This window comes from Salvelinus alpinus, chromosome 12, assembly GCF_045679555.1.
Source record: "Salvelinus alpinus chromosome 12, SLU_Salpinus.1, whole genome shotgun sequence".
Lineage (NCBI taxonomy): Eukaryota > Metazoa > Chordata > Actinopteri > Salmoniformes > Salmonidae > Salvelinus > Salvelinus alpinus.
In genome coordinates, this window is record NC_092097.1 from 34,584,591 (window position 1) to 34,728,769 (window position 144,179).

General features: G+C 42.7%; 4 protein-coding genes, 3 long non-coding RNA genes and 2 pseudogenes across 13 annotated transcripts; 5 read left to right on the forward strand and 4 right to left on the reverse strand.

Moving 5' to 3' along the window:
* Positions 1–2,978: 2,978 nt before the first annotated feature.
* On the reverse strand, positions 2,979–4,884 carry LOC139535240 (uncharacterized). The gene is made up of 2 exons (XR_011667090.1): positions 4,673–4,884; positions 2,979–3,226 (listed from the first exon to the last, which is right to left on the reverse strand). It is a non-coding gene; the product is annotated as an uncharacterized lncRNA (long non-coding RNA).
* A 19,838-nt stretch (positions 4,885–24,722) lies between these two features.
* On the forward strand, positions 24,723–26,570 carry LOC139535974 (purine nucleoside phosphorylase-like). The gene is made up of 3 exons (XM_071336006.1): positions 24,723–24,775; positions 25,021–25,211; positions 25,513–26,570. The coding sequence occupies exons 2-3, from the start codon at positions 25,043–25,045 to the stop codon at positions 25,713–25,715; spliced, it is 372 nt and encodes a 123-aa protein (XP_071192107.1). The 5' UTR covers positions 24,723–24,775; positions 25,021–25,042; the 3' UTR covers positions 25,716–26,570.
* A 169-nt stretch (positions 26,571–26,739) lies between these two features.
* Positions 26,740–32,644, forward strand: c12h20orf96 (chromosome 12 C20orf96 homolog). 2 transcript variants are annotated; one of them, XM_071336001.1, is made up of 10 exons: positions 26,740–26,990; positions 27,191–27,368; positions 27,545–27,681; positions 28,105–28,263; positions 29,276–29,375; positions 29,728–29,885; positions 29,977–30,078; positions 30,429–30,515; positions 30,729–30,857; positions 32,355–32,644. In XM_071336001.1, the coding sequence occupies exons 1-10, from the start codon at positions 26,934–26,936 to the stop codon at positions 32,394–32,396; spliced, it is 1,149 nt and encodes a 382-aa protein (XP_071192102.1). In that variant the 5' UTR covers positions 26,740–26,933; the 3' UTR covers positions 32,397–32,644. The 2 variants fall into 2 exon arrangements, with proteins under 2 accessions (XP_071192102.1, XP_071192101.1); XM_071336000.1 differs by having other exon boundaries at positions 30,729–30,847.
* Positions 32,645–34,876: 2,232 nt separating this feature from the next.
* Positions 34,877–48,086, forward strand: LOC139535973 (GTP-binding protein REM 1-like). 4 transcript variants are annotated; one of them, XM_071336002.1, is made up of 6 exons: positions 34,913–35,088; positions 35,890–36,248; positions 42,637–42,719; positions 42,897–42,995; positions 45,778–45,985; positions 46,763–47,184. In XM_071336002.1, the coding sequence occupies exons 2-6, from the start codon at positions 35,915–35,917 to the stop codon at positions 47,038–47,040; spliced, it is 1,002 nt and encodes a 333-aa protein (XP_071192103.1). In that variant the 5' UTR covers positions 34,913–35,088; positions 35,890–35,914; the 3' UTR covers positions 47,041–47,184. The 4 variants fall into 4 exon arrangements, with proteins under 4 accessions (XP_071192105.1, XP_071192103.1, XP_071192104.1 ...); XM_071336003.1 differs by lacking the exon at positions 34,913–35,088 and adding an exon at positions 35,147–35,756 and having other exon boundaries at positions 46,763–48,000; XM_071336004.1 differs by lacking the exon at positions 42,897–42,995 and having other exon boundaries at positions 34,877–35,088; positions 46,763–48,000.
* A 6,342-nt stretch (positions 48,087–54,428) lies between these two features.
* On the reverse strand, positions 54,429–59,878 carry LOC139535285 (BOS complex subunit ncln-like; annotated as a pseudogene).
* Positions 59,879–60,192: 314 nt separating this feature from the next.
* Positions 60,193–83,635, reverse strand: LOC139535975 (protein FAM219A-like). Of its 2 annotated transcripts, none has more exons than XM_071336009.1 (6): positions 83,324–83,635; positions 69,434–69,536; positions 67,456–67,546; positions 66,508–66,591; positions 65,007–65,061; positions 60,193–64,468 (listed from the first exon to the last, which is right to left on the reverse strand). In XM_071336009.1, the coding sequence occupies exons 1-6, from the start codon at positions 83,381–83,383 to the stop codon at positions 64,310–64,312; spliced, it is 552 nt and encodes a 183-aa protein (XP_071192110.1). In that variant the 5' UTR covers positions 83,384–83,635; the 3' UTR covers positions 60,193–64,309. The 2 variants fall into 2 exon arrangements, with proteins under 2 accessions (XP_071192110.1, XP_071192108.1); XM_071336007.1 differs by having other exon boundaries at positions 64,986–65,061.
* Positions 83,636–92,013: 8,378 nt separating this feature from the next.
* LOC139535286 (dynein intermediate chain 2, ciliary-like) lies at positions 92,014–113,700 on the forward strand (annotated as a pseudogene).
* Positions 113,701–115,472: 1,772 nt separating this feature from the next.
* LOC139535976 (uncharacterized) lies at positions 115,473–125,273 on the reverse strand. Of its 2 annotated transcripts, XR_011667234.1 has the most exons (3): positions 125,113–125,273; positions 123,999–124,101; positions 115,473–116,073 (listed from the first exon to the last, which is right to left on the reverse strand). It is a non-coding gene; the product is annotated as an uncharacterized lncRNA (long non-coding RNA). The 2 variants fall into 2 exon arrangements; XR_011667233.1 differs by lacking the exon at positions 115,473–116,073 and having other exon boundaries at positions 123,225–124,101.
* LOC139535977 (uncharacterized) lies at positions 124,097–133,906 on the forward strand. Its single transcript, XR_011667235.1, has 2 exons — positions 124,097–124,267; positions 133,626–133,906. It is a non-coding gene; the product is annotated as an uncharacterized lncRNA (long non-coding RNA).
* The last annotated feature ends 10,273 nt before the right edge of the window (positions 133,907–144,179 follow it).

Here is a 144,179-nt window from a genome sequence, read left to right on the forward strand (position 1 = left end):
CTTATAAGAAATCCCGCTATGCCCTCTGACGAACCATCAAACAGACAAAGCCCCAATACAGGACTAAGATCGAATCGTACTACACCGGCTCTGACGCTCGTTGGATGCGGCAGGGCTTGCAAACCATTACAGACTACAAAGGGAAACACAGCCGAGAGCTGCCCAGTGACACGAGCCTACCAGACAAGCTAAACTACTTCTATGTTCGCTTCGAGGCAAATAAAACTGAAACATGCATGAGAGCACCAGCTGTTATGGAAGACTGTGTGATCACGCTCTCCGTGAGTAAGTGAGTGAGACCTTTAAACAGGTCAACATTCACAACGCCGCAGGGCCAGACGGATTACCAGGACGTGTACTGCGAGTATGCGCTGACCAACTGGCAAGTGTCTTCATTGACATTTTCAATTCTCATCGATGGGGCTGCAGTGGAACAGGCTGATATCTTCAAGTTCCTTGGTGTACACATCACCAACAAACTAACATGGTCCAAGCACACCAAGACAGTTGTAAAAAGGGCACACCAAAACTAATTCCCCCTCAGGAGACTGAAAAGATTTGTCATGGGTTCTCAGCTCCTCCAAAGGTTCTACAGCTGCACCATCAAGAGTATCCTGACTCGCTGTATCACTGCCTGGTATGGCAACTGCTTGTCCTACGACCGCAAGGCGCTACAGAGGGTAGTGCGAACGGCCCAGTACATCACAGTGGCCAAGCTTCCTGCCATCCAGGACCTCTATACTAGGCAGTGTCAGGTCAGAGGAAGGCCTTAAAAATTGTCAAAGACTCCAGCCACCCTTGTCCTAGACTGTAGACTGTTCTCCTGCTACCGCACGGCAAGCGGTACCAGAGCGCCAAGTCTAGGTCCAAGAAGCTTCTAAACAGCTGCTACCCCCAAGCCATAAGAGTCCTGAACATCTAATCAAATGACTACCCAGACTATTTGCATTGCCCCCTCTTTTACACCGCTGCTACTCTCTGTTGTTATCATCTATGCATAGTCACTTTAATAACTCTACCTACATGTACATATTACCTCAACTAACCGGTGCCCCCGCACATTGACTCTGTACCGGTACCCCCTGTATATAGTCTCGCTATTGTTATTTTACTTCTGCTCTTTAATTATTTGTTACTTTTATTTCTTATTCTTTTATTCTTATTTTTTTAGACTTCATTGTTTGTTAGGGGCTTGTAAGTAAGCATTTCACTGTAAGTTCTACACCTGTTGATTTTGATTTGAGATTCTCAAGACAATTTAGATCAAAACTGTAAAATTCTATGTCATCTTGGTAAGCAACTCCAGTGTATATTTGGCCTTGTGTTTTAGGTTATTGTCCTGCTGAAAGCTGAATGTGCCTTCCAGTGTCTTTTGGAAAGTAGACTGAACCAGGTTTTCCTCTAGGATTTTGCCTGTGCTTAGCTCTATTCCATTTATTTTTATCTTTAAAAAACTCCCTCGTCCTTGCTGATGACAGGCCTACCCATAACATGATGCAGCCACCACCATGCATAAAAATATGAAAAGTGGTCCTCAGTGATGTGTTGTGTTGGATTTGCCTAAAACATAACACTTTGTATTCAGGACATAAAGTTCATTTCTTTGCCACATTTTTTGCAGTTTTACTTTAGTGCCTTTTGTTCCTGTTTTGGAATATTGTTATTCTGAGCAGGCTTCTTTCTTTTCACTCCGTCATTTAGGTTAGTATTGCAGAGTAACTACAATGTTGTTGATCCATCCTCAGTTTTCTCCAATCACAGCCAGTAAACTCTGTAACTGTTTTAAAGTCACCATTGGCCTCATTATAAAATCCCTGAGTGATTTCCTTCCTCGCCAACAACTGAGTTAGGAAGGACGCCTGTATCTTTGTAGTGGCTGGGTGAATTGATACATCATCCAAAGTGTAATTAATCAAAGCGATATTCAATGTCTGCTTTTTTTACCCATCTACCAATAGGCGCCCTTCTTTGGAAGGCATTGGAAAACATCCCTGGTCTTTGTGGTTGAATCTGTGTTTGAAATGTACTGCTTGATTGAGGGACCTTACAGTATGTGTGGTGTACAGAGATGAGGTAGTCATAAAAAAACATGTTAAACACCAGAATTGCACACAGTGAATCAATTCAATGTATTATGTGACTTTTTAAGCAAATGTTCTGAAATAACGAAAGGGTTGAATACTTATTGACTCAAGACATTTCAGATTTTCTTTGTTAATGAATTTGTTCAAAAAAAATCTAAAAACATAATTCCACTTGACATTATGGGGTATTTTGTGTAGGCCAGTGATACAAAATCTCAATTTAGTCAATTTTAAATTCAGGCTGTAACACAACAAAATGAGGAAAAAGTCAAGGGGTGTGAGTACTTTCTGAAGGCATTGTATTACATACTGTACTATATGTAATTACATATTGATGTGTTGTGTATTGACATTCTCTTGTATTGACATTCTATTTTGATATTCACAGTCAACCGTCAGACCCTCTTGCTTACGCACTGGCTTTACACCCCCTTCTATATTGTGGATAAATAGTTACCTGTCTAACAGAACACAGAGGGTGTTCTTTAATGGAAGCCTCTCCAACATGATCCAGCTAGAATCAGGATTTTCCCAGGGCAGCTGTCTAGGCCCCTTATATTTTCACACTTTACTAATGACATGTCACTGGCTTTGAGTAAAGCCAGTGTGTCTATGTATGTGGACGACTCAACACTACATGTCTGCCGCTAGAGCGACTGAAATGGCTGCAGCACTTAACAAAGAGCTGCAGTTAGTTTCAGAATGGGTGGCAAGGATGAAGTTATTCCTACATATTTTTTTAAAACTAAAAGCATTGTAATTTGGGACAAATCATTCACTAAACCCTAAACCTCAACTAAATATTGTAATGAATAATGTGGAAATTGAGGAGACTAAACTGTTATGCGGAGTGGAGCAGGTGAACCCAAGAGCAGACAGACAAGGAGACTGGGATAAGGTAACCATGGTATTTATTGAAATACAGGGGGAAGATGGGGTGCAGGCCAGTGAAAGCTTGGGCGGGTGAGCCAGGTGCAGGGAGCCAGGTGCTGAGGCTGAGGCTGGAGCGAGGGGAGTTGGGGCTGGGTAGGCAGGTCCGGAGAGGAATCCAAGGAAGTATTAGAGTGGGGGGTCCAGGACAGGGTGGCAGGACTGACGAGACGTGGTACTGGAGACAGGGACCAGAGTCAGAGCCGACAGAACTGTCGCGGAGAGGAAAACAGTGTCAGGCAAGGGAAAACAGGCACAACACAAAAACAGGAACTATGCAGGAACAAACGGCTAAACACGCAAACTGACTGAGCAGAGGTTACAATCTGGCAGCGTGGAAGTGGCAGGGCTGAGTATTTGTAGAGGTCTTGATTATGGAACAGGTTACAGCTGGTGGGGATCTGCTCTGCCTCCAGCACACTTGTCTCCGCCCACACAATCTCACACACACAGAGAGAAAGAGGGAGAGAGCACTGGGGGAGTGGCTGCAGGTTAGGGAGACACAGGAGGAGCAGTAGAAGGCGGGGCAGGCGCAGATGTAGCACTAAACTGCTTGGAGTAACCCTGGATTGTAAACTGTCATGGTTAGGGCTGTTACGCGACCCTATTACCGCCACATTGGCAGTCAGGAGTCATGACCGCAGTCAAATGCCATGTGACCACTGAGTCATGGTAACTAGGCTTCTCCAAAACTGTCTCTGATGCCTCTGATGATCATTAGTAGCCTACCAAACTAGCTAACGGCAAGTCGCTAATTGCCGGTACTCAGCACTCGATTTTCCCTCTAATCACTCTGACATCAATGCAAATTCAATCGAAAATCCCTGGCATTCAGAGTTTGAGAGGAATAGGATCACCTTTTGCGCAGCAACGGCCAGCTCCTTATGGCTGGTTGATACATGGAATAAAATAAGTGTTCCTGTTGTGCAACATTTCTATAGGCTATGCTATGCAATTGCATGAGAAAACATAGTTTTGATGGCCTCTTTTAAAAGAGGAGGATCCCATCAGCTTTCTATAGGCTTACTATATCTATTTCTCAACTTTCCATATATTAAGCACATTGTTTCGCTTTACAACCGGAGTTGTCTACCTGGCTGGCATCCACCTGTTCCGACAGGTGCATGATAATATCCCATTCTAAATCAAAACACATATTATTTAGTGTATGTAAAGACTAGTCCTTCATTTGTAAATTGGGAGGTGCCTGAACAAAAAGTGAGATCGAGAGGGGGGTGACCTGGGGAGATCTGAGGTATTGGAACGCATAAAAAAATAATTGCATGCATATCATTGCATTTGCTTAGTGGCATAGAGCTGTTGAATTGAGGCCCTTACAGTAGTTGCATGCATGGGGAACATTTTTAGTAGCCTAGGATCCCAGAAAGATTTGTCCTTTTATAAACACATTTCATACAATTCTAAGTAATTTTACATGACTAGAGTCTGGCAGAATATTTTTTAATACCGCACAAATGATTGAAATGACAGGCTACTTTGACACTGACAAACTGAGAATCTGAGATCAATAAAAATGACCTTGTCTTGAATCCATCAATTGCCTAGGCCTAGGTTTATGTGGAAATGCACATATTGTAAGCTACAATACGAGGAGGAAATTATAGCCCTAAAAATGCTTTCCAGTTTCACTGACTCACCCAATGATGCACAGCTCACTCGCCGGTGATGGCCGATGCGTTCATGCCAAAAACCTATAGCTCTCTTGTTTTACTTTGTAAAACAATATTTGGAAGTTGATCAAGTATTTTGGTTTCCTACAGCATATGGATTAGACTCTTCTCTTTTCAGCAGGAGCCATTTGCTTTCCAACCTGTTTTCCCATGATTGTATTTGAAATATTGCGAAAGGCCTGTTTTGTCTGCATGCTGTTCAAGGACAGATTTGTTGCACATTCCCGACTGTTTGCTATGCCTTGTTATTGGGCTACACATAATCCACAGCTAGGCTATTTTTTAAAAGAAGATATTGATCCTCTAAATTATAGGCCTTCTCATGGTGTAGTAGGCTATTCTGAATTATTTCATTTCTTTCTGAACAGACAGCAGAACTTCTATAACTTTGGCATATTGATTTCAATTTATAAACAGAGTTTTGACTGGTCCCTATATAATAAAAGCGGATCCCAGCTTTTTCGTGTTGCTATATTTATTGCTCAATTCTTAAAAATTAAGCACATTAATCCACTTTACAAACGGTGTAGCCTACCTGGCATATTACAAAAGTAACTGTACGCAGTCTATGGGTTACTTTTTTTTGTGGGCCATTCTACATAAAACAATAATTCCACACATATATTAGTAGGCTATATGTAAAGACCAGGTTACATACTGTGTGAGTATATTATCAAGTGCTTGCCTAATTGTGAGAGACGGATGAAGTGTGTGCAGCCTGCGCAAGATACAGAGCATAGCTCTTCCCTTTCTTGCAACTTCATTGCATCATTCAGCCTTAGAATGTATTAGAAATCAAAACATATAGCCTAATGTTTGTATCGGAACTAAAGTTATAAATAACTCTAAATTAAGCATATAGGAGGACCTGTTTATTTGTTAACCGCATAACACAGAATAGCCTCCCTCAAATCTTTTTGGGGAAAAATATCCTTTCAGTTTTATTCAGCTACATTCAATTGTATTGTTCTTACTATAAAATAATGCCACAGGAATTATAAGCAAATCTTTCCTGCTAAATGAACTGTAGCCCACAGCCATATAGCATACAAGATAAGGGCCTAACATAAGGATGACTCAGAATATGCTATTCTGTTCTTCTGAAATACTCTACATTTTCTTGATATCATGTTTCTTTAGATGTGTTTCTTTAGACCTGCCTAAAATAAATCATGGATTTATTTTGATGATGTAATTGATTTATTAGACTTTTTAAAATGTAGATGTTCCTAAAGTCTGTATCAGTGGCTTGTAGGCTATGCATGGAAGCTGGAGATGCTAAAGGTGTTTATGTTAATTAACAGTCAATTACTGTGAGACTGGCAGTTATTTGAATGACAGTCACCGGCTGAAAAATTCATGACCGTCACAGCCCTACTTCATGGTCAAAACATATGTCCAGAATAAAGCGCTGCTCTGCCTTCTTATGTGGTCAGGTGCCACAAAGAGAGACTTAGGAAAATTGGCTCAGAACAGGGCAGCACGGCATTAATAATATGAATGTTGATCTCTCCTGGCTCAAAGTAAAGGAGACACTGAACTAATCACTACTTGTATTTGTGAGAAGTATTGACATGTTGAAAGCCCCGAGATGTCTGTTTAAACTACTAGCGTACAGCTCATACACCGATGCATACTGCACAAAACATGCCAGAACAGTCCAGAACAGACTAGGCGGTGGTACTTTATAGAGCCATGACTTCATGGAACTCTTTTTCACATCAAGTAACTCCTGCAGGCAGTAAAATCAGATTGAAAAAAACTGATAAAAATACACATTATGCAACAGTGGGGACTGTGAAGAGACACACACAGGCACAGACACACGCATACACACATGATAACATACGCACTATACACACACGTACACATGGATTTTGAGTTGTAGATATGTGGTAGTAGAGTAGTGGCCTGAGGGTTGTGAAATGTAATGTAATGTTTTTTTATTGTATATAACTGCCTTCATTTTGCTGGACCCCTTGGCAGCAGCTAATGAGGATCCATAATAAATACAAATACAAATATATCTGTGGAAGGGTATCAAGCTATTTCTAGAATGTTGAAAGTTTCCAAAAGCACAGTGGTCTCCATCACTGGGAAAGGTAAAAAAATATTGAACTACCTAGACTCTGGCCGTCCGACCCAACTGAGCAACCAGTCAAGAAGTACTTGACCAGGGAGGTGACCAAGAACTCAATGACCACTCTGACAGAACTACAGAGTTCCTTGGCTGAGATCAGAGAACCTGCCAGAAAGAAAACAGTCTCTACAGCACTTCACCAGACAAGTGAACAGACAGAAGCCACTCCTGAGAAAAAGGCACACGACAGCATGACTGGAGATAGCAAAAAGGCATGTGAAAGACATGTGAAAGGCAAAAGATTCTGTGGTCTGATGAGACAAAAATGTTACTATTTGCCCTGAATGCAAAGCTCTCTCTGGAGTAAACCAAGCACAGGTCATCACCCGTCTAACACCCTCCCTACCATGAAGCATGGTGGTGGATGCTGCATCATGCTATGGGGATGCTTTTCAACTGCAGGGACTGGGAGACTGGTAAGGACAGAGGGAACAATGAATGGAGCCAAATTCAGGTAAATTCTTCATCAGAATCTGCTTCAGAGTGCAAACGACCTTAGACTGGGGCGAAGCCAAATCCCAGACTTGAATCCCATTGAAGATCTGTGGAAAGACTTGAAGATTGGTGTTCACTACTGCTCCCCATCAAACTTAACAGAGCTTGAAAAAATGCTGCCAAACATACCCTCGTAAAACTGACTATCCTACCGATCCTTGACTTCGGCGATGTCATATACAAAATAGCCTCCAACACTCTCCTCAGCAAACTGGATGTAGTCTATCACAGTGCCATCCGTTTTGTCACCAAAGCCCAATATACCACCCACCACTGCGACCTGTATGCTCTCATTGGCTGGCCCTCACTACATATCAGTCTCAAACCCACTGGCTCCAGGTCATCTATAAGTCTTTGCTAGGTAAAGCCCTGTCATATCTCAGCTCACTGGTCACCATAGCAACACCCACCCATAGCACACGCTCCAGTAGGTATTTTTTTCACTGGTCATCCCCAAAGCCAACACTTCCTTTGGCCGCCTTTCCTTCCAGTTCTCTATAGCCAATGACTGGAACGAATTGCAAAAATCACTGAAGCTGGAGTCTTATATCTCCCTCTCTAACTTTAAGCATCAGCTGTCAGAACAGCTTACCGATCACTGTACCTGTACACAGCCAATCTGTAAATAGCACACCCAACTACCTCATCCCCATACTGATATTTTTCCTCTTGCTCTTTTGCATCCTTGTATCTCTACTTGCACATCATCATCTGCACATCTTTCACTCCAGTGTTAATGCTAAATTGTAATTATTTCGCCTCTATGGCCTATTTATTGCCTTACCTCCCTACTCTTCTACATTTGCACACACTGTACATAGATTTTTCTATTGTGTTATTGACTGTACGTTTGTTTATGTGTAACTCTGTGTTGTTGTTTTTGTTGCACTGCTTTGCTTTATCTTGGTCAGGTCACAGTTGTAAATGAGAACTTGTTCTCAACTGGCCTACCTGGTTAAATAAAGGTGAAATAAAACATTTTTAAAATAATTTCAACAGAATGGGAGAAAATCCTAAAATCCAGATGTGCAAAGCTAATACAGACATACCCAAGATGACTCAAAGCCGCCAAATGTGCTTCTACAATTATTGACTCATTGGTGTCAATACTTATGTAAATGAAATATTTCTGTATTTCATTTTGAATCCATTTGCAAAAATGTCCACAAAGATGTTTTCACTTTGTCATTATGGGGTATTGTGTGTAGATGGGTGAGAGAACAAAATCTGTTTAGTCAATTTTGAAATCAGGCTGTAACACAAAATATGTAATAAGTCAAGGGGTATAAATACTTTCCGAAGGCACTGTATCATACAGTGAGCTATACAACAGCTTCTTAACATGGGTCTTCTGTACGCAGTTTTATGATGGTGGCGTAACTAACTGTGGACCTTCACGGTGGACCTTCAAAAATACTTCTATGGGTCTTTCTAACTTTGGCTGGTCCACTATAAGATATGTGTCACGCCCTGACCTTAGTTATCTCTGTTTTCTTTATTATTTTGGTTAGGTCAGGGTGTGACGAGGGTGGGTATGCTAGTTTTGTATGTCTAGGGGTTTTTGGTAAGTCTAGGTATATGTATGTCTATGGTGGCCTGAATTGGTTCCCAATCAGAGGCAGCTGTTTATCGTTGTCTCTGATTGGGGATCATATTTAGGTTGCCATTTTCCCTTTTGGTTTTGTGGGTTCTTGATCTATGTTTCGTTGCCTGTCTGTACTATCCATATTAGCTTCACGGTTCGTTTTGTTATTTTGTTCGTTTTGTTCAGTGTTCGTTCTTTAAATAAAGAAGAATGTACGCTTACCATGCTGCGCCTTGGTCTCCTCCCTACGACGGCCGTGACAGAAGAACCCACCACAAAAGGACCAAGCAGCGTGTGAATGAGGAGTGGACATCCTGGGCCCGGGAGAAAGATGAGTGGAGGACATCCTGGACCTGGGAGGAGGTAATGGCAGGGGACAAGACCTTGCCATGGAAGCCGGTGGAGATAGCACAGGAGGAACGGCGACAATACGAGGGGACACGGTTAGCAAGGAAGCCCGAGAGGCAGCCCCAATATTTTTTGGGGGGGGGAACACGAGGAGATTGGCTGAGTCAGATTGGAGACCTGAGCCAACTTCTTGTGCTTACCATGGGGGGAGCGTGTAACTGGTCAGGCACCGTGTTATGCAGAGATGCGCACGGTGTCTCCAGTTCGCATTCTTAGCCCGGTGCGCTCTATTCCAGCTCCTCGCATTTGCCGGGCTAGAATGGGCATCCAGCCAGGACGGATGGTGCCGGCTCAGCGCTCCTGTTCTCCAGTACACCTCCTTGGACCAGGATATCCTGCGCCGGCTCTGCGTACTGTGTCTACGGTGCGTCTGCACAGCCCAGTGCGTCCTGTGCTAGCGCCCCGCACTTTCCGGGCTCAAGTAAGCATCCAGCCAGGACACATTGTGCCAGCTCTACGCTGCAGATCTCCAGTGCGCCTCCAGAGTCCAGTACGTCCTGTGTCTCCTCTCCGCACTCGCCCTGAGGTGCGTGTCCTCAGTCCGGTACCACCAGTCCCGGCACCACTCATCAGGCCTCCAGTGCGCTTCCATAGTCCAGTACGGCCTGTGCCTCTTCCCCGCACTCGCCCTGAAGTGCGTGTCCTCAGCCCGGTACCACCAGTTCCGGCACCACGCATCAGGCCTCCAGTGCGCTTCCACAGTCCAGTACGGCCTGTGCCTCTTCCCCGCACTCGCCCTGAGGTGCGTGTCCTCAGCCCGGTACCACCAGTGCCGGCACCACGCACCAGGCCTCCAGTGCGTCTCCAGAGTCCAGTACGGCCTGTGCCTATTCCCCACACTCGCCCTGAGGTGCGTGTCCTCAGCCCGGTACCACCAATTCCGGCACCACGCATCAGGCTTCCAGTCCGCTTCCATAGTCCAGAGCTTCCGGCGACATTACCCAGTCCAGAGCTTCCAGCGACATTACCCAGTCCAGAGCTTCCAGCGACAGTACCCAGTCCAGAGCTTCCGGCGACAGTACCCAGTCCAGAGCTTCCGGCGACGTTTCACAGTCCGGAACCTCCAATGACGGGCCACAGTCCGGAACCTCCAACGACGGGCCACAGTCCGGAACCTCCAACGACGGGCCACAGTCCGGAACCTCCAACGACGGGCCACAGTCCGGAACCGCCTATGACGGGCCACAGTTCGAAACCTCCTACGACGGGCCACAGTCCGGAGCCCCCAGCGACGATCCCCAATCCGGAGCTTCCAGCGACGATCCCCAGTCCGGAGCAACCAGCGACGATCCCCAGCCCGGGGTCTCCAGCGACGGTCCCCAGCCCGGGGTCTCCAGCGAGGGTCCCCGGTCCGGGGCCTCCGGCGATGATCCGCAGTCCAGAGCCTCCGGCGATGATCCACGGTCCGGATTTACAAAGGCGGAGGGATCAGTGTATAGAGGGGGGGGCGGTGTCCAGAACCAGAGCCGCCACCAAGGGTAGATGCCCACCCGGACCCTCCCCTATAAGTTCAGGTTTGCGGTCGGGAGTCCGCACCTTTGGGGGGGGGGGGGGTACTGTCACGCCCTGACCTTAGTTATCTCTGTTTTCTTTATTATTTTGGTTAGGTCAGGGTGTGACGAGGGTGGGTATGCTAGTTTTGTATTGTCTAGGGTTTTTTGTATGTCTAGGGGTTTTTGGTAAGTCTAGGTATATGTATGTCTATGGTGGCCTGAATTGGTTCCCAATCAGAGGCAGCTGTTTATCGTTGTCTCTGATTGGGGATCATATTTAGGTTGCCATTTTCCCTTTTGGTTTTGTGGGTTCTTGATCTACGTTTAGTTGCCTGTCTGCACTATCCATATTAGCGTTCATGGTTCGTTTTGTTATTTTGTTCGTTTTGTTCAGTGTCCGTTCTTTAAATAAAGAAGAATGTACGCTTACCACGCTGCGCATTGGTCTCCTCCCTACGACGGCCGTGACAATATGATTAGGAGGGGAACAGAAAATGTGCTCAGCATCACCATCATTACCCAACTTAACTCAGAATTACATTACATTGGGCTTGACCAAAAACTGAGCCAAAGGGATTATACAGGAGGCATAGCCAAAGGAAGTAACTCAGTGTGGAGCTCCAATACAATTTGTTGCATGCACACAAACCCCTGACACACCTCTCTACTAGAGTCTTATTTATTAATGCTATTGGATGTGGAAGTGTTGTAACCAATCAGGGACCATATGACTACTCTGGAACCAGAACGGAGTCTATTTAACTGGAGCCAGAGATAATGTGACTTCATTCACACACCACTGTGTCCATAGGGTACTGTCTAGATCTACAGTACTACTGCATCATAACAAATACAACAACATCAACCTAAGGCTTTATTTTTGCTATTTCAAGACCTACTGTATATCAACCACATAACCTTCAAAATGCACAGAAAAGATCAGATCTGGTAAGTCATTTAATTTTCCTTTACTGGTTTTTGGGTGAGTTGTCCCATGTGTATATTTTCTATAGGATTCAATCTGGACACCAGTGAAGTGCCAGCTGTTTTTGTGTGAAATCAAGTTGTCCTCATTACTTGAATGTTAGAACATTATCTGTCTTTAATGGATTTGTTTTGTTTTGTTAGTAATTTGCTTTACTTTTTTGTACAGAGTAATAATATTCATGTTGTTTCACGCTGCCTTTAGTCTTCTAGTTTTATGCATTTCGTGCTTTTGCCACATTTTATTGACAACTTTCACAGTTATTAGACATACCAGTACTGAGGATGTAAAGAGAGAGACAGTCTTTTGTATGGATTTTATTTCTCGTTCTGCTTAGGTTAGACAGAATACCTTTTTATGGCAAGAATAAGTAGGATTGCGTGATTCAAGATTGCTGTAAGGCAACCCTCATGGTCTGGCAGACAGACCATGACAACAGGACATCTCACTTATACTGAAGGTGTATCTGAGTGTATACTATACCATGGTTGGGTTCAATTTGAAATTAAGTCAGTCAATTCAGGAAGTAAATTTATATTCCAATTCAAAAACTGAAATTAAATTCGCAATAAATTGAAAAAGAGAAGCTATTTGTTTGAAATGCTTTTCCATTTTTCAATTTCAATTGACCCTAACCCTGTGCTATACACCCATAATGTATGTTAAGTAAAATCACATGTAGTCTGGGATGCAAGCTATTCCAGTTCATGCACATTCACAATAGAACATACAAGACCTGTCTTAAAATACGTCAGATTCTGTGTGGGAACTAAATTGTCACTGAGGGGACCATGTTAATAATAATTATTATTATAATTTATGCCATTTAGCAGACCCTTTATCCAAGCGACTTACAGTATTGCCCATGACAGGATAGTTATTGTTCCCAGCTCCCGCTCTGTACAGTCTATGTCAGTGTTATCCTCTTCTTGTTCCTTTAGTCATGATGACTACCAGAAGACAGCCAGCTGGCTCCTGTCCCAGACGCAGCACAGGCCCAAAGTGGCCATCATCTGTGGCTCCGGACTGGGTATGCTGGCTGATGCTCTCAAGTGCCAGGACTCCTTTCCTTACTCCGACATCCCTGGGTTCCCACAGAGCACAGGTGAGAAAAAAAAATGTATATGAAGAAAGAAAGAAAGAAAGAAAGAGAGAGAGAGAGATATGGGGACTGGGAATGTTCACATGGACCAAGGGCAGAAGTTTGTGTAACATACACTGGTTGTTACAATCAGATAGACAACAATGATCAACATAATATACCTAACACAACACAATGGCCATGATGACATTAACTTGAATCTTTGTTATGAAAATAGAACAGTCAGCTTTAAACATAGTGAACAAGTTTAACGGCGACGTTAAATATGTTTTTTTGGATTGTTGTTTATGTGATGTGTGTGTGTGTGTGTGTGTGTGTGTGTGTGTGTGTGTGTGTGTGTGGCTTCACAGTGCAAGGACACGCTGGCAGACTGGTGTTTGGGGAGCTAAAAGGAAAGACGTGTGTTTGCATGCAGGGCCGTTTCCACATGTATGAGGGACACTCACTCTGTAAGGTCAGTACCATATCACAGCGATCAGTATCGAGAAACAATGAAAAAAGTGTTAACGCACAATCGCACATCCCAATTGGCACAAATAGATGAAAAATAACAGCTGTTACTGTCCACTCAGGGAGCAAATATTACTACTAAGACACACACCATATTAGGAACTTCCTCGTTCCTCATCAACCCTCACCCTTCCCCTGGTCATCTCTCAATCATGCACTAATCAAGCGTCACCCCTCCTCCTCAGTGTGTGTATATATATATATATACAGTGGGGAGAACAAGTATTTGATACACTGCCGATTTTGCAGGTTTTCCTACTTACAAAGCATGTAGAGGTCTGTAATTTTTATCATAGGTACACTTCAACTGTGAGAGACGGAATCTAAAACAAAAATCCAGAAAATCACATTGTATGATTTTTAAATAATTAATTTGCATTTTATTACATGACATAAGTATTTGATCACCTACCAACCAGTAAGAATTCCGGCTCTCACAGACCTGTTAGTTTTTCTTTAAGAAGCCCTCCTGTTCTCCACTCATTACCTGTATTAACTGCACCTGTTTGAACTCGTTACCTGTATGAAAGACACCTGTCCACACACTCAATCAAACAGATTCCAACCTCTCCACAATGGCCAAGACCAGAGAGCTGTGTAAGGACATCAGGGATAGAATTGTAGACCTGCACAAGGCTGGGATGGGCTACAGGACAATAGGCAAGCAGCTTGGTGAGAAGGAAACAACTGTTGGCGCAATTATTAGAAAATGGAAGAAGTTCAAGATGACGGTCAATCACCCTCGGTCTGGGGCTCCATGCAAGATTTCACCTCGTGGGGCATCAATGATCATGAGGAAGGTGAGGGATCAGCCAAGAACTACACGGCAGGACCTGGTCAATGACCTGAAGAGAGCTGGGACCACAGTCTCAAAGAAAACCATTAGTAACACACTACGCCGTCATGGATTAAAATCCTGCAGCGCACGCAAGGTCCCCCTGCTTAAGCCAGTGCATGTCCAGGCCTGTCTGAAGTTTGCCAATGACCATCTGGATGATCCAGAGGAGGAATGGGAGAAGGTCATGTGGTCTGATGAGACAAAAATAGAGCTTTTTGGTCTAACTCCACTCGCCGTGTTTGGAGGAAGAAGAAGGATGAGTACAACCCCAAGAACACCATCCCAACCGTGAAGCATGGAGGTGGAAACATCATTCTTTGGGGATGCTTTTCTGCAAAGGGGACAGGACGACTGCACCGTATTGAGGGGAGGATGGATGGGGCCATGTATCGCGAGATCTTGGCCAACAACCTCCTTCCCTCAGTAAGAGCATTGAAGATGGGTCGTGGCTGGGTCTTCCAGCATGACAACGACACGAAGCACACAGCCATGGCAACTAAGGAGTGGCTCCGTAAGAAGCATCTCAAGGTCCTGGAGTGGCCTAGCCAGTCTCCAGACCTGAACCCAATAGAAAATTTTTGGAGGGAGCTGAAAGTCCGTATTGCCCAGCGACAGCCCCGAAACCTGAAGGATCTGGAGAAGATCTGTAGGGAGGAGTGGGCCAAAATCCCTGCTGCAGTGTGTGCAAACCTAGTCAAGAACTACAGGAAACGTATGATCTCTGTAATTGCAAACAAAGGTTTCTGTACCAAATATTAAGTACTGCTTTTCTGATGTATCAAATACTTATGTCATGCAATAAAATGCAAATTAATTACTTAAAAATCATACAATGTGATTTTCTGGATTTTTGTTTTAGATTCCGTCTCTCATAGTTGAAGTGTACCTATGATAAAAATTACAGACCTCTACATGCTTTGTAAGTAGGAAAACCTGCAAAATCGGCAGTGTATCAAATACTTGTTCTCCCCACTGTATATATATATATACACTGCTCAAAAAAATAAAGGGAACACTTAAACAACACAATGTAACTCCAAGTCAATCACACTTCTGTGAAATCAAACTGTCCACTTAGGAAGCAACACTGATTGACAATAAATTTCACATGCTGTTGTGCAAATGGAATAGACAAAAGGTGGAAATTATAGGCAATTAGCAAGACACCCCCAAAAAAGGAGTGATTCTGCAGTGGTGACCACAGACAACTTCTCAGTTCCTATGCTTCCTGGCTGATGTTTTGGTCACTTTTGAATGCTGGCGGTGCTCTCACTCTAGTGGTAGCATGAGACGGAGTCTACAACCCACACAAGTGGCTCAGGTAGTGCAGTTCATCCAGGATGGCACATCAATGCGAGCTGTGGCAAAAAGGTTTGCTGTGTCTGTCAGCGTAGTGTCCAGAGCATGGAGGCGCTACCAGGAGACAGGCCAGTACATCAGGAGACGTGGAGGAGGCCGTAGGAGGGCAACAACCCAGCAGCAAGACCGCTACCTCCGCCTTTGTGCAAGGAGGTGCACTGCCAGAGCCCTGCAAAATGACCTCCAGCAGGCCACAAATGTGCATGTGTCTGCTCAAATGGTCAGAAACAGACTCCATGAGGGTGGTATGAGGGCCCGACGTCCACAGGTGGGGGTTGTGCTTACAGCCCAACACCGTGCAGGACATTTGGCATTTGCCAGAGAACACCAAGATTGGCAAATTCGCCACTGGCGCCCTGTGCTCTTCACAGATGAAAGCAGGTTCACACTGAGCACATGAGCACATGTGACAGACGTGACAGAGTCTGGAGACGCCGTGGAGAATGTTCTGCTGCCTGCAACATCCTCCAGCATGACCGGTTTGGCGGTGGGTCAGTCATGGTGTGGGGTGGCATTTCTTTGTGGGGCCGCACAGCCCTCCATGTGCTCGCCAGAGGTAGGCTGACTGCCATTAGGTACCGAGATGAGATCCTCAGACCCCTTGTGAGACCATATGCTGACATATGCACATTTGTGGCCTGCTGGAGGTCATTTTGCAGGGCTCTGGCAGTGCACCTCCTTGCACAAAGGCGGAGGTAGCGGTCCTGCTGCTGGGTTGTTGCCCTCCTACGGCCTCCTCCACGTCTCCTGATGTACTGGCCTGTCACCTGGTAGCGCCTCCATGCTCTGGACACTACGCTGACAGACACAGCGAAACCTTCTTGCCACAGCATGCATTGATGTGCCATCCTGGATGAGCTGCACTACCTGAGCCACTTGTGTGGGTTGTAGACTCCGTCTCATGCTACCACTAGAGTGAAAGCACCGCCAGCATTCAAAAGTGACCAAAACATCAGCCAGGAAGCATAGGAACTGAGAAGTGGTCTGTGGTCACCACCTGCAGAACCACTCCTTTATTGGGGGTGTCTTGCTAATTGCCTATAATTTCCACCTGTTGTCTATTCCATTTGCACAACAGCATGTGAAACTTATTGTCAATCAGTGTTGCTTCCTAAGTGGACAGTTTGATTTCACAGAAGTGTGATTGACTTGGAGTTACATTGTGTTGTTTAAGTGTTCCCTTTATTTTTTTGAGCAGTGTATATATATATACACAGGAGACGTGGAGGAGGCCGTAGGAGGGCAACAACCCAGCAGCAGGACCGCTACCTCCGCCTTTGAGCAGGAGGAGCACTGCCAGAGCCCTGCAAAATGACCTCCAGCAGGCCACAAATGTGCATGTGTCTGCTCAAACGTAGAAACAGACTCCATGAGGGTGGTATGCTACGGCCTCCTCCACGTCTCCTGATGTACTGGCCTGTCACCTGGTAGCGCCTCCATGCTCTGGACACTACGCTGACAGACACAGCGAAACCTTCTTGCCACAGCATGCATTGATGTGCCATCCTGGATGAGCTGCACTACCTGAGCCACTTGTGTGGGTTGTAGACTCCGTCTCATGCTACCACTAGAGTGAAAGCACCGCCAGCATTCAAAAGTGACCAAAACATCAGCCAGGAAGCATAGGAACTGAGAAGTGGTCTGTGGTCACCACCTGCAGAACCACTCCTTTATTGGGGGTGTCTTGCTAATTGCCTATAATTTCCACCTGTTGTCTATTCCATTTGCACAACAGCATGTGAAACTTATTGTCAATCAGTGTTGCTTCCTAAGTGGACAGTTTGATTTCACAGAAGTGTGATTGACTTGGAGTTACATTGTGTTGTTTAAGTGTTCCCTTTATTTTTTTGAGCAGTGTATATATATATACACAGGAGACGTGGAGGAGGCCGTAGGAGGGCAACAACCCAGCAGCAGGACCGCTACCTCCGCCTTTGAGCAGGAGGAGCACTGCCAGAGCCCTGCAAAATGACCTCCAGCAGGCCACAAATGTGCATGTGTCTGCTCAAACGGTCAGAAACAGACTCCATGAGGGTGGTATGAGGGCCCGACGTCCACAGGTGGGGGTTGTGCTTACAGCCCAACACCGTGCAGGACATTTGGCATTTGCCAGAGAACACCAAGATTGGCAAATTCGCCACTGGCGCCCTGTGCTCTTCACAGATGAAAGCAGGTTCACACTGAGCACATGAGCACATGTGACAGATGTGACAGAGTCTGGAGACGCCGTGGAGAATGTTCTGCTGCCTGCAACATCCTCCAGCATGACCGGTTTGGCGGTGGGTCAGTCATGGTGTGGGGTGGCATTTCTTTGTGGGGCCGCACAGCCCTCCATGTGCTCGCCAGAGGTAGCCTGACTGCCATTAGGTACCGAGATGAGATCCTCAGACCCCTTGTGAGACCATATGCTGGTGCGGTTGGCCCTGCGTTCCTCCTAATGCAAGACAATGCTAGACCTCATGTGGCTGGAGTGTGTCAGCAGTTCCTGCAAGAGGAAGGCATTGATGATAAGGACTGGCCCGCACGTTCCCCAGACCTGAATCCAATTGAGCACATCTGGGACATCATGTCTCGCTCCATCCACCAACGCCACGTTGCACCACAGACTGTCCAGGAGTTGGCGGATGCTTTAGTCCAGGTCTGGGAGGAGATGCCTCAGGAGACCATCCGCCACCTCATCAGGAGCATGCCCAGGCGTTGTAGGGAGGTCATACAGGCACGTGGAGGCCACACACACTACTGAGCCTCATCTTGACTTGTTTTAAGGACATTACATCAAAGTTGGATCAGCCTGTAGTGTGGTTTTCCACTTTAATTTTGAGTGTGACTCCAAATCCAGACCTCCATGGGTTGATAAATTTGATTTCCATTGATAATTTTTGTGTGATTTTGTTGTCAGCACATTCAACTATGTAAAGAAAAAAGTATTTAATAAGAATATTTCATTCATTCAGATCTAGGATGTGTTATTTTAGTGTTCCCTTTATTTTTTTGAGCAGTGTATATATATATATACCAGTCAAACCCTTGGACACACCTACTCATTCAAGGTTTTTTCTTTATTTTTGATTATTTTCTACATTGTAGAATAATAGTGAAGACTTCAAAACTATGAAATAACATGTATGGAATCATATAGTAACCAAAAAAGTGTTAAACAAATCAAAATATATTTTATATTTGAGATTCTTCAAAGTAGCCATCCTTGCCTTGATGACAACTTTGGACACTCTTGGCATTCTCTCAACCAGCTTCATGAGGTTAACACCTGGAATGCATTTCAATTAACAGGTGTACTTTGTTAAAAGTAAATTTGCGTAATTTCTTTCCTACTTAATGCATTTGAGCCAATCAGTTATGTTGCGACAAGGTAGGGGTGGTATACAGAAGATAGCCCTATTTGGTAAAAGACCAAGTCCATATTATGGCAAGAACAGCTCAAAAAAGCAAAGAGAAACAACAGTCCATCATTACTTTAAGACATGAAGGTCAGACAATGTGGAACATTTCAAGAACTTTGAAAGTATCTTCAAGTGCAGTTGCAAAAACCACCAAGCGCTATGATGAAACTGGCTCTCATGAGGACCGCCACAGGAAAGGAAGACCCAGAGTTACCTCTGCTGCAGAGGATAAGTTCATTAGAGTAACCAGCCTCAGAAATTTCAGCCCAAATAAATGCTTCACAGAGTTCAAGTAACAGACACATCTCAACATCAGCTATTCAGAGGAGACTGTGTGAATCAGGCCTTCGTGGTTGAATTGCTGCAAAAAAACACTACTAAAGGACACCAATAAGAAGATGAAACTTGCTTGGGCCAAGAAACACAAGCAAGGGACATTAAACCGGTGGAAATCTTTCCTTTAGTCTGATGAGTCCAAATTTGAGAGTTTTGGTTCGAAACGCCTTGTCTTTGTAAGACGCAGTGTAGGTGAACGGATGATCTCCGCATGTGTGGTTCCCACCGTGAAGCACGGAGGAGGAGGTGTGATGGTGTGGGGGTGCTTTGCTGGTGACACTGCCAGTGTGTCATGCCCTGACCTTAGAGATCCTTTTTATGTCTCTATTTTGGTTTGGTCAGGGTGTGAGTTAGGGTGGGTATTCTATGTTCTATTATTTGCATTTTTATGTTTTGGCCGGGTAGGGTTCTCAATTAGGGACAGCTGTCTATCGTTGTCTCTGATTGAGAACCATACTTAGGTAGCCTTTTCCCACCTGTCTTTGTTTATGGCACTTAGCCTTTAGCTTCATGGTTTGTTTTGTAGTGTTTATTGTTTTGTTCGGCGTCTTTTCTAATAAAAAGAGAATGTACCCTCACCACGCTACGCCTTGGTCCTCTTCTTACAACGGCCGTGACACAGTGATTAATTTAGAATTCAAGGCACACTTAACCAGCATGGCTACCACAGCGTTCTGCAGCGATACTCCACCCCATTTGTTTTGCACTTAGTGGGACTATCATTTGTTTTTCAACAGGACAATGACCCAACACACATACAGGCTGTGTAAGGGCTATTTGACCAAGAAGGAGAGTGATGGAGTGCTGCATCAGATGACCTGACCTTCACAATCACCTGACCTCAACCAAATTGAGATGCTTTGGGCTGAGTCGGACCGCAGAGTGAAGGAAGAGCAGCCAACAAGTGCTCAGCATGTGGGAACTCCTTCAAGACTGTTGGAAAAGCATTCCAGGTGAAGCTAGTTGAGAGAATGCCAAGAGTGTGCAAAGCTGTCATCAAGGCAAAGGGTGGCTACTTTGAAGAATCTCAAATATAACATATATTTTAATTAGTTTAACACTTTTTTGGTTTCTACAGGATTCCATATGTGTTATTTAATAGTGTTGATGTGTTCACTATTATTATACAATGTAGAAAATAGTAAAAATAAAGAAAACCCTTGAATGGATAGGTGTGTTCAAACTTGAACAAAAATATAAATGCAACATACAACAATTTCAAAGATTTGACTGAGTTACAGTTCATATAAGGAAATCAGTCGATTGAAATAAATTCATTAGGCCCTAATCTATGGATTTCACATGACTGGGAATACAGATATGCATCTGTTGGTCACAGATACCTTAAAAAAAGTAGGGGCGTGGATCAGAAAACCAGTCAGTATCTGATGTGACCACCATTTGCCTGATGCAGCGTGACAAATCTCCTTCACATAGAGTTGATCAGGCTATTGATTGTGGCCCGTGGAATCTTGTCCCACTCCTCTTCAATGGGTGTGAGCAGTTGCTGGATATTGTCGGGAACTGGAACACGCTGTCGTACACGTCCATCCAGAACATCCCAAACCTGCTCAATGGGTGACATGTCTGGTGAGGATGCAGGCCATCGAAGAACTGGGACATTTTCAGCTTCCAATAATTGTGTACAGATCCTTGCAACATGGGGCTGTGCATTATCATGCTGAAACAGGAAGTGACGGCGGTGGATGAATGGCACGACAATGAGCCTCAGGATCTCTGAGCATTCAAATTGCCATCGATAAAATGCAATTGTGTTCGTTGTCCGTAGCTTATGCCTGCCCATAACATAACCCTACCACCACCATGGGGCACTCTGTTCACAACGGTAACATCAGCAAACTGCTCACTAACACGACGCCATTGAAACGGGATTCATCCATAAAGAGCACACTTCAGCCATCGAAGGTGAGCATTTGCCGACAGAAGTCGGTTACGATTCCAAACTGCAGTCAAATCAAGACCCTGGCGAGGACTACAAGCATGCAGATGAGCTTCCCTGAGATGGCCTTTGACAGTTTGTGCCAAAGAATGTTGGTTGTGCAAACCCAGTTTCATCAGCTGTCCAGGTGGCTGTTCCCAGACGATCCCGCAGGTGAAGAAGCCAAATAGGGTGGTCCTGGGCTGGAGTGGTTACATGTGGTCTGCGGTTGTGAGGCAAAATTCTCTAAAACGACGTTGGTAGAGAAAATGAACATTAAACGATCTGGCAGCAGCTCTGGTGGTCATTCCTGCACCAATTGCACGCTCCCTCAAAACTTGAGACATCTGTGGCATTGTATTGTGTGACAAAACAGAACATTTTAGAGTGGCCTTTTATTCTCCCCAGCACAAGGTCCACCTGTGTCATGATCATGCTGTTCAATCAGCTTCTTGATATGCCACACCTGTCAGGTGGATGGATTATCTTGTCAAAGGAGAAATGCTCACTAACAGGGATGTAAACAAATTTGTGCGTCTGGAAAATTTCAGAGATATTTTATTTCAGCTCATGAAATAACACTTTACATGTTGCATTTATATTTTTGTTCAGTAGATGTTATATAGATAATGGAGTGTATAGACAGTATGGACAATATATGAACAGAAAAGGTGTGTACAACAGTAGTTATATAGGGTAAGACATGACTAGAATACAGTACATACATATAAAGTAGGTAAAACAGTATGTAAACATTATTCAAGTGACCAGTGTTCAAGGACTCTGTGTATATAGGGCAGCAATCTCTAAGGTGCGGGGTAGAGTATCGGGTGGTAACCGGCTAGTAACAGTGACTAAGGTTTGGGGCAGGGTACTGGGTGGAGGCCGGCTAGTGATGACTGTTTAACAGTCAGATGGCCTGGAGAATCTGTTATCAGTCTCTCGGTCTCAGCTGTCTCCGCCTTCTAGATGGTAGCAGGCTGAACAGGCCGTGGCTCAGGTCCTTGATGATCTTCTTGGCCTTCCTGTGACACTGGGTACTGTAGATGTCCTGGAGGGCAGGCACTGTGCCCCTGGTGATGCGTTGGGCTGACCTCACCACCCCCTGGAGAGCCCTGCGGTTGCGGGCGGTGCAATTGCCGTACTAGGCGGTGATACAGCCCAACAGAATGCTCTCGATGGTGCATGAGGGTCTTAGGTGCCAAGCCAAATTTCTTCAGCCTCCTGAGGTTAAAGAGGCGCTGTTGCGCCCTCTTTACCACGCTGTCTATGTGGAAGGACCATTCCAGGTCCACAGTGATGTGCACGCAGAGGAACTTGAATCTTTTTTCCCTCTCCACTGCATCCATGTTGATGTGGATGAGGGTATGTTCTCTCTGCTGTCTCCTGTAGTCCACAATCACCTCCTCGTTGACAATCAAGGGAGAGGTTATTTTACTTGCACCATTCCGCCAAGGCTCTCACCTCAGCCCTGCAGGCTGTCTCGTCGTTGCTGTGTCGTCAGCAAACTTGAAGATTGAATTGGAGACGTGCGTGGCTATGCAGTCATGGATGAACAGAGAGTACAAGAGGGAACTGATCCACCGTGTTGAGGATCAGTGTGGCAGAGCAGTGGTTGTTGCCTACCTTCATCAACCTGGGGTTGGCCCGTCAGGAAGTCTAGGATCCAGTTGCACAGGGCGGGTTTCAGATCTAGGGCCCTGAGCTTGGAGGGCACTATGTGCAACTGGGTTTTTGACTGGACTTTACATGCTTATTCGATGCTAGCTACATGCTTTGTTATTGTGGACATTGTGCATTTAGCTAGCTTGCTAATGTCGAGTAACAGTAAATCCGATGCCCCTGCCAATGTGAAAAATCATTGTAATGTAGCCTACAGCTGAATGAGCCAAAAAGTTATGCAAGTGCAGTTTTGACCATACTATACAGGCTTGTTAACATGCCTGTTAGTATTTTATGGGTTTCCATCTCAAATTGGTAGTTTTAGTTTATTCACTTCTTGATCAGAGTCTTGATCGAAAAGCCATGAGCAAAGTAGTCTCACGGAAGCTCTACCATTCCCATAACGTTGTTTCAATATGGCTGTGACCACATCTCTCTCAACTTGTGTGAGGCGCTTGAAAAATGTATAATATTATGTTCTAAAAGCATTTTCATAACATCACATTCAACAAGGTAACCTAACATTGACATGTAAAACAATATTGTTGGTTGATTTGAGTGTTTCAGTTCCACTTAAAATGACACCACTTTTTTTTTTTCTTGAGGAGGAATGTTAGTGGAGGATTGACATAGTTCCTAATATGTATGCTCTATGGCTGGCCTTTAAATGGTATGAACCTAGAGCATTATTAGAGAGAAAAAATGAATACAGGGGGAAACTCTCACTCACAATTTAATATTATTATTTTAAGATTATAAGCATGACGCTTCATCCCACCAGGCCTTTATCAGGACCTTGAAAGGCTATGAGAAACAGAAGAAATTCACACTTTTCCACAGCCACAGCTCTGCATTTGTTCATTAGATGAAAAAACCTGCATGATGTTGACATGCTCTGCTACACAGTGTTGACATGCTCTGCTCTCATGCATGTCAACATAATGTATAACTACTGTAGAGCATTGCTAGGCTATTCCTGACTCTCTTCAGATTGATGAGATTGATGAGATTGTAGATAAGCGATTCCTCCTTTAGGATAGCTAACTGAGTCCATTGCTATGTCCCAAATTGCATCCTATTCCCTACATAGTGTACTACTTTTGACTAGCGCCCATAGATTGGTGCACTATAACTAGTGCACTGTTTGGGAATAGGGTACCATTTGAGACGTATCTGTGGTGGCAGAATTTGGGGTGAGCTGTGTTGTGTTGCAACTTGTTTTGGGTTAACACTATAATTTTCTCTCTCTCCTTGTCTCTCTCTCTCCTTATCTCTCTCTCTCTCTCTTTCGCTCTCTCTTTCTCTCTCTGACTACCTTTCCTGTGCGGGTATTTAAGCTCTTGGGGGTTTGAGACCCTGATTGTGACCAATGCAGCAGGCTCACTGGCAGACAGCTACCAGGTTGGGGACATCATGATCATCAAAGATCACATCAACTTCCCTGGCCTGACTGGGCTCAATCCCCTCGATGGACCCAATGATGACAAGTGAGTGAGATCTTCTAGTCTAGGTCAGTGGTTCCCACTTTATAATAGGTCCTACTAACTAATTACCACAAACAACCTCAAAATATGTCACGCCCTGACCATAGAGAGCTTTTTATTCTCTATGTTGGTTAGGTCGGGGTGTGACCAGGGTGGGTCATCTAGGTGTTTATATGTATATGTTGGCCTGTTATGGTTCCCAATCAGATGCAGCTGTTTATCGTTGTCTCTGATTGGGGATCATATTTAGGCAGCCATTTCCCCTTTGTGTTTTGTGGGATCTTGTCTATGTATAATTGCCTGTGAGCATTATTCTAGCGTCACGTTTCGTTGGTTCGTATTGTTGTTTTGTTCTTTGATGTTTTCTATTCCAAAATAAAGGATGGAAACATACCACGCTGCATCTTGGTCTACTCCTTATGACGAACGTGACAAAATACCAGAAACGACTTCTAAGAGCGCTTGGTGCTATGTAACCCTTTAGTGCTGTGGTTCAGTAGCCTACATGCTTCATTAGCCACAATTCTCTTGTTTGAACATATTTGAACAACACATTCATATTGTTTTGTGTTGACCAGGTTTGGTCCCCGGTTCCCTCCCATGTCTGGTGTGTATGGCAAGGACCTGCAGAAAATAGCCTTTGACCTCTGTAAGAGCATGGACGTCTCTCAATTTGTCCAGGAGGGGGTTTACTGTATGGTGGGAGGGCCCAACTTCGAGACCATCGCAGAGGCCAGACTTCTTCACAGACTAGGGGTGGACGCTGTGGGTAAGAGAACTAGTACTTGTTCACTTCCAGATAGATTATAGATTCTAGCATGGTCCCAGATCTGTTTTTGTTCTCTTGCTAACAGTGCCTGCTAGATAGATTTGTCTATTTAAGTGGTTGGTGATTGTTGCCATGATAAGATATAATTTTAGGGCAACATTTTATAAGACATCTGAGATATGCTTTGTGCATTAGACTTTTATTACTTCATAAACATGAAGGTCCCCACTTTAATGCATTCTAGTATGTAGGAGTAGCAGTAGGTGTTTTTATCTTCTCTCCTCTCCTCTTCTCCTCATAGGAATGAGCACAGCACCAGAGGTGGTGGTAGCCACACAATGTGGCATGAGGGTGTTTGGCCTCTCTCTCATCACCAACAAGGTGGTCAAGAGCTATGACGACACTGAGTCAGTCAACCACGAAGCTGTTCTGGAGGTCAGCAAACTGCGCTCGCAAATGCTGCAGACGCTGGTCAGCCAGATGGACATCAACAACGCGGTCTGAACTGAAGAGAGCAAGATGAGATGAGACACTGAAACCCTTCGACTTGTCAAGATGAAAACATTCAACATTCCACAGCGACCCTGACCAATGGCACAGTTTTCCCAATTCAGTGCACTACTTTTGACCAGAGCTCATGGCACCCTATTTCCTATAAGTAGTACACTATAGGGTGCCATTTCAGATGCACAACAAGAATCTCAAGAGGATTTGTCAAAATTACTCAAAATCTTGCAGCTACTGGCCTATTATGCAAACATGGTGCCCAGGTCATTGTCTTGAATATTGTTTGGGTTAAATCAACAATAATCTCATCTGTTCAGTCTGTAAATATTGTACAAAATTGTGTAACTTTATACTGTCATTTGTATTTTGTGATATCACAACTGATGTTTATCTGTTGTATATTTTTTATTTGTTCTGTTAACAGGTTCTCTCAAATGGACAACTTTTTACAACCTGTTATTTTTCAGCTGTATTAACTCATCTTTCTATCCACAATTGTATGCTAATACTTGTTCACAGACAATAAGATAAAACATTGTAAAGTGAAAGATTATATGCAGCTCTATGTATGATGAAACTTGATGTATTACAAATCAATGTCACATATTCAGATAGTTTTATAGATTAATTTTAATTCATGTAAAATACAATCTGTATTTTAATTGTATTGTTCCTCAACTTTTGTCGGATATTGAGTACGGATTGCACCGACAATCTGCGATGCTTTATCACATTGAAAAACCTATTATGGAAGAATTGTGTTCTCATTTCAGAGAAGTGCAAATCTCGGTGTCACACCAACTTGCTAAATTTGTATTTACTATTTTTTTCCCAAATAAATGGTTGAACTTGTATGTAGACTAAATGCACGCTAAAAAATGAATACAGGCAAAATATTGCCTACTACGTATGTTAATCTCCCGGATCCGCCCTCAGTGTAACCTTTTCGGTTACCCAAATTCGAATCCAGAATGTTTCGTCCATAGCTTCGTCCATGTTCCAGTAGGTGGCGGTCTTTTTCGTCGTCGATGTGGTTGCTATGACGAAGAGAAGCGTTACAGAACATTCCGGAGTAACTTTTATGTTATGCAGCTAGGCTAAAGATACATTTGCAAGGTTGCAAGTCGTATTTATATTGCAAAAGTTAGAATGACTTATTATGCTGCAAGTTCAGCTTTGGAATCAATTTTTTCAAGGTATTGATGTAAAAACATAATGAATGTACTGCCAAACCATCTTGTCAAGTCACTGAAGGAAGATTTCAAGATATTGGTAAGTTCATTGTCATGATGATGAGCACACACACACACACACATTATATATACATACATACATACATACATACATACATACATACATACATATATAGAAGATAGAGACAGAACCATAGACAGACAGGGAGGCAGACAGACAGACATAAGTCACACACACACACACACACACACACACAATACATAGTAATATCTGTTTAGGACTACAGCAAGTGGGAGAGATGCAACAGGAGCAAGACAGAGCCCCCTCCCTGGGTGATTTTGCCCCCACTGCCCAACAAGACTACTGGCTCACCAAGCGAGCGTTATCCAGCCACAGGGAGAGAGGAGAGTGGGACCTCTGCCACCCATAACTTTTTCCCAACAACCGACAAGCCAGGTAAGCTATGAACTCATCTTTGAAGGTAAAATATGTTAAATTGAGGAGATTAGGTTGACACATGCTGGAAGGAAAAGATTCACTGAATGAAAATCCAGCTTCATATGATGCAGAAGGCATAAATTGTCAATGGGAAATTAACTAAAATGGTTGACTTCCTGTTTTGCCTTTGACAGGGAAGTCTCGCCCCAACACTGGCCATGAAGAGTCCACTGTGTCATCTATGGGACGACTCTCTCGACGGAGGAGGAACGAAAGAGTGAAGCTGGACCCCATCACTTTGAAGAAACAAGAAAATATCAAAACACTGAACGTATTTAAATAAATTAAATATTAAATAAGTGATCAGTAAAAGTGATCAGTAAAATCCTCAGCTATTGAATAGTAGACGTTCCTGTCATCATGTTGAGTCAATAGCCACAGTCAACCACTAGAGGGAGTAATACGCCATAAGAAATAATCCATGGCAGTAATAGATTTAGACCAGCTGTGTCAAAATTATTACTAGTTTTTATTATTTCCTTTTAATTTGTGTCCAATTAAGACAACCAGGTGAGGGGAGTTCCTAACAAATCAGTGACCTTAATTGATCAATCAAGTACAAGGGAGGTGTGATTTAGAGACACGTTATAAAGTGTGCACCAGACCACAATATCTACACTTAAAACACAATACTGCATAAATAGGAAAGGTATTTAATTTTACATGTAAATAAACAAATAACAACCACTTTCAGTTGCTGATTATGTCGAGGAAGAAGGCCCTAGTGGAGCTGGAGAAGCACTGTGCATTGCTGCAGGAGAGCAACGTCCGTATGGCCGGGGAGATAGACAGTACAGACAGACAGTCAGTGTCCAGTGCCAGGGAATTCCTCATCCGGCATGACAAATTAGGGGTGAGTACATAGAATCTATGTCATTCTATTGCTCTATATCTGCTCCATTGACGACAGGACACACTTGTGTCCTAGAGTACTCACTCAAATAGATTGGGCAAGCACCTCACTGTCTATTTTACTGCACTCACATGTAACTGTATTCTCTAGATATGCTAGAACTACATAAGTACCAAGTATACTGTAGATATGATAGAAGAACAGAGTATCAACACATAGATCACCATCAGCTGTAACAGTCAGTTAAGCCAGCGTTTCCCAAACTCCAAGGGGTGCACATTTTGTTTTTTGTCCTAGTACTACACAGCTGATTCAAATAACCAACTCATCATCAAGCTTTGATTATTTGAAACAGCTGTGTAGTACTAGGGCAAAAAAACAAAATGTGCACACTTTGGGGTCCCCAGGGCTGAGTTTTGGAAACGCTTAGTTAGGCTATAGATCACCATCAGCTGTAACAGTCAGTTAGGCTATAGATCACCATCAGCTGTAACGGTCAGTTAGGCTATAGATCACCATCAGCTGTAACAGTGAGTTAGGCTATAGATCACCATCAGCTGTAACGGTCAGTTAGGCTATAGATCACCATCAGCTGTAACGGTCAGTTAGGCTATAGATCACCATCAGCTGTAACGGTCAGTTAGACTATAGATTACCATCAGCTGTAACGGTCAGTTAGACTATAGATCACCATCAGCTGTAACGGTCAGTTAGGCTATAGATCACCATCAGCTGTAACAGTCATTTAGGCTATAGATCACCATCAGCTGTAACGGTCAGTTAGGCTATAGATCACCATCAGCTGTAACGGTCAGTTAGGCTATAGGGCAACATCAGCTGTAACAGTGTGAGCACCTTTCTTTATGTTATCTCAGAACCTGATATTCTCCTTGAAGTTCAGACGTACTAAGACTCTTGTAATATGGTAAACCAATACCACCATTTGTACCATTATATAAAAGCATATTATTGGTACCCTGAATAAATAAAGTCTACCCTGTTTCTCTGTAAGAGTTCTATAGCTGCATTCAACAGCTGGAGCCACAGTCAGATGGAGCAGGCCAAGACAGAGCTCCAGGAGGCTGAGACTGCTGCAAAGAACAGACTTTGGGGTAAGTGGTGATATTATAAATAATGTATAATGCAGAGGCAACAAAAAGTTCAGTTTTTATTAATTGAGATGCCTTTGGCAGAGTGAGAATTATAAATCATAAGCAAATATAGTAGTACAGTAAGTCAAGTGTGCTTGTAAATTATGAATACTCTTTTGTTTTACAGTAAATGTGCGTGTGAATGTCGATATTAAATATTATTGTTGTGTGTGTGCATGTGTGACAGTGCAAGGAAAATCTGGTCGATTGGTGTTTGGGAACTCAAAAGGGAAGACGTGTTTGCATGCAGGGCCGTTCCCTCATTTATGATTGAAGTGTCTGTGGGTAAGCCCTTGATGTGTTACCTTGCCAGGTCTCCATGAGCAGCTGAGGGGGGTGAAGGCAGAGCTGGTGAACGCCCAGGCGGAGCTCCACACCCTGAAGACCTACAAGGATAAAGAGTACCCCGTCAAGGCCCTGCGCATTGCCGAGATAAAGAGAGAGATTGAGAAACTCAAAGAGACACAGCAGGTCAACAGGTCTCTCAATGGCAACTTCCTCCAATAGAACGCAATAGGCTGTAGTCTCATATGTTGTGTGCTGTTTATTCCTGTGGTTCCAGGATGAGAATGAGGACGTGAACTTGCTGTGCCAGACAGAGATGGTGTACCTGGAGAGACGATCCCAACACGAAGAGCAGGAAGTCCTCTCTGTCATAGCTAAGGTAGGATAGGATTTACTTCATTGTTCCTCAGGGGAAATTGTCTTGGACACACAGCACTGCTATATACAAAAAATAAAATAAACATCTATTATCACACACTCGACACAAACATAATACATAGGATACAAAGGTCTATAGTTCTTTGTGGATGAATGATTCTCAATTGCCGCTAAAATGTTTTATACAAACATTCAGTAAGTATCAGCATAGGTCTATTTCTGAAGTGTATCTGGATTATAGGTGAAAATAACAGTGGAGGTTTTTTGTAATGAGCTAAAGTCAGACTTTATTGGCAGGGGTAGATGTTGACACCATTTGTCATGGCTTTACTCCTTTCTCTCTGTTTTCAGCAAAATGTTTCATATATTCCCTGTGTCGTCAAACTGATGGCCGCACATAATCAGACGATAAAAAAAGAAATTGGAATCCACAAAAAGGTTTGGTTAATAATTATGAAAATTTCTACCAATTTGATACTTCAACTAGTGATAATGGACTCAGACTCACTCTAACTCCATACAGGTCATCATCAACATGTGAAAATAACCCTGTTTTTATTTTTACCATGGCATTATCGGAAAATGACTGTAATTGAAAAAGTATTTTTTTCTTCCTTTCTGTGTCACTCACTCATGCTTTCAACATTTCAGGAAATTGCGGAGCTGGAAGATAAGAACAGAGAGCTGATCAAGAGTGTCCAGGAACTACAAATATCACGGACCAACATCAGGAAAGACATCTTCCAAGACGTTTTCCCCAAATCAGATAAGTATGTCAAGGTGATGGAAGGCACTTTACTGTACACTGCTGCTCTTAATAGGTTGTGTGATATCACCAATCCATGCCATGAGGGTGGGCACTTTAGACAATCTGGCTTTGGAAAAGGTTCTTGAGGGGGGCTTTAAAACACCCATCAATAAGAAGACACATTGTCTAAAGTGCATCTCTAAAACTAAAACAATTACTAATGATAATTTACTTGCCTTCTTTTCTTTAAGAAACTATTACCAAAGAGTAGTACATTGAGAACTCCAAGCAAAGAGTATGACAATGTTATAATACCAACCATATACTGTCGATACCCACTGAACTGTTGGCTTGTTTATCTATCTAACATCTTATCAGTGTCACAAAACCATCTAGACAGAACTAATAGACATGTGACAGGAATTTAACCACTTCCTTGTTCCATCAAAATCGATGTCTCGGAAAGAGTAATGGGGTATCACCATCTAATATAACCCAGGGTTGAAAACAGACTTGTAGCGCCATCTTAAATTTAAATGAAGAAGTACAGCAGAGCGGAGTGAATCCCAGTCTGACATTAAAGGTTAATAAGGTGCTCAAATTTCCCCCCAGCCTGTTCCAAAGCAAGATGACACTCCACGCTGTAGACCATGAAAATCCCTCATACCTACAACTCATCAAATATTCAATCATAAAATGTTCCCCTCTGGGGAATACATTAATTTCACGTGACATTTTATATAAGGGAGATTTAATGTTGAATTAGGATATTGCGAAATTACAATGCTTTTGGTAAACATCCTGAATCTCACTTAGCAATGACAACTTTTTTGCACTGACGTGTTTTAATCCTAAAATAGGCACCTATAAATATGAAGTTGAACTGTAAGTGCAGATGTTCTAATTGGAATTAGCTGTATTGACTCTGGCTGATTCAAACTCGTCATTTTCCAGGCTGGTAAATAGCGAGTCCACACAGATACAACTAATTTCTCTCACTCTAGTCACTTTTGGGGAGAAAGTATGTTTAAATAAACGTACCTGTTTTTTTCCCTTCTTCCGTGATATGATACAGTCTTCCATAGGGAAACGGCTGCCAGCTTGTTTATTCTGTATTTCAGAATTACTTATGGCAATGGGAGATGTTACTTTCCATTCATTTATTCTCACTCAGATAGGCCATTTTTAGGATGGAAAATGTAGGTCTTAAACATCAGAATTGAAGTGGCCTACAGTACATCTATCATAGGATGTCAATTGGGGAACACACTTGATGTGCATGTACTGTATAATTTTGTGTGCAATGTTTATTTGTTCATTAGGATTGTAGGTATCCATCAAGAATAGCCCATACTTAATCATCATTTAATTTCTGAAGGGCATTTTGTAATGGCACCAAACTACTTTCCTCCTTATGGCATTAAGCCTTCACAAGCAATTAACATTTCCAAATGCATACTACGTATGTACATAAGGAAAAGGTGTTCAGTGTGCATTAAGGTTCTAAATGTGTGTCGTGTTCATTCCAGATGCACCCCGGATATGGAGGTGACCTTAAACATCCCTCGTGAGGAGTGGCTCCCCATTTAGATGTGTGACAGACTAGGAGAGACACGACTTGTGTGTCGCTCGGCTGCATTTAAACCTGCTGGGCTCTTCTTGGCACAACCCCAGAATTTCTGTTATACTGAGTGCCCATCTTCTCCTACTACAGTGCCCAATCTTCTTAAAACAAGTTCTGCATTGTAATACCAGTCAACTGGGGCCAATAAACATTTGTGAACATTTCTAATAAATAACTCCATGGTTCAATTTCAAATCCTTTGCATATTCATTCTTCTCTCTTTTTTTGTGCAGTGGAATCAAAATCTCTCCAATGAGCATATAATATGTTTATTGGTGTGGTTTCATTCAGCTATAATTGATAGTCTATAATTGCCAGTTGAATCTAATTTTCTGCCCATTATCACATTCTTCAATGTGCCGGTCCACAGAAAATCCTGTTTAATATTTAGAATATGTTCTGTTTGCTTTTTTTCTCCACAGTAAGTGTCCCAGTGAGAGTAACCACTTCAAACCCTCCCTTTCTTTACAAATCTCCTCAGACCCTGTAACTGTAGTTTTGGGAAGTCTCTGACTATAATTTACTTAAGTGTGGGAAAGAAGCTGGCTTTCAGTGCAAGGCCTTCATCTAGCCATCGTACGGCCGACTGGTTTGATTACTTATTTTTTTCAGTTGGAAAACATTCAGCCAAGCCTCAGAAAATACAACTTCCTGGGAAGGAGCTCTGGTCTGTGGCTAGGGGTGTGAACTCTGCCCACACAGTGTTAGGACAGAACTGATTTACAGATGTGTGTGTACTGCTTTTCTCAAACAAACTATGCAGCATACTGCTACAAGTGCTTTTAGTGGAGACTGGGCTCACTTTGAAGATATTTCTGTACTTTATAAAGAGTTCAACACTGGGGCTTGATTTGACAAATCTAAACAGAATACTGTACTAATAGACATGGAGGTAAGGATAAAACACATCCTGTCCCCATATTTAGGTGTGCTTGCTGAAGGCAAAGCACAACTCTAGATTTCTTTCATACTCAATTTATTTGATTTCTTTAGCCCGCTCTAGAGCTTAAAATAGTTAAGTTATTAACACGAAACCAACTTCCAAATGTCCAGACTGCCCAAACTCAGATTGCTTGAGAAAATATTATTGACAGTATTTCTACTTTTTGAACTGTAACAATATTAAATGAGCTCCCAATGCATTTCAATGGCAAAAAAAGGCCCATAGACTTGAATGGTAAACCTCCCCAACATTCTAGACCTATATCCTCCTACACTGTTTAAGTTATCAACACCAAACCAAAGTTGATATGTTCAGACTGGCCCAACTTAGATTGTTTGTCAAAGGATATTTGATACTATGTATACTTTTGGAACTATAACCATTTTTTTGGAATGTGCATAAATTAACATGGGTTTGAATGAGAACCTATAGGAATACAGTGGTTGCTTTCAAAATGGTCCTGCTCCTTGGTCAATTAAACTAGAAGACCAACTATAAAACATCCAGGCTATCCAAACTTCAATTACTCTAAAACCTTTATGAACTATAAAAAAAATGTTTTGCATAAAATAGAATGAAATAACGCACCAACAGTAACTCTTGGACTGTTCAAGCTAGAGACACCAAACCAACTTCTGGCTATCCTATCCTATCGATCAATTCTTCACAAGCTAGCAAGCCCACCACATTTTCTTCAGGAAATGTACTTTTATAGTATTATTTGATTTCTTTAACCCACTCTAGCGCTTAAAACTATTTAAGTTATTAACATGAAACCAACTACCAAATGTCCAGACTGGCCCAACTCGGATTACTTGATAAAATATCTTTAACAGCATTTATACTTTTGGAACTATATCAATATTTAAATGAGCTCCCAATGCATTTCAATGGAGAAAAAAAAGGCCCATAGACTTCAATGGTAAAAAAAAAATGTTCAGGCTATCCTAACTTGATTTTTTGGTTTACGTTTATCAATTATAACTTTATACATTTGCATTAAATAACTCACCACCAGTAACTCTTGTACCGTTCAACCTAGAGACACCAAACCAACATTTACATATTCAGACTATCCCAACTTCAAAACTATAACTTTATACATTTTCATATATTAGCACAATTTAACCTACCAACAGTAACTTTTGAATTGTATAAGCTAGAGACACTAAACCATATTTTACATGTTCAGGCTATCCTGTCCAATAAATCAATACATTTTTACATCTACCTACTTTAAAAAAATAACCAGTCATTACCATTACTACTGTGGTCACTACCGCTACTATAACTTATTTCACAACCATAAATACTTTCAAACAAGCTAGCAAGCACACCACATTTTCCTCAGGAAATTTAATTTTCTAGATTTGTATATAAAGCAGTTGTGTGGGCAATGTGCAAACATTAAAGCAACCTTTTAAGTATGTCTGCACTGTGGAGGTCAACATTGTGGTAAGAGAGAACACTAACAGTTTAGAACAGGAAGTGACTTACTTCACGTCATGTAGTCGGGGTGTGTTCTTCAATGAGATTAAAGTGAACTCGCACACGGTAAAAGTTGCAGCAGCAATGAGGAAATCAAATGAGGGTTGATTCGAAGCACGCGCATCATCAAAGGACCCGCTCGGCTGAAAACACTCAGCGTGTTCAAGCGCGCATTGCCTATATGCGTTTAGCGGGATTTACAGCACGGGTGAGTATCTATCCATTGGTGGAAAAATAAATTAGCCTAATTAACATACGCCATATCCATGTAGCCAACAACTTGTTGGACAGGAAGTGCAATAGCTTTTCACGAAAACTTTGGTTCATGACAGCAAAAATATTATATTGAAATGATTAAACCGCCGGCCGTCCCTATTACATTATTTAGTTGTTGACTGACAAAGTTAGTGGTGCTTCGAGTTTCCCAAATATTTGAAGTAGGCTACGCTATGGCTACGTCTTAGTGTTATCACTGGAGGTGATCTGAAACATTGGCTCTGAATGCCTTTGAACGTGTGTGTGTTCGTGTGTGAGACGGAGAGGGAGACAGAGAGAGGAAAGAAAGGCAGAGAGATGCGAGTAGAAGAACAGAGAGAGCAACCCCTGATTCCACTCTTAAATTTTTAACAGGGTTGTGGAACTTTGCAGGCTGTTGCCATGACTCCAGTGTATACTGTTACAATGTCCCATCAGCTGTTCTATACAAGTGTAACAAAACTGATTGAAACATTGGAAGCTTGTCTTATTACAAGAACAGAATGACAGCTCGCACACGGCTCCCCGACGCGCGAAAACTTTACTAGCCTTTGGTGTAGTCTGTGCTTTGCTCTGAAATGGAGAATACTGGACACAATTAGAAGATTCATGGCTACAGTTGTGAGTAAATGAAAGACAATGTTATGTTTGAGTGCTATTTTCACTCCAGTAGGCTATGTGATATTTTTTTGTCCTATAGTAAATTATGACTTTATCATCTGATTATGCTGCATACTCTATTCTTCTTTTTAAGGGATGTTCTTTGCCTTTTCGCCAAGATGACACATACCCAGAGAGAGGGCAAAGAGACTTTGCGGAGAAGGGCAAGTACTCCTATCCCTGCCTCTCATCAGCCGGGGCCGAGAGGCAGAGACCCGCCAGCCGACCTCCATCACCCTCCGCTCTGCCAGTCTGCCTCATACCATCCCGGAGACAAGTCTCTCCACTGCCGCGCCAATTGGTCTTCTGATGACTCAGACAATGACTCGGATGGCTCGGGAGCAGAATGTTTATACCGCGTTGTTTTGCTAGGAGACCACGGTGTTGGAAAGTCGAGTCTTGCCAATATCTTTGCTGGCATACAGGAGAAGGATGCTCACGACCATACAGGAGGTGGGTTATTTACTAAGCACAATTCCAATGATTATTACAAGACTATGTATGGTGTGTATAGCCTACTATCAAAACTATTGGTTTGTTTTTGGTCAATCTCTTATCAGTAACCTAAAATCAATTAATTTTCTCCTAATTAAAATCCATGGACACTAATGACTAATTGGTTATTAAATTAGTTAATTCATTTATGCATCTCTTTAACAATGACTTTCAGTAATTGTCTCTGACATTGCCCTAGCCCTGATAACCTTGGCTAACCTGTCACAACTACATTTATGGAACTCCTGTAACTGGCACATGTAGAAGTGAGTGACCTCAAAGCATTGATTGGCAGCTTGTATTGACCCATGCATTTGGGCATCCAGCTGTGATGTGGTTTGTGGAGGTTGTCCTTTTAAGATACCAATTTCTCTATAGTTCTCAATTTCATAATAGTGCTAAGAATATTTACAAAACAAATTCATAATGAAAACTCTTTGGTCATGCATGATAGAGTAGCCTAGACAGACAGTGGCTTCATTCGTTTGTGAGAGGTTCATGTTGTTGTGACCTGTGTGTGTCGAGTCATTGCTGATGGCCGAGGACGGGAGTGACTGGCTGAAGATGCATCCCAAATGGCACCCTATTTTCCTTTAATAGTGCACTACTTTTTTGACCGTAGGGCTCTGGTCAAAAGTAGTACACTATAAAGGGAATAGGGTTCCATTTGGGATGCAGACTGGATGTTGTTGTGGAGAGACCCATCAGCTGTCAGAAGGGCTGTGTGTCAGGGAGACCCGCTGGGACAGGACACCGTTTGACTGACACCAACACCCAGGACCCTGTTCTGTTTGGTCATTTCTCAAACGATGTATCCCAAATTGCATCCTATTCCCTACATAGTGCATAGTGTACTAGATCCCTGGGCCCTGTTCAAAAGTAGTGAACTAAATAGGGCAGGGTTCCCCAACTGCCAGCCCGCGGGTGATTTTATTTGCCCCCCCCCCCCAAGTTGTTCAACATAAAAGACTGTAAAAACACCTGCACATCAGGACCAAGTGATTTTAATTTTGGAAATCTGTTCCAAGTATTCCCACACATAGTAGAGAGATATGTGATCGTATACAAATGTAAACAAGGCTTGAAATTATAATGTTTTGCTCAAATGTTATATCTGTTTGGGCTTCTTGAGGTCGATTTGCAGTCTACAAATTATTTGTAATTATGTTCCGGCCCCCTGACCATCGGCTGAAGAAAAAATCTGCCTGTGGCTGAATCTAGTTGATGATCCCTGAAATAGGGAATAGCCTCAGGGGTTGTTTTCTATGAGCTACATTTTGAGACGCTCTGATAAACTGGGAATGGAGTTCCCCCATCAAATGTGATATTACATAATCATTATAATGTGTGCAATTGGAATATGCACTGACTAGGCCCAGTGCATCTCTGTGGTTACTGATATGGTCATATTGGCTACATTTACACAGGCAGCCCAACTAAAATATTTTTTCCACTAATTGGTCTTTTGACCAATCACCTCAGATCTTTTCACATCAGATATTTTTCAGAGTTGATCTGATTGGTCAAAAGACCAATTATTGAAAAAAATATTTGAATTGGGCTGCCTGTGTAAACGCAGCCTAAGAAATTCTGATGTAAAGCTTATTTGACTGGAGAGAATTCCTGAGGTGACGTGGGGACATGTATTTTCATAACCTCATAATTTAGATAGATATAGCCTGTGTTTTTCCAAAAGATTAGAGGAAAACTTTTTCAAAATATTTGTACTGTACATGTATTTTGCCAAATGCCAAAGCATGTGCAGACACAGCCAGACAGAAGATGGGAACTCCTACAGGAGAGAGGTATTGTAAGGAGATGGAATTCCTAAAGAGGCTATCCCAAACAGGATAGAGATGAATGATAAGAAGCAGAGAGGGGTTGCCCCTGTCTGTTCTAGTGAGCGAGAGAGGGGGTGGATGTGTGGGCTCAGCTCTCTTGCTTATCTTTGCTGAATGGTGAGGTTAGGTTCAGGCTCTGCTGACATGGCAGTTGTGTGTGTGTCCCAGCTCTTCAGAAAGATAAAGGCTCCCTTATGACACCACCCCAGCCCACCCGCTCTGACATCTGTTTTCAGCCTGTCACTGACTGGTGGTGTTATTGTTATTTTTAGTGTCTTGTCACTTAGCTTGTCACACTGGCAGAAACTGAGCTGTTCTTCAAGTGAACTCCTTGGTTAGTTTAGAGCTGGTGTGATGAATGGCAAGTGTTTTATGAGGACAGAACAGCATTACGAGGAGATTACAACTCGTGCCAATGTAGGCATATTACTAGACATATTACTTGATTGCTTGTTTACAGGTTTTGACCTATATTGTAACTTCAACTCAATGACCTCAACTTCTAAAAGCTTTGCCGGACCATTTGTCATTGTCTCGTGCGGGCTGCTTTTACAATAAGGTTATAGCTGAATGTGGAAAATGTAACAAGCTCTTTCACTCTTGGCCAAAGTGTGTTTTAGTCTCCCTGTCACGACGGCTAGGAGGATCTCATCAGACTAAACAAGACATGGCTCAATGCTTTTTTCCACATCGAAAATTCCATGGTCATGAGATGGTAGTGGAAGTGTAATAACTCCATGGTCGTAGTGGAAGTGTAATAACTCCATGGTCATGAGATAGTAGTGGAAGTGTAATAACTCCATGGTCATGAGATGGTAGTGGAAGTGCAATAACTCCATGGTCATGAGATGGTAGTGGAAGTGCAATAACTCCATGGTCATGAGATGGTAGTGGAAGTGTAATAACTCCATGGTCATGAGATGGTAGTGGAAGTGCAATAACTCCATGGTCATGAGATAGTAGTGGAAGTGTAATAACTCCATGGTCATGAGATGGTAGTGGAAGTGTAATAACTCCATGGTCATGAGATGGTAGTGGAAGTGTAATAACTCCATGGTCGTAGTGGAAGTGTAATAACTCCATGGTCATGAGAAGGTAGTGGAAGTGTAATAACTCCATGGTCATGAGATGGTAGTGGAAGTGCAATAACTCCATGGTCATGAGATGGTAGTGGAAGTGCAATAACTCCATGGTCATGAGATGGTAGTGGAAGTGCAATAACTCCATGGTCATGAGATGGTAGTGGAAGTGTAATAACTCCATGGTCATGATATGGTTGTGGAAGTGCAATAACTCCATGGTCATGAGATGGTAGTGGAAGTGTAATAACTCCATGGTCGTAGTGGAAGTGTAATAACTCCATGGTCATGAGATGGTAGTGGAAGTGTAATAACTCCATGGTCATGAGATGGTAGTGGAAGTGTAATAACTCCATGGTCGTAGTGGAAGTGTAATAACTCCATGGTCATGAGATGGTAGTGGAAGTGTAATAACTCCATGGTCATGAGATGGTAGTGGAAGTGTAATAACTCCATGGTCGTAGTGGAAGTGTAATAACTCCATGGTCATGAGATGGTAGTGGAAGTGTAATAACTCCATGGTCATGAGATGGTAGTGGAAGTGTAATAACTCCATGGTCGTAGTGGAAGTGTAATAACTCCATGGTCATGAGATGGTAGTGGAAGTGTAATAACTCCATGGTCATGAGATGGTAGTGGAAGTGTAATAACTCCATGGTCGTAGTGGAAGTGTTATAACTCCATGGTCATGAGATGGTAATGGAAGTGTAATAACTCCATGGTCGTAGTGGAAGTGTAATAACTCCATGGTCATGAGATGGTAGTGGAAGTGTAATAACTCCATGGTCGTAGTGGAAGTGTAATAACTCCATGGTCATGAGATGGTAGTGGAAGTGTAATAACTCCATGGTCATGAGATGGTAGTGGAAGTGTTATAACTCCATGGTCGTAGTGGAAGTGTAATAACTCCATGGTCATGAGATGGTAGTGGAAGTGTAATAACTCCATGGTCATGAGATGGTAGTGGAAGTGTAATAACTCCATGGTCGTAGTGGAAGTGTTATAACTCCATGAGATGGTAGTGGAAGTGTAATAACTCCATAGCACCTTTTATAGGTAGTAAGGATAAACACATCAGTAGAGTTCTTGGATGTCAAATATATTTTACCAACTTTGCAAAACACCTTCATATTTTAGTTACTAAAGACAGATAAGCTTAAAATGGCCTAAATTATTCATCACAATAAAAAATCTGATTCAGCTCACTGATATACATATGTATGCTCCCATGTGGTTTATTGACAACAGTCTACAAGGTTTCAAGCCTTAGGTCTCCATCAGGTTTCCATTCATAAAGAACAAGCCCATATAATATATATATATATATATATGTGTGTGTGTCTCATATATAGAGAGATATATTTCCAAATGACTTCACCCCTGCTGACTGCAACCAATTGTAGACATATAGTAGAAGGAGGTGACACAAATTAGACAAAATCCTTTCTGTATCTACAACGAGATGTAGGGGTGGTTTCCCGGACACAGACTAAGCCTAGGCCTGGACTAAAAAGCATGTTCAACTGAGAATTTCCATTGAAAGTGATGTTTAGTCTAGTTAGTTTTAGTTTAGTTAGTTTTAGGCTTAATCCATGTCTGGGTAACCATCCGTAAGAGTTGTATTTGAATGTTTAGCAAAAGTGGCAGGCCAACTAGGTTACAATTTTTACACTACAGTGGCGAGAAAAAGTATGTGAACCCTTTGGAATTATCTGTATTTCTGCATAAATTGGTTCTAAAATTAGATCTGATCTTCATCTAATTCACAACGACAGACAAACACAGTGTGCTTAAACTAATAACACACAAATGTTTGTATATTTCTCATCTATATTGAATACATAATTTAAACATTCACAGTGTAAGTTGGAATAAGTATGTGAACCCCTAGGCTAATGACTTCTCCAAAAGCTAATTGGAGTCAGGAGTCAGCTAACCGGGAGTACAATCATTGAGACGAGATTGGAGATGTTGGTTAGAGCCGCCCTGCCCTATAAAAAACACTCACAAAATGTTTGTTTGCTATTCAAAAGAAGCATTGCCTGATGTGAACCATGCCTCGAACAAAAGAGATCTCAGAAGACCCAAGATTAAGAGTTGTTGACTTGCATAAAGCTGGAAAGGGTTACAAAAGTATGTCTAAAAGCCTTGATGTTCATCAGTCCACGATAAGACAAATTGTCTATAAATGGAGAAAGTTCAGCACTGTTGCTACTCTCCCTAGGAGTGGCCGTCCTGCAAAGATGACTGCAAGATCACAGTGCAGAATGCCTAATGAGGTTAAGAAGAATCTTAGTGTCAGCTAAAGAGTTAATGAAATCTCTGGAACATGATAATATCTCTGTTTACGAGTCTACGATACGTAAAACACTAAACAAGAATGGTGTTCATGGGAGGACACCACGGAAGAAGCCACTGCTGTCCAAAAAAAAACATTGCTGCACGTCTGAAGTTCGCAAAAGAGCATCTGGATGTTCCACAGCGTTACTGGCAAAATATTCTGTGGACAGATGAAACTACAGTTGAGTTGTTTGGAAGGAACACACAACACTGTGGAGAACAAAAGGCACAGCACACCAACATCAAAACCTCATCCCCACTGTAAAGTATGGTGAAGGGAGCATGATGGTTTGGAGCTGCTTTGCTGCCTCAGGGCCTGGACAGCTTGCTATCATCGACGGAAAAATGAATTCCCAAGTTTATCCAGACATTTTGCAGGAGAATGTAAGGCTATATGTCCGCCAGTTGAAGCTCAGAAGTTGGGCAATGCAACAGGACAACGACCCAAAACACAGAAGTAAATCAACAACAGAATGGCTTCAACAGAAGAAAATATGCCTTCTGGAGTGGCCCAGTCAGTGTCCTGAACTTAACCCGATTTGAGATGCTGTGGCATGACCTCAAGAGAGCGGTTCACACCAGACATCCCAAGAGTATTTGTGAACTGAAACAGTTTTGTAAAGAGGAATGGTCCAAAATTCCTCCTGACCATTGTGCAGGTCTGATCTGCAACTACAGAAAACGTTTGGTTGAGGTTATGGCTGCCAAAGTAGGGTCAACCAGTTTTTAAAACCAAGGGTTCACATACTTTTTCCACCTTGCACTGTGAATGTTTACACAGTGTGTTCAATAAAGACGTGAAAACATATAATTGTTTGTGTGTTATTAGTTTAAGCAGACTGTGTTTGTCTATTGTTGTGACTTAGATGAAGATCAGATAAAATGTTATGACCAATTGATGCAGAAGTCTAGGTTATTCCAAAGGGTTCACATACTTTTTCTTGCCTATCCACCATCTGATGTAACTATTTCAACTCCTTTTTCTGTCTTCCTTTTAGAATTTTTTCCAACGTTATTGAGGAACGTACAGTATGAAATAATAACATATTTTCTCATCTCTTTCCTGATTATTGTTTGTTGGTTTAGAGGACACCTATGAGAAAACCATGACTGTGGATGGGGAGGAGACCATCCTCATCGTCATGGACACCTGGGAGAACGAGAAACAGGTACGACAATAACCATGAACCTGGTTTTGTCACCAACAAAATTGATTGCACAGTAGTGGCGAATATGATATCTTCTTGCAACAAGACTCTTTTCAAAGTAAAAAAGGTGGAAAGAAATACAAATTTTAATAACAAGAAAAACAGGAAAAACCATGTTCTATAACTTCATCTATTTAGTTTGTTTACCTTCAAGATACATGGTGTATGGGGTCTCCCGAGAGGCGCAGCTGTCGAAGGCACTCCATCACAGTGCTAGAGGCATCACTACAGACCCAGGTTCGTTCCTAGGCTGTGTCACAACCGGCTGTGATCGGGAGTCCCATAGGGCAGCGCAAAATTGGCCCAGCGTCGTCTGGGCTAGGGGAGGGTTTGGCCGATGGGGCTTTACTTGGCTCATCGCGCTCTAGCGACTCCTTGTGGCGGGCCGGGCGCCTGCAGGCTGACCTCGGTCGTCAGTTGAACAGTGTTTCCTCCGACACATTGGTGCAGTTGGCTTCTGGGTTAAGCGGGTGCGTGTTAAGAAGAGCTGTTTGGTCGGTTTCGGAGGACGCATGACTCGACCTTCGCCTCCCAAGCCCATTGGGGAGTTGCAGCGATAAGACAAGATCGAAATTGGAGAGAAAACGGGGGTAAAATTTCCCAAAAAATAAAAGATACATGGTGTACTTGATGGCACTCGAGAGAACACAAACACTGAGGTAGAGAAAATAAAAAATCCTCTTGTGCCTGAAACAACCCACTGAACCATAAGCCTCCATTCTATTCTCTTCAAAACAACTATGATACCTAAAGGGCAACCCGTCATTGTGGAAAAATATATACAGTGGGGAGAACAAGTATTTGATACACTGACAATTTTGCAGGTTTTCCTACTTACAAAGCATGTAGAGGTCTGTAATTTTTATCATAGGTACACTTCAACTGTGAGAGACGGAATCTAAAACAAAAATCCAGAAAATCACATTGTATGATTTTTAAGTAATTAATTTGCATTTTATTGCATGACATAAGTATTTGATACATCAGAAAAGCAGAACTGAATATTTGGTACAGAAACCTTAGTTTGCAATTACAGAGATCATACGTTTCCTGTAGTTCTTGACCAGGTTTGCACACACTGCAGCAGGGATTTTGGCCCACTCCTCCATACAGACCTTCTCCAGATCCTTCAGGTTTCGGGGCTGTCGCTGGGCAATACGGACTTTCGGCTCCCTCCAAAGATTTTCTATTGGGTTCAGGTCTGGAGACTGGCTAGGCCACTCCAGGACCTTGAGATGCTTCTTACGGAGCACTCCTTAGTTGCCCTGGCTGTGTGTTTTGGGTCGTTGTCATGCTGGAAGACCCAGCCACGACCCATCTTCAATGCTCTTACTGAGGGAAGGAGGTTGTTGGTCAAGATCTCGCGATACATGGCCCCATCCATCCTCCCCTCAATACGGTGCAGTCGTCCTGTCCCCTTTGCAGAAAAGCATCCCCAAAGAATGATGTTTCCACCTCCATGCTTCACGGTTGGGATGGTGTTCTTGGGGTTGTACTCATCCTTCTATTCCTCCAAACACGGCGAGTGGAGTTTAGAGCAAAAAGCTCTATTTTTGTCTCATCAGACCACATGACCTTCTCCCATTCCTCCTCTGGATCATCCAGATGGTCATTGGCAAACTTCAGACGGGCCTGGACATGCGCTGGCTTGAGCAGGGGGACCTTGCGTGCGCTGCAGGATTTTAATCCATGACGGCGTAGTGTGTTACTAATGGTTTTCTTTGAGACTGTGGTCCCAGCTCTCTTCAGGTCATTGACCAGGTCCTGCCGTGTAGTTCTGGGCTGATCCCTCACATTCCTCATGATCATTGATGCCCCACGAGGTGAGATCTTGCATGGAGCCCCAGACCGAGGGTGATTGACCGTCATCTTGAACTTCTTCCATTTTCTAATAATTGTGCCAACAGTTGTTGCCTTCTCACCAAGCTGCTTGGCTATTGTCCTGTAGCCCATCCCAGCCTTGTACAGGTCTACAATTTATCCCTGATGTCCTTACACAGCTCTCTGGTCTTGGCCATTGTGGAGAGGTTGGAGTCTGTTTGATTGAGTGTTTGGACAGGTGTCTTTTATACAGGTAACGAGTTCAAACAGGTGCAGTTAATACAGGTAATGAGTGGAGAACAGGAGGGCTTCTTAAAGAAAAACTAACAGGTCTGTGAGAGCCGGAATTCTTACTGGTTGGTAGGTGATCAAATACTTATGTCATGCAATAAAATGCAAATTAATTACTTAAAAATCATACAATGTGATTTTCTGGATTTTTGTTTTAGATTCCGTCTCTCACAGTTGAAGTGTACCTATGATAAAAATGACAGACCTCTACATGCTTTGTAAGTAGGAAAACCTGCAAAATCGGCAGTGTATCAAATACTTGTTCTCCCCACTGTATGTGCTCACTCTGTGTGCCTGTAGCAATACCCCATTGACTCACCCCTCAAAGTGGGGTGAATCCTGGTTGTGCTGGAGTCAGTGAGTGGTGCATGGCTCCAGTGGTATGGGGCAAGCGTCTGTATGGAACACTGATGGCTGTGGGGCCTAATTACTCCAGTATTGATTACAGCTGGGGAGTGAAGCGTGCAGGCCAGGCTGCGTGTTGACTTGTCTGTACCGGGTAAGAGGAGATATAAGGACATAATGTCTATAAGGACAGTGGTTTGACTGTGTTTAAGGGCACCAAGTGTTTTTTAGAGGCAGAAAGTCAGATGTACTATATGTTTGACCAATGACCATCCCTGGAAACCAGAGTTCTGTATTCACAAATACATAGAAATCCGCTTGGGTCCATCTGTCACAATTTGCATATACCCTTTTCGAATAAGGAAGTTAAAACTTCATGTTGACCACCACTAATCTTTTAAATGGACACGGTTATATTTGACATCAAGGTTGGCTTCAAGGATAACATCAAAGAACACATGCTATATCAAAGTCCAGATCCTGGCGAGCCCCCAAATATGGCTATTGTTGGTGAATGTTGAACTTTATTTCTGTTGGATAACAGTTTATTTGTTTCTCTCAGGAGGAGGATGAGAAGTGGGTCCAGGACTACTGTATGCAGGTGGGCAACGCCTACATCATAGTTTACTCCATCACGGATCGCACCAGCTTCGAGAGTGCCTCCGAGTTACGCATCCAGCTGCGGCGCATACGGCAGGCCGAGAACATTCCTATCATCCTCGTGGGCAACAAAAGTGACCTGGTCCGCTCCAGAGAAGTGGCTGTAGAAGGTAACGTTGATTCCAATGATAATGATGTTATCATTAACGCATCTCTCCACATCTTCTTCTGAACAGTGATTTGATGACAGCCATTTAAGCAATATGAGCAGCGCTCTGCTTATAAGAGAGAGTAAAATAGTTTGGCTTACAACAGTTCGTGTTGCATTTTCTGTGGACTTCATAGTCAAAACTACAGAACATAGAAATCACATATCAAATGTTGCAGTCCACACGACATATTGTGGACAGTTCATTTAAAATTCCAAGAGTTGGATTTACAGCACACATCTCATACACTAACACTGTATTTAACAATGTCACTGTAATTCTTGATGATTTGGTCAATGTTTTAATATTTAACCTGTTCTGCAGGTGAGAGTAAGCTTGTTCTAATTCTGGAGCAATGGATCAAATTAATTTATGTTAGAAGTTTCACCTGATCCAGTGATTTGTTTGTTGTTGTATATTTCTAAATATGTGGACATTGTGTATGATTGAATGTATGGCACAGAGTGCCCATGTCAATTGTTTTTCCCTGCAGCCACTTGCCTACCAATAGAGGACCAATGGAATGGAAACAAGTCTTTGGAAACAAGTCTTAATTTTTTTGGTATATAATCCTCTGCAATTTTGGTACATGTATTGGTTGCCTTGTGTGGCTTCTTTATTTATTTAAAAAAATGTCAGACCAAGTTGTCAGACCCAGACATGAATCTAATGTCGACCTCTCACACTTAAACACCTCTCGTTTGACCCTTTCTTCCTCTGTGCTCTGCTCTCTCCTAGAGGGCCGTGCGTGCGCTGTTGTGTTCGACTGCAAATTCATAGAGACATCCGCTTCGCTCCACCACAACGTTCACGAGCTCTTCGAGGGCATCGTCCGGCAGATTCGCCTGCGGCGAGACAGCAAGGAGACTAACGAGCGCCGGCGCTCCGTCTACAAGCGTAAGGAGAGCCTCACCAAGAAGGCCCGCCGCTTTCTAGACCGCCTGGTGGCCAAGAACAACAAGAAGATGGCGCTGAAGGTTCGCGCCAAGTCTTGCCACGACCTGGCCGTGCTGTAATGGCTGCTGTGTGGCGTGTAACAAGTGGTTCACGCCGTCAGTGGTTGCAGACTCCAACGCTCCTTTTTCCCCTAACAATCCCCTTGTGGTAAAGGGGAAGAACATTGTTTATTATTTTCTATTTATTTCACCCATTAGAAGCAATTGGGGTGAGGAAATTGAGACTTTTTGTTGCTATATCCCAGATTTGCTGAGAATGAGTTTACTAAACATACACTTTATCAACTGTTTGCCTTACATCTAATTAAATAGATTCCTAGACCAGTGTATCCAGACACAGATCTGACATTTAAACTCCTTTTTCTGTCTCATTTTGAGAAGGTTTTCTAAGATTATTGAGGTATGAAATAATAATTTGAATGCACTGTATGATGTATTTTTGCCATGAGGAAAGCAATGGCCACAGAGGTACTTTACACAGATGTCACTGACTACTTGATTTCAAGGTTTTGCACTATGGGAGACAGTGATGTATTAGGAGGAATCAGTGGAGCTTCTTCTACAGCAATGATGTTTCTCTCTACCAAGAGAGCTCAAGTCTGGTTTGAGACTGTTCTGTCTGTGAGCCAATCAGTTCACAGCTAAATTACATGTGAATGCCGATGTTGTTTGGGAATCAACACCATCGTAAACTTTCCAAAAGGATTATCCCGTCCTCATCTTCCTTTACAAGCACCTCCTACACTGGAAGGACCAGTAGGGTGTTACAGTGAAACTGTCATGGTCGCTTTTGAAAGGCTTGGTCTGATTGACCACTGTCAAGAAACACCTTTGTATGATGACATGGTCCTGAAGAGACCAAAGAAGTGTTGAGTTCTTCAATGTCAGTGTTTGTGTCCACGTTGGGCTTGAGAGAGGTATAATAATCCCTTTTGTACAAAATTGTGTTTTGAGTTTGTAAATACAGTATGTGAAGGATCTTTATGCGGAAATAAAGGAGTAGGAAAAGTATTACCACTTCACCATTGTCTGCACTGGAATGTAAGGTCTGTTACATTTCTGTAAGCAATGCCTTCAGAGTATTATTAAAGGATCAAAATGAGCTATTTTTAAAAGCTTTTATAAAATATTTGAAAGAAATGAAAGACATCGTTGCTAACCTGTGTGCTCCGTTTCTGCTTTCTCCTCATATTAGCTGAAGCAAAACCAGAATCTGAGCGATGTGAGCATAGACTCTTCAAAGGCTTTAAAAGTACATGAGTGATTCTGGTGTAGCTTTCCATAAACCTGCTAAAGGAAAGCGGCGACTATAGAACATATTGTTACAATGGCTTCTTCCCAAATGGCACCCTATTCCCTATAAAGAGCACTACTTTTGACCAGGGCGAACAATAGTGCACTATAAAGTAGTGCACTATTTAGGGAATATGGTGCCATATGGGACGCATCAACATCTGCTGTGTGTGTTCCATATGGAGTTGTACGTCTGCCTCGTAACGTTGACAAAGTACAGATAATAAGGAGCAGCATTGATTAATGACAATGCCCATGTCGTGGTTTAAACTCCTGGATGGGTAGAAACTCCTGTAAGCATCAAATTCATGTCCAGACACAGACATGTTTGGAAAAATAAAGTTAGAGGGTCAAAGATCATACGTACCCCCAAGACATGCTAAACCTCTCACCATTACCAATAACACGGGAGGTTAGCATGTCTTGGGGGTATGATCATTGACCCTCTGTAACTTTCATCCACATGAAGGTAGAAGTGTTTAGAAACATTCTATTCTTATTTACAATTAAAGTGACTCCAAAATGACACAATACATAATTTACCTTTATTTTGTGCCCAATAATTAATCTGAAACACAACCAAAACGAACAGTAAATGCATCCAACAAGTTTGTAGAGACACACGCTTGATGTAGTCATTGCATGCTAGGAATATGTGACCAAACACTAAACATTTTGACTACTTTATTTATAAGAATCTTTAGGGGTGTTCATAAGTTTGACCTCTACTTTTATGAAACAAAAATAAATACTTGTTAGTATAAAATAATATAATTTCACACTTTTTTGGAGCATACAATATAGCTCAGTATTTTAATTATTTATTTTATACAGTAATTATTGCTTGTCTTTATGAAGGGTGTCAATACTTTTGTATCCCACTGTATACACTACATTACCAAAAGTATGTGGACACCTGCTCGTTAAACATCTCAATCCAAAATCATGGGCATTAATATCAATGGCGGTTTTAGCATGTAAATCTTGGTGGGGCAAACAAAATATATATGTTTTGATGCATGCCAGCAAAGCCACTACACAACACTAAACAATACATTAATTGCGCTATAGTGGTGACAAAAGGTGCCCACAAACTGTTAGGGCCTACATAAAGCTGTCCCAACAGCAGAGCTTTCTTTTCAGCACCATGGAGTGAATCCTTACCACCGCTACACCTGGCTGTCAGCGGAGCCTTGTCTCGCAGCAGGGGGGAAAAAACCCATAGCTGATATCGCCGATTTTCTTAAACAAATGTGGTTTCTACTGACAATTGAAATGTACAAACTATGGTATAAGGGAACAATGAGCAGATAAGAGGCAATCCGTAATTTCGATTAAGACATTAATGAGCGAGCTAAGACGGACGTAGTCATATCTATTGTTCAGCACTTTTGAAATGTACAGCGACAGAATTCAGAACATGTGCCATTCTTACAGTATTCTCCCTGTACACCAAGTCAGAACCGTAGGTTAAATGAAGGGGGCATTTAAGCAGACAATGAAAGCTCTTACAATATTTGATGACATTTCTCTAAAACATGGGCTACTAGCAGCTTACTACACAACATAAACTTAGTATTACTTTCTTAGCTACAGTATACATATCTCCCTGGCATCATTTATGCAGCAGCGTACAATATATTTTTTGGACTCATCTTGTTGTGCTGTGCTCACTTGAACAGGAAGGTGGCATGGCGGTCCTTCTTGTGGCAAAATGTTGTCATCAAATTGTGTCATTAACGTCTGGCATTCTCTGTATTTATGGTGCATTCAAGACAACTGGGAACTCAGAAAAAAAACAATGTTGAATCATGACGTCAGTGATTTCTGCCAGTAGATTGTCGTCATGATTAATGTTGATGACTGCTTGTCTAGATTGCTAGTATGATGCTGACATGATCAGTCCAATCAAAGCTACGGGAGATATAACGTGATTTGATGTTATTTTATCTGCGGCCAATGACCTTGAGCCTTCTTGGATGGGCACTTCTAATGTAAATCTATGGCAGCACCCAAGGGTCTTGAATTTTCTAGCTCTCCCTGTAGATTTTGCTGTGATGTAGTGTCCCCATAAGTGACAGAACACTGAGACAATCACGGCGCAACTAAAGAATACCAACCCCTATGCTCTGTTTTTTCGACTGGCTGCCCCACCACTACAGAAAGCACTGAGCTAGGCTGTAACACCTGCATTTTCGAGTTGCCTTACTCAATAAAGCAAAAAATAGTAGTTTTTTTTACATTGTTTGCAAACTGATATGTGACACTTATTAATGTCAAAATAGCATGCAAAACAGGTATTTAATATATATATATATTTATATATACAGTTCCAGTCAAAAGTTTGGACAGAGATATAAGTCTCTTCATTCAAGGGTTTTTCTTTATTTTTACTATTTTTCTACATTGTAGAATAATAGTGAAGACATAACAACTATGAAATAACACATATGGAATCATGTAGTAACCAAAAAAAGTGTTAAACAAATCAAAATATATTTTAGATTTTAGATTCTTCAAAGTAGCCACCCTTTGCCTTGATGACAGCTTTGCACACTCTTGGCATTCTCTCAGCCAGCTTCATGAGGAATGCTTTTCCAACAGGCTTGAAGGAGTTCCCACATATGCTGAGACACTTGTTGGCTGCTTTTCCTTCACTCTGCGGTGAACTCATCCCAAACTATCTCAATTGGGTTGAGGTCGGGTGATTGTGGAGGCCAGGTCATCTGATGCAGCACTCCATCACTCTCCTTCTTGGTCAAATAGCCCTTACACATGTAACAGTATAGCTTCCGTCCCTCTCCTCGCCCCGAACCAGGGACCCTCTGCACACATCAACATCAGCCACCCTCGAAGCATCGTTACCCATCGCGCCAGGGCAAGGGGAACAACTACTTCAAGGTCTCAGAGCGAGTGACGTCACCGATTGAAATGTTATTAGCGCGCACCACCGCTAACTAGCCAGCCATTTCCCATTGGTTACACACAGCCTGGAGGTGTGTTGGGTCATTGTCCTGTTAAAAAACAAATGATAGTCCCACTAAGCGCAAACCAGATGGGATGGCGTATCGCTGCAGAACCAAAAATCTAAAATTTGGACTCCACAGACCAAAGGACAGATTTCCACCAGTCTAATGTCCATTGCTTGTGTTTCTTGGCCCAAGCAAGTCGATTCTTCTTATTGGTGTCCTTTATTAGTGGTTTCTTGCAGCAATTTGACCATGAAGGTCTGATTCACACAGTCTCCTCTGAACAGTTGATGTTGAGATGTATCTGTTAATTTGAACTCTGTGAAGCATTTATTTGGGCTGCAATCTGATGGTGCAGTTAACTCTAATGAACTTATCCTCTGCAGCAGAGGTAACTCTTGGTCTTCCTTTCCTGTGGCGGTCCTCAGAGAGCCAGTTTCATGATAACACTTGATGGTTTTTGCGACTGTACTTGAAGGAATTTTAAAAGTTCTTGAAATTTTCTAGATTGACTGACCTTCATGTCTTAAAGTAATGACAGACTGTCATTTCTCTTTGCTTATTTGAGCTGTTCTTGCCATAATATGGACTTGGTCTTTTACCAAATAGGACTATCTTCTGTACACCACCCCTACCTTGTCACAACACAACTGATTGGCTCAAATGCATTAAGAAGAAAATAAATTCCACAAATTAACTTTTAACAAGGCACACCTGTTAATTGAAGTGCATTCCAGCTGACTACCTCATGAAGCTGGTTGAGAGAATGCCAAGAGTGTGCAAAGCTATCATCAAAGCAAAGGATGGCCATTTTGAAGAATCTCAAATATAAAATATATTTTGATTTGTTTAACACTTTTTTGGTTACTATATGATTCCATACGTGTTATTTCATAGTTTTGATGTCTTCACTATTATTCTATAATGTAGAAAATAGTTTTTTTTAAATCTGAAAAACCCTTGAATGAGTAGGTGTGTCCAAACTTTTGACTGGTACTGTATAGAATTGTTTTAGCTAAACAGGTGGCTCTACCCCACCTGCCCTGAATGACGGGTCGCCACTGATTAATGGTCCCCCCTTTGCTCCTATAACAGCCTCCACTCTTCTGGGAAGGCTTTCCACTAGCTGTTGGAACTTTGCAGCGGAGACTTGCTTCTATTCCGCCACAAGAGCATTAGTGAGGTCGGGCACTGATGTTAGGACATTAGGCCTGGCTCGCAGTCGGCGTTCCAATTCATCCCAAAAGTGTTCGATGGGGTTGAGGTCAGGGCTCTGTGCAGGCAAGTCAAATTCTTCCACACCAATATCAACAAACCATTTCTGTATGGACCTCACTTTGTGCACAGGGCATTGTCATAATGAAACAGAAAAGGGCCTTCCCCAAATTGTTGCCACAAAGTTGCAAGCACAGAATCGTCTTGAATGTCATTGTATGCTGTAGAGTTAAGATGTTCCCCTTAGTTCCTCACTGGAACTAAGGGGCTTAACCCGAACCATGAAAAACAGCTCCAGACAATTATTCCTCCTCCACCAAACTTTACAGTTGGCATTATGCATTTTGGCAGGTAGTGTTCTCCTGGCATCTGCTAAACCCAGATTCGTCCATCGGATTGCCAGATGGTGAAGCGTGATTCATCACTCCAGAGAACGTGTTCTCCACTGCTCCAGAGTCTAATGGCAGCGAGCTTTACACCACTCCAGCAACAACATGCTAAAAGAGGGTTCTGATTCTAGTAATAGCAATGGCCTCATGTTATGGCAGCATTGATTGTTAGTGTTGTGCCATTCCACAAAGATTGGATCAACATATAAACTGATTTATAGAGGGTTTGTTGAGATGAATTTCTTTCTAGATTGGGTGGCTCACAATACCTATAGATATAAAGTAAAATCAGCATTACTGTATAGTTAAAAATGAGGAGATATGGTGACCACCCACTGTAGCAGCACTGAAAGAAACATTTTGAAAGTGCAAATTTTAGATGTCAAATCCCCCAAAGCATTGATACAAGTTATTTCATCACTCAAATGCAAATGGGTATAGGCCTACATTTCACGTCCTGTTACCCAAGGGTCATTGAACTATTTTGACTAGCTTCTTCTAACTCAGTTTTCTATTCAGAAGAATGCCTCACTTGTTTTACCTCAGTGATTGTCACGTCTCCGGCCTCTAGGTCACCAGGCTGCTCGTTATGGCGCACACCTGTCACCAGCGTTACGCGCATGACACTCACCTGGACTCCATCACCTCCTTGATTACCTGCCCTTTATATGTCACTCCCTTTGGTTTCTTCCCCAGGTGTCATTGTTGCTTCTTTCTATTCCACTGTCATGTCTGTGCGTTGTTTGTGTTTCTTGTTTTGTATTTAGTTGCGTTTATTTATTAAAACACTCACTCCCTGAACTTGCTTCCCGACTCTCGGCGCACATCATTACAGTGATATACAAATGTACACTTTCTAAATTGCTCTTTACACTGTTGACAAACCTCAGCAATTTTAAATACATTTTCACATAAGGTGCCAAAATCAACACATTTCACAGCAATGATAAACAGTAGAACTTTAAATAGTCTGTGTGTGCATGCATGTCTGTGTGAGTGTGCCCACGTTATTGGAGACTGGGTCGCATGTGTTGAAACAGCCACTGTGTGTGTGTGGCACTCCATGAGCAGCAGGCCAGGCAGGGGGCCAGGGCTGCATCAGGGACTGCCCTGACAGGGTTGGGTCAGCTCTTTCCACTCTTCCCCTCCTGTCACAGAACAGCGCAGCCAGAGAGGGAGAAGGAGGAGGGGATGGAGCAATGTGCTTATTGGCTTTGAGCTCAGTACATTGATTTGGTCTGGGTAATGGAAGGAATGCATTGCTCTGCAGTGCACAACCCCTGACGAACACACACATGCACAAGCATACACACACAGAATCATGTAATTTCATTCATTTAGGTGGAGTTATTAAACCAAGATGCTAAATTGAATGAAACATTGGTGTCATTACACATCATCTGTGACTGATGTAATGGTTGTGTACAACTCACACTGTAATTAACAAAACAATCTGACATGTTTTTACTGTACTGTCTGTACTGTACTGTTCTGCAATCATCATGTAGAGTTTATTAGATCCAACCTCTTAATATACTTTTTAATGGATGAGTGACAGTGAGAAACGTCAGTCATCTGATAATCAACTGGAGAGTTTGGGCGACTCAGTCAGAGTCAGTCGACTAACATGCTGCCTGCGGAGCACAGACAAAACAACAGAAAGCAGAGGGCAGAATGGAAAAAGTGAACAAGAGGGAGAGGGAGAGGAGAGGGGAGGTCCCGGGGGATACAGGAAGATGAACACTCTTGCGCCAGTCGCGAGGCTGCTTCTTGTAACGTGTCAAGAATCTGCCGTCCTCCAGATGTGTCATATGTATACTGTCCAAATCCCCCAGAGAGTTTTACATTTGCCGGCCCTGCTTTCTGGTGAACAGCTAGCAGAGAGGGAGAGTGAGAATGGGAGAGGGACGAGGGAGTGTGGGAGAAAGAGAGAGCAAGAGAGAAAGAGGGAGAAATAAGCAAGAAAGACAGCAAGAGTGTGAGAGAGCAGGACAGAGAGGAGAGAGAGGGAGTTAATTACGGAAAGTTGGCAGCCAGCAGAGGAGTGAGCAGCCAGCTGTGGCAGGATACAATGGAAAGAATGAGATTAAACCCAGAAAATGCAGGGTAATAACAGTTTTTTTTTTCAAGACAAAAAAAGATGAGTAATGATCATGCTCCTCAGCCTCTGAAAACGTAACTTCCTCCCCTATCGTTTTGGCAAGATTGTCCAGAAGAGCAGACTGGTTGTAACATGGATACATCTTATCCGGTGTCCTGTGTGAATTTAAGTATGCTCTCTCTACCCTGCTGGTCATCTATGAACATTTGAACATCTTGGCCATGTTCTGTTATAATCTCCACCCGGCACAGCCAGAAGAGGACTGGCCACCCCTCATAGCCTGGTTCCTCTCTAGGTTTCTTCCTAGGTTCCTGCCTTTCTAGGGAGTTTTTCCTAGCCACTGTGCTTCTACACTTGCATTGCTTGCTGTTTGGAGTTTTAGGCTAGGTTTCTGTACAGCACTTTGTGACATCAGCTGATGTGAGAAGGGCTTTATAAATACATTTGATTGATACAGAGCATACTGGTTGTAACATGGATACAGAGGATACTAGTTGTTTCATGGATACAGAGCATACTGGTTGTAACAGGGAAAAAGGAGGGATAATCTCCTGGTCATAAGTTGTACTTTGGGGCTCTTGTTTCAGGGCTATTTATTTAGTTCTGTTTATTTATTTTTTATGTGAGACATGTTTTTGAGCAAATATTATAATCAATACATATATTTAGTCATTTATCAGTGACATTGATAGTCTACGGGGAGAGTTTTACGGCCAACTATTTGTTATATTTCCTCTCTCTCGGTCTCTCTCCCACACTTCCTGTGTGGACTGGCGCCATGGATATCACGATAATTCACAATCATTGAACCACAAATCCCAAAAACATGGATATCCTGCCAACATAAAGCCATATAAAACATTTCTTGTCACTTAAAGAAAAGCAAAGAACATCAACCTCTTGTTGTTCCCTGTCTGAAACGCAAATAATGTATTTTGTGGAATATTACTCTGAAACTACACTGTGTGATAGCAATATTGCCTGCCCTTGACATAACCTCAATGGAATTAAATGAGGAATATGTGCAGTTTCAATAGTGAAAAAATATGACTATGTTAGAAAAGAGAACATGCACCTCGGTTTAAATGGTCTTCTACGTGTCAATCAATACAAATTTCATGACTTCTCATATTGTACTCCAAAACTTGTTTCCCCCTAGAAGACTAGTGTTAATTTCTTGGTCTCGTGCACAAGCCATTGTCATGTGAGTTCAGACTTAACCAATGCAAAATATTTCCACTTATCATCCCAAACATCACTTGAAAAAAATCTATTTAGGAAAATCATGTACTAGTATTTGGACACTGTCTGCTAGTTTATTTACTTAACATTAGGTTGGTAACTGATCTGAGCTTAAGAAACCAGGTATATAAACATATCTTGCTGACTTCAGATATGTACCGCTACATGGATTTTCCAAGAGAAGGCCTAGGTCGAAAGGGTAAGGGGACAAGGTAGTGTAAAAATAACTGATTTATATTTAGTCTTTGGCTCCCTCTGTTGGATGTACTAAATACCAGCATACAGTCTACTACTGTTCTTACAAGTCAATGGTTCGTTTGTATACTGTTTACAGCATCACCTGATCCCGACTTTGGTTCCACGTCATAGCAGTGATTTATGAAGGTTCTACTCCTACTACTTCAGTATTCCAGTCTCATCCACCAGATGTTTTTGTTGTAGAGCCTCAAACGCTGACATGCAAAACCTATTGTGTGAAAGGTTGAAAAATAAAGTAGATGTAATTGCTAATTAAATAAGAGGGTTGTTTATTGGAAACGATTTTATCTCATCATAAACACAACTTCCATGAGTCCTTAAATGATAGAACTAATAGGTTACTGAAGTCAAAGACAATTTCAAAAACAATAAACAAAATATGTAAAATAATAATTGACAAAAATGAATTGCCCAAAATCCTCAGCGTGATTAAACGTACTGATTTGTCAGAATTCTTAAAACCTCAGGGTGCCAAACTAAAATCAGATTTTGGTGCAGAAAGTCCAGAACAAAACTATAAATGCAACAATTTCAAAGATTTTACTGAGCTACAGTTCATATAAGGAAATCAGTCAATGGAAATAAATTAGGCCCTAATATATGGATTTCACATGACTGGGAATACAGATATGCATATGTTGGTCACAGATACCTTTAAAAAAAAGTTGCGTCATGGGGCCGTGCATTATCATGAAACATGAGGTGATGGCGGCGGATGAATGGAATGACAACAGGCCTCAGGATCTTGTCACGGTATCTCTGTGCAATTCAAATTGCCATTGATAAAATGCAATTGTGTTCAAAACTGTTGGAAAAGCATTCCAGGTGAAGCTGGTTGAGAGAATGCCAAGAGTGTGCAAAGCTGTCATCAAGGCAAAGGGTGGCAATGAAGAATCTCAAATATAAAATATATTTTGATTTGTTTAACACTTGTTTGGTTACTACATGATTCCATATGTGTTATTGCATAGTTTTGATGTCTTCATTATTATTCTACAATGTAGAAAATAGTACAAATAAAGAAAAACCCTGGAATGAGTAGGTGTGTCCAAACCTTTGACTGGTACTGTACCTTTTGATGTATGTTGACATTTAACAGCTCCCACTGTCTAGACTAGTCTGCATGACGATATAAGAATGTGGTTAAGTAGGTATGACACAAGACAAGTGTTAGGGGGGCTACCTCCCTACTGTAGAAGCTAGGTGGACATGTAGTGACTAAAGTTTTTAGGGTAAGGATACTTTATGTTTCTGACTTGGGATGGTTGGTCTTGGTCTAGGTCTCGATAGTTCTGGTCTTGACACCATATCTGTAAGAAGATCAGGTGAACCAGCAACTCATTGGTATGGTCCATATTCTTCTCTATTAACCTCTTGGTACACAGGAAGTTATACTTCCCACTGCCAGTCAGGGAAAAAAGAAGATGGTATCTAGAAATAAAAGAAAACGAGTGTCATTTCAAATGCCCAAACATACCCTGAAAACCTGACTAGCATTTTTGATTATATAAGGTCCTAAGGCCTATTTCTGAAATTTGATGATATTTGAAACGTAATACAAATGTAATATATGATATGTGATTAATACTTTTCGTATGATCTATAAATAGTGATAATATATAATATAAATAATAATAATATATGCCATTTAGCAGATACTTTTGTCCAAATCAACTTAAAGTTATGCGTGCATGCATTTTACATATGGGTGGTTCGGTGAATTGAACCCACTATCCTGGCATTGCAAGCGTCATGTTCTACAAACTGAGCTACAATTACTCATTAATGATCTGTAAAAAAAAAACTAAAAGATACTGTGTGTGTGTAACTCAGGGAGGCTGGCTGTGGTGGTTGTTGTAAAGTTTCTGGAAGAGACGGACCAGCTCAAGCAGGACGGTCACTCCGCTACCGTTGGAGTCTGCTCCATGACAGCCACTGTTTCACACACACACACACACACACACACACACACACAATGTGAATAAATGTATATTTCACTAGTGCATACACAGTGTGATGTTGACTTACTGGTGTAAGGCCGTATGAGTCACAGTGGGACGAGATTACTATGGTGGGCACATCCTCTCCAGCACCAGGAAGTACACCCTGAAGGCACAGTGACCAATCACAATCTGTACACAAGTCTGACATGGCTATGTTGGGACCAGTAGGCCTAATACAGTATTTCACATCCAATTATCCTTTTGAAACCAAATTGCATGATTCATGCATGCATAATATGCCATAACAATTAGCTGATGTCCTTGGTCATAGACAGGGTTGGAGAGACATACTCACCTCCAGAGTGATGATTGTGTTGTCAGTGATCGGCTTGATGGGCTTGGTGTTGCTCACTAGAATCTGAAATAGGGTGGCTGTGACCATACTACGGTACACTGTCAAGACAGAATGAGAAATTCAGTAAAAGAGAGAGGGAGAGAGAACAATTCAAGCTGTGATGTATGAAAGATGCTGAACCAATTAAATGTATGACTATTCAAATCTCATTTTACATTGCGCTATATGCACTCCTCCTCCTCCCTCTTCTCCTTCCTCAGTTTCTACCCCTTTCTTTCCTCGCCCCCCTCTCCAAACCTACTCTCCAGACCCTCCTCCTTTCACCTCGGACCAGTATAGAGGAGGTGCGGGTGGCTGCGGCCTGCTTGACCTCTTCGGACATATAGAGGAGCTGCTCGTCCTCCATTCTCGCATATACAGGAATGATGGTAGACTGCAGCAGCGCTTCGCTCTCACTCACCATGAAGCTCTGTATAGACGCAAAGGGTTAACGTTATATTGGCGTAATGTGCCACACATCCAGAAGAACTTGTCAGGTGCCGGGTAGAGAAACAGACGATGGCATAAACCCGAAGATTGTTGTATACTCCCAAGTGATGGATATTAAAACAGAACGGACCCCAAACCCTGATATAAAGTCTAACCTACCTGTATGATATCCTGGGGGATGGTGGACATGTTTTTTGGGGAGCAGGAGGAGTACAGATGCAGCACTCTGCCTCAGCACCCCCAGCTTTTGCTTCATGGTGAAGTCCGGCAGCTTCATGACGACACAGCGTCGTGCTAACACCGGTTCGTCTGCTGAGCGGGCCTCCGCCTGCACTGTGGCACCGCGACAACCTCCACAGCCCAACACAGAGGTCACAGGTCAAAACACAGGCCTAAACTTAACTGCGGAGCTGCACTAGAATTGTTTGAAATAATAAAATAACGGGTGTAAACTTTACACTGGTGCAGATACTAAATAACTCTGGCCAAGTGACCCTACCATGTTTTTCCTGCTGTACGTTGTACTGCTGCATCCTATAGGCAGTGAACTCATAGGAGGATACAGCAGGCAACGTGTAGGCATGCAGTAACTGAACACACAGCAGGAGTAGTGCAGCCACTCAGGACAACATTCTCATTAACATGGCTTCACGTCCTGATGATATCCCGAACTGTCCTGTCACAGGAGCCGCTGTCCATCATCTGTCTCTGGGGATAAAGTCAGGCTAATCACCCCCTCTTCCCTCTTCCCACCCTTCTGACCTGGCCCATAGTCACTGTCACACCCCCTTTCACTGGTGTAGGTAATTACTGTACACGCCCCTGGTCATTGGGCAATAGCTTACAATTTGCTCTCAACATTTTTTTTTATCAGAAACTCTCACCAAGTGCAAAGTTTACAAAGTTTTTTCAAAGATGGAATTATTTTTGGACAGAGCAAAAGACAACATGCATTACAGAGTTTCTGACATTGTTTTATTTTATTTAGTTTAGTTTTTTTCCAGACAGCACCTGACCATTGGATGTGCATATTCTTCCTGGAACTTGCATCACATCTTTTAATTCAGACCTCTGATATTTATTAGTAGACATGATACACTACACAGAACAATAACATTGTTACATACTGAAATTGTTCACATCTTCTTTACAATCATAATAAGTGTCTGAATAAAAATAGACTATGGACAACCTTATACATCCACAAAACGGCACTAAACTCAAAATATTGTGAGTACTGTAATATTCCGGTGCAGTTTCACAGATGTAAAAGTGTTGCCCTCTGTGTCCATGTTAAAATGCATACCCATTTTTTCAAATAAATTAAAACATACCACTGGCAATAAATATCTTCCACTAAAATGCATTACTTAAGGCATACTCTACTTTAGTTAACTCAGGGGTGAGATGGAGTATGAACTCAGTTCAATGACAGGGGAAACTAACGCTTAGGTCTCAGCCAAAGCAGGTATACATTCCCATTGCATTTGCCATTAGGATGATGTTATCTTGAATGATGTAGACAAAGCGTTTTTCCATTTCGTGCCTACTGAACACAGTGTTCCCTGTTTTGCACATCACAAAACAGCAGGTATTTTCATTGTTTTGGATTGACCTGTTTGCACTTGAATTGTCCATCATTTGAGTGGATTCACACTGGAGTCAACCCTTCCTCATATCATTCATCGCACTACAGTGGAATGCATTGGATAACCAAGCACCCAAAGCAGTATAGTAAAGAACATCCTTACATCTTCCATCCCTTTCTTTACATACAGTATGCTATACACAGTCTTGGATTGTTAGACATTCCCTTTCAACAAGTTGCAATTCTTAATGTGAAACATTTTATAGTGCACGCTGTGTTTGTGTACCGTGTGTACTGTGCATGTGTGGTTGCACAGACTCCTATGAATGGCTCGTGACTGTGTCGGTGGCAGTGAGAGAAGCACAAGGTGGCACTACAGCCTACTTCTGGAAGCACTATAGCCTGGAGAACATGGGCTGCTGTGTGTAAAGGTGGACATGCTGCCCAACCACTATCATTAGTACAAGTTTGCTGGTATCATCCCTGCTCCAGAAGTCAGAATAAAGGACACATTCTCCATTTCAACTGGTATATTGATATAATAATTTAACACCATCTCTTGTTAACAGCCATAATGGATGGCTTCATTAAGAATTATGTATTTTACACCATCATACCAGGAAAGGAATGTGCCTTTGGCACAGTTAAACTACAGTACCCACACCCACTGGGTGTCAGGACTAGTAAATGGTATTACAGTATGGCAGGTACAGTACTCGTTAGCACATGATTGTGTTAGCACGTTAATCCTATTGAGCACATTGGAAAATTAGCTTTTCTTACCTATGTGTAATAATAATAATAATAATCAATTTTCATTCAACTGTTCAAAGCAATTTACACACACGCAAAAAGGAAAATATCCCAAGATCAGAAGTACAATAGTAGACAAGTGATGACAGCATAAACTGAAATTAACAATGAGTACAAGTATGAGCAGGAAGACCTAATACACAATGATTTTTGAGGGGTAACGGAAACCTTTTAAGAGTTATAGAAATATCCACTAAATAAGATAAAATAATTTTAATGTGGACATTAGTAGAATGGCACTAAATACACACTGGCTTCACTAGCGTGGTCCCAGATAAGTTTGTGCCGTCTTGCCAACTCCTATGGTCATTGTCATGCCAAACAATGTGCAAGACAGCACAAACAGATCTGAAACCAGGCTATATGTGACCTATGCACTTTCAACTCTCACGCTTTTCTCCAAGTTAAGTACTGCATAAGTAAATGACCCTAGCGAATGGGCACTAGAGAGTAAGGATGCAGTAGCCTGGTCTAATATCAGTTTGTGCTGTCTTTCGCTGACCATACTGGAGTTTGTCAAGACAGCACAAACAGATCTGGGACCAGGCGACGGTTGCATTGGGTCAAGTTAAGAGAGCCTAACCCCACAGTTACTGTATTGGTGAGGATGCTCATCTAACTGGCACAGTAAGGAAAATGCTAAGCTGTTTTCGAGTTATATACCAAAGTCGTAGATAAGAATAGTTATTGTGATGTCTCTGTATGTGACACACCTCACCTTCATGTAAAACAGAGATTTTGATGGGGATGTTTTTATTATGTTAATTAGATTTCCGCAGGGGTGCGGACATCAACTCTAGGGAATTAAACACGTATCACGACAACAGGGAAAGAATGAAAGAGGATAGAAGTAAGACAACTGCAAATCCCCTCAAATCAAAACTCGCTTTGCATTTCAACTAGTGAGGTCCTTGGAATTGGAAACCTAAAATATATACACTACAAAAGTATGTGGACACCCACTCGTCGAACATCTCATCCCAAAATCATGGCCATTAATATGGAGTTGGTCACCCCTTTGCTGCTATAACAGCCTCCACTCTCCTGTGAAGGCTTTCCACTAGATGTTGGAACATTGCTGCAGGGACTTGCTTCCATTCCACCACAAGAGCGTTAGTGAGGTCGGGCACTGATGTTGGGCGATTAGGCCTGGCTTGCAGTCGGCGTTCAAATTCTTCCCAAAGGTGTTCGATGGGGTTGAGGTCAGGGCTCTGTGCAGGCAAGTTCCACACCAATCTCGACAAACCATTTCTGTATGGACCTTGCTTTGTGCACTAAGCCCTGGAAAGGGCCTTCCCCAAACTGTTACCACAAAGTTGGAAGCACAGAATCGTCTAGAATGTCATTATATGCTGTAGTGTTAAGATTTTCCTTCACTGGAACTAAGGAGCCTTGCACAAACCATGGAAAAACAGCCACAGACCATTATTCCTCACCCACCAAACTTTACAGTTGGCACTATGCAGTCGGGCAGGTAGCTTTCTCCTGGCATCCACCAAAACCATATTCGTCCGTCGGACTGCCAGATGGTGAAGCGTGATTCATCACTCCAGAGAATGCATTTCCACTGCTCCAGAGTCCAATGGCGGCGAGCTTAACACCACTCCAGCCGACACTTGGCATTGCGCATGGTGATTTTAGGCATGTGTGAGGCCATGGAAAACCATTTCATGAAGCTCCCAACGAACAGTTCTTGTGCTGTTGCTTCTAAAGGCAGTTTGGAACACGGTAGTGAGTGTTGCAACCAAGAACAGATGATTTTTACAAGCTACGTCCTTCAGCACTTGGCGGTCCCGTTCTGTGAGCTGGTGGCCTACCACTTCACAGCTGAGTCGTTGTTGCTCCTAGATGTTTCTACTTCACAATAACGGCTGACCGGGGCATCTCTAGCAGGGCAGAAATTTGACGAACTGACTTGTTGGAAAGGTGGCATCCTATGATGGTGCCACGTTGAAAGTCACTGAGCTCTTCAGTAAGGCCATTCTACTGCCAATGTTTGTCTATGGAGATTGCATGGCTGTGTGCTCAATTTTATACATCTGTCAGCAACGGGTTTGGCTGAAAAAGCCAAATCAACTAATTTGAAGGCGTGTCCATATACTTTTGGCCATGTAGTGCATTTACCAGACATTTGTGATTCCATGGTGTTTATGTATGTAGCTGTATTTCCTTAAATCTTTTAAATGTTGTAATACTGAACATGTTTTATTTTGGACATGATACACACAGACAACTATTCATTCTGTTCAATCAAATGTTTGTTATTTTTCCATGCTCACAGTACATTGGCTGTTAATCCCTCCATACGTACCGTAACAGAAACAAAGACTTTCAGGAGGACATGCAAAGGCGAAGATCTATTCCGCAATCTTGGAAACACTGCATTCTTGAGTCCTTCTTTTATCCTTGTGTTTTATTCCAAGAATACTACTCAGACAAAAAAAAAAACTAGTACCTCACTGGAACGTAACAAACAAATGTACGCACATGTCCTACCATAGGAGTACATATTTTGTGCATTTTCACCCTTTTCATATCCACACTAATTCCAATAGACCTATTCTTCTGTTTTTTCTCCCCCTCCGATCAGGGCATTCTGTCTCCCTGTCGCCGCCCCAGTGGTGAGGTGAGCTCACTGCAGGGGGCGGAGTCATGGCGTATATTGTGGGAGGGGCTATTGGATCTGGCAGGCTGAGGAGGTGGTGGCTTGGCAGCATATGCAGGTGTGGTTGACTGATTTGGGCGGGATCAGATCCAGATCCTCGTCGTCAGGGATTTCGTCCAGCCGGTAACCGTCCTTCAGAAGCTGGATGTTGAGATCCTGGTTGATCTGCTGCAGGGGACAGAGGAAAAAAACATGATCATTTCACAATCATAGTAATAAGAACCACACATCTCATTATTGAGTTGAAATCGTACATGTTTTAGGTACAACATACGGAACTTTAAAAATGCTATTGGTTGTGCTAGTCGTTGTATAGTCGTACACCTAACACCAAGTAATGGTGTCAAAAGATTAATCTGTAGTGAGACAATAGGGAGAAAATTACAACTAAAACACATCAATAGACAAACACATATAGACGAATACATGAATAGAAATGAATGGTGATGAAGCATTATTGATGTCAGCAAGTGCTGATTGTAATGTATGGATAAATCATGACTGATAGAAACTCCTTAGTTATAAATTGACTAAAGTGAATGGTGGTCAGAGATGAGATTCAGGTTACAGGATAAAGGCCATGGGAATTAACATAAGCAGGACAATGTCATGACAGGTTATGTAGTGCATATGACAGCGTATAAGAGGGTTGAGGTGACATTAGCTGTATGTAGTGCATAGATACCTGGTCCCTCAGACATCTCACCTCGGCTGAGGAGTATCCAGACGAAGAGTATCTGGACATGTCAAAGTCATCATCACTGAAACAAGAAAAGATGAATAAACAGGTTCCTGGACCTCCTTAACACCAGGGGGCAACAGAAACAAGATTGATAGCGACAGTAAAAGAAGTCAAACATCCGTAAATAATACAATATTGTGCTATGGAGCTTAATTTCTAGACAAATAGAGAAGTCTCAACTCATTTTGGGATACTTTAATTTAACCTTTATTTAACTAGGCAAGTCAGTTAAGAACAAATTATTATTTACAATGACGGATACTTTGGAAATTGTTGAGTGTTCAGTGTTTCTCTCCCAGAAAGATTTATGAAAATCAAAATGCAGTGCTATGTTATTTTATATCTCCAGGCATCTCCCCAGTAGATAATAAGGTACCATAAAGACTGACATTTCAGAAGGATTCATTTATTCTAGCATAGACAACCAGCAAAGACAATCTGAAACCTTCTGCTGATCCTGACTCCAGTAATGAGTCAGGATCAGCATTCTTAATGACGCTGAACTCTATCAGACACGCCCAAACTCAAGACAACAACCTCAACACAAACATGTACTGTATGCACTTTCATGTATTAATGCATGTGTTTACGTGTTTCTTAGTGTGCGTTCGAGTAAGGGCACATGACATAATACAAAAGTGTGTGAGAGAGGAGACCGAGAACAACAATGAGAGTGAAATTGAGTGTGAGTGTGTGTAAGAGAGACAAAGAGAGAACAACAGAAAGAGAATAATTGAGGGAGTGAGTGTGCATGCATAGCTGGAATAAGGGAGACAAACAGGTGTCTGTGAGAGAGCGAGAGAGAGAGAGCATGACATTATCATTTGGATGGGTGCCATAGCGCTGATATCAGTAAAGGAGATCCCATCGGCTGAGAACATGATGGAAAACAAAAACAACACAGGGTGGGGGACCCATGAATGCATCCCAAATGGCACCCTATTCCCTTTATAGTGCACTACTTTTGACAAGGGCCCTAATCAAAAGTAATGCACTATTAAGGGAATAGGGTGCCATTTGGGACACAGACCATCTGTCTCACACACTACTACACTGTGCAGGGAGCACTGGGAGCACAGAAGGAGGGAGGACCCTGAGCCTCTTTTCCCGGCGGTCCAAATCAGAAGCCCTCTAATCCGGCACACTGGGAGAAGATTTTTCCCTCATTTGGGAATGCCTCTGCCTGCTAAGAGAGAGGCTCAAACTTTTCTCGAGTCGTGTCACTCTTTTTTTCTGGCAGGGGCTACTCTTTCAGGCTGTATTGAATTCAGGAAAGTAGTTCCCCATGCATTGTGACCGCGCTTTAAAAGGCTGAAGGCTCACAGTGGATCTCTGGAACAGGGCTGTTGGACGCCAGTTTTAGAGAAAGTAGCCCAAGACATTAGCAAGATGTGAGATGGGTTTCAATAAGGATTGTTTTTCTCACCTTGTTTAAATCCCAGAGTTACATTACATTCACTGTTACCTGTCTGTGTCCAGCGTTACCAGGGGCTTCTCATCCGGGCTGGTCTGGTCTAAAGAGGAGTAGCCTTTGTTTGGCACCACCAAACTAAAGAAGAGACTTGGAGATTAGAAGCATAAAACATAGGAGGTGTGTGAAGAGGAGGTGAGAGCCACCAACTCTGTAATCAAATTTAGCAGAAGATAAATGGGGGTACTCCTCAAAGTCAAATCTTAGCTAAATTCCAGTTACTGTGGCGCCAAAATTATGATATTCTGGTTTCCTCTTCAGATCTCTTGAATACAATAGACACGTGGCTAAATCTGGGACAAAACTGTGATATCATAAATACCATGAACCAGCCTCAACCTCAGCAGCAGCAACTGTCCTAGTCAGCCACAGCAGGGGTTAGCACTCTCCTAGCCTGGTTAGTGCGCTTTGGGGTAATCTCTGGCCTCCAGGCTAATGTGGCTGCTGCCTATAAACTGGGGCTCTGGGTTTAGGGGGAGCTGCTCTACCATATCTGATAATCCACCCAGGGACTAGAATTACAGACAAAGGGAAAGGGCCCCTGTTAATGGGTTTGACTGAACCAGGCCCAAGGTTTTTCAACTAAAGTGAGTCTGAATTTAGCATTCACAATCCACAAGGATACCATTTCTAAAGTCCCTGTTTTAATATTAATGGTTTATGTTTTGTGTTATAAATGTTAACTGTCATCATAAACACTGGTTGGCTGTCCCCTTGCAGGGTTGGTGTAGAAATTATTTGAATGACTGTTCTTTCTCTGCGTAATAGTTTACAGACAAACCTTTCTCTAACTTGTTATAGAATTTCAAATTGAAGGGACTGTACAAAATGTTACAAAAGAAGTCAACCAAGCACCAAGCTGCCTTGAAGTGACTTCGGTACAAATAATAAAAAGAGCATGTTAAAAGCATAGGAAACCAATAGTGTGATCTTTATTGTTACCGTGTTCTGGCCATGCCGTTGTTCTTCTTAGGTTGGTGGTTGACGGGGCTATTCTTTACTGATCCCTTCCTGGCCAGCTCTCTCTGTTTCTCTGCCAATCACAGGAGATTCCATCATATATATGAATTAAACTGTCACCCCATTGTCATCTGGGGAGTCATTCCTGCTCAACACACAGTACTCAACTCAGATCCTCCAGTTTCAGTGCAGACCGAATCATTTTACTATCTGACTTAAAACGATGACTGTAAACCCCATCCCACTTCTTCGATCTGTATCAGGTGAAATACTACTACCCTTTTCCACAATGTATTCCATTTATTTGCTTGTTCATCTGCTTTTATTCATGTAGTGCAGGGATGGGCAACTTTGATGGGGGTGGGGGCCACAAAAAATCTGAACTTATCATGAGGGACCGCAGTTGCTCACGGGTCTGCAATTCATGCAATTCTATTCATTTTCCCATGGGGAGAGCAAAATTAACTGTTTTACAGCAAATTTCCTGCAATTATACACATTTTGAGACTGGCTCAAAATCAATGGGGGCCCCTCGGCTGGTAATTCGGCTATGATTACTAAATTTAGACGGCAGTCTGCTAGACAAACTTACCAAACTAAAATGGTTAAGCTGACATGGGATAATTGAGTGGCTATCAGTGACTGACATAACATGAGAAAAACTGCTGACGCACAACCAAATTCTAACTTGCAACAGTTAGTCACCGACTGAGTAAAACAATTAAATAAGTTGCCCATTCCTGCTTTAGTTGGTCTATAATTTATTTGTTAGCATTCAGATCTATCACTACCTTCCACCTGAAAATGACTAAAATCAATATAAGTAGGCAACTGCACTGCAACACTGGTTGTGCTGACACTGTGGTCATTGATACCTCATATAAGCCTAGCCCTACTGGAGTAGCATGTCAGTAGTTATTGTAAACTTTGGGCTTGACTTCTATATGACTTCCACACTGTGGCATGTGTGCTTGGAATTCCCCTGCAGTGCAGTAAAGAATAACCAAGCTGCCAAGAGATGATTGTGATGCAAAGCCCAATTACCATAAACCTGACACTTTATTTATTTAATCTCTGAAGCACAGTGCTGCTGAGAAACTGAGTGCAGGAGAGACAGAGGGAGGGAGATATGGTTATGGGATTGGAAGTTGTCACCTCGCTCTTTCAAAGTAAATTCAGCCTGTCACTGCTAGACTCTGTCAATCAAAGAGGACCTTTATGTGGCTCCAGCAGAATCTGGGTATTGGCTTTGGCCAATAAACCCCAAACAACCATAGCAATGCTCAGGAAGATTAATACACTAAAACTTTATTAGGCCTATTCATGGAGGAAACAGCCCATATATTCAACTATGACATTATCAGTCAGTAACTCAGAACCTATTTCGACAGCTCTATGCCGAAACATTCCACACAACGTGGTAAGGAATAATGTTACAGAGATACAGTTCATGGCAAAGAAGAATTTCATCACTTCAGTGCATCTGGCAGAACCTGCCTTTCTACATGGTTCATGCATGAAGTGCTGCATGTAGCCTAATAGGAAGAAAAGCAATATCAAAACTGTGAAGGTTCAATCCCAGTTTTGTATACGCCCATCAGAAATATTTATTGTGTTCACTCAAAGAACACAGCGTTGTTGCAAAATAATAGATGAACTACTGACTGAGAGAATTACTTAATTAACTAATTAAAAGGGATACTGCGAGATTCTGGCAATGAATTCACTCAAATGCTACAGCTGGTGGTTGTATGTTGTTAAACTGTATATTGACTGACAGAATGATTTAAAAACGGATAGACAGATGGTCTTAGTGAAGGTCACCATGTGTTAGTAAACACAGGCACAGTGATGCTGTACATATGTAGGAAACGAGGAGTGGAGAGGTGTGTGTGTGTGTGTGTGTGTGTGTGTGTGTGTGTGTGTGTGTGTCTGGTGGAGATGCTATAATAAGGCTCACCTATTTTCATTTGCAGTGGTGAGGGCTTGTAGTTCATGGCCACCGTTTCACCTTCTCTAGTGTCAGAATCGGCCTCAGAGGTGTCGGATGCTGCTGGGTCCTGCTGCAGAACAAAAACAGATGATAATTTGTCCATGTTTGATAAGGACATTTTCTATTAGATGTGTTCAAATTTCAAGATTTGCTGTGGTTGTTATACATTTGACCCCTACGGCACAAATCAGCTTCCATATACAACAGCCCTATTTGCAATTCCAAAACAGGCAAACCATTGCAACATAACAGGTGGAAATAGGGGGGGGTTATATTTTACTGTTTAGGTTAGCCTCTGCTCACGTGAGGTGAAAGCCGGTGACAGAGGCCACTGTTCAGTGTGTGTACGTGTATATGTGCCTGCCTGTGACTCTGCTAGGTCAGTTGCCACTGCCAGAGCACACTACTGGCGGGGCTGGGAGTAGGCCAGTGTGGCTTTCTGTGAGTGACGTCACCCGGGGTATTCCTTTTGGAGCTCCAGTGGTAAGAGAGAGGGAAGAGCATCCCAAATGGCACCCTATTCTCTAAAAAGTGAATTACATTTGAGTAGTGCACAATAAAGGGAATAGGGTGCCACTTGGGACACAGCCAAGAGCTGCTGGGTGGTTGAGGGTCTGGTTGGCTGGCTGGTCAGCCTACTCCACTGACAGAGCCCTGCATTATGTTCACCAAAAGCCTGGCCCTGTTACAGCCAGCTAAAGTAGGCCGGAGTGGAGAACCCACATGGGCGAGGCCTGCAAGGCAGTCTGAAAATACCGCTGCATTCTCTCCAGGGAACTAACTGGCTGACGTGTTGAAACAACAGACCACTAACAAGCGGCACAGCCTGAAACAACTCCCTCCCTTGCAGTTTTCCCATTCTGCTGCCTTCAGTTTAACAAGCACAGTTTATTACATTTAAACAGGTACTGTGTAAAGTCTACACTGTAGACAGACATGTCATTAAGCAATAGCCTACATTTTGGTATATTATTAGGATCCCCATTAGCTGTTGCAAAAGCAGAAGCTACTCTTCCTTGGATCCACAAAAAACATGACATACAGTGCATTCGGAAAGTATTCAGACCCCAAATTTTGTTACTTTACAGCCTTATTCTAAAATTGTATTTTTTTTTTTTTTTTAAATAGGTTTTTATTTTTCTGTACAAATGTATATTAAAATATAAACTGAAATATCACATTTATGTAAAATTAATAAACAAGAACAGCTCAAGAACAGAACTACACCAAACAATGTTTTAAAGGCACACGTAGCCTACACATCAATACATACACACAAACTATCTAGGTCAAATAGGGGAGAGGCGTTGTGCAGTGAGGTGTTGTTTTATCATTTTTTTAAAAACCAGGTTTGCTGTTCAATGCAATATTTTCCCATGCAATATTGGCTCTATATAATACGGTACGCATTTTTGAATTTGTTTTGGGATCTGGGGACTGTGAAAAGACCCCTGGTGGCATGTCTGGTGGGGTAAGTGTGTGTGTAAACAATTTAGGATTTTCAACACATGAATGTTTCTTATGTTTCTTATAAAAAGAAGCAGTCTCTCCTCAACTCTTAGCAAAGAGACTGGCATGCGTAGCATTTATATCAGCCCTCTGATTACAATGAAGAGCAAGAGGTGCCGCTCTGTTCTGGGCCAGCTGCAGCTTAACTAGTTCTTTCCTTGCCCCACTCGACCACACAACTGGACAATAATCAAAATAAGACTAAACTAGAGCCTGCAGGACTTGCTTTTTGGAGAGTTGTGTCAAAAAAGCAGAGCATCTCTTTATTACGGACAGACCTCTCCCCATCTTTACAACCATTGGATCTATATGTTTTGACAAGACAGTTTACAATGCAAGGTAACAGCAAGTAATTTAATCTCATCAACTTGTTCAACAGGCACACCATTCATTTCCAGATTCAGCTGAGGTCTAGAACTTAGGGAATGATTTGTACCAAATACAATGCTCTTAGTTTTAGACATGTTCAGGACCTGTTTATTATTGGCCACCCACTTCAAAACAGACTGCAACTTTCTGTTAAGGGTTACAGTGATTTCATTAGCTGTGGTTGCTGATGGGTATATGTGACCGACCGGCTCAAATCGGTCTTACGTAGCAAAATGTAAAATTGTGTTTTTTTACATTGGATAAAAGTTCTTATTAATCCAGTCGCACCATATAAATATTAAGCCAGTGTATGGAACCACATCACATGTTTTCCAATTAAGTTCCACCTACTTTTTTTTTTCTTCAGAGATACAAAATGGTACAGTGGGGCAAAATAGTATTTAGTCAGCCACCAATTGTGCAAGTTCTCCCACTTAAAAAGATGAGAGAGGCCTGTAATTTTCATCATAGGTATACTTCAACCATGACAGACAAAATGAGAAAAGAAAATCCAGAAAATCACATTGTAGGATTTTTAATGAATTTATTTGCAAATTATGGTGGAAAATAAGTATTTGGTCACCTACAAACAAGCAAGATTTCTGGCTCTCACAGACCTGTAACTTCTTCTTTAAGAGGCTCCTCTGTCCTCCACTCGTTACCTGTATTAATGGCACCTGTTTGAACTTGTTATCAGTATAAAAGACACCTGTCCACAACCTCAAACAGTCACACTCCAAACTCCACTATGGCCAAGACCAAAGAGCTGTCAAAGGACACCAGAAACAAAATTGTAGACCTGGACCAGGCTGGGAAGACTGAATCTGCAATAGGTAAGCAGCTTGGTTTGACGAAATCAACTGTGAGAGCAATTATTAGGAAATGGAAGACATACAAGACCACTGATAATCTCCCTTGATCTGGGGCTCCACGCAAGATCTCACCCCGTGGGGTCAAAATGATCACAAGAACGGTGAGCAAAAATCCCAGAACCACACGGGGGTACCTAGTGAATGACCTGCAGAGAGCTGGGACCAAAGTAACAAAGCCTACCACCAGAAACACACTACGCCGCCAGGGACTCAAATCCTGCAGTGCCAGACGTGTCCCCCTGCTTAAGCCAGTACATGTCCAGGCCCGTCTGAAGTTTGCTAGAGAGCATTTGGATGATCCAGAAGAAGATTGGGAGAATGTCATATGGTCAGATGAAACCAAAATATAACTTTTTGGTAAAAACTCAACTCGTCGTGTTTGGAGGACAAAGAATGCTGAGTTGCATCCAAAGAACACCATACCTACTGTGAAGCATGGGGGTGGAAACATCATGCTTTGGGGGTGTTTTTCTGCAAAGGGACCAGGATGACTGATCCGTGTAAAGGAAAGAATGAATGGGGCCATGTATCGTGAGATTTTGAGTGAAAACCTCCTTCCATCAGCAAGGGCATTGAAGATGAAACGTGGCTGGGTCTTTCAGCATGACAATGATCCCAAACACACCGCCCGGGCAACGAAGGAGTGGCTTCGTAAGAAGCATTTCAAGGTCCTGGAGTGGCCTAGCCAGTCTCCAGATCTCAACCCCATAGAAAATCTTTGGAGGGAGTTGAAAGTCCGTGTTGCCCAGCAACAGCCCCAAAACATCACTGCTCTAGAGGAGATCTGCATGGAGGAATGGGCCAAAATACCAGCAACAGTGTGTGAAAACCTTGTGAAGACTTACAGAAAACGTTTGACCTCTGTCATTGCCAACAAAGGGTATATAACAAAGTATTGAGATAAACTTTTGTTATTGACCAAATACTGATTTACCACCATAATTTGCAAATAAATGTTTTGGTACTACTACTGGAGAGCCCTTCTTTGTCTACACCCATTCCGCATCGTTCACACCCTCTTAAGCTTTACCCAAACCCAGCTCTTTAAGGGTTGATCAGAGCGTTCTGCAATAACAACAGCAGTCAAGCACACCTTTTGTCAGGTTTTGGCCAGGACTAATCTGGTTTTGGTCACTAGATGTCCCCATTGCGCCTTTTTGAACCTTTTGTTTTTTTTCCCTTCTAGTTATTGTTTTCACCTGTGCCTCATTTCCTTGTAGGTATTCAAACCATTAGTGTCCCTCAGTTCTTTGCTCTGTGTTTGTATGTTAGCACCCAGCCATAGCCATGCTGTGAACATATATTTCTCTTGTTGGATTTTCCAGAGGTACTCTGGTTTTGTTCTTGTTTATTTTTTATTAGTCTTTTGAGGTTTGTTTTTTCCCTGCTGTTCTTACCACTTTGTGGATTTTCTTTGTATTTTGGAGGATATCCGTTTTTTCTCTTGGCTTTACTTTTGACGTTGTGGATTTATATTTTTGCCTGAAGATCTTTTACCTTGATTAAACCACCGTCTCTAGTACTGCTGTGTCTGCCTCATCTTCTGGGTTCTGCCGATTTATTAGTGACTGTTTCTCACACCGGATCCTCATTTATTATACACAGATTCAAAATAGCTATAGATAACAAATATGTGTTTTGTGGTTGTGACTCTTAACCATATATTTTGGGACTGTTCTTATGTCAGAAGATTGGAGTGAGTTAGATTTTATTTTAAAAGGAACTACTATTAAAGTTCATTTGAAAGACTCTGATATTATGTTTTAATCCATTTTAGAAGGCTGCAACGTAACAAAATAAGGAAAAAGGGAAGGGGTCTGAATACTTTCCGAATGCACTGTAAATTACAAAGAATGATAGTAAAAAGCTTCGGAGCACCTTAAATGAAATTTTCAGCAAAAAGGCAAACTCCGCTCCATCATTCATCGAAATCAGATGGCTCATTCATCACAAAACCCACTGATATTGCCAACTACTTTCATGATTTTTTCATTGGCAAGATTATTTTTTATTTTACCTTTTTTACCTTTTGTAAAATAAGAACAAATTCTTATTTTCAACGACGGCCTAGGAACACTGGGTTAACTGCCTTGTTCAGGGGCAGAACGCCAGTACGCCAGATTTCTTACCTTGTCAGCTCGGGATTCAATCTTGCAACCTTTCGGTTATCCAACGCTCTAACCACTAGGCTACCTGCCACCCCTAGCAAAATTATGCATGACATGCCAGCAACCAATGCTGACACTACACATCCATGTATATCTGACCAAATTATGTTCTTGATGTCTTTAAATTAAAATGGATGCATGTAGAAGATGCATAGTGTATGTGTTAATGAAGTGAGCTCTCACTGTGCATTAGGTGTGAGGGATACATGTTAGAGACCTCATACTAATACAGTGATGCCAACACTCACACATTGGGCGTGAGACACACGCCACACCTATTTCTCACGCATTGAATAAAGAACTGCTATATTTTCTCATTAATCCAGTGTATATTCAGTGCGTTAACTTTTTAACTGTGCATCAAATGAGTTTTGAATTCTACATCACAAGCAATGTAACAGCACTGCCACTGCACTATGAACAGCGGCAGATTGAAGCTTGTGATTGGTTTAGTAAGGGTCCGGGCCCAAGGCGATTGGACACGGGTTTGTAAAGAAACGTCCCTCACCATTAAAGTGTAGTAATGCCACGGCAGATTGGAAAGGTACATTCGTTCTCCGCTGATTAAAGTTTATGAACTCAACTGCAAAAAGAGCAGCAGGGCAACTTGTAGCGCTGTTTTGTACACATAATCAACACAATCATTTGCTGTCATTACTGTCCCTGTCACAGAATGCTTCCTTATGACAGCATGTGATAATATAGCCTAGTTATTCAATCCACCACTTGCATTAGCCCAACTTTATTACCCGTTTCATTTATTTGGTCTTCACAATAGCTGATGTAAATCATTAGAACAATTCTCTTCCCCTGCAGTGGGCTACTATATAAACTAGGGTTGTACGATATAAAATTGGTAAGCATATCGGAAGCTGACATGCATACCTATATAACATAGGTAGATGACATAATGACGCAATTAAAAATACAGCGCTACACAGAACAAAAGTTAAAAAATACTAAGTGCACACTTCCAACAATTAAACAAGTTCAATTCGAGCAGTCATTTGAAAGAGTAAGAAAATTTCAGCGAGACAACTCAAAGGCGAAATCCATTAAACGCCAAGATAATGGAATTCATTGCCCTTGACAATCAACCGTTCTCTGTCAATGATGATGTTGGCCTCGTTGACTGGTCGAGCACCTCGAGCCCCGAAACACACTACCGAGTAGGCAGACAAGAAACAGGGTTTACGTGAAATGTTACAGACACAGCTGGACAAGATGGAAACGGACACAGTGACAGTTCGCACCGAGGAAGTGAGGCCACGGACAGACAGAGCTAAAACTTCACTGCTTGACATGTATGATGAAATCCTGGTTGAGACTGAACAAATGAACAACGAAACAGCACATCAAGTAAGTGAAAGAAATAGGTTTTGATTATGTTTTACTGGTAATGGCGGGGGGCGCCCCTCTTCTTACCAGAAAGATGCTTGTTTTTGTCGGCACGATGCGCTGAAATTTTCTTACTCTTTCAAATAACTGCTCGAATTGAACTTGTTTAATTGTTGGAAGTGTATGCCTTATGATTAACGAGACGTGGTGTGATCATAACAACATACAGGAACTCAAGTCCTTCTGTTCACCTGACTTAGAATTCCTCACAATCAAATGTCGACCGCATTACCTACCAAGGGAATTCTCTTCGATTATAATCACAGCCGTATATATTCCCCCCCAAGCAGACACATCGATGGCCCTGAACAAACTTTATTTGACTCTATGTAAACTGGAAACCACATATCCTGAGGCTGCATTTACTGTAGCTGGGGATTTTAACAAGGCTAATCTGAAAACAAGACTCCCTAAATTCTATCAGCATATCGATTGCGCAACCAGGGCTGGTAAAACCCTGGATCATTGTTATTCTAACTTCCGCGACGCATATAAGGCCCTCCCCCGCCCTCCTTTCGGAAAAGCTGACCACGACTCCATTTGGTTGCTTCCAGCCTACAGACAGAAATTAAAACAAGAAGCTCCCGCGCTCAGGTCTGTTCAACGCTGGTCCGACCAATCTGATTCCACACTTCAAGACTGCTTCGATCACGTGGATTGGGATATGTTCCGCATTGCGTCCAACAGCAACATTGACGAATACGCTGATTCGGTGAGCGAGTTCATTAGAAAGTGCATCGGCGATGTCGTACCCACAGCAACTATTGAAACATTCCCAAACCAGAAACCGTGGATTGATGGCAGCATTCGCGCGAAACTGAAAGCGCGAACCACTGCTTTTAACCAGGGCAAGGTGACCGGAAACATGACTGAATACAAACAGTCTAGCTATTCCCTCCGCGAGGCAATCAAACAAGCTAAGCGTCAGTATAGAGACAAAGTAGAGTTGCAATTCAACGGCTCAGACAGAGGTATGTGGCAGGGTCTACAGTCAATCACGGATTACAAAAAGAAAACCAGCCCCGTCGCGGACCAGGATGTCTTGCTCCCAGACAAACTAAATAACTTCTTTGCTCGCTTTGAGGACAATACAGTGCCACTGACACGGCCCGCTACAAAAACCTGGGGACTCTCCTTCACTGCAGCCGACGTGAGTAAAACATTTAAACGTGTTAACCTCGCAAGGCTGCAGGCCCAGACGGCATTCCCAGCCGCGTCCTCAGAGCATGCGCACACCAGCTGGCTGGTGTGTTTACGGACATATTCAATCAAGCCTTATCCCAGTCTGCTGTTCCCACATGCTTCAAGAGGGCCACCATTGTTCCTGTTCCCAAGAAAGCTAAGGTAACTGAGCTAAACGACTACCGCCCCACTTCCTGACGGGCCGCCCCCCAGGTGGTGAGGGTAGGTAACAACATCTCCACCCCGCTGATCCTCAACACTGGGGCCCCACAAGGGTGCGTTCTGAGCCCTCTCCTGTACTCCCTGTTCACCCATGACTGCGTGGTCATGCACGCCTCCAACTCAATCATCAAGTTTGCGGACGACACTACAGTAGTAGGCTTGATTACCAACAACGACGAGACGGCCTACAGGGAGGAGGTGAGGGCCCTCGGGGTGTGGTGTCAGGAAAATAACCTCACACTCAACGTCAACAAAACAAAAGGAGATGATTGTGGACTTCAGGAAACAGCAGAGGGAGCACCCCCCTATCCACATCGACGGGACAGTAGTGGAGAGGGTAGTAAGTTTTCAGTTCCTTGGCGTACACATCACGGACAAACTGAATTGGTCCACCCACACAGACAACGTGGTGAAGAAGGCGCAGCAGCGCCTCTTCAACCTCAGGAGGCTGAAGAAATTCGACTTGTCACCAAAAACACTCATAAACCTTTACAGATGCACAATCGAGAGCATCCTGTCGGGCTGTATCATCGCCTGGTACGGCAACTGCTCCGCCCATAACCGTAAGGCTCTCCAGTGGGTAGTGAGGTCTGCACAACGCATCACCGGTGGCAAACTACATGCCCTCCAGGACACCTACACCACCCGATGTCACAGGAAGGCAAAAAAAATCATCAAGGAAAACAACCACCTGAGCCACTGCTTGTTCACCCCGCTATCATCCAGAAGGCGAGGTCAGTACAGGTGCATCAAAGCAGGGACCGAGAGACTGAAAAACAGCTTCTATCTCAAGGCCATCAGACTGTTAAACAGCCACCACTAACATCGAGTGGCTGCTGCCAACATACTGACTCAACTCCAGCTCACTTTAATAATGGAAATTGATCAAAAATGTATCACTAGCCACTTTAAACAATGCCACTTAATATAATGTATATGTATATACTGTACTCGATACCATCTACTGCATCTTGCCTATGCCGTTCTGTACCATCACTCATTCATATATCTTTATGTACATATTCTTTATCCCTTTACACTTGTGTGTATAAGGTAGTAGTTGTGGAATTGTTAGGTTAGATTACTCGTTGGTTATTACTGCATTGTCGGAACTAGAAGCACAAGCATTTCGCTACACTTGCATTAACATCTGCTAACCATGTGTATGTGACAAATAAAATTTGATTTGATCAGGAGACCCGGCCACGAGCCTGTCTTGGAAATTAGTATCCAGTACTGTCTCAAGTGTTTTGTGAGGCCTGCACTGTGACTTAGGCCTACAGCAATTACACTGATGTCATTCAGTGCAAAACATAGGAAATAATACTAGAGCAAAATGGAGGATCAGGTGGATCTTGTAAATGTAGGCCTACGGAGTTCCAGAGGTCAAAGTTAGGCAGAAAATTCAAAATCCTGTCAGTTAAATTGGATGTGGTATTTGTATTATAGGCTACATGTCATCATTCTAGTGCTGTTTGAGTGAGGGTTGGCCCAACTAGGACATAGCCATAAATCTACACAGGACAGCTTTTCTTTTTATTCATGTGAAGTCGATTTTTCTGAAAATTTGAGAAGCAGGTGCCGAGTTGATTCATGTGCTTTAGCATTCACAATGAACTGATTAGCATGAGAATGCACAGAGCTCTCAGTACAACAGAACAGCTGGCTCTTTGACTCTCTGATAGTCTGCAATGACATTCAACTCCTATGTAACAGACATGGCATTTGTATTAGCATAATCAGAGAAGTAGCTTTAAAAATAAAAAATTAAATAAAAATATATAAAAAATAGGCTTTGACTTAATCTCAGTTTGTTTGAGGTCAATTTCAATGTTGAGAATTTAAAAGAAGCAGGTTGAGAAAAAACGTATGTCAATGATTGAGCTATACCACTCATTTATCACCAACACACACACACAATTAAGGAGTAAACAGATAATAGCAGTAAATCCATGCCAGCATCATTATTGTCATCCGTTATTAGTGATGGGGGGTATTGTTACAGTTACATACAGTGCATTCGGAAAGTATTCAGACCCTTTAACTTTTCCACATTTTGTTACGTTACAACCTTATTCTAAAATGTATTAAATATATTTTTGGGGAAGGGCACACAACTGTCTATAGTAGAGGTCGACCGATTATGATTTTCCCATGCCGATACCGATTATTGGAGGACCCAAAAAAGCCGATACCGATTAAAATCGGCCGATTTTTATATATATATTTGTAATAATGACAATTACTTTAACTTAGTATAATACATCAATAAAATCAATTTAGTCTCAAATAAATAATGAAACATGTTCAATTTGGTTTAAATAATACAAAAACAAAGTGTTGGAGAAGAAAGTAAAAGTGCAATATGTGCCATGTAAAAAAAGCTAACGTTTAAGTTCCTTGCTCAGAACATGAGAACATATGAAAGCTGGTGGTTTCTTTTAACATGAGTCTTCAATATTCCTAGGTAAGAAGTTTTAGGTTGTAGTTATTATAGGACTATTTCTCTCTATACCATTTGTATTTCATATACCTTTGACTATTGGATGTTCTAATAGATACTTTAGTATTGCCAGCCTAATCTCAGGAGTTGATAGGCTTGAAGTCATAAACAGCGCAATGCTTGAAGCACAGCGAAGAGCTGCTGGCAAATGCAGGAAAGTGCTGTTTGAATGAATGCTTACGAGCCTGCTGCTGCCTACCACCACTCAGTCAGACTGCTCTATCAAATCATACACTTAATTATAATATAATAACACACAGAAATACAAGCCTTAGGTCATTAATATGGTCAAATCCAGAAACTATCATTTCGAGAAAAAAAAACGTTTATTTTTTCTGTGAAATACGGAACAATTACGTATTTTATCTAACGGGTGGCATCCTTAAGTCTTAATATTGCTGTTACATTGAACAACCTTCAATGTTATGTCATAATTATGTAAAATTCTGGCAAATTAATTACGGTCTTTGTTAGGAAGAAATGGTCTTCACACAGTTCGCAAAGAGCCAGGCGACCCAAACTGCTGCATATACCCTGACTCTGCTTGCACAGAACGCAAGAGAAGTGACACAATTTCCCTAGTTAAAATAAATTCATGTTAGCAGGCAATATTAACTAAATATGCAGGTTTAAAAATATATACTTGTGTATTGATTTTAAGAAAGGCATTGATGTTTATGGTTAGGTACACATTGGTGCAACGACTGTGCTTTTTTTCGCGAATGCGCTTTTTAAATCATCACCCGTTTGGCGAAGTAGGCTGTGATTCTTTGATAAATTAACAGGCACCGCATCGATTATATGCAACACAGGACAAGCGAGATAAACTAGTAATATCATCAACCATGTGTAGTTAACTAGTGATTATGTTAAGATTGATTGTTTTTTAAAAGATAACTTTAATGCTAGCTAGCAACTTACCATGGCTCCTTGCTACAGTCTCCTCATGGAGTGCAATGTAATCGGCCATAATCGGTGTCCAAAAATGCTGATTACCGATTGTTATGAAAACTTGAAATCGGCCCTAATTAAATCGGCCATTCTGATTAATTGGCCGACCTCTAGTCTATATAAGGTCCCACAGTTGACAGTGCATGTCAGAGCAAAAACCAAGCCATGAGGTTCAAGGAATTGTCTGTAGAGCTCCGAGACAGGATTGTGTCGAGGCACAGATCTGGGGAAGGGTACCAAAACATTTCTGCAGCATTGAAGTTCCCCAAGAACACAGTGGCCTCCATCATTCTTAAATGGAAGAAGTTTGGAACCACCAAGACCTCTAACTCAATGACATATATTTTTTTTTACATTGTTTACAAACTGATTTGTGACACGTATTAATGCCAAAATAACATGTAAAACAGGCAACAACAAAAAACACGTGGGGCTCTGCCCCTCCTGTCCTGAATGATGGGTCGCCACTGGTGTGCATTAAGGTGTCTAATAGAATAAACGGCAAAAACAAATGTAGACTTATGAATGCATTTCTAAGCTTCCAGAATATTTTTTTGCGAAGATGGAGGCGCGCGCGGTGGCTTCAAAACGTCGCTGTCATCTAGTGTATATACACTGCTCAAAAAAATAAAGGGAACACTTAAACAACACAATGTAACTCCAAGTCAATCACACTTCTGTGAAATCAAACTGTCCACTTAGGAAGCAACACTGATTGACAATAAATTTCACATGCTGTTGTGCAAATGGAATAGACAAAAGGTGGAAATTATAGGCAATTAGCAAGACACCCCCAATAAAGGAGTGATTCTGCAGGTGGTGACCACAGACCACTTCTCATTTCCTATGCTTCCTGGCTGATGTTTTGGTCACTTTTGAATGCTGGCGGTGCTCTCACCCTAGTGGTAGCATGAGACGGAGTCTACAACCCACACAAGTGGCTCAGGTAGTGCAGCTCATCCAGGATGGCACATCAATGCGAGCTGTGGCAAGAAGGTTTGCTGTGTCTGTCAGCGTAGTGTCCAGAGCATGGAGGCACTACCAGGAGACAGGCCAGTACATCAGGAGACGTGGAGGAGGCCGTAGGAGGGCAACAACCCAGCAGCAGTACCGCTACCTCCGCCTTTGAGCAGGAGGAGCACTGCCAGAGCCCTGCAAAATGACCTCCAGCAGGCCACAAATGTGCATGTGTCTGCTCAAACGGTCAGAAACAGACTCCATGAGGGTGGTATGAGGGCCCGACGTCCACAGGTGGGGGTTGTGCTTACAGCCCAACACCGTGCAGGACGTTTGGCATTTGCCAGAGAACACCAAGATTGGCAAATTCGCCACTGGCGCCCTGTGCTCTTCACAGATGAAAGCAGGTTCACACTGAGCACATGAGCACATGTGACAGACGTGACAGAGTCTGGAGACGCCGTGGAGAACGTTCTGCTGCCTGCAACATCCTCCAGCATGACCGGTTTGGCGGTGGGTCAGTCATGGTGTGGGGTGGCATTTCTTTGTGGGGCCGCACAGCCCTCCATGTGCTCGCCAGAGGTAGCCTGACTGCCATTAGGTACCGAGATGAGATCCTCAGAGCCCTTGTGAGACCATATGCTGACACATGCACATTTGTGGCCTGCTGGAGGTCATTTTGCAGGGCTCTGGCAGTGCTCCTCCTGCTCAAAGGCGGAGGTAGCGGTACTGCTGCTGGGTTGTTGCCCTCCTACGGCCTCCTCCACGTCTCCTGATGTACTGGCCTGTCTCCTGGTAGCGCCTCCATGCTCTGGACACTACGCTGACAGACACAGCAAACCTTCTTGCCACAGCTCGCATTGATGTGCCATCCTGGATGAGCTGCACTACCTGAGCCACTTGTGTGGGTTGTAGACTCCGTCTCGTGCTACCACTAGAGTGAGAGCACCGCCAGCATTCAAAAGTGACCAAAACATCAGCCAGGAAGCATAGGAACTGAGAAGTGGTCTGTGGTCACCACCTGCAGAATCACTCCTTTATTGGGGGTGTCTGGCTAATTGCCTATAATTTCCACCTTTTGTCTATTCCATTTGCACAACAGCATGTGAAATTTATTGTCAATCAGTGTTGCTTCCTAAGTGGACAGTTTGATTTCACAGAAGTGTGATTGACTTGGAGTTACATTGTTTTGTTTAAGTGTTCCCTTTATTTTTTTGAGCAGTGTATAAATCATTGGCTGGGACTATGCATCAGCTGGAGACAACAGCTATTCACCCGACCAGCAGCAACCGTCAACATATCGAAGCGAGCTCTTCCGCCTCCCCAATTCACAAGAAATAACACGTCACCAGTTTAGTTAAAGACTAATCGATGTCAACGATGGCCAGATGAAGTCCATTCAATCATATGTTATCGGTCAGAAGCAATGCAAACGACGACTCCATAAAATCATTGATTGACATTGTGAAGTAGAATGGGATCATTGATTGACATTGCCATATAGAATGAGTTCATTGATTGACATTGTCATATAGAATGGGTTCATTGATTGACATTGTCATATAGAATGGGACCCCCCAGCAAGCCACCAGTCGCTGGCTATCTGTATGACAAGGATGTTCGACAAACCAATAGTACACGCATTTACATTGTAGTTCTGGGCTTAATTGCAACATAATTTGAACACTAAAATATAACAATAAACGCTACAACACATTACACTTACCAAGGGCTGTGTCTCTGTTACTGGGGGTACTTGGAACCTATCCATTTCTTCCTCCATCATTTTGACGAATCGTTCGTTACACCGTCAAACCGATGTAAGATCTAAACATTTGTAAGCATAACAATAATCAAATAAGGCCTTAGTTTGTCGCAAGAATTATCTGTTAGTTTGCATGATTCTAGTTTGTTTTCTGCCTATAGCCACTCAGTAAGGCATCAGTAGTTAAGGCATGGTCCGAGGTGACTCAACCAAAACAGACAGAGATACGTCGATACCATCTTCCGGGTGTGGAAAAATATTTACATTATTCATGACACCACCGTCCAATCATGGACGAGTGATGGCAAGATGGGTTAATGCATGAAATAATCAATCTAAGAAATCACAAGAACGTCGACAATATAGGTGTATATTATTTGATATATACATCCAATTATCTGACATGTAGTCTAGGCACACTATTTTACTAGGCAAGTCAGTTAAGAACAAATTCTTATTTTCAATGACAGCCTAAGAACAGTGGGTTAACTGCCTTTTTTAGGGGCAGAACTACATATTTTTACCTTGTCAGCTCGGGGATTCGACCTTGCAACCTTTCGTGTTATTAGTTCAACGCACTAACCACTAGGCTACCTGCCACCCAGCTATACAGTACAATTGTCTGGTATATTTGTATGGATCATTCAATCAATTTTACTCTTTGGATGCATGCAAAATGTTAGAAAATTGGTACTCAGGCTAGGGAGTTGCACTAGCAGCTTGAAAAGTTTTAATTTCTCCCCTATTTTAGAAAGTTTTATAGCGTTATCAATACATTAAGACGGTATTTCTTATCGATAGTTTATCTATTATAAACACAATGCCTGTACCTTACAAGACTGTGAAATCCAAGCAGGCAACGTTTTCTAAAGTTAACGTTATTAGCTAGCTAACTAACTTAGCTAATGTGGTGTCGCAATGCTGCATGCACGATTGCAACATTGTAGTAACGTTGCTAATAATAAGCAGAGTGACTGTTTTTCTTACTAATGTATTAATGACATCTCAATAGTCTACACTCTTAGAAAAAAAGGTTCCAAAAGGGTTCTTTGGCTGTCCCCATGGAGAACCCATGTTGGTTCCAGGTAGAACCCTTTTGGGTTCCATGTAGAAACCTCAGTGGAAAGGGTTCTACCTGGAACCAAAAGGGTTCTACCCTTTTAGGTTCTATATAGCACCTTTTTTTCTAAGAGTGTACAGTGGCTTCCTCTTCGTGTCCCCTGTCCTGGAACTGAACAGGTGAGAGGCAAATGCCTGGTTGCTGTCATCTATAGTTTAATTTTCAGAACATTGCAGATGAAGGAGAGAAGACAGGCAGACAAAGCTACTGACTGATTGACTGTAGACTATTGAGATGCATCCCTAGTGAAACAAACTTATGTGAAACAAACTTATGTGAAATCTGTCTGTTTTGTATAGGAGTCAAATGCTCTATCCCAGCCGAAGGCACCTGCGGCAAAGGCTGCCAATGCTGTCAGCAAGAAAAAGGTATGTCCATTTAACTATCCATATTAGCATTAGGCAAGCCAGATTTAGCTTGTCAAAAACCTATGTGCTTATGTTGCTATTATTCTATGGCTATACCAACCTAATAAGGTATATGTGGTGGTTACTGTTTGTGTTGGCCAGGATGAGGAAGATGGAACAGAGATGGGTAAAGTAGGAGATGAGTGGATGCAAGGAAAGACTCTGATCAAGCCCCCTGACCAACTGGATCTCACTAAAGCAGTGAGTATAACTGGGTTGCGTCACACATGGTATATAGTGCTCTACTTGTGACGAGAGCCCTGGTAAAAAGTATTGCACTATGTAGGGAATAGGGTGCCATTTAGGATCTGGTGTCAGGAGCCTTGAGGTGGCACCTATCAAAAGGCCATTGAATCAAAAAGGATGAACAGTGTAGTTGGGATTAATTCATTTACAAGTTTTATGCAAATTCTCAGAAGCTGTTTGTCACTTAACCAGGAGTTGAAAGAGGAATTCATCATGATCCTGACTGAAAACAACCCACATGATCCTCAGAATATTGTCTGTTACAGCTTCAAGGTAAAGTATTGCAGTAACCTCCAGTCTAATCCATGATTAAGTGAACAACTTCTCCCTTCTTGGGTCCATCATATAATGGATATTAATGCAAACAAACAAGATTTTCAAGTGACTTTGCATGATGGAAATATATGAGCATTGTCCAATACAAATGCATGTGTATCATTGTCTTCTCTCAGGAGCGTTCTTACAAAATATTTTTGGGCATTTTTGTCTCCATTTAACTTGGTTTCATCTGGCTGTGAACACATTGGACAATAGTGCAATATTGCATACAGAGTTTTTAAGGAGACATACAAACAGGTCTGCTGAAACTTTTGAGGCCTACTTGGATATACCTGGGCACCCTACTCTGCACTGGGGCATTATCTGAGCAGACACCTGCCTACTGCTGCTTTCATCCTTCCACTTGACATTGTGCCTTTGTAACGGATGTGAAATGGCTAGCTAGTTAGCTGTGGTGCGCGCTAATTTCAATAGGTTACGTCACTCGCTCTGAAACCTTGAAGTGGTGGTTCCCCTTGTACTGCAAGGGCCGCAGCTTTTGTGGAGCGATGGGTAACGATGCTTCGTGGGTGTCAGTTGTTGATGTGTGCAGAGGGTCCCTGGTTCGCGCCCGGGTATGGGCGAGGGGACGGGCGTAAAGTTGTACTGTTACACCTTCCACTTGACATTGTGCCTTGGATGTTTTTGGACTACTGACGAACTTGAACTCCACTTGTATTTACTCTTTTTGACTCTCCCGTGTCCCGGTGTAGCGCTTGCCACCCTCCCGGCTTTCCACCGTCCTGTACTGGAAACTACATCAATCTAACTGACTATCTGTTGACCCTTCAGCTATTGTATGCAGTAATCATGTGCCTATGAACCAGAGTTACACTGTTAGAACTGAAGCGGTATGCCCTAGTAGGAAGTCCGCTGTGTGCAGCTTGTCGTGCACATCAGCTCCAATATAAATAACATGAGCAAGTCTACTTCTGATAAGCTTCCCAGAAACAAAAGCTGAAGAACATACGCACATCCAGGTACTTTCCACAGGTGCTGGAGTTGTAGGCAAACCCATGGAAAACAGAAAGGAAAACTCTGCACACTGCTGCTCATGCTCCCGGGTGATATTTATTAACAACGATTCGACCCTTAGGTTTTCATCAGGCATCCATCCATATCCCAGGTGGGGGTGGAAGGTCCTATATATAGGGGCAGTACTCAGTGACATCGCTTCCCAGTAAAGCATTAAAAACAATCAAGCAACCCAGAAAAGTGCTAAAAATAGCCCATATTAAAATATGTAGCCTAAGAAGAAATGCTTGTGAAGACAATAACTTTCTTGTAACAGATTACATTCATATTCTGACTATCTATGAAACGTACTTAGATAATACCTTTGATGATACAGTGGTAGCAATATATGGCTATAAAATCTACCGAAAAGATAGAAATGCCAACAGGGGCGGTGTTGCGGTCTATATTCAGAACCACTTTCCTGTAAAGCTGTTGAAGTAATAAGGCTACTGGTTCATCTGCCTCACCTAAAGTCCATTCTTGTGGGAAGCTTCTATAGATCACCAAATGCTAACAGTCAGTATCTGGACAATATGTGTGAAATGCTTGTTAATGTATGTGATATCAACAGAGAAGTTTATTTTCTGGGTGATTTAAATATTGATGGAACAGTAGTCACTTTAAAAATGTTTACATACTGCTTTATTCATTTCATATGTAAACTCAGAAAAAAAAGAAACGGCCCTTTTTCAGGACTCTGTCCTTCAAAGATAATTCGTAAAAATCCAAATAACTTCACAGATCTTCATTGTAAAGGGTTTAAACATTGTTAATGAACATGCACCTGTGGAACGGTCGTTAAGACACTAACAGCTTACAGACGGTAGGCAATTAGGTCACAGTTTTGAAAACTTAGGACACTAAAGAGGCCTTTCTACTGACTCTGAAAAACACCAAAAGAAAGATGCCCAGAGTCCCTGCTCATCTTCGTGAACGTGCCTTAGGCATGCTGCAATGAGGCATGAGGACTGCAGATGTGGCCAGGGCAATAAATTGCAATGTCTGTACTGTGAGACGCCTAAGACAGGACGCCTAAGACAGGTGGTCTGCCATCCTCGCAGTGGCAGACCACGTGTAACAACACCTGCACAGGATCGGTACATCCGAACATCACACCTGCGGGACAGGTACAGGATCGCAACAACAACTTCCAGAGTTACACCAGGAACGCACAATCCCTCCATCAGTGCTCAGACTGTCCACAATAGGCTGAGAGAAGTTGGACTGAGGGCTTGTAGGCCTGTTGTAAGTCAGGTCCTCACCAGACATCATCGGCAACAACGTCACCTATGAGCACAAACCCACCGTCGCTAGACCAGACAGGACTGGCAAAAAGTGCTCTTCACTGACGAGTCGCAGTTTTGTCTCACCAGGGGTGATGGTCGGATTCGGTTTGTCATCGAAGGAATGAGTATTACACCGAGGCCTGTACTCTGGAGCGGGATCGATTTGGAGGTGGAGGGTCTGTCATGGTCCGGGGGGGTGTGTCACGGCATCATCGGACTGAGCTTGTTGTCATTGCAGGCATTCTCAACGCTGTGCGTTACAGGGAAGACATCCTTCTCCCTCATGTGGTACTCTTCCTGCAGGCTTATCCTGACATGACCCTCTAGCATGACAATCCCACCAGCCATACCGCTCATTCTGTGTGTGATTTCCTGCAAGACAGTAATGTCAGTGTTCTGCCATGGCCAGCGAAGAGCCCAGATCTCAATCCCATTGAGCACGTCTGGGACCTGTTGGATCGGAGGGTGAGGGCTAGGGCCATTCCCCCCAGAAATGTCCGGGAACTTGCAGGTGCCTTGGTGGAAGAGTGGGGTAACATCTCACAGCAAGAACTGGCAAATCTGGTGCAGTCCATGAGGAGGAGATGCACTGCAGTACTTAATGCAGCTGGTGGCCACACCAGATACTAACTGATACTTTTGATTTTGACCCCCCCCCCCACCCCCCCACCCCCCCTTTGTTCAGGGACACATTTTTCCCTTTCTGTTAGTCACATGTCTGTGGAACTTGTTCCGTTTTTGTCTCTGTTCATACAAATATTTACACATGTTAAGTTTGCTGAAAATAAACGCAGTTGACAATGAGAGAACGTTTCTTTTTTTGCTGAGTTTCTATACTGTATTCTATTCTACTTTTAGTCAATGCCACTCTGACATTGCTTATACTAATATTTATATATTTCTTAATTCCATTATTTTACTTTTAGATTTGTGTGTATTATTGTGAATTGTTTGATACTACTGCACTGTTGTAGCTTTTCGCAACACCTGCAATAGCATCTGCTAAATATGTGTATGTAACCAATACAATTTGATTTGACAGAGAGCTAAACAGGGCCTCCCTGAGAGTAGGTAGTGATTCTGGAACTTTTGTGTGAATCAAATATGCTGGCTTTTACAAGAGCAAATGTTTGAATAAATCCCAATTTGGCTTTGATGGAAACATGAGATGTTGATTATTATTCCAGAAAATGCCATGGTTGTAGCTGAAACTGGAGATGAAAAACCTGAGACTCCAGTAGGAAGCCACTTCCTTTATTAACATGCCAGAAGTTTGGGAATTAGCCTACATTCAGTAATTTGAGTGGCTCTTCAGATGTACAATCAATTGCATGCCAACACCCACACAAGAGCCAGAGACAAGTTTGTGAAAAGTGCTGTGTGGATCTTTCCTCTGTCTCAGGCTGCAGGTGGGGAAGATGCAGGGTACACGCAGGAGGGCAGGGGAGAGGAGAGAGCTGATAGCGTGGAATCAAGGCTGGCAAGAAGGAGCAGAAAATCACTAACCAGTAGGGTAGGGGAAAATGCAGACTATGCTGCAAGAAACATACATTGCCTATAATTCTGTGGAAGGGCAAATATGTTTTTAAAAGATTATCAAGATAGTAATCTACTGAACTCCCTCTCAAGAAAGAGGCTGTCAGACTGAGCACCCTCCTCGTGCAAACTTCTCAGCTACTACCAATCAGGTGAGAAATACAGATTTGTTTTGTTTTATGATGCCATTGATGATGCTCAGTGTTTGCTGCGCCGAAACATTTATGAAGGCTAGTGATACAATAAGGATACCCTCCCCCCACCTCCTCCTCCTGCAGTGGGAGATCTATGATCTGTATTTGGAGGCGCTACAGAAGCAGGACAATAACAAGGAGAAGGCGGACGACGACAAAGGCAAGAAGAAGATGATGCTGGTGGAAGCCCAGGAAAATCTCAAGTCAACCATTCTTAACTTTAACATAAAAAATAAACGTTGACCCCAAGTCAATCAATTGGAGATTACACATAGTTAAACCGGGCCCTCATTCAACAACACACACACACTACTTTTCAAAAGTTTGGGGTCACTTAGAAATGTCCTTGTTATTGAAAGAAAAGCAATTTTTTGTCCATTAAAATAACATCAAATTGATCAGAAATAGTGTATTGTCGCTAGAATGTCGCTAGAATGGCTAGAACCAAAGAACTTTCTTCTTAAACTCGTCAGTCTATTTGGCAAATGCCAAACGTCCTGCACGGTGTTGGGCTGTAAGCACAACCCCCACCTGTGGACGTCGGGCCCTCATACCACCCTCATGGAGTCTGTTTCTGACCGTTTGAGCAGACACATGCACATTTGTGGCCTGCTGGAGGTCATTTTGCAGGGCTCTGGCAGTGCTCCTCCTGCTCAAAGGCGGAGGTAGCGGTACTGCTGCTGGGTTGTTGCCCTCCTACGGCCTCCTCCACGTCTCCTGATGTACTGGCCTGTCTCCTGGTAGCGCCTCCATGCTCTGGACACTACGCTGACAGACACAGCAAACCTTCTTGCCACAGCTCGCATTGATGTGCCATCCTGGATGAGCTGCACTACCTGAGCCACTTGTGTGGGTTGTAGACTCCGTCTCGTGCTACCACTAGAGTGAGAGCACCGCCAGCATTCAAAAGTGACCAAAACATCAGCCAGGAAGCATAGGAACTGAGAAGTGGTCTGTGGTCACCACCTGCAGAATCACTCCTTTATTGGGGGTGTCTGGCTAATTGCCTATAATTTCCACCTTTTGTCTATTCCATTTGCACAACAGCATGTGAAATTTATTGTCAATCAGTGTTGCTTCCTAAGTGGACAGTTTGATTTCACAGAAGTGTGATTGACTTGGAGTTACATTGTTTTGTTTAAGTGTTCCCTTTATTTTTTTGAGCAGTGTATAAATCATTGGCTGGGACTATGCATCAGCTGGAGACAACAGCTATTCACCCGACCAGCAGCAACCGTCAACATATCGAAGCGAGCTCTTCCGCCTCCCCAATTCACAAGAAATAACACGTCACCAGTTTAGTTAAAGACTAATCGATGTCAACGATGGCCAGATGAAGTCCATTCAATCATATGTTATCGGTCAGAAGCAATGCAAACGACGACTCCATAAAATCATTGATTGACATTGTGAAGTAGAATGGGATCATTGATTGACATTGCCATATAGAATGGGTTCATTGATTGACATTGTCATATAGAATGGGTTCATTGATTGACATTGTCATATAGAATGGGACCCCCCAGCAAGCCACCAGTCGCTGGCTATCTGTATGACAAGGATGTTCGACAAACCAATAGTACACGCATTTACATTGTAGTTCTGGGCTTAATTGCAACATAATTTGAACACTAAAATATAACAATAAACGCTACAACACATTACACTTACCAAGGGCTGTGTCTCTGTTACTGGGGGTACTTGGAACCTATCCATTTCTTCCTCCATCATTTTGACGAATCGTTCGTTACACCGTCAAACCGATGTAAGATCTAAACATTTGTAAGCATAACAATAATCAAATAAGGCCTTAGTTTGTCGCAAGAATTATCTGTTAGTTTGCATGATTCTAGTTTGTTTTCTGCCTATAGCCACTCAGTAAGGCATCAGTAGTTAAGGCATGGTCCGAGGTGACTCAACCAAAACAGACAGAGATACGTCGATACCATCTTCCGGGTGTGGAAAAATATTTACATTATTCATGACACCACCGTCCAATCATGGACGAGTGATGGCAAGATGGGTTAATGCATGAAATAATCAATCTAAGAAATCACAAGAACGTCGACAATATAGGTGTATATTATTTGATATATACATCCAATTATCTGACATGTAGTCTAGGCACACTATTTTACTAGGCAAGTCAGTTAAGAACAAATTCTTATTTTCAATGACAGCCTAAGAACAGTGGGTTAACTGCCTTTTTTAGGGGCAGAACTACATATTTTTACCTTGTCAGCTCGGGGATTCGATCTTGCAACCTTTCGTGTTATTAGTTCAACGCACTAACTAGGCTACCTGCCACCCAGCTATACAGTACAATTGTCTGGTATATTTGTATGGATCATTCAATCAATTTTACTCTTTGGATGCATGCAAAATGTTAGAAAATTGGTACTCAGGCTAGGGAGTTGCACTAGCAGCTTGAAAAGTTTTAATTTCTCCCCTATTTTAGAAAGTTTTATAGCGTTATCAATACATTAAGACGGTATTTCTTATCGATAGTTTATCTATTATAAACACAATGCCTGTACCTTACAAGACTGTGAAATCCAAGCAGGCAACGTTTTCTAAAGTTAACGTTATTAGCTAGCTAACTAACTTAGCTAATGTGGTGTCGCAATGCTGCATGCACGATTGCAACATTGTAGTAACGTTGCTAATAATAAGCAGAGTGACTGTTTTTCTTACTAATGTATTAATGACATCTCAATAGTCTACACTCTTAGAAAAAAAGGTTCCAAAAGGGTTCTTTGGCTGTCCCCATGGAGAACCCATGTTGGTTCCAGGTAGAACCCTTTTGGGTTCCATGTAGAAACCTCAGTGGAAAGGGTTCTACCTGGAACCAAAAGGGTTCTACCCTTTTAGGTTCTATATAGCACCTTTTTTTCTAAGAGTGTACAGTGGCTTCCTCTTCGTGTCCCCTGTCCTGGAACTGAACAGGTGAGAGGCAAATGCCTGGTTGCTGTCATCTATAGTTTAATTTTCAGAACATTGCAGATGAAGGAGAGAAGACAGGCAGACAAAGCTACTGACTGATTGACTGTAGACTATTGAGATGCATCCCTAGTGAAACAAACTTATGTGAAACAAACTTATGTGAAATCTGTCTGTTTTGTATAGGAGTCAAATGCTCTATCCCAGCCGAAGGCACCTGCGGCAAAGGCTGCCAATGCTGTCAGCAAGAAAAAGGTATGTCCATTTAACTATCCATATTAGCATTAGGCAAGCCAGATTTAGCTTGTCAAAAACCTATGTGCTTATGTTGCTATTATTCTATGGCTATACCAACCTAATAAGGTATATGTGGTGGTTACTGTTTGTGTTGGCCAGGATGAGGAAGATGGAACAGAGATGGGTAAAGTAGGAGATGAGTGGATGCAAGGAAAGACTCTGATCAAGCCCCCTGACCAACTGGATCTCACTAAAGCAGTGAGTATAACTGGGTTGCGTCACACATGGTATATAGTGCTCTACTTGTGACGAGAGCCCTGGTAAAAAGTATTGCACTATGTAGGGAATAGGGTGCCATTTAGGATCTGGTGTCAGGAGCCTTGAGGTGGCACCTATCAAAAGGCCATTGAATCAAAAAGGATGAACAGTGTACATTTACATTTACATTTAAGTCATTTAGCAGACGCTCTTATCCAGAGCGACTTGTAGTTGGGATTAATTCATTTACAAGTTTTATGCAAATTCTCAGAAGCTGTTTGTCACTTAACCAGGAGTTGAAAGAGGAATTCATCATGATCCTGACTGAAAACAACCCACATGATCCTCAGAATATTGTCTGTTACAGCTTCAAGGTAAAGTATTGCAGTAACCTCCAGTCTAATCCATGATTAAGTGAACAACTTCTCCCTTCTTGGGTCCATCATATAATGGATATTAATGCAAACAAACAAGATTTTCAAGTGACTTTGCATGATGGAAATATATGAGCATTGTCCAATACAAATGCATGTGTATCATTGTCTTCTCTCAGGAGCGTTCTTACAAAATATTTTTGGGCATTTTTGTCTCCATTTAACTTGGTTTCATCTGGCTGTGAACACATTGGACAATAGTGCAATATTGCATACAGAGTTTTTAAGGAGACATACAAACAGGTCTGCTGAAACTTTTGAGGCCTACTTGGATATACCTGGGCACCCTACTCTGCACTGGGGCATTATCTGAGCAGACACCTGCCTACTGCTGCTTTCATCCTTCCACTTGACATTGTGCCTTTGTAACGGATGTGAAATGGCTAGCTAGTTAGCTGTGGTGCGCGCTAATTTCAATAGGTTACGTCACTCGCTCTGAAACCTTGAAGTAGTGGTTCCCCTTGTACTGCAAGGGCCGCAGCTTTTGTGGAGCGATGGGTAACGATGCTTCGTGGGTGTCAGTTGTTGATGTGTGCAGAGGGTCCCTGGTTCGCGCCCGGGTATGGGCGAGGGGACGGGCGTAAAGTTGTACTGTTACACCTTCCACTTGACATTGTGCCTTGGATGTTTTTGGACTACTGACGAACTTGAACTCCACTTGTATTTACTCTTTTTGACTCTCCCGTGTCCCGGTGTAGCGCTTGCCACCCTCCCGGCTTTCCACCGTCCTGTACTGGAAACTACATCAATCTAACTGACTATCTGTTGACCCTTCAGCTATTGTATGCAGTAATCATGTGCCTATGAACCAGAGTTACACTGTTAGAACTGAAGCGGTATGCCCTAGTAGGAAGTCCGCTGTGTGCAGCTTGTCGTGCACATCAGCTCCAATATAAATAACATAACAAGTCTACTTCTGATAAGCTTCCCAGAAACAAAAGCTGAAGAACATACGCACATCCAGGTACTTTCCACAGGTGCTGGAGTTGTAGGCAAACCCATGGAAAACAGAAAGGAAAACTCTGCACACTGCTGCTCATGCTCCCGGGTGATATTTATTAACAACGATTCGACCCTTAGGTTTTCATCAGGCATCCATCCATATCCCAGGTGGGGGTGGAAGGTCCTATATATAGGGGCAGTACTCAGTGACATCGCTTCCCAGTAAAGCATTAAAAACAATCAAGCAACCCAGAAAAGTGCTAAAAATAGCCCATATTAAAATATGTAGCCTAAGAAGAAATGCTTGTGAAGACAATAACTTTCTTGTAACAGATTACATTCATATTCTGACTATCTATGAAACGTACTTAGATAATACCTTTGATGATACAGTGGTAGCAATATATGGCTATAAAATCTACCGAAAAGATAGAAATGCCAACAGGGGCGGTGTTGCGGTCTATATTCAGAACCACTTTCCTGTAAAGCTGTTGAAGTAATAAGGCTACTGGTTCATCTGCCTCACCTAAAGTCCATTCTTGTGGGAAGCTTCTATAGATCACCAAATGCTAACAGTCAGTATCTGGACAATATGTGTGAAATGCTTGTTAATGTATGTGATATCAACAGAGAAGTTTATTTTCTGGGTGATTTAAATATTGATGGAACAGTAGTCACTTTAAAAATGTTTACATACTGCTTTATTCATTTCATATGTAAACTCAGAAAAAAAAGAAACGGCCCTTTTTCAGGACTCTGTCCTTCAAAGATAATTCGTAAAAATCCAAATAACTTCACAGATCTTCATTGTAAAGGGTTTAAACATTGTTAATGAACATGCACCTGTGGAACGGTCGTTAAGACACTAACAGCTTACAGACGGTAGGCAATTAGGTCACAGTTTTGAAAACTTAGGACACTAAAGAGGCCTTTCTACTGACTCTGAAAAACACCAAAAGAAAGATGCTCAGAGTCCCTGCTCATCTTCGTGAACGTGCCTTAGGCATGCTGCAATGAGGCATGAGGACTGCAGATGTGGCCAGGGCAATAAATTGCAATGTCTGTACTGTGAGACGCCTAAGACAGGACGCCTAAGACAGGTGGTCTGCCATCCTCGCAGTGGCAGACCACGTGTAACAACACCTGCACAGGATCGGTACATCCGAACATCACACCTGCGGGACAGGTACAGGATCGCAACAACAACTTCCAGAGTTACACCAGGAACGCACAATCCCTCCATCAGTGCTCAGACTGTCCACAATAGGCTGAGAGAAGTTGGACTGAGGGCTTGTAGGCCTGTTGTAAGTCAGGTCCTCACCAGACATCATCGGCAACAACGTCACCTATGAGCACAAACCCACCGTCGCTAGACCAGACAGGACTGGCAAAAAGTGCTCTTCACTGACGAGTCGCAGTTTTGTCTCACCAGGGGTGATGGTCGGATTCGGTTTGTCATCGAAGGAATGAGTATTACACCGAGGCCTGTACTCTGGAGCGGGATCGATTTGGAGGTGGAGGGTCTGTCATGGTCCGGGGGGGTGTGTCACGGCATCATCGGACTGAGCTTGTTGTCATTGCAGGCATTCTCAACGCTGTGCGTTACAGGGAAGACATCCTTCTCCCTCATGTGGTACTCTTCCTGCAGGCTTATCCTGACATGACCCTCTAGCATGACAATCCCACCAGCCATACCGCTCATTCTGTGTGTGATTTCCTGCAAGACAGTAATGTCAGTGTTCTGCCATGGCCAGCGAAGAGCCCAGATCTCAATCCCATTGAGCACGTCTGGGACCTGTTGGATCGGAGGGTGAGGGCTAGGGCCATTCCCCCCAGAAATGTCCGGGAACTTGCAGGTGCCTTGGTGGAAGAGTGGGGTAACATCTCACAGCAAGAACTGGCAAATCTGGTGCAGTCCATGAGGAGGAGATGCACTGCAGTACTTAATGCAGCTGGTGGCCACACCAGATACTAACTGATACTTTTGATTTTGACCCCCCCACCCCCCCCCCCCCCCCCCACCCCCCCTTTGTTCAGGGACACATTTTTCCCTTTCTGTTAGTCACATGTCTGTGGAACTTGTTCCGTTTTTGTCTCTGTTCATACAAATATTTACACATGTTAAGTTTGCTGAAAATAAACGCAGTTGACAATGAGAGAACGTTTCTTTTTTTGCTGAGTTTCTATACTGTATTCTATTCTACTTTTAGTCAATGCCACTCTGACATTGCTTATACTAATATTTATATATTTCTTAATTCCATTATTTTACTTTTAGATTTGTGTGTATTATTGTGAATTGTTTGATACTACTGCACTGTTGTAGCTTTTCGCAACACCTGCAATAGCATCTGCTAAATATGTGTATGTAACCAATACAATTTGATTTGACAGAGAGCTAAACAGGGCCTCCCTGAGAGTAGGTAGTGATTCTGGAACTTTTGTGTGAATCAAATATGCTGGCTTTTACAAGAGCAAATGTTTGAATAAATCCCAATTTGGCTTTGATGGAAACATGAGATGTTGATTATTATTCCAGAAAATGCCATGGTTGTAGCTGAAACTGGAGATGAAAAACCTGAGACTCCAGTAGGAAGCCACTTCCTTTATTAACATGCCAGAAGTTTGGGAATTAGCCTACATTCAGTAATTTGAGTGGCTCTTCAGATGTACAATCAATTGCATGCCAACACCCACACAAGAGCCAGAGACAAGTTTGTGAAAAGTGCTGTGTGGATCTTTCCTCTGTCTCAGGCTGCAGGTGGGGAAGATGCAGGGTACACGCAGGAGGGCAGGGGAGAGGAGAGAGCTGATAGCGTGGAATCAAGGCTGGCAAGAAGGAGCAGAAAATCACTAACCAGTAGGGTAGGGGAAAATGCAGACTATGCTGCAAGAAACATACATTGCCTATAATTCTGTGGAAGGGCAAATATGTTTTTAAAAGATTATCAAGATAGTAATCTACTGAACTCCCTCTCAAGAAAGAGGCTGTCAGACTGAGCACCCTCCTCGTGCAAACTTCTCAGCTACTACCAATCAGGTGAGAAATACAGATTTGTTTTGTTTTATGATGCCATTGATGATGCTCAGTGTTTGCTGCGCCGAAACATTTATGAAGGCTAGTGATACAATAAGGATACCCTCCCCCCACCTCCTCCTCCTGCAGTGGGAGATCTATGATCTGTATTTGGAGGCGCTACAGAAGCAGGACAATAACAAGGAGAAGGCGGACGACGACAAAGGCAAGAAGAAGATGATGCTGGTGGAAGCCCAGGAAAATCTCAAGTCAACCATTCTTAACTTTAACATAAAAAATAAACGTTGACCCCAAGTCAATCAATTGGAGATTACACATAGTTAAACCGGGCCCTCATTCAACAACACACACACACTACTTTTCAAAAGTTTGGGGTCACTTAGAAATGTCCTTGTTATTGAAAGAAAAGCAATTTTTTGTCCATTAAAATAACATCAAATTGATCAGAAATAGTGTATTGTCGCTAGAATGGCTAGAACCAAAGAACTTTCTTCTTAAACTCGTCAGTCTATTCTTGTTCTGAGAAATGAAGGCTATTCCATGAGAGAAACTGAAGATCTCATACAACACTGTGTACTACTCCCTTCACAGAACAATGCAAACTGGCTCTAACCAGAATAGAAAGAGGAGTGGGAGGCCCCGGTGCACAACTGAGCAAGAGGACAAGTACATTAGAGTGTCTACTTTGAGAAACAGATGCCTCACAAGTCCTCAACTGGCAGCTTCAATAAATAGTACCCGCAAAACACCAGTGAAGAGGCGACTCCGGGATGCTGGCCTCAAATGTGGCAATTGATGAGTTACTCATTTTAAGGTTGAATAAGAACTGTTACATGAGTTTGTAAGATAGCCTTAACTTTAGGCTATTTACTGTATTACAAAAGTCTTATCGAATTGTGTTAGGTTGACAATGCAACCTAATATTAATATTTGAAAGAGATGTATCTAATGCTCTAACCACTAGGCAGGTAGCCTAGTGGTTAGCGCGTTGGGCCAGTAACCGAAAGGTTGCTAGATTGAATCCCTGAGCTGACAAGGTAAAAATCTGTCGTTCTGCACCTGAACAAGGCAGTTAACCCACTGTTCCTAGGCCGTCATTGTAAATAAGAATATGTTCTTCACTTACTTGCCTAGTTAAATAAAAAAAATGTTATGCTTGAATAGTTTCATTTGAGCCACTGGTGTAATCCTATTATTTTGCTTTTATTTTTGGTTTAGTTTGAGACATGAATCCAACATATAATCTGTTAACTTGTCGACAAGTTAATAGGCTATTTACTGTATTGCAAAAGTTGATATTGTTGTTTAGTTGTCAATGTATATGTTGTGCCACTGACTTAGTCTGAGTTTAATTTCAGTTTGTATACAAATAATAATTGATATGCTGGATTCACATCGCCATCTCAACCAAAAATCGTTGAATAATTCATGTTGGATTCACGTCTCCATTTCAACCAAAAATCTAAGTTAAAGAATAGAATTGTCAATTGTGGCGCACAATTGACCCAGCATCGTCCGGGGTAGGCTGTCATTGTAAATAAGAATTTGCTCTTAACTAACTTGCCTGGTTAAATAAATAACACCCTCTGTGTTCTGTTAGACAGATAACTCTTTATCCACAATATAGCAGGGCCATAACACATACTTTTTTCCAGCAGCAGACTATGATCAATAATGCAAAAGCCGCACTGAAGTCTAACAAAACAGCCCCCACAATCTTTTATCATCAATTTCTCTCAGCCAATCGTCAGTCATTTGTGTACGTGCTGTGCTTATTGAATGTCCTTCCCTATAAGCGTGCTGAAAGTATATTGTCAATTTGTTTACTGTAAAATAGCATTGTATCTGGTCAAACACAATTTTTTCCAAAAGTTTACGAAGGGTTGGTAACAGGCTGATTGGTCGGCTATTTGAGCCAGTAAAAGGGGCTTTACTATCCTTGGGTAGGGGAATAACCTTTACTTCTCCACAGGCCTAAGGGCACACACTTTCTAGTTGGCTTAAATTGAAGATAAGGAAAATATGAGTGGCAATATCGTCCGCTATTGTCCACCCAAGTTGTCAGACCCCGGTGGCTTGTCATTGTTGATAGACAACAATAATTGTTTCACCTCTTCCACACTCACTTTACGGAATTCAAAATTACAACGTTGTCTTTCATAATTTGGTCAGATATACATGGATGTGTAGTGTCAGCATCTGTTGCTGGCATGTCATGCATAATTTTGCTAGGGGCGGCAGGTAGCCTAGTGGTTAGAGCGTTGGATAACCGAAAGGTTGCAAGATTGAATCCCCGACCTGACAAGGTCAAAAATCTGGCATTCTGCCCCTGAACACGGCCGTTAACCCAGTGTTCCTAGGCCGTCGTTGAAAATAAGAATTTGTTCTTATTTTATAAAAGGTAAGAAGGTCAAATAAAAAATAATCTTGCCAATGAAAAAATCATGAAAGTAGTTGGCAATATCAGTGGGTTTTGTGATGAATGAGCCATCTGATTTCGATGAATGATGGAGCGGAGTTTGCCTTTTTGCTGAAAATTTCATTTAAGGTGCTCCGAAGCTTTTTACTATCATTCTTTGTAATTTACAGTGCATTCAGAAAATATTCAGACCCCTTCCCTTTTTCCTCATTTTGTTATGTTGCAGCCTTCTAAAATTTATTAAATTATAATTTTTTTCTCAACAATCTACACAAAATACCCCATAATGACAAAGCGAAAACAGGTTTTTAGATATGTTTGCAAATGTATTAAAAATAAAAAACAAAAATACCTTATTTACATAAGTATTCAGAACATTTGCTATGAGACTCGAAATTGAGTTCCGGTGCATCCTGTTTACTCAAGGATTTATCATCCTTGAGATGTTTCCACAACTTGATTGGAGTCCACCTGTGGTAAATTATATTGATTGGACATGGCCAATCACGATGAGACAGCCTATAGGGAGGAGGTCAGAGACCTGGCAATGTGGTGCCAGGACAACAACCTCTCCCTCAATGTGAGCAAGACAAAGGAGCTGATTGTGGACTATAGGAAAAGGAGGGCCGAACAGGTCCCCATTAACGTGGCTGAAGTGGAGCGGGTCTAGAGTTTCAAGTTCCTTGGTGTCCACATCACCAACGAACTATCATGGTCCAAGCACACCAAGACAGTCGTGAAGAGGGAATGACAAAACCTATGGAGACTGAAAAGATTTGGCATGGGTCCTCAGATCCTCAAAATGTTTTACAGCTGCACCATCGAGAGCATCCTGACTGGTTGCATCACTGCCTGGTATGGCAACTGCTCGGCCTCCGACCGCAAGGCACAGTACAGCTCTGGGGCAAAGCTTCCTGCCATCCAGGACCTCCATATCAGGCGGTGTCAGAGGAAGGCCCTAACAATTGTCAAAGACTCCAGCCACCCAAGTCATAGACTGTTCTCTCTGCTACTGCATGGCAAGCAGTACCGGAGCTTAAGTCTAGGTTCAAGAGGCTTCTAAACAGCTTCTACCACAAGTCATAAGACTCCTGAACATCTAATCAAATGGCTACCCAAACTATTTGTATTGCCCCCCCTCTTTACACAGCTGCTACTCTCTGTTATCATCTATGCATTGTCCCTTTAATAACTCTACCTACATGTACATATTACCTCAATTACCTCGACTATTCGGTGCCCCCGCACATTGATTTTACCACTGCTCTTGAATTACTTGTTACTTTTATTTCTTATTCATATTTTTTTTTAACTGCATTGTTGGTTGGTTGGCTCCTAGGTAAGCATTTCACTGTAAGGTCTACCTACACCTGTATTCGGCGCACGTGACTAACATTTGATTTGATTTGGATCGTGCATGTCCTAGAGTAAAACAACCGACACGTGTTTGTGAGAGACTCAACTTTACACAGTATTAGTGTGTATCTAAAACAGTTCAGACGCTGCAGACAGAAGTTGGCAGATTGGATGTACCAACTTCAGATGAGTTCCGTGATGTTTGTGGGGGTTGTTGAGCAAAACAGAGAACACCGTTCGGACGCTACAGACGTTTTTGTGAGAAGACCGATTTTCGGGATGTCTCATGATCTGACAAACATTGCTCTAGCTCTGCCTCTTTTCACCACAGATGCAGGGATTTGGCGACATCGGTTGATGCAATTGATTGTCAACTGAAAAAAAAACATGTCTCTAGCTTAAATTGACGGATTTTGATGGGGATTTTTTAAAATTATACTAATTAGATTTAGGCGAGGCCGATGACAACTCTAGGGTGAATACAGTGTGTGTGGTATTTTTGTGTATCATTTCGTTGGCACAGTAGTTTTGATGTGGGTTTGTATGGTTGTAGAATGAACTGGTCTTTACAGACTTCATCAAGCTGTCGTTTGGAGGAAGCCGTGTCAGAAAGACCAGAGGGCGTGCAACTTCCTAGCAGGGGTAAGACCTGTCATCAACTGACGCATCACTTCACACTGTTTGTTATAAGCATCAAGCACGATTTAAGTATTTGACAATGTTTGTCGTCCCGCAGCTTGTGGAACATCGTTCGACTTCCACAAACAAATAGACTACCTCTTCCTGTTTGGCACGAAGGAGGGCAAGATTCACAAGGTGAGATATGACTGATTTTATAATGAATCAATTGAAGTTAAGTCATTTTGTATAAATCATACAACAGTTGTTTGGTTTTGGTTTGAATCGCAGTTGTGTATGTAAGTTAATTTCATAATGTAGGTGACATTTTAATACAAAAAAAGCTAGGTGTGTCAATCTAGGCGTGTCAGTCTATGCTTTGTACTGTAGGTTTGCCATTCTGGGCTAGGTTGATCACCCCGTTTGGTTCCTTTCTGGAAGTTATGGAAATTTAGGTTTTTGGTTTCACATTGGTTGTGGGAATGAAGCCATACATATTCTGACCGGTAAAACTATATATATTTTTTAAACGTTCTGAGAACAGAAGTGAACATTTTGCCTGTTCTGGGAACGTTTATTTGTAGGTTGCAGGGAGGTTCTGAGAATGTTTTACTCTGTTTCCTTGAACATTTTCCTGGGAGGTTTTATTAGTGCTCTGTCAATGGAAATTATACGTTATTTGTAGGTTTTTGAATAACGTCCTAAACTTTAACAGAATTTTAAATAAGACTAAATAACACTGCTAGCTTATTTTGGATTAACTTTTTTGAACTCCAAGCACACATAAGACACATGGAAATTAATTTACGTAGGCATTAATCATGCAAACACACTTGTTTTATTGTGACACAGTTTCAGTGGTATTTGAACCTTTAATCTTGTGTTCTCTATCCATGGAATTGGTACACTGTGCCACCAGGATGAACTATCGTAGCATGTTTTTTCTGCATTCAAAGCTGTTCAGTCTATTCAAACAGACCCCATTTCAAAGGAAAAAGCAGGTGCGGCCAAAACACCTGAACACACTTAACAAAGATAGAGGATAGAGTTTTGTTGATGCTGAGAACAGAATGTATGTTTTTAAATAACATTCTTAGAACGTTACTAAAGATTTCTTGTGGTTTTTATGTAAAATGTAACTTTCCTTTTCTTTGGCTAAACCAACTAAGCTCGTAATTTAATAACTTTATTCATACTTACAGATAGCATAAAAGTTTGTTGAGTCACATGAAAGTTCACATGCGCAAGAAGGCATTTCTGCCAAAAAGCGCATTTTGATTAAAAAAAAACATTTTTACGTTCAATCGGATCTCCTCTGAAGTCATGACTTGCGACATACGCCTAGTTTCCTGAATCGGATCACATATATTTTCTAAGACTAGCTAGCTCCTTGAATTGTTTTGATTCATGCCAACTCGCACACATATACTCGCGCACACACAAACACAGTTACTGTATGCGTATGATGTCACCTCTTGTTGGGAAACAGTTAGCCCTGGGACAAGTGTAATATCTCTGCTGTAACTTATTCACTATATATCCCCTTATAGAGCAACAGGCCATTTAGGCCGGGGCTGCACTTTGATTTATACCTTTAATTTAAATGCAAATGATGCAGCTTGCAATATAGTAGAGAGAGCACATTTGGTTCACAGCTATATTGTCTATCTGGAGTGGTTTATGTGTTAATGTGAGGACTGACTCCTCTTGCTCTCTCTCTTATTTATTTTATTTATATATATATATATATATACTACCATTCAAAAGTTTGGGGTCACTTAGAAATGTCCTTGTTTTTGAAAGAATCACATTTGTTGTCTATTAAAATAACATCAAATTGATCAGAAATACAGTGTAGACATTGTTAATGTTGTAAATTACTATTGTAGCTCGAAATGGCTGATTTTTAATGGAATAGCTACATAGGCGTACAGAGGCCCGTTATCAACAACCGTCACTCCTGTGTTCCAATGGCACGTTGTGTTAGCTAATCCAAGTTTATCATTTTAAAAGGCTAATTGATCATTAGAAAACCCTTTTGCAATTGTTAGCACAGCTGAAAACTGTTGTCCTGATTGAAGAAGCAATAAAACTGGCCTGCTTTAGACTAGTTGAGTATCTGGAGGATCAGCATTTGTGTGTTCGATTACAGGCTCAAAATGGCTAGAAACAAATAACTTCTGAAACTCATCAGTCTATTCTTGTTCTGAGAAATGAAGGCTATTCCATGAGAGAAATTGTCAAGAAACTGAAGATCTTGTACAACGCTGTGTACTACTCCCTTCACAGAACAGCGCAAACTGGTTGTAACCAGAATCGAAAGAGGGGAGTGGGAGGCCCCGGTGCACAACTGAGGAAAAATACATTAGTGTCTAGTTTGAGAAACAGACACCTCGCAAGTCCTCAGCTGGCAGCTTCATTAAATAGTACCTGCAAAACACCAGTCTCAACGTCAACAGTGAAGAGGCGACTCCGGGATGCTGGCCTTCTATAGGCAGAGTTGCAAAGAAAAGCCATATCTCAGACTGGCCAATAAAAAGAAAAGATTAAGATGGGCAAAATAACACAGACACTGGACAGAGGAAGATTGGAAAAAAGTGTTATGGACAGACGAATCTAAGTTTGAGGTGTTCATATCACAAATGCAGATGCAGAAAAAATATAAAGATGCTGGAGGAGTGCTTGACACCATCTGTCAAGCATGGTGGAGACAATGTGATGGTCTGGGGGTGCTTTGGTGGTGGTAAAGTGGGAGATTTGTACAGGGTAAAAGGGATATTGAAGAAGGAAGGATATCACTCACTCCATTTTGCAACGCCATTCCATACCCTGTGTACGGCGCCTAATTGGAGCCAATTTAAATGTATGTAAATTATTTTGTCTGTCTTATTCGTTTTGTTGACCCCAGTAAGACAGACTAGCTGTCGCCATTGGCGTCGGCTAATGGGGATCCTAATAAATCTACAATATTGCTGTGTCTTTTCCAGTGCTCCAAGGCCTACTTCAGCCAGTTCCTGGAAACCTAATAATGCCCACAACATGGCGGTGGACGCAGTTAAGAGGAACCAATTCCACCCCAAGGTCTTCATTTCCTGCAGCTCTGACCTGGTCCCAGATCATGTGAAGATGACCATAGGAGTTGGCAAGACAACACAAACAGATCTGGGATCCTTCTATTCTAAGATGACAGCCCAACATTGTCCATATGAACCCTAGGTCTTGCTTCATCTTTCACCCAACTATTACTTTACAAACTGTGAAAATTATTCCAAGATGTCCAACCATATTCATCACTTTCCTCACCCCCTTTCAATATAATTTGCCTGTCAGTTAATTTGACAAACCCAATTAGATAGTTATATCAGTTATAATTAAATACTTTGCTGACTAAAGTCAGGTATCTACAGTCAACTTTCCATGAAAACTTTGCTTGGCTCTCTCTCATCAAGCCAATGTTTATGGCTATACACAGAACTACCAGCAGATGGCTTGAACACATCAAAAACACAGACGTGTTCAGTGCTTTTCAACTGGTTCTCAACTGACTTCAGTCTTGTCAAGACTGTGTTCATTGTGTTGATTGTTACCACTGAGATATTGACTATGCCTGCATTGGTCTTTTGTGTTGGGGCAGACTGTTGGTCTACTTGTAAGTTTCACTTCACAATCATTAGTTTAGCACCTACCCCCAATCTGCCATAAAACCTAGTAATAATATCACATCTTCAAACAGGTTGAAAGGGCTTTGAAAACAACAGAAACCTCTGAAAAACATGAATACTGTGTATTCTACATTGTTTAGGGGGCATGGTAAAGGAGCCAGTTATTCACTTCAACCAGCTCTTCATTTTTTAACAGTAGTCCGTCTGCACACTTAAATGGCAATTTGAATAGGATCATGTGGATTGATTAGGTTGGCATTACTTTCTCCTTTTGATACAAGTCCTTGTAATGCCATCTATCTGAATGAGCTGTGAGTGATAAGTCACAGATATGATCTAGCCTGAGTCACAAAATGTCAGAAGTAGGTTACATAATCAGGGCTGAAGCCTGGCGGCCTGTGAGAAACTACTGAAATCTGTCAGCTGCCCCCACACCCCCTTGAATCCACACGTCTTTCATTGGCTTCATGTGCTATTTGTCTATCCACTTTATACTGAAGGAAAAAAAACTCAATGCAACAATTTAAAAGATTTTACTGAGTTAGAGTTCATAGAAGGAAATCAGTCAATTGAAATAAATAAATTAGGCCCTAATCTATGGATTTTACATGACTGGGCAGGGGTGCAGCCATGGATGGGCCTGAGAGGGCATAGGCCCACCAACTGGGAGTCTGCAGTTGTGAGGCCGGTTGGACTTACTGCCAAATTCTGGAGGCGTCTTATGGTAGAGAAATTAACATGAAATTCTCTGGCAACAGGTCTGTTGGACATTCCTGTAGTCAGCATGCCAATTGCACGCTCCCTCAACTTGAGACATCTGTGGCGTTGTGTTGTGTGACAAAACTGCACATTTTAGAGTGGCCTTTTATTGTCCCCAGCACAAGATGCACCTGTGTAATGATCATACTGTTTAATCAGTTTCTTGATAATCCATCCACCTGACAGGTGTGGCATATCTTGGAGAAATGCTCAAATTTGTGCACAATTTGAGAGAAATAAGCTTTTGTGCGTATAGTACATTTCGGGAATCTTAGAGGCAAGCCAGCAGTGGGATGCAGGGTGGTATGCTGCTGGCTCACAAAACAATCTCACCATTGGGAGCATTAACAGTCACTGTGCAGGTCTCCTTCTGTTTTATATTACATATTTTCTTTGTCGGCACCTTTGAGATACGGCTGTTCACGAATTCTCTAACTTATCTTCCTGGATCCCATTCCCTGCTCTGCCTCATCTCTCTAAGACCCTTATTAAGACCTTGCAGCAAGAAATTGAATGCATTACAATACAGTGAGAAGAGAGGACCTTTTTGGTGGGATAAGAGAGGGTGTAGGCTGCATTTACTCATCGGCTCAAGTCTGAACCTAATGAAGGCTCTAGCATGACGAGGTGGTATTCATTTTGATTTTCAAGCCTTTTCTCTTTCTCAGATGAGTAATGTCTGTCTTTGTTCTTTTTGCTCTTTACTTTACTTGTACCTGCAGCCCATCTCGAATAAACTTTCTCTCCCACTTATGATGAACAAGTACTGTGACTGGTCTTACAAGAGTTTAGAGAAGGTGTGTATGATCCCACTAGGCACACACTGTTTGAATCAACGTTGGTTTGAAATTACGTGGAACCAACTTGGAATAGACATTGAATCTGTTCCCAGTGGGATGTCTTGTTTTCTACTGTCTTTAAGGTAAATATTGTAATCTTGGTTTTATAGTGTTAGTGTTTGTATCCATTACCGAGTCCTTTTACTTCAGTGACCCTGTCTCTGTAGGACCCCAAAGTTCACTTTTGACCTGAATGCGGCCGTGGGAGATGGTCTCTTTGCTCCTCCACTATCTTCACTGCAGTTACCACTGGTGGCAAGGTAAGTCACCAAATTTAGGCAGAGAGACCAAGGCATGTCCTCTTTCTGTCTGTCTTAATTTATTCAGAAAATGTCTAAAACAATTACTTTCATATGGCTAAGAGGTGACAGCCAATGTATATGTGACGAAGCGCTATGAAACATCTGCTCCCTCACTTTGTCTGCACACAGACTGAGAAAACACTGGTGCTGTCTGATATGGCTGAACACTGGGTCTTTTACTCCAGTCCTCCAGGACCGGGTATGACATGGTTCACTGAAAATGACAGGATGCAATAGCCTACATATTTGCAGTAGAAGATCTGGACTAATTCTCAACACATGTATCTAGAAAATACAAATTCAATATTATCTAATTGAGATGACCAATTCCTTGCATGAGTGATGGCAAGCCATGAGGTCAGCCACATCCCTCCTTTAGAATGTCACCGCTGGCTGTGTGGGCTGCTTGCTTTGTCACTGCTGCTAATGACCAAAATTATCACTACACTGACATGGTGTTTGCTGTTCTTGTTGTTTTTTGCATAACCTACCGGGAATAGTGCAGCTGCCCGACTGGGCTGACGAGGCTCTGGTGACTAAGCGCAAGGGATGTGTGTGAGTGTATGTGTAATTGGCCTAATAATCTGCAGCGATACTAAATGCCAGGATCCTAGGGTATCGACTGAAAAGGCAAGCTCTTCCTGTCAGGGTCACTTGAATAATAAGGCACGCACCCACCCTCAGAGTTGTGTAGACTCTGACTGGAACGCACACCAGATGGTCCGAGTTGCATTCCCACTGATAATCTTTCTCTCTCTCTCTCTCTTGCCTTGCAGAATTGGTTTGTCACTGAGGTTACCAGCTGGAGTAGGTAAGGGTCGAACTTCATGCTCAACTCGATTTATTAAGAGAATATCTCATTTTTCTATAAACAACTGTATGAACTGTCAGCTACAACACTCATTCCAAACAGCAGCAGGGTCAATCATGTGTCGGCTTTGATTTCCATCATCCCACATTGTATTGCTTTTGAGATTTGACCAATGAATTCCCCTTGCATTTGTATAAGATGACAATTCCCTGACTATTTCTATCAATCCTTTGCTTTTTATCAGGTCCACATTTGACCTTAGTGTCAACAAATATGAGGCCATCTGTCAGCAGCCGGTGGTGGCAGAGAAGAAGGCCAAGCTGACTCATGTTGAGTTTAACCCTGTCTCTACCCATCATCGTGGGAGACAACCGAGGCTACATCACTAGCCTCAAGCTCTCCTGCTCAAGAAACACAAAGTAAGAGCCTTTGGAGCCCAGCAGGACTGGAGCTGTGATGGCAACTCTTAGCACTACTCTTACCCTACTCTTAACAGTTACTTAAGAAAAAAACACACTGCACCTAATTAGCCCCACACTTAGCCTACTCCTAACAGATACTCTAAGCACCACAAACACTGTTAATAATTGAGCACTCAAAAAAAACTTTTAGCAAGCACTACTTTACCCAGGAGACTTCTGTGTATTGAATCAACAGCAAGCCATGGCACCCTGTTCCCTATATAGTGCACCACTTTTGACCAAAAGTAGTGCATTAAATATTTTTTATATATATTTTGTTTTGTGTGCTCAAGTGTTAACAGTGTTTGTGGGGCTAAGAATAGCTGTTAGGAGTATGCTAAGTGTGAGGCTAATTCGGGGCAGTGCCTTCAGGAGGAGTATTCAGACCCTTTGACTTTTTACACATTTAGTTACATTACAGCCTTAACCTAAAAAAAAATTATAATAATTATCCTCAGCAATCTATACACAATACCACGTAATGACAAAGCAAAAACAGGTTTTTAGATTTTTTTTGCAAATGTATTACAAATAAAAAGTAAAAATACCTTATTTACATAAGTATTCAGCCCCTTTGCTATGAGACTCGAAATTGAGCTCACGTGCATCCTTTTTCCACTGATCATCCTTGAGATATCTCTACAACTTGATTGAAGTCCACCTGTGGTAAATTCAATTGATTGGACGTGATTTGGAAAGGCACACACCTGTCTATAAAAAATCCCACAGTTGACAGTGCATGTCAGAGCAAAAACCAAGCCATGAGGTCGAAGGAATTGTCTGTAGAGCTCAGAGACAGGATTGTGTCAAGGCACAGATCTGGGGTATTGAAGGTCCCCAGGAACACAGTGGCCTCCATCATTCTTAAATGGAAGATGTTTGGAACCACCAAGACTCTTCCTAGAGCTGGCTGCCCAGCCAAACTGAGTAATCGTGGGAGAAGGGCCTTGGTCAGGGAGGTGACCAAGAACCTGATGGTCACTCTGACAGAGTTTGTGGAGATGGGAGAACCTTGCAGAAGGACAACCATCTCTGCAGAACTCCACCAATCAAGCCTTTATGGTAGAGTGGCCAGCGGAAGCCACTCCTCAGTAAAAGGCACATGACAGCCCACTTGGAGATTCTCTGGTCTGATGGAACCAAGAATGAATTCTTTGGCCTGAATGCCAAGCGTCAAATCTAGATATAACTTGGCACCATCCCTACGGTGAAGCATGGTGGTGGAAGCATCAGGCTGTGGGATGTTTTTCAGCAGCAGGGAGACGAGTCAGGATGGAGGCAAAGATAAATGGAGCAAAGTACAGAGAGATCCTTGATGAAAACCTGCTCCGGAGCACTCAGGACCTCAGACTGGGGCGACGGTTCACCTTCCACAGGACAATGACCCTAAGCACACAGCCAAGACAATGCAGGAGTAGCTTCGGGAATGTCCTTTAGCGGCCCAGCAAGAGCCTGGACTTGAACCCGATCAAACATCTCTGGAGATACCCGAAAATAGCTGTGCAGCAACACTCCCCATCCAACCTGACAGAGCTTGAGAGAATCTGCAGAGAAGAATGGGAGAAACTCCCCAAATACAGGTGTGCCAAGCTTGTAGCGTCGTACCCAAGACTCGATCATTTCTGATGTTCATCCAGTTCGATTTGCCATATATTTTTAACTGTGCTATTTCACAAAAGTTCTGAACCTATATACATTTTACGGACACAGTATATTTTACATTAGTTATCTTGTTATTAGTACCACCCTTCAGCTCCATTCACCCCCTCCCATTTATCTTTTAGCACCATCCATATTGGATTTCTATTTGCCATATATTTTTCAACTGTGCTGTGATGTTTCACAAAAGTTCTGAACCTTTCTATTCTCATAGTTTCTACAGAATGTAAGTTGAAGATACATTTTTTTACTAAAAGTATTATATTATTGATCGATTGACTATGACTTTTCAAATCTCCCAGTAATGCTATCTGCAGAGTTAGCTCCAGGTAATGTTTCAATTCTTCAGCCATTCCTGGACCTGTAACCAAAAAAAATATGGACAGTACCAAAATAAACAATCTAATGACTCTGTCTCTTCGCAGCAAAATCTGCAGAGCTGGGAAGGTTATATCCCCCATAAATATAACATGAAAGAATTTTGCATAATAATCAAAATAAAAAAATGGCTCGTTTTGAATCCGGCATCGTTTTGCATATCAGTTCATTTATCATGTGCCATGGAATCAGTACATCAAATCTCTTCCCAACTATTTTGCAATCTATATGGCACAGCTGTCAATTTTTTGGTCCTTAAATGAAACTGGTATACTTTTTTATTTATCACAATTTACCTTAACCAATATTTAATACGGGGCCGACAGACAAGTTCCTTACTTTTTCCCCCTTCCACTTGCCTCTTCCATTTTTGCAGTGATGCTGCAATTAGTTAGTTGTAATTTTGGATAGAGTAGACATTTCCATATATTTTTGTTAGCTGCATCTGTACTATTTATGATATCATGTATAAAGACGACACCTTTTTTTATATATCATTTTTTATTAATTAGTATATTTGAGTTTAACCAAAATATTTGTTGTACTATTTATGTTTTATCTGGTGGATTAAATGGAAATTGCAACCAACTTTATGGCTTGTTTTAGAAATAGCAATATTTTGTAGATTATTTAATTTTCAAATCAACAAAAGTGAGAGGTTGTAATCTCAATAAAGGGAAAAAGGCAATTCTTGAACATTGGGTGAGACATTCTTACTAATAATAGAGAACCAGTTCGGGTTTTAAATATACCTTTTTTTATGACTGACACCTTTAGTGAGTTCTAATGCTTTAATATTTAATCATTTCTGCCCCCCGAATTCATGTTCATTATATAAATAGGCCTTTTAAATTTTGTCTTGCCATTCCAAATAAAATTGAATATTTTTTGCTCATATAATTTAAAAAGCAGGTCGCTAGGCGTAGGCAAACCCATAAGCAAATAGGTAAACTGGGATATGACTAAAGAGTTAATCAGGGTGATTTTTCCACAAATAGACAGGTATTTTCCTTTCCATGGTAGCAAGATCTTATCTATTTTTGCTAACTTTCTATAAAAATTGTTTGGAGTGAGATCATTTCTTTCTTTTGGAATTTGTATACCGATTATGTCCACATCTCCGTCAGACCATTTAATTGGTAAACTACACAGTAATGTATAAGTTGTATTTTTTTGTGATCCAATACGTAATATAGTACAAACAATAATATTAAGGGATTAGAAATCCATGCCATCTCGATGCCCTGCAGACCACCGATGCCCTGCAGACCACCGAATGCATATACGTACAGTTGCAGCTGTATGAGAAGGCCTGCAAGACTGTGCCAAAAACATTTGGGCAGAAATTGAGAGATTTTATTAACCATTGTCACATCCTAGATTATGGAGGTCAAATTAAGGCAGCCCCTTGCCCCTCTCTGATTCAGAGGGGCTGGGTTAAATGCAGAAGACACATTTCAATTGAAGGCATTCAGTTGTACAACTGACTAAGTTTCCCCCTTCCAGTGAGGGGTGGAGCAGGAACAGCAATGGGCTGGATGGGGAAAGATTGATGGATTTCATCTCACTACCTCTGCCCATGCAGCTCTCTCTCTCTCTCCAAATTCTAGGGCAGTGTTTCCCAATTTCAGTCCTTGAGTACCCCCAACAGTAGACATTTTTGTTGTAGCACCAGTCAAGCACACCTGATTCAACTAATCATCAAGCCCTCAATGAGTTGAATCAGGGGAGTTTGTCCAGGGCTTCAACAAAAATGTTTGCTATTGGGGGCACTGAAGGACTGGAATAAGGAAACACTAGGGAATCTCTCTCTCCTGTACCTATCAGATATGATGAAATTCCTAAGACGGAGAGTGAGGGCATATTTCAACAGAAATGGAAGTATTCGAATGCAGAAGATTTCTAGATATTTTAATTTCCTATCCTAGCGCTCATGAGCCAAAAGGGGTTCCAAAAAGTTGTGTAGTATATCATAATTGGCAGTGCATGACTGCAGGCACAACCCATTAAAGTACCACAAAATCACAATTGTATTTGGCATCACCTGGCCCTGCCTTGCACTTTACCTTGCAACCTCTGGAAACCGCATTAGTGTTTAACACTCTATGCATGACATGTACCGCAATGCATGTTGCATTGACTCGTACCCTTCCTTAGTCATTACTAGATAACAAGGTTGGCCAAGAACCGTTGAAAGGAACCAGCGCTCTCAAGCAAATAATCCAAAGGAAGCTAATTCAGCTGAAGTCCCATCCCGGGATACTCAGTGTTCCGTCAGCCAGGTTCGTAACCATAGCGATGACTGGGATAAGGAGATACCCGGGCGCTCGATATCCTCCCTGGGAGAAATTATGAACCTCCATAAAAGCCTGGGAGAAATGCCAGGTGGCAATAACACATCCATATTGGCAGTTGCACTCTCTGCAAGTATACCTTTTTCTAATTTGTTAATCTTCGGAAAGAAAGGCTTTTAATGGATTGCATTTCGCCAGGTCTTTTTAAATCATGTATTTGTTTGCAATCCCTTCCTTCCCAGCTCATGTGATTTGTTTTTCTTCATAAAGGTCAAGTTGTTTCCCCTCCAGTATTTGACATGTGTGTGCTGCTGTCTCTCTCACCAGGAGAAGAGTCCGGAGCTGCCCAAGGGACCTAAGGTGGGGATGCTAATATGGAGAAGCTGCTGAGCTTACTGCAGGAGCCAGAGACCAGCAACGCTTAGAGACTATAACCACACCATGCAGGACTGCAGTCTCCCACTGTTTTTACTACTGCACTCCAGCTATAAAGCCACCACCACTCATGCCTTATTACTACTGTCTTCTTAAGCTACATACTATAAAGCTTACTGTTCCCAAGTTTAAGTACCGGTACTGTACAGTCTATTGAATCTATGTGCTATCTACTATCTAGCCTACTGTCTTTCTCACACTTGCACTGTGCACTATACTAAACATATACACAACTGTAAAATAGTCAGTATGCAACCAGCAAAGTCTCCTTTACCTGATGCAGCAGATCCACAGCTTTTATTTGAAATTATTTTTAGGAAATAATTGTTGTTCAGTTTGTTTGGAAATATTTATTAAAGTATACATCATTCCATGTTCTCTCTGTTGTGAAGAGAAAGAGATGCTATTGTCCTCGCCAGAACAAGTCACATAATATCCATTCTCTGCTCTTAGGGCTCAGCAATGAACAAACCAAACATTTATTACAGTTATGATGCTTTGGTTGAACACTTAGCAACCAATGAATATTGAATTAAACTTTTGAAATGGCCATTATTTGCACACACCTACGGGAAGAACTTGAATGTGAGCCACTCCACTCATTATTTTGCCTATGTTTTCTAAAGTTGCCCATCGCTCTCTCTTAACAATCTTGCCCTTCACTGAAGTGGCCACCACTATACTGACTAACTATGGCTCAAATCAAATCAAAAGCAAGCACCCACAACTCTGCTACTTCAACCAGTAGTCTGGCCCTCAAGCCCTTTGATGTCAGAGCATGTGTACAGGGCCCTCGCCCTCTTACTGTGATTCATTTACTTCACATTATTCAAGTTCACTTTCAGGGATTTTCTGATAGTGTCTTTTCATATCCATCACAATATGTATAATGCCTTGGCTAGGCTGGGAATTGTAGTAGTGCTCTCCCACTAAAATGTGTGGGCTGTCTTTGACAATGTGCCAAAGCAGGCTAGTACTGAGGACCACATTTAAGAGGACAAAGCGAGCGAAGCCTCTCAGCTCCATACATAACACTCACTATGCTTCAAATTCAGGCCTCCACTATGCATGAGTGACCATGAAACACACTCCACACAGACTGCCGTGGTTACTGCCAATACACACAGGCTTGCATTTCTTCCCGAGAAAATGTGTCTGAAATGAGAAGCTAAATTTAGAAGCCTCGGAGAACGGATCAGTCCAGTCCTCAGACACTCAACGTTCTAGCCTCTCTGACTCCATGAATGAACCAAACCTATTGGTAGACCATGTGTCTTTCATCTCATGGGGTTGTTTGTGTGTGTGTGCAACACATTCATGCCTGCATTCCTTCATGTATATCCGTTCCAACGGGGACCAGGAAGATCATAGGACACAATATAAAAGTAGAGTTTATAACGGCAACTTGGCCCATAATAAACTGTTACAGGTTGTTCCATTCATTCAGCTGCTGGTTGTCAGATGAACAGTGATACTTTGATACTTGTTATGAGGGGTCCTTGTCTTCAAAGAGGGATCCTTGTCTTCTGGCCCTTCTTACTAGCCTGGCAAGGCAGTATAAACAGTAGGGCCGGGATGATACCGGTATTGCAATATTTTTTGTAATGGCAAAAATGAAAACACGAAGCAGACCAAACTCTGTGGTCCTTTAAAAACCTGCTATGCGTAAAATATTGTGTGCTATAGCTTGGATAATACATGTGACTCTGGATGACAACATAATGATGTTTGTTTCCAATATTAGGGTGGTTTTCCTACAGAAGTGACATCCGCTTCGTGCTTTGTTTCCTTGCCACAATACTAACTAGTATCGCGATACTGGTATCGTCCCGGCCCTAATAAACACATCTGGGATCAGTCTACTACTCTACTATACAGAACCTCCCTGAGCCCTATGTATACACTGTGGTGCTCATTCTCTCTCTCTGGCTGCCAGTCATGAGGTCAGCAAGTACTTGTGTTTGCTGCTCTGTTGCGTCTGCCCAGTAGGAACCGCCAGCACAGGCACCTTCTCCTGGCTGGAGGGCACCTTGCAGGCCTTGTAGAGAATGAGGAAGAGGACGAGGAGGAGGATGGCCACCAACGCATTGCAGGTGATGGCCACCACAGCTGCAGTCGACAGCCCCAGGCTCTCCTCAGACTCCATGACACAAACCAAACAGGACCCGAGTCACGCAACACTAGAGTGGCTCTCTGTTTGACTGTTTATAGTGATCAGACTTGCTCCATAGTCCACCTGTGCAATGTGAAATAGTCTCAGAGTATATGGTGTGAATGTATTCTGATATCTATGGGTGGGTAGACTGGCACCAACTAGGATGATTTAAAATGTGAGGGCTCAGAGCTCTCGATGTTGTGATACTTATGCAGGACAGATGTCATCCATGCATTATGGTACTATCAGTCCCAGATAGGCATCTGTGCTTTCATTTTGGAGGGAAATTAAAATTCAATCCTCAATTTACTTAAACAAAAATAAAATGTGTTCCAGTGATACAGCACTGTATTGGAGAGATTGACTGTGCTATAATTTTCAAATCTCTCGCTCTCTTTCTATTTTCTCTGGAGTGAGTCTTCAACACTGTCCCTGCTTTGTCTCAGCGCCAATCAGGGCCCGGCGATCGTGACCCCAAGGGTCAAACAGATGCCGCTGACTCTCCATGATGATGGTCCACAGTGATGGTAGCGCAGGCTAGACGTGATCTGGACTGGTCTCTGCCAGTTGGCTGCAGCGGTTACCCCACCCCTGCAATGGAAAACAAATGAGAAAGGTTAGGAGGGGAGGGAGGAATTTCAAAGGTTCACCTAAACAAATTGTCTGGAGAAGGGGGTTAGATGCCAACACAAGCCAATGTTGAATTTCAGAATTTAAGGTTAGGTTAAGGGGTAGGGTTTGCACAGCATGTCAGAAGAGTTACTCTTTCAGAACTCTTGATGCACAAAATGCTTCTCCCGGTCTATTCATACTAGGCTTCAAACATTCAGTCTTGCTTGTCTTGTCCCACTTACATGTAACATCGGTTCCCTCACCTCTTAATGGTCCACTGCCAACTTTACATCACAGAGACACACAGGCAGAAACACCACATCACAGAGACACACATTCTGAAACACCACATGCTGATCTTCTAAATGTAGCATGTGGGGAGGGAGATTTAAAATGCTGCTCTTACACCGTATGTTTCTATTTAACACATTTGCATACCCATGCATAAATGGTCTTGAAAAGCATCAAGTGTGTATAAGGGAACATTTGTGTACATAGAGTGCATCACAAATTTGGGACGCAGACGTACAGTACATGTGTGAATCAAATGCAGATGCTGTTCTCACACATTTCTATTTAACACATTTGTTTATCTGTGAATTTTTCATGGCATGCTTGAAAAGCTTCAGACCATTTTCCATAGCTAGATAGGAGTCGCAGGTAGATGTCTCCAGTGCAGTTTTCAGAATAGGTTTAAAGGTAGACTCCATGACATCATCATACCCAGTGGGGAAACTTCCTGCTTATAGACATCAACAACAGAATTCAAATCTGTCAAGAAGACTGCCACTATCGGATCTCCCCAGTTTGCACCCTGCCTTGATGCACGCCCCCAAACTAAGCAGGAAACTATGTGTACAATGTAAGAAAGATTCCAAAAATTGTTGTTCATTTTACCAAGGTATACAAAGAGAGATAGTTAAGAGGGCGATATGAGGAAGAAAACTGGTTCCGATACAATCTATTGTGTAGTTATCTTACAAGTGAAGCAGGTGGTGCCAGTAAGTATAGGTAGATATGTGTCTCAGAATTGTTTTTGAATTAAGCACAGGTGGCTGGTGGCTCCTTAATTGGAGAGGATGGAATGGAATAAATGGAATGGTATCGAACTCATCAAGCACATGGTTTCCCGGATGACCGTGTGATCTCTCTCTCCATGGCCGATGTGAGCAAAACGTTTAAACAGTTTAACAATCACAAGGCTGCCGGGCCAGATGGAATACCAGGGCGCGTTCTCAAAGCATACGCAGACCAGCTGGCAAGTGTCTTTACAGACATTTTCAATCTATCCTTATCCCAACATTTAATCCCAACATATTTCAAGTTGACCACCATTGTCCCTGTTCCCAAGAGCTCCAAGGTAAACTGCCTAAATGACTATCGCTCTGTAGCACTCACATCTGTAATTATGAAGTGCTTTGAAAGGCATCAACATCAACACCATCATCCCAGACACCCTGGACTCACTCCAATTCGCATACCGACCCAAAAGACCTACAGATGACACAATCTCAACTGCACTTCACAATGCCGTCTCCCACCTGGACAAGAGGGGATATAACTATGTGAGAATGCTGTTCATAGACTACAGCTCAGCGTTCAACATCATAGTCCCCTTTAGCTCAACACCAAGCTAGGGACCCTGGGACTGAACCCCTCCCTCTGCAACTGGATCCTGGACATCCTGACGGGCCAGCCCCAGGTGGTGAGGGTAGGCAACAACACCTTCGCCATGCTGACCCTCAACACAGGGGCTCCTCAGGGGTGTGTGCTTAGTCTCCTCCTCTAGTCCCTGTTTACCCAAGACTGCGTGGCCGTGCACGACTCCAACACCATCATCAAGTTTGCTGACGACACAACGGTGGTAGGCCTGATCACCGACTGCGATGAGACAGCCTACAGGGAGGATAGAGACTTATCAGTGTGGTCCCAGGACAACAACCTCTCCCTCAACGTCAGTAAGACCAAGGGTTTGATTGTGAGCTGAAGAAGGGAGCGCAAGCCCCCATCCACATCGATGGGGCTTGGTATGGCAAATGCACCGCACTTGACCGCAAAGCGCTACAGGGGTTGTGAGGACAGCTTAGTACATCATTGGGGCCGAGCTCCCTGACATCCAGGACCTCTCTATGAGGTGGTGTCAGAGGAAGGCCTAAATAATTGCCAAAGACTCCAGCCACCCAAGAAATAGACTGTTCACTCTGCTACCGTCCAGCAAACGATACCGGTACAAACGGTACAAGCCAGACTACGGTTTGCAACTGCACATGGGGACAAAGATCGTACTTTTTTGGAGAAATGCCCTCTGGTCTGATGAAACAAAAATAGAACTGTTTGGCCATAATGACCATCGTTACGTTTGGAGGTAAAAGGGGGATGCTTGTAAGCCAAAGAACACCATCCCAACCGTGAAGCACGGGGGTGGCAGCATCATGTTGTGTGGGTGCTTTGCTGCAGGAGGGACTGGTGCACTTCACAAAATAGATGGCATCATGAGGTAGGAAAATGATGTGGATATATTGAAGCAACATCTCAAGACATCAGTCAGGAAGTTAAAGCTTGGTCGCAAATGGGTCTTCCAAATGGACAATGACCCCAAGCATACTTCCAAAGTTGTGGCAAAATGGCTTAAGGACAACAAAGTCAAGGTATTGGAGTGGCCATCACAAAGCCCTGACCTCAAGCCTATAGAAAATGTGTGGGCAGAACTGAAAAAGCGTGTGTGAGCAAGGAGGTCTACAAACCTGACTCAGTTACACCAGCTCTGTCAGGAGGAATGGGCCAAAATTCACCCAACTTATTGTGGGAAGCTTGTGGAAGGCTAACCGAAACATTTGACCCAAGTTAAACAATTTAAAGGCAATGCTACCAAATACTAATTGAGTGTATGTAAACTTCTGACCCACTGGGAATGTGATGAAAGAAATAAAAGCTGAAATAAATCATTCTCTCAACTATTATTCTGACATTTCACATTCTTAAAATAAAGTGGTGATCCTAACTGACCTAAACAGGGAATTAAATGTCAGGAATTATGAAAAACTGAATTTAAATATATTTGGCTAAGGTGTATGTAAACTTCCGACTTCAACTGTACATACAAACACACACATATAACACACACATGCAAACTGACACAACACACACACACACACACACACACACACACACACACACACACACACACACACACACACACACACACACACACACACACACACACACTCACACTCACACTCACACTCACACACTCACACAGACACTTTTACACTCATTATTTGCTGCTGCTACTCTGTTCTTTATTTTACTCTTATTATTATCTATTCTGATGCCTAGTCACTTTACCCTGCCTTCATGTACATAATATCTACCTCAAATACCTCTGCACTTTCATCTGGTACTGGTACTCTCTGTATATAGCTCCATTATTTTGTATTTTATTTTATTCCCCTGTTACTATTTTAGTTGTATTTTTTAACTCTGCATTGTTGGGAAGGGCTCGTAAGCAAGCATTTCACAGTAAAGTCTACACCAGTTGTATTCGGAGCATGTGACAAATACAATTTTATTTTGTGTGTGTGTGTTTGTTTGTTTGTCAGTAACAGAAGAGAGCAGCTGCAGTAATCACATCGGGGGGGGGGGGGGGGGGGATATGGATATAGATATATCTAGAATTCTCTCTCAACTCTCCCACTCTCTCTGCCCAATCACACCACTGCACAGAGTGATAAAGAAGGCGAGACAGAACTGTAGGCCTCTCCAAATCCTCTTCCAACGGGAGAGACGGCCAGGGAGGGGCCATCAATGCCAAAAGATGTCAGAAGCGATATGAACTGTGGAGAGGAGAACAGAGTGTTCATAATTACACAGAGGTCTATGGAAGGGGGAGGTGGGGGTCTACATGGCACAATGAGCTGTATTTTTATAAAGGCTCCTGTCACACCACGCAATGACTTTCAGCTTGGCTCTTGGCATGGAGGATGGCCAAATAGCATATTATTTTGGGGTTCACCGCTAAGGGGAACACTGTGTGAGCACAAAAAAAACAGTCCGTTGCATGCACACATGCACAAACACGTGCATGCACACACACACACACACACACACACACACACACACACACACACACACACACACACACACACACACACACACACACACACACACACACACACACAAACCTGGCCTATAAAGGATGAGATTCTAGTGATTCATATGACAGACGAGGGCAACATAATTTCCTGGGAGATAAATATACAGACACCTCAGAATACCCGGGCAGGCAGCCTTGAGATCAGAGTCAGCTGTGTTTGTCAGCCTGAACGTGGGAAGCACGTGCACAGCAGATAGGCACATCGTCTGCCAGCGCATGGGCAGGAAGGAAAGACTCCTTTCCAAAGAAGTGGTACACAAGAGCTGGTGATACCAAGATACTGATACTGGTGAGTAAGAGCAAGCATCTCCCAGCAGAGAGAGGGCAGAACCGTGTTCTTCAATCCTGGTGCTGGAGACTCAAAGGACGTGCAAGCTTTTGTTCCAGCCAAGTATTAACACACATGACTTTAATAATCAAGGGCTTGATGATTAGTCGATTAGATGAGTGGGTTGTTTTAATCTTGGGCTGGAATAAATTCCTGCACATCCTGTGGGTTCCCAGGACCAGGAATGTGTTACGTTTTTGGTTCTTCTAGTAGAGGGCAATGCATTATTTATTACAATTTTTAAAAAATATATATATTTTACCCCTTTTTCTCCCCAATTTTGTGATATCCAATTGCGATCCAATCTCATCGCTACAACTCCCCAACAGGCTCAGGAGAGGCGAAGGTCGAGTCATGCGTCCTCTGAAACATGACCCGCCAAACCGCGCTTCTTAACACCTGCTCGCTTAACCCAGAAGCCAGCTGCACCAATGTGTCTGAGGAAACACTGTTCAACTGACGACCAAGTCAGCCTGCAAGCACCCGGCCCGCCACAAGGAGTCGCTAGAGTGCAATGAGCCAAGTAAAGCCCCCCCGGCCAAACCCTCCCCTAACCCGGATGACGCTGGGTCAACTGTGCGCCGCCCTATGGGATACCCGGTCACGGCCGGTTGTGACAGAGCCTGGGATCGAACCCCAGGCTGTAGTGACGACGCAACACTGCGATGCAGTGCCTTAGACCGCACGCAGCACCACTCGGGAGGCCCAATTATTACTTATTTAATACTTATGCATTACTTTTTATTAGAACATTTGTGAATGATGTATTACCACTTAAATTATGTAAGAGTAACACTAATGTTATAGAGGGGACACAAGGCAGCTGTTCTATTTGTTATGAAACCCTCGTACTAAGCTTGACTTCCATTTTGTTATTGCTAAAAGTCGAGCTTCAAAAGGACAAATAACAAATGTCTTGTAAATCCCGGGGGTAGTATGGAGAACGAACACATTGCCTCAGAACTGTGGATTGTAGGTCAGAGAGAGGAAACATAGCTGGGTTTGGATGTATACAGTGCATTAGGAAAGTATTCAGACCACTTAACTTTTTCCACATTTTGTTACATTACAGCCTTATTCTAAAATTGATTAAATAAATACAAATCCTCATCAATCTACACACACTACCTCATAATGACAAAGAGAAAACAGCTATAGACATTTTTAAAATGTATTTTTTTTTAAACTTTAAAAAAAACTTATTTACATAAGTATTCAGACCATTTGCTATGAGACTCAAAATTGAGCTCAGGTGCATCCTGTTTCCAATGATCATCCTTGAGATGTTCCTACAACTTGACTGGAGTCCACCTGTGGTAAACTCAATTGATTGGACATGATTTGGAAAGGCACACACCTGTCTGTATAAGGTACCACAGTTGAAAGTGCATGTCAGAGAAAAAACCAAGCCATGAGGTCGAAGGAATTGTCCGTAGAGCTCAGAGACAGGATTGTGTCAAGACACAGATCTGGGGAAGGGTGCCAAAACATTTCTGCAGCATTGAAGGTCCCCATAAACACAGTGGCCTCCATCATTTTTAAATGGAAGAAGTTTGGAACCAACAAGACTCTTCCAAGAGCTGGCCGCTTGGCCAAACTGATCAATCGGGGGAGAATGGCCATGGTCAGGGAGGTGACCAATAACCCAATGGTCACTCTGACAGACCTCCAGAGTTCCTCTGTGGAGATGGGAGAACCTTCCAGAAGGGCAACCACCTCTGGAGCACTCCACCAATCAGGCCTTTATGGTAGATTGGCCAGACGGAAGCCACTCCTCAGTAAAAGGCTCATGACAGACCGCTTGAAGTTTGCCAAAAGGCACCTCTCAGACTCTCAGACCATGAGAAACAAAATTATTTGGTCTGATGAAACCAAGATTGAACTCTTTGTCCTGAATGCTAAGCGTCACGTCTGGAGGAAACCTGGCACCATCCCTACGGTGAAGCATGGTGGAGGCAGCATCATGTTATGGGGATGTTTTTCAGCGGCATTGACTGGGAGACTAGTCAGGAGAGGGAAAGATGAATGGAGCAGAATACAGAGAGATCCTTGATGAAAACTTGCTCCAGATCACTCAGGACCTCAGACTGAGGCGAAGGTTCACCTTCCAACAGGAGAACGAACCTAAGCACACAGCCAAGACAATGCAGGAGTGGCTTCGGGACCAGTCTCTGAATGTCCTTGAGTGGCCCAGCCATAGCTGTCCAATAATACATTGTAGGATGGTAGTGAAAACATCAAAACTATGAAATATCACATGGAATCATGTAGTAACCAAAAAAGTGTTAAACAAATCAAAATATATTTTAGATTTTAGATTCTTCAAAGTAGCCACCCTTTGCCTTGATGACAGCTTTGCACAACTTGGCATTTGACTGGTACTGTACAAATAAATGTTTTCATTTTCACTGGGTGTGAAGTGCACTGGGCCTTTACTAGTCCTGTATTAGCAGACAGGTATAGCCGTCTGTAGAGCGGGCAATAAATAATAATCTGCACTGACATTGCATTAACTTCCTTCGATAGAAAAGGGCAACTGGTCCATAACGTTTATTTCCATTCTATGCAGAGGCAATTAACAGTGATTCTGGGCCTCTTACTTTGACTGCATCATTGATCAATGTCATTGAAATCGATGAAAATACAATAGTCAGCTCATTGTATTTTTTATTAAGAAAGCGCATTGAACAGATAACATTCTCTACTATGACACATAGTATCATGTCTGTAGAAAAATACATCTGAGTATTACAAGACCAGCTTATCCTCTTGCCCAATATGAACCCCAAACAAACTGTCACTTAATGGTTTTTATGGATACACTTAATCAATCATAGTAGCTTGGAGACTTGGGTTGATCTCAGTTGAATTTATTTGATTCCTCTCTCCTCTGTCTTCGCGTCCACAAAACACATTGGAGGAGAACATACGAGGTTCCTCCGCTCAGATGTTCTCCTCCGATGCATTTTGAGAAGGAGGAATGGAGAGAGGAGGCAAGGATTCAAGGAAATACAATTAGGATTCATTCACCCTTGGAGACTTCGAATCGGACACATGAGCAGAAACCAAGAATACGCACAGAGATAGGCACAAAACCTACTCACTCATATCCTTGTGGTTTGACAACCATTAGAGCACCTGTCAAAAAAATTACTTCCTTCACTTAAAGATGCAGTCCGGGATCTTAAGCGCAACAGATTCGTAACATATGGAACAAATTGCAAAAATATTATTACTTTTTTTGCAGGACAAAACATACTGTATCATACGAAATAGATGACGTAGTACACAACTAGATGACATAGTACACCAAAGTGAGCACCACTTTCAAAACAACAACAAACCACCCCTTCTCTCTGAATGTCTCATTGGCCAAGAGGGCAGACAGAAGCATGCCAGTAGTCCAGAGGCAGCAGAACGAACCGTCTGGATCAGCAGAGGGGGTGTTGCTGCTGCTGTTGCTGCTGCATCACAGTGGAAGTCTTCCCAAGCCTATCACCATTGCAGGACTGGCCTGGGCATCCATCTGAGATAATTCCAAAGGTCTGAGTCACTGTCAGCTTGGGTCTCTCTCGTCTCTACATCATACTGCCATCTCAAGGCTGTGTTTACACAGCAGGCTTATATAAGTACATCGAGACTGCAAGGCTGTAACCCATTGCCATCACCAAACTTGATATCTTCATTTTTAGGTATGTCATGATATGCAGTTTTTACGCTTTACTTTGCAGAGCTGTGTTCAGTTCAGTTGTTGCATGTAGGGGTTTCTGACTGCAGTCTCCTCTTCAGCAAGTCAAATGCATGCTTGACTGGACTAGCTTTCCACTTTTCTGTCCTATGAATTCCTTGGTTGGATTGACTCAAAACACACTGTAAATCGAACCAAGCAGTTCATAGGACAGAAAAGTGGAAAGCTAGTCCAGTCAAGCATGCATTTGACTTTGAGGGATGTTTTGCTTAATGGTAAATTGCCACCAAATGAGTGAATATTCTGCTAAGTGAGTAGGATTAATGCCACAATCTTCCTCCCAGCCTAAAACCAGACTGCCACTTGGTTATTTAAAGCTGAGGGATGGGGCTGGAGAAATGTAACAATTTTCACGTTCAGATGAAGCTATGGATGCATAGACAGTCCATGAGCTCAAAATTATACTTTATTATGTTGAAACTATATTTATTTTTATTTATTTAACTAGGCAAGTCAGCATTGTTTATAAATATTGTTTATAAACATTAAACAATCTTTATTTTGTATCTATATTCTGGGTTATGATAGGGTAGGACAAGTAATGATGATTAATTTATTTTCTTGAAGAATCATCAATGAGTGTATCACTAATTGAAATGAGCATTGAACAGCTGTAAATATTGCATACTCTACCTTTAAAGCGAAAAAGCAAAGGCTTTATTGATGCATGCGCATGTGTGCGGGCATTATCTCTCACCTACTACACAGCCTCTGGAATAGGCACAACACTATCATATATATAAACATAACAGTGAGGCCAAAAATACAATAACACAAATAGCACAATACCTCTTGAACACAGATGTAGATGTGTAGCCTAATTCTTCTCTGGATAAGCGTCCGAATATTGCCAACTACTTCTAGCACACGGACTGTCTGGCTCCAGTCTGCTGCTCTTGCCTCCCAGCGCCTCGCGCAGCGAAATGCTCGTAGCCTACTCTAAATCGCGTGATTTGTCAACTGTTACGCCAGCAATTTTAAATGAATCTGTGGATTAATCTACAAAATAAACGTGTTTTTTAAAAATATGGAAATATAAACAAAACGTTCAAATATAGTTTTTATGGAAATATTTTGTTCTAATAGGAATACATCGTTATTGGAGAAAATGTCTCAACCAAAATTTTTACCTTAAGGTGCGTTTGCATTAGGACTTTTATTTTTATACAAATGTCATTCTGTAAGTGCTATCTGCTGCTGGCAGAACACAGTTTACAGTGCAACAATGTGTGTGCGTGTGTGTTTGTGTGGGTTTGTCAGCTCATAAACAACATCATCAGAGTCCAGACCCTTCTTATGGCAGGTCTCCTAAAACACAACCAGCTAATACAAATATCCCTCAACAACCACCTAATACATCAACAATCATCTAATACAAAGATCCCTCAACAACCATCTAGTTAAGATGGCGCCAGAGAAGAAGGCTGACTGCCTTCTGAGAATTCGTAGGCGATTGAATTAACCCCCACTGCCTTCCATTCTGCTAGAAAACGTACAATCTTTGGAAAATAAAATCGATGACTTACGCGGAAGATTAAACTACCAACGGGACATTCAAAACTGTAATATCTTATGGAGTCGTGGGTGAACGATGACATTATCAACATACAGCTGGCTGGTTATACGCTATATCGGCAGGATAGAACAGCGGCGTCTGGTAAGACAAGGGGCGGCGGACTATGTATAAATAACAGCTGGTGCACGATATCTAAGGAAGTCTCGAGGTTTTGCTCGTGTGAGGTAGAGTATCTCATGATAAGCTGTAGACCACACTTCTACCTACAGAGTTTTCATCTGTATTTTTCGTAGCTGTCTACATACCACCACAGACGGAAGCTGGCACTAAGACCACACTCAATGAGCTGTATTCCGCAATAAGCAAACAGGAAAACGCTCACCCAGAGGTGGCGTTCCTAGTGGCCGGGGACTTTAATGCAGGGAAACTTAAATCTATCCTACCAAATTTCTATCAGCATGTTAAATGTGCAACCAGAGGGAAAGAAATTCTGGACCACCTTTACTCCACACACAGAGACGCATACAAAGCTCTCCCTCGCCCTCCATTTGGCAAATCTGACCATAATTGTATCCTACTGATTCCTGCTTACAAGCAAAGATTTAAGCAGGAAGCACCAGTGACTCGATCAATAAAACATGTGGTCAGATGAAGCAGATGCTAAGCTACAGGACTGTTTTGCTTGCACAGACTGGAATATGTTCCCGGGATTCCTCCGATGGCATTGAGGAGTACACCACATCAGTCATTGGCCCCACCATGACCGTTTGTACATACCCCAACCAGAAGCCATGGATTACAGGCAACATCCGCATTGACCTAAAGGGTAGAGTTGCCGCTTTCAACTTGTGGGACTCTAACCCGGAAGCTTATAAGAAATCCCGCTATGCCTTCCAACAAACCATCAAACAGGCAAAACGTCAATACAGATCGAATTGTACTACACCGGCTCTGATGCTCGTCGGATGTGGCAGGGCTTGCAAACCATCACAGACTGCAAAGGGAAGCAGAGCCACGAGCTGCCCAGTGACATGAGTCTACCAGACGAGGTAAACTACTTCAATGCTCGCTTTGAGGCAAATAACACTGAAATATGCATGAGAGCACCAGCTGTTCTGGAAGACTGTGTGATCCCGCTCTCCGCAGCCGATGTGAGTAAGACGTTTAAACAGGTCAACATTCACAAGGCCACAGGGCAAGATGGATTACCAGGACGTGTACTGCGAGCATGCGCTGACCAACTGGCAAGTGTCTTCACTGACATTTTTCACTGACACTCTCCCTGTCTGAGTCTGTAATACCAACATGTTTCAAGTAGACCATAGTCTTTGTGCCCAAGAACACTAAGGTAATCTGCCTAAATGACTACCGACCCGTAGCACTCACATCTGTAGCCATGAAGTGCTTTAAAAGACTGGTCATGGCTCACATCAACACCATTATCCCAGAAACCCTAGACTCACTCCAATTTGCATACCGCCCTAACAGATCCACAGATGACGCAATCTCCATTGCACTCCACACTGCCCTTTCCCACCTGGACAAAAGGAACACCTATGTGAGAATGCTATTCATTGACTACAGCTCAGCGTTCAACACCATAGTGCCCTCAAAGCTCATCAATAAGCTAAGGACCCAGGGACTAAACACCTCGCTCTGCAACTGGATCCTGGACTTCCTGATGGGCCGCCCCCAGGTGGTAAGGGTAAGTAACAACACATCCGCCACGCTGATCCTCAACACTGGGGCCCCTCAGGGGTGCATGCTCAGTCCCCTCCTGTACTCCCTGTTCACTCATGACTGCACGGCCAGGCATGACTCCAACACCATCATTAAGTTTGCCGATGACACAACAGTGGTAGGCCTGATCACCGACAACAACGAGACAGCCTATAGGGAGGAGGTCAGAGACCTGGCCGCGTGGTGCCAGAACAACAACCTCTCCCTCAACATGATCAAGACAAAGGAGATGATTGTGGACTACAGGAAAAAGAGGACCAAGCACGCTCCCATTCTCATCGACAGGACTGAAGTGGAGCAGTTTGAGAGCTTCAAGTTCCTTGGCGTCCACATCACCAACAAACTAACATGGCCCATCCACACCAAGACAGTCGTGAAGAGGCAACGACAAAACCTATTCCCCCTCAGGAGACTGAAAAGATTTGGCATGGGTCTTCAGATCCTCAAAAGGTTCTACAGCTGCACCATCGAGAGCATCCTGACTGGTTGCATCACTGCCTGGTATGGCAACTGTTCGGCCTCCGACCGCAAGGCACTACAGAGGGTAGTGCGTACGGCCCAGTACATCACTGGGGAAAAGTTTCCTGCCATCCAGGACCTCTATTCCAGGCAGTGTCAGAGGAAGGCCCTAGAAATTGTCAAAGACTCCAGCAACACTAGTCATAGACTGTTTTCTCTGCTACTGCATGGCAAGCGGTACCGGAGCACCAAGCCTAGGTCCAAAAGGCTTCTAAACAGCTTCTACCCCCAAGTAGCGGTACCCCCCTGTATATAGTCTCGCTATTGTTATTTTACTGCTGCTCTTTAATTACTTGTTACTTTTTATTTCGTATTCTTATTTGTTTATTTATTTTTTAACTGCATTGTTGGTTAGGGGCTCGTAAGTAAGCATTTCACTGTTGTATTCGGCGCATGTGACTAATCAAATTTGATTTGATTTAGTACAAAGATCCCTCAACAACCAGCTAATTCAAAGATCCCTCAACAACCAGCTAATTCAAAGATCCCTCAACAACCACCTAATACAAAGATCCCTCAACAACCACCTAATACAAAGATCCCTCAACAACCACCTAATACAAAGATCCCTCAACAACCACCTAATACAAAGATCCCTCAACAACTATCTAATACACAGATCCCTCAACAACCACCTTAATTCTGCATTAAATACTCTCAAAAGTGTTGAAGTGTGTATAGAATGGTGACTGATGATGTTGTTTTCTTACAAGCTATATAGTTTTTGCTCAAATCCAATAACTTCAAATCAAATTTTATTTTGTCACGTGCTTCGTAAACAAAAGGTGTAGACTAACAGTGAAATGCTAATTTATGGGCCTTTCCCATCAATGCATAGAGAAAGATAGAGAAATAAATACAAAAAAACTTGGCTTTATACACGGGGTGCTCGTACCGAGTCGATGTGCAGGGGTACGAGGTAATTGAGGTAGATACTGTATGTACATATACAGTACCAGTCAAAAGTTTGGACACACCTACCCATTTATTTTTACTATTTTGTACATTGTGGAATAATAGTGAAGACATCAAAGCTATGAAATAACACATATGGAATCATGTATTAACCAAAAAAGTGTTAAACAAATCACATCAACTGTTCAGAGAAGACTGCGTGAATCATGCCTTCATGGTCGAATTGCTGCAAAAAGACCACTGCTAAAGGATACCAATAATAATAAGAGACTTGCTTGGGCCAAAAAACACGAGCAATGGACATTAGACCGGTGAAAATCTGTCCTTCGGTCTGATGACTCAGAGATCTTCACAGTGAGATTTTTACTTCCAACTGCCATGTCTATGTGAGACGCAGAGTAGGTGAACGGAATCCCACTGTGAAGCATTGAGGAGGAGGTGTGATGGTGTGTGGGTGCTTTGCTGGTGACACTGTCAGTGATTTATTTAAAATTCAAGGCACACTTAACCAACATAGCTACCACAGCATCCTGCAGCATAATACCATCCCATCTGGTTTGCGCTTAGTGGGACTATCATTTGTTTCTCAACTGGACAATGACCCAAAACACACCTCCAGGCTGTGTAAGGGCTATTTGACCAAGAAGGAGAGTGATGGAGTGCTGCATCAGATGACCTGGCCTTCACAATCACTCGACCTTAACCCAATTGAGAGGGTTTGGGAGATTGGACCTCAGAGAGAGCGAAAAGTGCTCAGCATATATGTTGGAAAAGCATTCCAGGTGAAGCTGGTTGAGAGAATGCCAAGAGTGCACACAGATGTCATCAAGGCAAAGGGTGGCTACTTTGAAGAATCTCAAATATAAACTATATTTTGATTTGTTTAACACTTTTCTGGTTTTTACATGATTCCATATGTGTTAGTTCATAGTTTTGATGACTTCACTATTATTCGACAATGTATAAAATAGTAAAAATAAAGAAAAACCCTTGAATGGTACTTTTCATATAGGTAGGGATAAAATGATTGACAACAGGGTAGACAATAAACAGTAGCAGCAGCATGGGTGATAAGTCAAAAGAGTTAGCTATTTGGTTAACTATTCACCAATATCTTATGGCTTGGTGGTAGAAGCTGTTCAGGATCCTGTTGGTTCCCAGAATTGGTGCATCGGTATCGCTTTCCGTGCGGTAGCAGAGAGAACAGTTTTAGACTTGGGTGGCTGGAGTCTTTGACAATTTTTAGGGCCTTCCTCCCAAACTGCTTGGTATAGAGGTTCTGGATAGGCAGCCTGGTCTCATAGACTAGATGTAACATAGTAAATGTAAATCTGGGACACTCAAATTAATATGATGTGTTACGTTTAGTATGGTTACATAAGACAAATGGCTACTTAAACCTCTACCGCTTCTCTCTCCCGGATCCGGGATCCAGCTAAAAAGCTGACTAGCATAGCCTAGCCTAACGCGACAGGGATATCATATAATATAATTTTCATGAAATCACAAGTCCAATACAGCAAATGAAAGATAAACATCTTGTGAATCCAGCCATCATTTCCGATTTTTAAAATGTTTTACAGCGAAAACACAATATGTATTTCTATTAGCTAACCACAATAGCAAAAGACTCAACCGCATATTTTCACCATTTTTCTACCGCATAGGTAGCTATCACAAAACCGACCAAATAGAGATATAATTAGTCACTAACCAAAAAACAACTCATCAGATGACAGTCTTATAACATGTTATACAATAAATTTATGTTTTGTTCGAAAATGTGCATATTTGAGGTATAAATCATAGTTTTACATTGCAGCTACCATCAAAAATATCACCAAAGCAGCCAGAATAATTACAGAGAGCAACGTGAAATACCTAAATACTCATCATAAAACATTTATGAAAAATACATGGTGTACATAAAATGAAAGATAAACATCTTGTGAATCCAGCCAATATTTCCGATCTTTTAAGTGTTTTACAGCGAAAACACAATATAGCATTATATTAGCTTACCACAATAGCCAAACACACAAATGCATTTATTAGCAGCAAAAGGTAGCGATCGCAAAAACCAGCAAAATATATAAAATTAATCACTAACCTTGGACAACTTCATCAGATGACAGTCTTATAACATCAGGTTATACAATACACTTATGTTTTGTTCGAAAATGTGCATATTTAGAGCTGCAACCCGTGGTTATACATTGTGAAAATGTAGCATCGATTCCCCAGAATGTCAGGAGATATTTTGGACACTGACCTAATCTGACCAAAGAACTCATCATAAACTTTACTAAAAAATACATGTTGGATAGCAAATTAAAGATACACTGGTTCTTAATGCAACTGCCGTGTTAGATTTTTAAAAATAACTTTACGATAACAAACAGCTTACGTTATAGCGAGACAGCGCCCGCCAAAAACGGCAGATAATAGAAATAACATTTCCCACAGAAATACGAAATAACATCATAAATTGTTCTTACTTTTGCTGAGCTTCCATCAGAATCTTGTACAAGGAGTCCTTTGTCCAGAATAAATCGTTGTTTGGTTTTAGAATGTCCTTCTCTCCTGTCGAATTCGCTCCACAAGGCTAGCCATGTGGCGCGAACATGCCCATCTTCTCTTGACGCATAGAACGGAAAACTCCAAAAGTCCCATTAAACTTTGAATAAACTGATGAAACTCGGTTGAAAAAACCTACTTTATGATGTTTTTCTAATATGTATCAAATAAAAACAAAGCCGGAGATATTAGCCGTGTATACCGAACGCTTATCATAAGACAACATGGAGGTACTTCCCGCGCCTAGGTAGAGAAAGGAAATTCTGGACACGTCATTCCAAGAGCTCTTGTTCGGCCTCAGATCAAGCTAGACACCCCATTCCACCTTCCACTGCCTGTTGACATCTAGTGGAAGGCGTATGCAGTGCATGCAAATCCATAAATATAAGGCAATTGAATAGGCAGGCCCTGGAACAGAGCATCGTTTTCAGATTTTTCACTTCCTGTCTGGAAGTTTGCTGCAAAATGAGTTCTGTTTTACTCACAGATATAATTCAAACAGTTTTAGAAACTTGAGAGTGTTTTCTATCCAATAGTAATAATAATATGCATATTGTACGATCTAGAATAGAGTACGAGGCAGTTTAATTTGGGCACGATTTTTTACAAAGTGGAAACAGCGCCTCCATATTGACAAGAAGTTTTAAGGCAAAAACAAAAGTAGGGTGGTTGGTCGGGGTGGATGGGGTGGATGGGTGGGCGTATAACGCGAACGTCTAGCAACCCAAAGGTTGCAAGATTTAATTTCATCACTGATAACGTCAGTATTTTTGTCAATTACCAACTTTTCAACTATTTAGCTACTTAGTAAATACTTAGCATGCTAGCTAACCCTTCCCCTAACCTTAACCCTTTTAGCTAACCCTTCCCCTAACCTTAAGGTTAAAAAGTAGTAGGTAGTTGAAAAGTTAGTAATTAGCAAAAAAATTTAAGTTGTCCATGATGAGATTTGAACTTGCAACCTTTGGGTTCCTCTTCCCCTAACCCTTTAAGCTAACTCCTAAATGTAAGCCTAACTTTAACCCTAACCCCTAACCTAGCTAGGGTTAGGCTATACTTTACTTGTTACCCCTCTCTCTTCAACTCACACATTTCCAACCGTACAAAATATGCATATGTTTTAAATTGTGGCATAGGACTATGCTTCACTAGTAGTCCGTGACCTTATAAAATACACATTTTATTTGGCCTATTTGGAGTTCATTGATGCCACAAGGAAAGTATGTTGATACACAACATCTGGCATGATGAGGAGGCCATCTGAATCTGACACTTCTGTAATTTGATGAAACCTCTAATGATTCGTACCCTGTGTTTTGTGTGTTTAAAGATGTTTATTCACTTGTGTCTGAGGCCCCCTACTGGCCAAGAGACCATATCTCTATTTTGGGCCCTAATAGCCGATTTATGTGGTCCTGAGTCTACTGTGCTGGAGTCTACAGATAATTTTCCTTGTCTGTCTCTGTAGATCTCTCTGAAGTATGAGAGGAATGGTGAGTACAGACATACCCGTAGTGGATTCCTCATCGCTACCAACTGGGTTATGGCTGCTGCCCACTGCATTGAGAAAGTCAACACAAACACACTGCTGATATTGACCAGCACAAAACTTTCATAAAAAATATCAGTTAAGAAAAACAAGCATTGTGTTTGACCAATGTGAGAAATGATTAGGTCTATAGCTTTTCCTTATTCCTTCATCCAGTCTGAACCTGAATGATCATGTGCTTGTGTGCAAGCACAACCCGGCAGAGGCTGAGCACAGTTCTAAGGCCTACCTCCAGTCAGGAAAGGAATCCTCGTGCACAGACACCATAACCCCGTCCTGCTGTCAGTGGGGTACATTTCACTTGTAGGCCTGGCTTGTATAATGGCTTGTAAAAACACAGGTAACACAACACATACAATATATTCTGTATTTAAACAATTAGGTATTTGTGTTTATGCCTGTGTAAGGGCCAGGACAGTCTATGTACAGTATGTTCTCTTCCATTACATTGATGCTCATTATTCCCCTGCTTTGTGTGTGTTCCAGCCAGAGGCCCCACCCCCGACACCCTGCAGCAAGCCCTGATGCCCATGGTAACCTAACGTAGCAGGCCCTGATGCCCATGGTAACCTAGCGTAGCAGGCCCTGATGCCCATGGTAACCTAACATAGCAGACCCTGATGCCCATGGTAACCTAACGTAGCAGGCCCTGATGCCCATGGTAACCTAACATAGCAGGCCCTGATGCCCATGGTAACCTAACATAGCAGGCCCTGATGCCCATGGTAACCTAACGTAGCAGGCCCTGATGCCCATGGTAACCTAACGTAGCAGGCCCTGATGCCCATGGTAACCTAACATAGCAGGCCCTGATGCCCATGGTAACCTAACGTAGCAGGCCCTGATGCACATGGTAACCTAACGTAGCAGGCCCTGATGCCCATGGTAACCTAACGTAGCAGGTCCTGATGCCCATGGTAACCTAACGTAGCAGGTCCTGATGCCCATGGTAACCTAACGTAGCAGGCCATGATGCCCATGGTAACCTAACGTAGCAGGCCCTGATGCCCATGATAACCTAACATAGCAGGCCCTGATGCCCATGGTAACCTAGCGTAGCAGGCCCTGATGCCCATGGTAACCTAACGTAGCAGGCCCTGATGCCCATGGTAACCTAACATAGCAGGCCCTGATGCCCATGGTAACCTAACATAGCAGGCCCTGATGCCCATGGTAACCTAGCGTAGCAGGCCCTGATGCCCATGGTAACCTAACGGAGCAGGCCCTGATGCCTGACTGAGGGCTTGTAGGCCTGTGTGTTACAGGGAAGACATCCTCCTCCCTCATGTGGTACCCTTCCTGCAGGCTCATCCTGACATGACCTTCCAGCATGACAATGCCACCAGCCATACTGCTTGTTCTGTGCGTGATTTCCTGCAAGACAGGAATGTCAGTGTTCTGCCATGTCCAGCGAAGAGCCCAGATCTTAATCACATTGAGCACGTCTGGGACCTGTTGGATCGGAGGGTGAGGGCTAGGGCCATTCCCCCGAGAAATGTCCGGGAACTTGCAGGTGCCTTGGTGGAAGAGTGGGGTAACATCTCACAGCAAGAACTGGCAAATCTGGTGTAGTCCATGAGGAGGAGATGCACTGCAGTACTTAATGCAGCTGGTGGCCACACCAGATACCGACTGTTACTTTTGATTTTGACCCCCCCCTTTGTTCAGGGACACATTATTCCATTTCTGTTAGTCACATGTCTGTGGGACTTGTTCAGTTTATGTCTCAGTTGTTGAATCTTGTTATGTTCATACAAATATTTACACATGTTAAGTTTGCTGAAAATAAACGCAGTTGACAGTGAGAGGGCGTTTCTTTTTTTGCTGAGTTTATATACTGTGAAACAGGACATCCACACAACACTACTCTATCTGAAACCAACAGCCTTGATTGTTTTTAATTTTATTTACCTAGGCAAGTCAGTTAAGAACTTATTCTAATTTACAATGACTGCCTACCCCGGCCAAACCCTAACCTGGACAGCGCTGGGCTAATTGTGCAGCGCCCTATGGGACTCCCAAAAACGTCCGTTGTGATACAGCCTGAAATCAAACCAGGGTCTGTAGTGACGCCTCTAGCACTGAGATGCAGTCCCTTAGACCGCTGCGCCACTCGGGGGCCCCAGTGAAGAATCAGCAACACCTGTTTCCTCTTCATATCCACACTGGCTACTACAGATGAAATGTATAAGGAACAGGTCACAACCAGTTGTAGTCATTTAGCATTAAGCTATAATGGAGTGTCTACTGTATGTTACATTTCTGAAAAAGGAGAGGAGCTACAAAGTAGCACTAACCTAGCAGCCTCTGGCACAGGAAGCGTGTATGTGTATGGAGCAGCAGCAGAACCCGTTTCAGGTTTCTTTCTGCCAGTTCCACATCCCAAACCCAGGAGTTCCAAAGAAACATCAATCACACATACTTGTCTAAAAACTGTTTTCATTTGGAGTGTCTGAGGTGTGTCTCTTTGTGATGTGGTGTTTTAACCAGGAAGTTAGTTTAAGTTCCTTTAAAGTGTAGAGATCATGGATATAGTTTCTCTATCCCGAGGGTTTAGCTGGTGGATGATACTCGGATGTGGGGTGGGAACTGTTTACAAGTGTGGTATCGTTTTTTTCTAGCAGTCATTTCTCCCTCCCAATGTATATACAAACATTTTGTTTTAACCCTTTGTCGGTACAATTACGTTGTCTGTCCAAAAGCACCTACAACCTGTAGCAAAACACTTCTTGGATACCAATTCATTTGATAAAATGCTTTCATAAAGCAAAACATATAATATTTTTTGCCACAAAGCTCTTATTTGAAACCACACTACCATAAATCATACCAGTATGTCATCTGTTCCGGGTAGCTTGCAAAAAGGTGGTCCCACCACAGCATCCTACAAAAGCTAAAGTGTTTACATTTGGCTCTACTCCAGCATTTTGGATTTGAGATCAAATGTTTCATATGAGGTGACAGTACAGCATGTCACCTTTTATTTAACTGTATTTTCATACATATCTGTTTTACCTTTGACAGAAATTAAAGCACCTTATTTGCAGTCAGGTCAAAAATTATTGGCACCCTTGATAAAGATGAGCAACAAATATTGTAAAAAATAAATAACACAAATTCTATTATTTTATTATTACTCAGAGAAATAAATTTTGTTTAACAAGTAATAAAATACATTTAAAAAACAATATGTGTCAAAGTTATTGGCACCCCTGTTTTCCATACTCCGGCACCCTATTCCCCAGGCGCCGATGACGTGATTGTCGATTAAGGCAACCCCCCGCACCTCTCTGATTCAGAGGGGTTGGGTTAAATGCAGAAGTCACATTTCAGTTGAATGCATTCAGTTGTAGAACTGACTAAGTATCCCCCTTTCCCTTTCCCTATTCTTGCGAGGATAACGGCACTGGGGATCGTAGACCATTCCTCCATACAAAATCTTTCCAGATCCTTGAATCCATCAGCCTGCGCTAATGGACTGTTCTCTTCGATTCAAGCCACAGTTTTCTTTTGGCTAAAATATCCTGGTACTTGGTAGAGTTCATGATGCAGTTGACCGTAACAACGGCCCCAGGACCAGTGAAAGCAAAACAACCCCATAACATCAAAGATCCAGAACCATATTTTACAGAAGGTATGAGGTTATTTTCTTTTCCGCATATGCATCCTTCTTTTGACGTCAAACCCACCACTGATGTGCGTGGCCAAAAAACTATATTTTCATGTCATCTGACCATAGCACCAGTTCCAATCCAAGTGCCAATGCCATTTAGCAAACTCCAGGCATTTACATTTGTTGGTTGTTATCAATGAAGGCTTTTTTTTTGACAAACCTTCCAAAGAGCCTATTGAAATGGAGATGGCGCCTAATTGTAGAGATGGACACTTGGTGACCTCAAGATACAACCAAATTCTGTAATTCTCCAACTTTGGCCCTTGGATTTTTCTTTGGCTCTCTGAACCATCTTCCTCACTGTGCATTGGGACAAGATACACTTGCATCCAATACCAGGCAAGTTTACCACTGTTCCAGAGGTTTTAAACGTTTTAATTGTTACCACCTAATAGTGGTAATATTGTGTTATATTTCATGTTTTTGCTATTTGTTTTGTACCCATTGCCTGATTTATGAAGGTCAACAACATTTGTCTCTTTTCATTTGTGAGCTCTTTGCCTTTTCCCATGGTGATAGATGACAAAGTGATTTTACTGTACATGCGTGTAACCTCAGTTTATACCTCAGTGAAACAGGAAGCCACAATACAGTTCGCTAACCTCTCTAGGCTAGGGGGCGGTATTTTCACGTCCAGATGAAAAGCGTGCCCAAAGTAAACTGCCTGCTACTCAGGCCCAGAAGCTAGGATATGCATATTATTAGTAGATTTGGATAGAAAACACTCTGCAGTTTCTAAAACTGTTTGAATAATGTCTGTGAGTATAACAGAACTTATTTAGCAGGGAAAACCCAGGGGACAAACCAGCCAGGAATCATTGTTTTTTGAGGTCACTCTTTTCAACAGGATTTCTATGTGGATCTAGATTTCTAAGGCACTTGCTTGCAGTTCCTATTGCTTCCACTAGATGTCAACAGTCTTTAAAAATTGGTTGATGTTTTTCCTTTGAGAAATGAAGAAGTAGGGCTGTTCAGAACGAGGGTCGAGTGAAGTGTACTGTTTGTTAGGGGCGCACGACCTGAAAGCTCGCTCCACTTTGTTTTTATCCGCTATTGAACGCAGATTATCCCGTCTTAAATTTTATCGATTATTTACGTTAAAAATACCTAAAGTTGTATTAGGAAAGTTGTTTGAAGTGTTTGGACAAAGATTACAGGTAACTTATTAGATATTTTGCAGTCATGTTGCGCGAGTTGGAACCAGTGTTTTTCTGGATCAAACGCGCCAAATAAATGGACATTTTGGAGCTATAACGACGGAATTAATCGAACAAAAGGACCATTTGTAATGTTTATGGGACATATTGGAGTGCCAACAGAAGAAGCTATTCAAAGTTAAGGCATGAATTATATCGTTATTTCTGAGTTTTGTGTCGCGCCTGGCGGGATGAAATATGATTGTCTGTGTTTGTTTGATGGGGTGCTGTCCTCAGATAATAGCATGGTTTGCTTTCGCCGTAAAGCCTTTTTGAAATCTGACATGGTGGCTGGATTAACAAGAAGTAAAGCTTTAATTTGATGTATTGCACTTGTGATTGTATGAAAGTTAAATATTTCTAATAATTTAATTGGAATTTGGTGCTCTGCTATTTCACCGGATGTTGTCAAATTGATCCCGTTAACGGGATTTGATCCCTAAGAAATAAGATGATATGAACTTAGAATGTTAACGTAGAATGTTAATGCAGATTTAATTTTGTTTTATTTATAAGAATTTTTAGGGGTTGACAATAATTTTGACATTATCTTTTTTGTTGTTGTTGTTGTTATTGTTACTTGTTAAACAAAACGTGTATTAGTATAAAAGTTAGTAAATTGTATTAGTATAAAATAATATAATTTCCCCCTTTTTTGTTGTTGTTGTATTATAATTATTTATTTTATACAGTCTTTTTGATTATCTTTATCAAGGGGGCCAATAATTTTGGACCTGACTGTAACTGAAGTGCCAAAAGTTTTGTTAAGCGTTCCCACAGATTACGTTTTGGTTTTCTTAACAGGCAGTAGCTGAGTCAGCTCTTGTTGTCCATGTGACTTGTGTTAGACAGACCACAGCATGCTAGCGTGTCATGCAGCCCAACACCAGCACACAGGGAAATCTGTGCCTATATTTAGCCAGTGATGGGTGATACTGTTACATATCAAACTATAGGATCTTTCTGACTCTGCAGATTGCAGCTGGCTCTAAGGGGACTAGGGGAGAGGGGCAAACAAAGGCCGGAGCAGGTTGTGGTCAGTCATTAGGACTATCTGCGTTCAACCACAGCTATCTATGACTAAAACTAAAATCCTCTCAGAACAACTCGTAAACCCTTGCTATGCCCTGTCAATGGAAAACCCAAACATAAACCAACCGCTTAGGTGTTTCTTTAATACATTTGTTTCAAATAAATCTTTATTATTTTGCTATTCAAAAACATGACATTCTGTTGGTAATGTGCTTATTCTTATACTTTCATTATGTTTTTTTTTACTTAAGAAGAAAACACTACTACACGTACATATTTGGAAGATGTAATATTAAGTAGAAAAGCCAAAAACATCTATGACAGTAAACACTAGACAGTTACATAATTGACACAACAAACATCACAAGTGATGACGAAGCGGCACAATAAATACTTGTTAGCATGTCAGTGCTACAGTGAACACATATTTGCAGTGGCAACATGTCATTGATCTCCCATCCCACACTATAAATCAACCCACACAGGAGTAGGCAGGTGTTTCTGCCTATTCTAATGTAAATGTATGTGTGTGTGTGTGTGCGTGTGTGTGCGTTTGTGCGTGTGTGTATGTGCGTGCGTGCGTGTGCACATGGTGTTGTGTGAGGTTTGTGCTGTAGGTATCATAGGATACAGAGGCCAGTGTTCCATACAGAGTCATTCAAAGGAGTCTTACTTCTTAAATTCTTCTCCCAGATGGAAGGTATAGCAGGGTGTGGAGAGCATGTGATGGGGTGGAGTCCCATTCTTTGTGGGTGAAGATTACTGCCAAATCTGGCGCTGTAGAACCTTCGTTCTAGTCCATTCAGAGAGGTGTCTGGGTCTTTGATCTTAGTTTAGCTTTCTCCAGCGTAATTCTGCTAAAAGTTATACTAGAATAGAGAAAAATACAGACACACAGTACTTTATGTCTGTTAGACCGTTCAAACAGTTTTTGTTTTCTTTTAAATACTTGGAGCTTTTGAATGAGGCTGCCTGAAGTGCCAGATGGGTGGGGTTTGCCATTGGTTATGGACAGTTTATTAGGTACACCACCCTGTTCATGAAAATGTATCGTTCCTACAGAAAGTGAGTCATCACGTGGCAGTGGCTTGCTATATGAAGCAGGCAGACAGGCATTAAGGCATTCAAATCAAATCAAATTTATTTATTTAGCCCTTCGTACATCAGCTGATATCTCAAAGTGCTGTACAGAAACCCAGCCTAAAACCCCGAACAGCAAGCAATGCATGTAACGGTTGATTTCCTCCTCTTCGTCTGAAGAGGAGGTGTAGGGATCGGACCAAGACGCAGAGTGGAAAGTGTCCATCATTTATTATAAAATAAACTGAACACTAAAATGAAACAAATTAACAAATAGAATCCAACCGAAAACAGTCCCGTGTAGCACGAATACAAACACGAAAGACAATCACCCACCAACAAACAGTGAGAACAGCCTACCTTAATATGGTTCTCAATCAGAGGAAACGTCAAACACCTGCCCCTAATTGAGAACCATATCAGGCAACACATTTAACCCAACATAGAAACACATAACATAGACTACCCACCCAGCTCACGTCCTGACCAACTAAACAAAGTTAAACAAAGGAAAATAAGGTCAGGAACGTGACAGTACCCCCCCCCCCAAGATGCGGACTCCGGCCGCAAAACTGAACCTCAAGGGGAGGGTCTGGGTGGGCATCTGTCCACGGTGGCGGCTCCGGCTCCGGACGTGGTCCCCACCCCACCATAGTCAATCCCCGCTTCCGTAGCCTCCTCCAAATGGCCACCCTCCAAATTAACCCCACTGGACTAAGGGGCAGCACCGGACTAAGTGGCAGCACCGGACTGAGGGGCAGCACCGGAATGAGGGGCAGATCCTGGCTGGCCGGCTCTGGCGGATCCTGGCTGGACGGCTCTGGCGGATCCTGGCTGGACGGCTCTGGCGGATCCTGGCTGGACGGCTCTGGCGGATCCTGGCTGGACGGCTCTGGCGGATCCTGGCTGGACGGCTCTGGCTGGTCCTGGCTGGACGGCTCTGGCTGGTCCTGGCTGGACGGCTCTGGCTGGTCCTGGCTGGACGGCTCTGGCTGGTCCTGGCTGGACGGCTCTGGCTGGTCCTGGCTGGACGGCTCTGGCGGATCCTGGCTGGACGGCTCTGGCGGATCCTGGCTGGACGGCTCTGGCGGATCCTGGCCGGCTGGCGGCACTGGCTGCTCCTTTCCGGCGGACGGCACTGTCTGCTCCTGTCCGGCGGACGGCACTGTCTGCTCCTGTCCGGTGGACGGCACTGACTGCGCCTGTCCGCGGACGCACTGACTGCTCCTGTCCGGCGGACGGCCTGGCTGCTCCTGTCCGGCGGACGGCACTGGCTGCTCCTGTCCGGCGGACGGCACTGGCTGCTCCTGTCCGGTGGACGGCACTGACGGCTCGGGACAGACGGGCAGCTCTGACGGCTCGGGACAGACGGGCAGCTCTGACGGCTCGGGACAGACGGGCAGCTCTGACGGCTCGGGACAGAAGGGCAGCTCTGACGGCTAGGGACAGACGGACAGCGCTGGGCAGGCAGGCAGTTCAGACAGCGCTGGGCAGGCAGGCGGTTCAGACAGCGCTGGGCAGGCAGGCGGTTCAGACTCTGGCTGCGCTGGAGAGGAGGAAGCAACTGGAGAGAGAAAACGGAGAGACAGCCTGGTGCGTGGGGCTGCCACCGGAGGACTGGTACGTGGAGGTGGCACCGGAAAAACCGGACCGTGAAGGAGGACACGCGCTCTTGAGCACCGAGCCTGCCCAACCTTACCAGGTTGAATGGTCCCCGTAGCCCTGCCAGTGCGGCGAGGTGGAATAGCCCGCACTGGGCTATGCTGGCGAACCGGGGACACCATTTGTAAGGCTGGTGCCATGTACGCCGACGCACTGGAGACCAGATGCGTTGGGCCGGCTTCATGACACCCGGCTCGATGCCCAACCTAGCCCTACCAGTGCGGCGAGGTGGAATAGCCCGCACTGGGCTAAGCACGCGTACTGGGGACACCGTGCGCTTCACTGCATAACACGGTGTCTGACCAGTACGACGCCCTCTCACTCCACGGTAAGCACGGGGAGTTGGCTCAGGTATCCTACCCGGCTTTGCCACACTCCGCGTGTTACCCCCCCCCCAAGAAATTTTTGGGTCTGACTCTCGGGCTCCCAACCGCGTCGCCGCGCTGCCTCCTCATACCAGCGCCTCTCTGCCTTCGCTGCCTCCAACTCTGCCTTGGGACGGCGATATTCCCCTGGCTGAGCCCAGGGTCCTTTGCCGTCCAGGATCTCTTCCCAAGTCCAGGAGTCCTGGGTTTTTGGCCGCTGCTGCTGCTGCTGTTGCTGCCCTTTTCCACTCCGCTTGGTCCTTTGGTGGTGGGTGTTTCTGTAACGGTTGATTTCCTCCTCTTCGTCTGAAGAGGAGGTGTAGGGATCGGACCAAGACGCAGAGTGGAAAGTGTCCATAATTTATTATAAAATAAACTGAACACTACAATGAAACAAATTAACACATAGAATCCAACCCGAAAACAGTCCCGTGTGGCACGAATACAAACACGAAAGACAATCACCCACCAACAAACAGTGAGAACAGCCTACCTTAATATGGTTCTCAATCAGAGGAAACGTCAAACACCTGCCCCTAATTGAGAACCATATCAGGCAACACATTTATCCCAACATAGAAACACATAACATAGACTACCCACCCAGCTCACGTCCTGACCAACTAAACAAAGTTAAACAAAGGAAAATAAGGTCAGGAACGTGACAATGCAGGTGTAGAAGCACGGCGGCTAGGAAAAACTCCCTAGAAAGGCCAAAACCTAGGAAGAAACCTAGAGAGGAACCAGGCTATGAGGGGTGGCCAGTCCTCTTCTGGCTGTGCCGGGTGGAGATTATAACAGAACATGGCCAAGATGTTCAAATGTTCATAAATGACCAGCATGGTCAAATAATAATAATCACAGTAGTTGTCGAGAGTGCAGCAAGTCAGCACCTCAGGAGTAAATGTCAGTTGGCTTTTCATAGCCGATCATTAAGAGTATCTCTACCGCTCCTGCGGTCTCTAGAGAGTTGAAAACAGCAGGTCTGGGACAGGTAGCACGTCCGGTGAACAGGTCAGGGTTCCATAGCCGCAGGCAGAACAGTTGAAATTGGAGCAGCAGCATGGCCAGGTGGACTGGGGACAGCAAGGAGTCATCATGCCAGGTAGTCCTGACGCATGGTCCTAGGGCCCAGGGCCCCCTGAGAGAGAGAAAGAAAGATAGAGAGAATTAGAGAGAGCATATTTAAATTCACACAGGACACCAGATAAGACAGAAGAAGTACTCCAGATATAACAAACTGACCCTAGCCCCCCGACACATAAACTACTGCAGCATAAAAACTGGAGGCTGAGACAGGAGGGGTCAGGAGATTCAGTTACTGTTCGATTGAATGTTAGAATGAGCAAAGCGAGTGACCTAAGCAACTTTGAGCGTGGTATGGTCGTCGGTGCCAGGCGCACCAGATCCAGTACCTCAGAAACGGGTCTCCTGGGCTTTTCCCTCACAACAGTGACTAGGGTTTACCAAGAATGGTGCGACAAACAAAAAACATCCAGTCAGCGGCTGTCATGTGGGAGAAAACAGATTGTTGACAAGAGAGGTCGAAGGAGAATGGCAAGAATCGTGCACGCTAACAGGCGGGCCACAAAGACAAAATAACAGCGCAGTACAACAGTGGTTTGCAGAATGGCATCTTGTCTATTTTTGTCACGGATGGGCTATTGCAGAAGATGACAACACCGGCTTCAACTCCTATCAGCTGAAAACAAGAAGAAGCGGCTCCAATGAGCACACAATTTTTATTTTTACCAACACAGGACAATTGAGGAGTAGAAAAACATTGCCTGGTCCGAAGAATCCCAGTTTCTGTTGCGTCATGCTGATGACAGAGTCAGGATTTAGTGTCAACGGTACAGGCTGGTGGCGGTGCTATACCCCCGTCCAATCTGCAGCAACTGCGTGATGTCATCGTATCAGCATGGACCAACTTCCCCGTGGAAAGTTGTAGAATCCATGCCCTGAAAAATTCAGGCAGTTTTGGAGGCAAGGGGGGTCCAACCTGGTACTAGATGGGTGTACCTAATAAACT

Excerpts from the sequence above, each read along its gene's own strand:
- LOC139535973 (XM_071336002.1), top strand. The coding sequence starts at position 35,915 with ATGACACATACCCAGAGAGAGGGCAAAGAGACTTTGCGGAGAAGGGCA. Across the intron at positions 42,720-42,896 it reads CCTGGGAGAACGAGAAACAG|TTTGTTTACCTTCAAGATAC; the intron begins GTACGACAATAA and ends TCATCTATTTAG. Across the intron at positions 45,986-46,762 it reads CAGAGAAGTGGCTGTAGAAG|AGGGCCGTGCGTGCGCTGTT; the intron begins GTAACGTTGATT and ends GCTCTCTCCTAG.
- LOC139535975 (XM_071336007.1), bottom strand. The coding sequence starts at position 83,383 with ATGATGGAGGAAGAAATGGATAGGTTCCAAGTACCCCCAGTAACAGAG. Across the intron at positions 66,592-67,455 it reads AACGGCATGGCCAGAACACG|TTTGGTGGTGCCAAACAAAG; the intron begins GTAACAATAAAG and ends TCTCTTCTTTAG. Across the intron at positions 65,062-66,507 it reads GTAACGCTGGACACAGACAG|TGATGATGACTTTGACATGT; the intron begins GTAACAGTGAAT and ends TTCTTGTTTCAG.
- c12h20orf96 (XM_071336000.1), top strand. The coding sequence starts at position 26,934 with ATGAATGTACTGCCAAACCATCTTGTCAAGTCACTGAAGGAAGATTTC. Across the intron at positions 28,264-29,275 it reads TCCGGCATGACAAATTAGGG|AGTTCTATAGCTGCATTCAA; the intron begins GTGAGTACATAG and ends TTTCTCTGTAAG. Across the intron at positions 30,516-30,728 it reads AAATTGGAATCCACAAAAAG|GAAATTGCGGAGCTGGAAGA; the intron begins GTTTGGTTAATA and ends TCAACATTTCAG.
- LOC139535974 (XM_071336006.1), top strand. The coding sequence starts at position 25,043 with ATGTCTGGTGTGTATGGCAAGGACCTGCAGAAAATAGCCTTTGACCTC. Across the intron at positions 25,212-25,512 it reads ACTAGGGGTGGACGCTGTGG|GAATGAGCACAGCACCAGAG; the intron begins GTAAGAGAACTA and ends TTCTCCTCATAG.